Raw genomic sequence first — 119677 nt, 5'->3', positions numbered from 1 at the left:
CGATTGGAAGTGCTCATCTCCAGCAGAGCTATAACTGTGTGTCTTAAAAACTGATTCTAATCCTGCTTTAATAGCAAACACCCCCTGGAAGACCATGCGGGACTATCGATTTTCCATTTAGACAAAGAAACTACACAACAGATGAAACGTAAGTGTGATATAAAAACAAAAAAAACCCTGAACAGACTCAATGTGTGACTTTGCAGAGAAACTAATATGACCTCTTAACTTTTTACACACTTTATTGTGCTGGTGATAAAATTTTAAGTATATAAAATTGCAATTTTTTCCCATCAGCCTGAATCAATACTAACAACTCTCTGAAGTAACTAAAATACAACCCAAAATATGATCCAGGCACAAACTTTTATCTTATGAAGTATACCCAACTATAGCCACTTACATCTTTTCACATGATTTACAGAAGCAGAATCAGAGTTGGACTGTTCCAGTAAAATGCAAATATGAACTCTTTTTACTTTGGAAAAAAAAAAGCAATTAATTACTACATCACTCAACTTCAGGGAAAGTTAAAATATTCGAAAGCTTATTTAATATACTATCATTGTACATTTTGCTGTTGTAATAAATAAAACAGAATAATCGGTCACAAACCTATGCCAAATGGATTTTTCACCATCTGTCAATTCTGAACCTGATCTAATGGTTTCAAGCTGATCCATATTATTTATTAACCATTTGTGTATTTTTCCTATTGAGACAACTGCTGCATTTCACCCTCAGGCACACATGACCAGACGACCCCCCACCCCCGCCTCTCCCACCCACCCTTGAGAGCCAGGGAGAGAGTGACAGCCAGCTGTTCAGTGCAGGGACCCGGAGTTCCTCGAACCCCCCCCCCCCCCCCCCCGGAGCGAGAGAGGCTGGTGATCCCTCGTCACCACGGGGCCAGAAATCCTCCCTCTGCGTCCCTCTCTCCGCCCCCATCCATCCATCCATCCATCCATCCACTCGCTCTCCCTCCATCTCTTCCATACGCGTTCGACGTGCAGCAGCCAAACCGAGTCCCGGCTGCGTCTCCTGGAGCTGAACCAACCATCCCCAGTGCAGGAGGAGGAGGAGGCGGTCGGTGTGTACCTCCCTCCCTCCTTACCCCCGGCTTCTGGAGACTCTGTGCCTGCACTCGGCGGAGAGGAGCAGACGTGTGTCCCCGCGCTGCGCCGCCTGCAGAAGCGTGCCAGGTACCATGACGCACCAAGAAAAACTGGCCACTTGCTGAGAGTTGTTGTTTTTTATGGGGGGGGGGGACTCCGCCATGTGTGTTGTTTGAAGCGGACTTTCCCCTAGGACGGAGGAGCCGTGTGAGACCCGTGCGTCATCCCGGTCCTGCGTTCCACGTTGGTGCCAGTGTTTGATGATGTCATTATTTCTTTCAGATGGATCTGCGCTCAGCCACCGTCGCATCTCTCTGAGCGCTCCGCCACCGTGCGCCCCGGCTCCTCGCACTTGGACCACAGTGTGTGTCCAGGCTCCTCCGCAGACCTCAGTCCCCGCTGAGGGAAGGCTTCATGCTCCAGAACTACATCAACTTTTACTCTGAGGTTGAAGGTTTAGGTGGAAACTTTGCCCTGTCTGTGGAAGTCCATGGGAATACTCACCTTTTTTCTATTTAGCTGTGTCTGAGATTCCCCCTGCACTCATTTGACTGTGCCAAATTCCAACTTGGATGCGTAATGGTGCTCGGCTGGTTTACCTCCTGACGTTGCTGAAAGCATATCTTTGGGAGATAGACTTATGGGATTATAAACTACTGTAATGTGGAGTCGTTCCTGAGGACTGAGTGTCTGCTGCTCTCGGAGGGAGTGTATGGAGACGAGCAGCCCGAGGATGACGGCCGGCCCCCGGGAGGCGGCGGTGAACTGCTCCCCGGCGGTGGCGGCCAACGCGGAGGGTGAGGAGATCGAGGTTTTGGAAAGTACCGACGTCCTTCCAGTGGCTCCAGAGGACGTAAGTGTAAACGCACACACATACACACACACACATGCACGCGCTCATACACACACGCACGTACTCCATGACTTCAGAGGACATTACATCGACTAACTTTGATTTCCTTGAGAATTACTATAACCTTTACGATCATTAACCCTAATCCTAACATTAACCTAAAACATCACCTTACAATGTAATGAAACAGTTAAGTTGCTATTTGTCCGCATAAGGACACATCCCCATAATGTGACTGAGTAAACAGATTTAGGTCCCCACAACATGGGAAATACCTGGACCACAAAAATGTTGGACCAAGAGTCTGTGCCATGGAGACTTGTTCTAACCTAGTTACTTTAAAACTAACATTGACTCTAACCCTAACCTTAAAATATGTTTTCACCCTAAAACATAAAACATTTTCATCAGGGTTTCCCAAACTTTCAGCCTCTGCTGTCCAAAAGGAATGTGCGGAACAACTTTTTATTGCCAAATGTACATTATTGAAATAAAACTATTATTTTTGGTCTGTTGTAACAACTAAGGCTAAAATAAGCTGTTTCTAATGTAAAATAGTGTGTGTGTGTGTGTGTGTGTGTGTGTGTCTGTGTGTGTGTTTGATTTGTGGGGAGAGCGTGGCCTAGGGGATAGAGCGGGTGCTCTGCAACAAGAAGGTTGCTGGTTCGAATCCCACTCTATCCCATCTGCATGCCTAAGTGTCCTTGGCAAGATACTGAACCCCTAGATGGCCCCTCATAAAATGATGAGTGTTCTAAAAAATGTAAGTCGCTTTGGATAAAAGCGTCAGCTAAATGACATGTAATGTAATGATTTAACGAGGCAGGATGTCATATGAACACGAGCCTAAATTAATTTGAGGTTGTTCATCGTAATAGCTTAACTCATAACTGCAGTTTTACATCGATACCTGAGGGATTTCCTTTTTTCAAAGGGAGATGACACACATGCGCAAGCCTGCCAGTCTCCCTCCATTAGCCACCTCAGACTTTCCGGTTGCCTCCTCACACATAATGGTCCACACTTTGAGGCCCTTATTATCTTTTGCTGCGGCTCATTGACCACGATGATCAGATAAAAACAGCAAACCACTGCAGGACTGTAATTAAGGCGAATGCACACAGAGAGAAAAATCTATTTGGCCGAGATTCATCATTTCCAAACAGGTGCTCCTCTCTGCTTTAGCACCTGTTTCTGAGTTTCTTTTTCTATCTTTCCCTCTCACTCACTCCTCTGCTTGCTCTTTTTTCTCTCCTTTCCCCTTGTCTCAGCAATGGAAGTCTCTATTTGACAAGGTATGTATGTGCTGCAACCGAAAGTGGCTTGAATCTCTAATTGCCATTTGCATGTTTCACTCATTGTGGAGCAGTGTTGTGTTGAAAAAGCTTCCCATCTGCACGTGGCCACGGACTGTATCTCTGTTATCAGCTCAGATGTGTTTAACAGATGAAGCACTGCAGCTTAAAGGTCATGAAACATTGGGAGGTTACTTGGAAGAACTCGGATGCAATGTTGCACCATCAGCAGGATAAAGTTCTTCTTTTCTATTGTGGAAAAAGTGCTTTGCAGATAAATTATTTTTTAAATTCTACATTTCGCCCATGTGTCACGACCATGACCTTGTAATCATGGTGGTTACTGGCTTTATTCCCGAAAGAGACTTAAATCTGCACGAGGCAAATCTGCACACATGTTAGAAACATGTTGCCTTCAGTACCCAGAAATGATTTAACATGATGGTTGGCTTCACAAACCTCATTCCTTCTCTTCAGACCTTCTCTTTACTCCTCAGATTATCCCCAAATATCTTACACTGGTGAAAACATTTGTTTTTTAAGAGATCCCTCATTGCTTTTCATAGTTTGTACATCACTTATTGATTGGTTTCTTTCTCTGGGTAAATATATACCAGAATTTCATTTGGCTTAATGAGGTGAATATTCAGGGTCTCAGCTGGTGGAGATGGCCCAGGCTTCTCTCCTTTCAGCCCCAGTTTGTGATTTAGGCTGATTAGACAAATGTATTTTTAGATCAAAATCTTGCCGAGTGCAGCTTTAAATCCTTTGCCTGCTGGGTAACATTCACGCCATAACACGTAACTGGGCCACGCCTTTGTCCAACCAAACCCCTGTAGAGGCGAGAGCGGAGGAGTGGGATCACACTGTGGATGCTGTGGGTGTGTCACCCGCTGACACTGACCCCCGTAATGCTATTAGGGTGATACAAAATCCTGGATGCATTGATCTGTCAGACTGATCTTATGAGACACACACACACACACGCACGCAATGTAAAGATAGAGCCAGAAACCCCAGGAGAGGAAAAAACACAGACCGGCTATTCATGCAAACAGACGGTTGGACTGACAGACGGTAAACGGACTCCCTATCAAATACGCACACGCGCATGCACTTACACACGCACAGCCACTACTCGGTGGGGCTATTACAGCACCTGCCTACCCTGGGGCCCCCAAATTTCTCCTGGGAGGGATGTGTGTGTGTGTGTGTGTGTGTGTGTGTGTGTGTGTGTGTGGGTGTGTGTGTGAGTGTGTGTGTGTGTGCTTGTGTGAATACAGGGGTTAGCTGCGATGTGAAGGGTTGAGTCAGAGGCTCGTGTCAGGCGCACTCTTTCAGAGGGAGACTGAGGTCCCATGGGATTATGGGAAATGATAGCTGGGGTGTGGTGTGAGTGTTTGTATTATTAATGGTGTATATTCTATGGACAGGCATTAAGTGGGCCTCTCAATCCGTTGTCTTTATGCGCAAGGCGCTGCTTTGAGTTTTACTCAAGTGGACGCCGGTCGACAAAAACATACGTGGGTTGTCCAAATGGTGAGGTCGCTGCTCAGTCTGGCAGTAACAAATGTTCTTTCACTCTTTTATTCTCCTTCTCTCTTTCGTCCTCACAATGAGTTGGTCCATTTGTCAGTGGTCTGACCCCGGAGACCCCCAGCTTCTGTGAAGCAACTAAAGAAGAGAAATGATGGGGCACAGAAAACCAGGAGAAGATGGGTTTTGAACCAGACCGGCTGCAGGAGGCAGAGAAGATAAATGTTGCATGAAAACAAAGAGCAAGGTCCAGACTTTTATTTGCCTGCAACACAAAGACAAACACTATAAAGTGAATCTACGTATGTAAGTCCAGCATGCCAACATCACAAGGGGGTGGAGATGGGGTCGGAGAGAGTTGAGTTCTGTCATTGGCCAGTGAGACCAGTCTCTGCACTTGCATGCAGCCCACTCTCATGGGGAGGTCGGCCTGCCTGCTGGCTAAACATTAAAGTGACATGCCCAAACCAATGTGGGGGGGGGACTTATGTTGTTATGCAGTGGTTGGGTCAAACTTTGTACTAACCATAGACTGTACATAAAGTTGGATGACATGACAGGTCCCCAAAGCCGAAAGCATCCTGGTCACCACATGGTGGCTGGCTGCATTAAAGGTCACAAGCCCCACCTTCTCCATATTAGTGGATGAAACATGGACCAAACTGAAAGGTCGTAGTAAACGTGAAATACATTTTTTCTCAAATAAGATTTCTGTTATTTTAGTTCTTATCGTGCTGCTCATTTATTTGAAAAGTTTGGATTTAATTCGTTGTGCCAGGTTTTTTTCCCCCAGAAATACATGACCTTATTCTTTAGCCTTCAAATTTTCCTACAGATCACACTTGACCTTCTAGCCAGTGGCTGTACGTTCTTCTTTTGATGAGAATATTGTAGTGAGAGTAACACTGGCTACACAAGATGTTCATATATGAAGAGAATGACTCTCCTCTTGTAGTAATCACTTCTGGCATCTCTGCCATGTCAAATTCAGAGCACCTAGTATTCTGTCCATACCATCAGAGATGTTTACACAGCAGAGAGAGAGAAGACAGGATCCTCTTCTGTCATTCATCTTTCTCTTTTGGGAGTATGGCTTTCCCTCTGTTTCATCAAACCAACTTGGGCTCTGAACAAAACCTTCCTCGTCACATCACTTTTACAGGCTCCCATGTGAGCTCGGAACGTACAGCTATCAGTGTCCGGGTTCCACACTGTTGGAATCAAAGTGCTGCGTCGCTCTGTTCGCCTCCTCCTCCACCTCCTCCTCTCCGCTGTCCCCGGGAGAGGATTTTGTTGCTTTATAAGTGCTTTCGTTCCCAGCGCGCAGGAAGTAAGAGAGCGATCCTCAGAACGCTTTGATACGTGCCTCCGATCGGCTGAAACAAACATGAAGCCTGAACTCAGACGGTAAAGATGTCTGATGAAGCAGAGGAGATGCTGTGAGGAAGATAACAGCTCCCTCTCATAATCAAAGTGTCCCAGCTCCATTTGTTCTTTAGAAACAGACACACACACACACACACACACACAATGCATTACACAGTTTCATCCAATAGAAGAGATAGTGTCTTTTGAGTCTCTATGTTGAACTGACTGATTATCACACAGTAAAATGCCTCTTCATGTTTTTTGGAGGACTTCTGGGGATTAGAATATGGGCCATACTTTACGCTCAGGATTTAAATGATTAAAACCGTATTAAACTTGTTTACGTCACAGCCTGAAATGAACTGCATCAGTGTTGTTCTCCACAGGCAAAGGCACTTCGGTTGGATTTCTTCACATAACAATGACGAGAAGTTAAATTAAGCTGCTTTTATACGTGCACCGAAAGTCTGGACACCTTCCTGCAAACTAGAGAAGCTGTATGTGAGAGTGTGAATGTCCCAGTCAGTTGCTCCAGTTTACTTTTCTTGCCAGCCCCCCAGATGAAATGTCCTAAAAGTGAGAATATAGCAGGAATATGTGGAAATTCCCAGCGGGTGAGTGAACGCGTTGATGACATTTCTACCACGCAATGGACGCAAAACTGGAAAAAGTACAAATAACACAAATACCTCAGGATTAGCAAGAGGTAACTTACTTGTAGACGACACCGTGGTACACGACGACTTGGAAACATGCACTCCTCATATGTGAAAAGTTAAACTCCAGGAAATTTTTGGACCCATTTTTCCAGAAAATGGCTTTAGAAATGTTTTACAAGATTTCCTCATATTATAACTCCATCACTTTGCTTGTGTTCATGGGTAACAAGTAACATCTACAAGTTGTCTGTCTTTAAGTTGCCTTCTGGAGAGGGATTTTGAAGGGGTTGCATTATGAAGGGCTCCACCAACAGCGCAGATACACTGAGTCATTATCCTTGATGACTGTGAACACCCCACTGCTTGTAAAGCCTGTCAGTGGAAGTTCCCAGGTGTGCGGTTTACAAACCATAGACTGTATATCTGCAGTGCAAAGACTTTTCTGTCTTAAAGGGAATATGTATTATTTGTACACAGGTGGCTCCTCAATGCAGCCCTGCTTCCAGATATCGTCTATTCCACAACTATCAGTGAACAATAGCATTTGAATACGTGTGTGTGTGAGTGTGTGTGTGTCTGTGTGTGTTTGTAAGCCATTTAAGTTTGTCCACAGTCCCCTTTGTGTTGACAGCGTGCTCCCAGTGGTATGTTGAAATGTCCCACACACGCGCCCACAGGAGCTTAGTTATTAAACACTTTCACATGGCTGCATACTTTCCACGAGTCTGTGCCCCTTCCTGTCTTGCTTGGTAGCTTAGAAAAACCTCTGAATGTGCAACTGGACTGAAAAAATAAAAGTCTTGTTAAAATGACTTCTTATCAGCACCCCATCAATTGTGAACTAAAGTAATGACAGTGGGGCCTGGTGTTAAAATAGCCCAGCTAACGATACATTTATTTAAAACAAGCAGAAGTTCCCTGGCGGGGGAAGCCACCTGTTCCCAGTGGGCCTCGTGTTTCCCAGGATTCCCGTCGTGCATTTCAATGAGCTTGTTAGTTAGACATTCAGTGGCAGTGGCCGAGAGAAAAGGACGGTCATCACTTAAGGCCCCTCTGCCTGGCAGCGCCGTCTCGCCTCACCGTCCCGTGCACGGCACAGCTGGCATCGCCTCAGTGTTGCTGGGTTTTTGTGTATTAAAAGTGCCCTTCAGTGAATGATCCACCACCCAGGTAAATGGAAATGGATAAGCCCAATGGGAGCCCTCAGCTGTGCGTAGCGGTGCATGTAGGGAGAGCATGCATCGCCACACCCTGTCAGCTTTACCTACTTTGAAAGCCAAATGAAGCTTAGACATCGAGATCATGGCAGTCACTGCAATTACTGACAGAAGGAGAGATGATATGCAGCTTTCAAATTTGGCATTTTTGGGAAGGTGAGGACGCCTCGTTTGCAACAGCTCAAACGCCAAGGTCCTCATAGATATGGATGTGTTGCAGTTTTTTTGAAACTGTAAAAGTGACCTGCAGTATTTGAGCCCCGGCGAGTTGAGACTGGCTGCAGGACAAAGTCCAGCGAACCTTGAAGCTGCACCGACGCTGCTGCACAAACAGCTGTTCACCTGTTTATTCAAAGTTCAGTGAAGCTCGACCCACTGAGCAGAACCCTGAGCTGGAGAATCAGCTGGCGGGTCGCCTGTTAATTTGAGGTTTATTCATTGTATTGCTGCACTTTCTTGGGCCTTTTCCAATTCACTAGCCAAGTGTGAAGCTGTCATTCCATCAGCTGCCATCTTCTTAATTTCCCCCTAATTTATAATATTCACATGTTTGGTTCTTCTCCTCTTTTTACCGTATTCGGTAAATGCTGTTGTGCTTATCAGCCTAAATCCCATTGACACGTACGCAGATGGTGGAGGTCACAGTCTGCTGACCTGCTCGTTTAACACCACACCAGTGATTGACACCAGCTGAGTCATGGAGATAACCCACTGACAGACACTCTCTGCGCCGATATCGAACCGTGTTGTCTCGATTCGTAAAAGTTGTTGCAAGTAGCAAACTGCCCCCCCCCCCCCCCCCCCAGGGGGCCCCCACCCCCCCTCAAGTCCAAAGTAGCGGGTCGGCGTGCGGTGATGAAATGACAGACAGAGCCCCAAATATTTTCATTGAAAGATATAATCAGAGCTCATCTTTCCCTGCTCCTCTGCCTCCCCCCTGCTCGGCTCTAAATAGATTTTCTTAATGAAAGGCCCGGTTCCAGTTGGCGGAGTGTGAAAGCAGTCATCCGCTTTTATGCTGAGGTAAAAATAGATGCTGTGCCTGTCTGTCTGTAAACACGAGAAAGAGGATCTGCTGGTTAATCCAGAATTGCTCAAACGTGCAATCTCATTCCAACGATCCCAAAGTATCTCTTAAAGACACTTCATATGCATTGTGTGTTTATGTGCATACTTGTGTTTGTACTCACTAGCTTAGATTGTGTATTATTGCGATGGATTACATGACTGTTGCCAAAAGCATGTTGATCTCCCCCTGGTGGCTGGCTGCGGTATAGATCATGATCCCCGCCGCATCCATGTTAGTGGATAGGACATGGACCAAACTTAGAAGTCATAAGTAAACATTGATTATTTGTCACAAAGATTGTTTCTGTCATTTATGTAGGAAGTGCTATTTATTTATGGTAATTTTGTTATTTTGACTAGTTATTAGATGATAACAAGAAACCTCATGATTGACAGCTGAGACTGGCTCGTGATTGGTTAACGTATGTGTGAGCGTGATCTCGCTGCCAGGTCTCCTCCCCCAGTGTTACTCCTCCTATCCTCTCCACACTGACTGTTTATCAGTAGCCTGCTCAAATGTGATTGGTCAATCTCGTAACTGGAAACCAGAAGACTTCTGGACCTGAAATCTTGTCACTCACTGACAAATTCTGCATATTTGCATTGGGGCGCTGTGGCTAGCCTACTGCTGCTGCTTCTGCTGCACAGACTCCAGCTCCAAGTGACGTTAACGTCAGAGTTTGTATCCAGGACATTTTGACTTCATTTCTGGATTTCTGAAGAACGGTCGACACGTGGCCCATCTTTATATACATTGACTAGACCGAAACATGTAAATCCATTAGTAGAGGTCAACAGAGGGCCACCTGCTGAGTTAGCATGTGTGTTGGACGTTGGGTTTGCCAGCTGCCTTTTTATAGGTCCAGTAGCAGTGCCACATTTAATGGGGCTCCCACACAAATAAGTCCTTATTCATCTGTACTTTATCTTCTCTTTCATCTCCCTCTCTCGTACGTCCTCTGTCTCTCTTCCTCTCTGCCTCTCATCTTTTGGTCCTGAAGTCTGATTCCCCATCGGAGTGAAGTGGATGACACTGCAGATATGGAGAGGCTTCAATCTCAGTCTGCTCATCGATACTTTCATCGCATCCGTTTTCATTAGCTCTGTTTACCACATACAGCAAATGAAACGCACCATAGTTCATCAGCTCTGTAACAACGGCACTAAAAAAGGAGGAGGGGACCAGAGGGAAAACAGCAAATTAGGGTTTGACCTTTTTTTTCTTATGTTATGTCCCATGTGTCAGAGCCTGTACGTATCCTACTTTTCTTTCCGTTTCTGTCATGCAGTGATTGAGGCCTTATTGTTCTGGTTCTTTTTAAGTAGTTTTCTGTATGTTTTTTCAACTGTCAGACAGCAGAACAAATTCAAGGTAGTGATTTAAGTGCAGTTTATAAATGCAACGCATAAAGCAGGCAATCAGGTTTTCATGATAATAGACATTTGGACAAAATAGGAACAGCTTAATGAAAGCTATCGACTATTTAGACATGTAAAAAGAGTCTTAACAGAGGTCATGCAGTTCCAGGTCACAGACAAGGTGTCTAGTTCCAGCTCTTCTGGGACACAGCCTGCGGCAGCACACACTAGTCGTTCAAACAAGGGGATTACAACTGACACTTCCTCTTCACCTTTACAAACACCATGCTGTCTTTCATGCCTCCACATGCCTGGCTCATCGCTGCATGAAGTGGTTGTATGTGACTGCTGGATGGTTGGTTTAATTTAGCTATGTAGGCCAGAATGTATCATTACCATGTTTGTTTTGGGTCTGCATGTGGCAGCAGGACGGCTATTGTTCAGTGTAAGTTGTTGAACATCTTTCTTACCTTCAACTTATCTTTCAAGCAGCTTCCAGCCTCCTCCTATTGCAGTCAGTCACTCTGATCCTCTGGGGATCAAACGCGCTGCGCAGGTCCACTCAATCCTCCTGGCTGAGACTGCAATACCTTCCCACAGGTTATGGTTACAGAGCTGTTGACAGAGTGACACATCAAACCAGCGCCAGGGAGCTGTGTGTGTGTTTGTCTGTGTGTGTGTGTGTGTGTGTGTGTGTGTGTGTGTGTGTTAAGGAAGTATTGGGGACCTGTGGAACTCGAAATGGAAAATGTCTGTGTTTTATCACAGAGCTCATACATACCCACAGGAATGTTCACGGTAAGATCCCAGAACCCCCCCCCCCCCCCCCCCCCCCCCCATGATACACAGAGAAGAGAGAGACATATTTTGGAACAGGTTCATGTGCAATGGGACGCACAGGTCAACATTGAAGCCTGGCAGGTGCACAGGTACAATAACCCTGTGTTTGCTGTGTGTGTGTGTGTGTGTGTGTGTGTGTGTGTCTTTGTGTGTTTGTGTGTGTGTGTATGTGTGTGTGTTTTCGTTCTCCTCAGTCAAGCACGGCCCATTAGAGAATGTTCCACACTGAGTGTATGACTCAGACGACTCTTTCATTTCCTTCTGTTCTCCCGTAAGAAGAACACTTTAGTCTTTATTGGGACAGATGGCACGTAGACAAGCGCCATTAAAGAAACGCCGACAACTACCAGCTCAGATGTTTACATGCTTGTTCCAGATTTATAACGCCAGCTCCACTCCCTGGGTTTAAACTCTAAATTGTGTGTGCTGGCTTTCAGACCGGTTTGTCTTTCTATGTGCTCAGCTGTCCGTGAAGCGCCTCACCAGCGTCTCCTTGTTTACTCCGTCTTTTCTCCTTGGAGAATTTGCAGTGAAGTGGTAACAGGCTGCGTTTTAGACGAGATAATGCAAGAAACGCACATTTCAAAGGTGATGGCTTTTTTTGTTGCTGTTCTTCACACGCCCACGCTAAACCTTTGGGTAGAGCGTTTAGTTTGCAGTTTCTGCTTTTCCTCTCGCTTCCCTTCTCAGACTTTCATTTAGAAGCATATTCATAAAAGTCTGCAAAATTTAGTCTCTCATTTGTGTTTTTCCTCAGTGTTGCTTTTCCTGGTTTGTGTCCACATGACAACTCCCCAGAAACGTTGATTTCTTTGCGACGCACAAAGCAGTTTTCCCTATCTGACTCTCAAATAGCAATAGACTTGATTTTGTCTCTGGAAAATGTTTCACCTTTCATCCAAAATTAGTCTTCTCTTCTCACTGACTAATGAGAGATTTCAGGTTTTTAACCTCTGTGGGTCGTTATGTTAAACAGTCAGTTGATATAAAAGTATGAACAAGTTCTTGGATGGTTGGTTTGTTGTCCTCATGACAACTGGTCCTGAGCCAGCCGTTTGGGCTCAGCAGATTCCTCAGGTGAGTGACAGTGCTTAGCTTTCACTCAGAACTCAGTTCCCCTCCTGTCTGCTCCGTGTCGTCTTACAGGGCATTGACGCCCAAGCTTTCCAGCAGGGCCAAAGTGCTGAAGTGGCGAACTCCAACAAGGAGAAACCACATCACTCAACGCACAAAAAACCACAGACTAAAAGAAAATTGAGACATTTTTTTTTATGTTTAGTGAATTCAAGCATCCCTGTGTTGTTGCTGGTGTAGAGCACATACATACATCTCGTTTGCAATACGCAATTATTCAGTGTGTAAAAACTTGGCCAGCTGTCGTGGATATAATTCAGTGATGGAGGCATGCAGAAGTAGGGAAATGAAATTAGGTCACAGATGGAGTTCAGTCCCACTGATTACAAAATTCATACATGACTGTGAAGTATTAAGTATCTGTGGGGGGGGGGGGGGGGGGGGACTGCAATAACCAAATAGATCTCTCTGTAAATAAGATTGAAAAGCGTTTTCACAATACGGGTCCTAAACTGTGCAGTGCATCTTCACAGGTCTTGGCTCCTATTTGCTGAATAGGTGGAAATTCATGTATGTTATATGGTTGGTGTCTCGATGGTTAATAATGAGAGCAGTGAATCTCACCTTTTAAGTATGTATGAAATAATCCAGCCTTTTCCCCCCGTACTGATTCCGACACCTTAACTCAGAGTATTCGCACATTCCTAGTACTTATGCAACGCCCCCGTAGTGTTTTGCATCTGCAGTTTGTCCGTGCTCTATTTTATTTAAAAAAAATTTGCAAGGAAATAAATACATTTAGTTGTGTTCTTCTTAAAAGAAAAAAACAGATACTGAGATTGTCTCTCCAGCATTAATGTCACTGCATGAGCACATAACTCTCCTAACCCAGCCTCCTTGGAGAACTGTTGTTATCAGTTTGGACTGTGGAGCAGTAAAAGCTTTATGTATTGCACCAATTTGGAGGTTTCTCAAGAACATGAGCTGTTCAATTCCCACTTGCTGCACCTCTGCAGCTGCTGAACACCAACCATTTAGATGGCAGGTAAGATGGGACAAGAACAAAAGACGATGAGGATGTTTAGCTTTATGTCTTTCAATCTCAATCCCAATACTTTACCAAACGATTTGGGAATGAATCCCAGTTTTTTAGTTACAGTAACTGTGTATATGGAATCAGATCCCCCATACATATTGTAAGGCCAAAGAATTTAGGCTGTTCTGTCCTACATTATGATCCTGACATTATGATGCATCTAATAGAAAATCCTCTCCTCTAAGTTACAGAGGTGGTCTGAGGTATATTCTTATCCTAATTCCAGGTTTTACCTCAGCTACAGGACACAGCAGCTCATCAGGATGCCTGTGAGGGCCTGACACTGAGGGCGTTACAGTGATAAGAATGATCTCCCTCAGGAGGAGAGCTGCCAAGGTTGTGATCATTTCAAATTCTCATGCAGGTGGAATAAGGATTTACTTTGGAGTTAATTGGATATAGGAAAGAGTCTCTGGAGATAGAATTACATTCATGTACATTTAGGCATCGAAATGATGATCTTTAGTGAAGATCAGTGGCTTTAGGTTAGTGTGAGCATCATGTGTCTGGGGGGGGGGTGTAACAGTTGTGGGGAATCTGTTCCGACTATTCTGGTGTAGAATGAAGCCTGAGTCCACACAGTTCATTCCATTAGATCCAACGTCACCTCACATCTCGTGACTCCACAGAGTCTTTCTTCCACACTTCTGCAAGACTAGCTGTGTAAAGATATCGGCCGATATCTGCTCAGATGAATCACTCGGAGAGAAAAAGGAGAAGTGGAAATCACCCTTCACGTTTATTAAACTTTAAACTATTGTTTTATTCTGGTTAAATTAAGTAACGTCAAGTTTTGTGCTGTTCTATTTCTTGTCAGGGTGCAGAGTCTTGCTACTGTGAGCTTGTCAGGCTGTGTTTTAACTCCTGTCTTCTCTCGCCTTATAAGGTAACTGAAGTTGTTTGTATAGAGAGAGAGCGGGGACCGTTTCTTCCTCTCTGACCTCTGGGGATTATGGGAATAGGATTTAGGTAGCGGGTGCCCTAGTGGGGCTTTTCACCACAAGTAAGGATCAGGAGACGTCGGACCGACTGCCCTCCTTAAAGTGTCAGATTTATAAAAGATCCTGTTCAAATAATTGCGACAAAACAGCCCAGGAAGGGAAACGTCAGTCGTGACAGAAGGTGTTAACATAACCGTTTACACTCAACAACAGGGATCTGTTTGGTGTGTGTATGTTTGTGTGTGTGTGTGTGGGGTGTTCTTGTTGAAGACTGACAGACAGTGTGAAGGATCCCACTCGACACAGATGGCAACCTTGAAAATGTGTCTGACAACCCCACTAGCTCCCCCATCCTCACCCCCCCAGCCTTTCCAACCTCCCCCTTTTTCTTTCTTTTCTTCTCGAGATTTGGAGAAAATAAGTCCGGGGCCCTCCCTCGGCGCAGCCCCCGGCCTGGGGTTCATTTGCCAGCTATTAGAGATCATAAATCTCTGTGGTGAATGGAGCTGCTGCCGTCGCCGCTGCAGGTTTTTTGATGGCGTTGTCGGGGAGGGGAGCTGACCTCAGGCCAGGCCTGCAGCGGAGGAAGGGGACTGAATGGGAGAGAAAAGACGGGCCGGGGCCACGGCTCGTTAAACAAATGTTTCTCCCTTCTTTTTGTTCGCCTTCTGATTCCGTGAATAGCTGCTGAATGTGTGCAGCGGTGAGGGCATGTTTGATAGCGGGCCAGGCCTGCCGGTATTGAGGGGCTCTCACCTTGTTGTAAATGGGAGGTTTGGGGGGAAAAGGTCACCGATCTCCATCTTTGTCCCTGTCTGACCTGCCTGTGCCCTGTGCATGAGTGTCACCAACACTCCAACACATCTTTGTGTGTGTGCCTGTGTGAGGATTTTGACTTCTGTGTGTCTCTCCTGGCAAATGGGATAAACGTTCTGTGTCTCACTGAGATTGACATTTATAAGCTTTTCCATCCTTATGTGTGCGTGTCTTAGATTTGAATCTTGTTGTGTGTACTTGTGCGTCTTTGTGTCACTGTGTCTTCATACATGCTCGTCTCCAGTGTGAAAGCTTTCACTAGCAGCGACAGGGGGTAAAGTGTTTATTTGAACACATTGGAGAGGGCCTGCTGAGGGCCGCTCGGCTGTCTGCTGCAATCCCCTCTGCTTCTGGAAGACACCCCGGGGGCGGTGCAGCTCGCGCTCTCATTTAGTCTCTCCCGCTCTTTTGAAAGTACAACCAGTCTGTCTCGCTCCATCTTGTCTTCTGTCACACAACATCAAACCATGTCTTAGCGAATAATCTCGAGAAAGAAAAGCATCTGTGTCTCCATTCTGCCCTCCCAGCCACTCGAAGATGTCTAACTTTAAAATGCCGGCTGTGTCTAAGGAAAAAACTTTGTATATTTGTACTGACACAAAAACGCAGTAGCAGACATAAAGAATTTCAAAAATAAAGATGAGCAGTGAAAGCTAAAGTAAATGACAACAGAGAGAGACAGAGGCAACAGAACACAGCTTATCCCGAACACAGCTGCTGTCAGACATTCTGAACTTCAGATATTCTCCTGAATTCATTAGCGGGGGCTGTGTATGAGAATGCAAATGTCCGAGCAAGCCAATGTAGGAATAAGACAACATTTCACAACAAGCGAGTGGGCGGATCGCTGGCGTTTCCAGCGTGCAAAAGACGCCGAAACAAAAACAAGAAGATTACAAATATGTCTGGGTGAAAAAGTGGGGCCAGACAGATGTCAACATAGAAAGACAAAAAGATTTGAGAGCTTTTGGCAAAAAGGGCCCAACGCTGGTGTTGATGTGCGGAAACATTTCTGCAGTAGAATTGATATCTAATGTCCTGGGTCCTGGGTCCTGCCTCCTGCCTCCTGCCTCCTGCCTTCTGCCTCCTGCCTCCTGCCTCCTGCACGCCCTACCCTGACCCCACACCTCACTTTTGACCCGTTGAATCTCCTGCTGCATTGTTCATATGTGAGAAAATCTGGAGTTGTTGTTTGAAAACAGATTCGGTTTTTGGATGTAATAAACAAATGTTGAGGCATCAAAATATGTCATAAAATGTTTGAAAAAAGTTGGGCTAAATTTGGACTTGTTCCATTTAAAAGCTTCTGATCTTACTCAGGTATCAACCATGTTTTGTTTGTAGCATCTGATCTCTGTGGCTTCTCAGACATGAACATGTTATTCGTGCCTCACATCACGCACCCTCCTCACTGCGACGTCGAATCCATCCCAACCTTTTGATCGTGGCTGTGTTCAGTCTTTGCTGCCTTACCGGTTGCAGCACTGCGCACCTGAAGACTAATATGCTGCTCTTCATATCGAATTTCATAAACCCTCAGTCTGCACTCCACTGTGGAAATTATTATTCTCCACTCTCCCACTCACTGCTTGAACAGATGTTTGGTTTTCCCGTGGGCAGCATTTGCATTACAATCCCTGACATGAGAGTTGGATGAAATAGATATATGTTGACAGTTAGGGAAATTGGTTCTGTGTCATATGAATAAACATTAAGATTTAATTTTGGAATGTTACTTTACTTTTCCACTTAATAATGTCACATATAGTATAGACTGCAGATGGAGGCGGTGCCCTCAATAGAAGCTTTCAGAGTCACATTGCAACCCTAAGCTTTTCATTCAGGTCTTAACCCAGATACAATGTATGTACTGTGAAATATAAATGTTCTAATCAGTTGAACCTGACCCAAGTACAGAGTCTGTGTAAAGTCCGATTTACTGTAGCTATTGTGCAAATAGATAAACGGCCTTAACTGGCTGACACTAGACAGAATACAAATATGTGTGATATTGCTGTAAATAGTTTCATCTTCCTGTGAAGATATTGATATTGCAATTTGGTTTTAAACTGTAGCCCATTTTGTAGAGGGGAAATAGTCTTTGTACAACAGTGCAGTGGAGTGTGTGTTAATGAATGTTTGTGTTGGGGACAGTGAGGGGGCGTGCGGTCCTCTCCTCAGGTGCCGGCTAATAGCTACGACTGTGGAGAGACCTGCTGTGAGATGGTGGGAATCAGTAGAGATATTGATTGGACAGAGACAGAACATGCTGCTGCTTGATTAAGCTTATTGATACTGCATCGCCTACAAACATTCAATTTGTGTTACGCCCCCGAGGTTTCTGTCAATTCCTCAGGGCTTTGTGGTTGCATGGAAGACAGTTGTGTACCGAGTCCCCTCAGGGTCACGGCGAGAATACTTGTACCTACTAGTACTAGTGCCTCGCAATAGTTTTGCATTGTTTTGCAATACTTTTCTTCTTCCATTCCTTCTGGCTCAGACCACCATTTTCTGGCTGAACCCTTCTGAGCCTGAGAGAAAACGAACCAAGCCTGACCCGATCCTGACAGGTTCCTCTATTGCCTGGTATTGCAACATGTATTGTGAGGTAACGCAACGTGTATCGTGCTGCAGTTTCCTGAAATTTGTTTAGACTTTGCTAAAGGCAGAGTATAGTTGTTTTTTTTATCCAACATTAATTAGTCAAGCAAGATGAAGAGGATGGCGATATTACTCACGGCGATGAGTGGGCTGTTTGCAGGGAAACGAGAGGTTGCACATTTCACACCTTCAGCAGAAACTAGTGTTTGCCAAGATCGGCTGGACACAAGTTACAGATCTGCTCTGCAGACACCAACCAACTTGAAGTTGCCTTGACAAAGAGAAAGGAGCAGTGCACTTACACAGTCAAATAGCTGCTCGATTTCATTTAATATCATCTTAACCTATTGAGAGGATGAGGCACTGATCACTATCTCAGTGAAATTGCCTGCCATGCACAGATGGAATACAATAATGTCTCGGAGATCTTCTTTTCTGATATGCAGCTGATCCAATGTTTCCTTTGTATGATCTGAGGTGGATTTTGATACTGATGTCATTGTACTTTGAAGGATTAACTTAGCTAAAAGCACCATGTTAATTTAAGGGTTTCAACCTGCAGTCGCAAGAACATGAGGAATACTTAACGGTCACATAGGTAAATAGACAGAAAGCAGTGGTCACTAACACAGCTTCTGTGTTTTAATGTGATTTGCAGCATAAACACAGACATTGTCAGGACCAGTAAAGCTCATTTGCTCCTAAGCCTGTTCATAATGAGACTAAACATTATTTCTGAGCTCAGGTTAAAGTTCAGATGTGGTTAGGTTCAGGTGAGGGTTAGGTCTTGGTTATTGGCTGTCAACAATAAGTTAAAGTCTATGAAAAAGTAAGGATGGCTGTGTGCGTGTGTGTACTCGCATATGAGCATGAGCGTGCACAAGTGCTTGTTCCCACTGAAGACATCTTCACACCGACTTACGTTGCCTGGTTACAGGCCAGTTGGCAAGGAAACGGTGGCTAATTTGCGATGGCCTCAGACAACTGTGTGTGTGTGCATGTATGTGTGTGTGTGCGTGCGTACGTGTGTGTGCGTGTGTGTGTGTGTGTGAGTGTGCGATGAGCAAGGCCCTCTAATCTATCAAGCAAGACAGGTGACCCAGTGCTGTGTTGATTAGCCCAGACAGACACAACATCAGTCATCCCTGCAGCCGCCATGAAATACACCTCTGTGTGATCGCAAACCAATTCGGGCCCATCTGAAGTCTCTGTCACGTATATCGACTGAATGAGACGTTTAGGTGAGATACCTGGAGCTGCACCTAATTCTGACAGCAATTCTTATAACAGCGCAACATATGCAGGATCTGAAGATACGAACATGTGTTGCATGTTGTCAGTTATCCGTTTCTCTGTTGAGGAAGATGTAGAGAAGGAGTGACAGAGGTCAGAGAGACTAACTGCTTGTGAGTGGAAGCAATTTTCTGAGGCAGACTACATGCATTTGCCATCACAGAAGACGGGAGAGCAGTGGAGAGAGCCGAGGATGGGAAATGAAAGAGGACAGAGGAGGGGAGAAGAAAGGAAGACGGGAATGGAAATAGTGTGGCCAGTCAATCCTGTCTGTGGCCGCTGATAAGAATAATCTGAGCGAGTGTCGTGCTAACAGTAATGGACTGGAATTTAAATTCGGTCTGATACTGGGAATCCAGTGATGGGTCCAGGTAAGAACAGATCATCCACAGGGAGAAGTCTAGCCTGTCTGCAAAAATGGGATGTTTTGTCCTTATTCTCCCCAGTGAGAGTTCATTTTCATATAATCATGTGGTTTCCCTCTGACCGTTTTGACTCTTAATTACTTGTGAGGGTCACCTAATGCATCCGCAATTGAATTTTTCGACACTAGACCTGCTATTCTATCGGTTTGGGAATTTGAACAGACTTGTTGCACAGAAACAATCATGCGCAGAAGCTGCAAACAAAAAGTACAGGGAAATCCAAGAGTAGATGATTCCCACTGATACACACAGGGTGCAATAACTCTACATACACATGTGCAATAACTTATTCACACACACTCAATACAGTTCAAGATGAGAGATGCTACACGAGTAGCAAGTGGGTGAGAAATTGCAGAGGAGCTGCTGTTAAATGAGAGTGGGTTATAATGGAGTGCTGCGCTGGGACCAGCGGCGTCCGCTCTCATGCATGTTGGTTTTGATGTATGCTATGTCAAATTGTTTCTTAATTGACTGAGTTTGTGCTCAAGTGAAGGTTAACCCATCAAAGGCTGTTATCCTACCTGCCGGATGCCTGCACTCTTTTCAACATGATATATCTGTGACACCTCGAGGGACGTTCCTGGAGTTTGGTTCAAACGATCACTTGGATTCAGTGATTACTTGATTCGAAGGTCAAGGTCACAGTGACATTGCAAAACACATCTTTTGGGCCATGTGAACTTCAGTCCTCAAGCCAAGAACAAATGCACTAATTATGACAAACATTAAACCAGCATTAATTAATTCACAACAGACATGTAACTTGATTCACAGATCAAACAGCACAGTTGAGTGTACTGTTTCTGCAATAACGATTTTATATATCTTTCAATTGCTTGTTTCATTACTCTCTCCTCTCAGACACTTCTTCTCTTGGAGTGAAGCCTCTAAGTTCCGGTGTAATTAATTGGCTCATGCACAGGCACTGCTGTGGCATTTTGGGGGCTATTAGAAGTCTTGTAGAGGCATTAGTCATGTCTCTGAAGTGTGACATGGGTAGAGCGCTGTCTGGGGGGGGGGGAGGGGGCGTGACATGCATGGCAAGCTGGTCTATATCCGAGCCAGACGGCTGACCTTTTCCTGCAGATTCCTCCACGATGGGAGAGGTGATGTCTGGGTAATTAATGGTGTGAAATGTGTCGGAGCCTCACATCCCGCCCTTCTGCATCCCACCGCGCTGCTCTGTCACTTTGTCACTCAACTGTCACGTGACTCCTTCAGAGGGATCTGACGGGGACGAGCAGGGAGATACGGGATCCGCTCGTCTCTGTTCCCCGCCGGGTGAAAATTTGTTCCCAGCTTGATGCAGACAAAGTTCAATTTGAATGCTTCGATGATAATGATATTGAAAAAGAAATGACAGTCTGAGTGACAGCCGGACTGGAGACGGTCATCTATTTTCGGTGTCACACAAGTCACGTGTTGTTTTTCATCAGTGCACAGAGAAGGTGTGGACAGTTATACACTGGGAATAATTCAAATTTCCCTCTTTAGTTGTTAAGGTCAAATGCTGCTCAATTCCTGCATCTTTTTCTTCTCCACTGAACAGTGCTGCGTTTGTCTGGGTAACTCTGAACTCTCTCTCTGTCAGCGACTAATGAAACAACCCACTGACTGCTGACTGGAACCCCGTCAGCCTCAGTGCCTGGCCGAGCCGGGAGCTGTCAGGTCAGTGGCAGACTGTGGTAGAGATTAGCCCTGCTCATGTCAGATCGACCTCTGTGAGCGTGCCACTTTATTCTTTCAACTGTACTGGCCGCTGGGCTGGCTGATGTGTTCATTTGTGCGTGTGTGTGTGTTAAAGTGGCTTCAGATCGCTTTCACTGAGGTTTCTGATGAGAATTATCTGTATCATCCATGTTCATCTGAGAATATGGACAGAGGAAAGGCAAGTAAATATGTAAATGATTTCCACAACCAAAAAGGCATTTCGAGTTTCTTTGTCAAAGATCTTCCTCCAAACGCTAAATAATCAACACAGCACTCTTTTGTATTTTGTCTCTGCAGATTTGCTGATATTAGCGTGTTGTTTGTCTTTTCTGTTGGTTCGCAGTATTACACAAAAAACGCTCAACAGATTGCAATGAAACTTGCTGAAAGGATGTGTTATGGGTCGGAGAAGAACCCATTCAAATCTGGTGCGGATCCAGACCAGTGATTCATCTAATTTATTTTACTTTCATTAACATTGCAAGATTTTGCAGATTTTCCATTGACCCAGAGAATAATTTATGGATTAAGATGTTCACAAAAATCAGGCACGTTTAGGAAACTTACATCTATGAGTGTGTGAAATTTGGTGCAGCCCGACTGCATTGAAAGAGACTGTGCACCTTGGCAGAGGTGCTAGCTTATCTTTCCTGTTTCCCTCTCAATTAGTATAAAATTGTGAAACAGCAAACAGTAAATCCTGCACCACGGCTTTTTTCAGATTTATCCACTGGAGAGATTCTGGATTATATATTTTCGAGAGTAAACAAGACCAATAGTCTAAAGCCATTCAAGCGGCTTTGTGGTGCCCTCTGGTTACCATGGATATCTGTACCAAATATTATGGTAATCGGTTTAATAGTTGTTGAGATTTTTCAGTCTGGACAAAACTAGTGGACTCACTGAAAAAGAGCCAATTTTGTGGGGGACATCAGGCTCAAAGGACAAATCTCTCTCCCTGACATCAGGATTACCATGAGGTCTGATCGCCCTGCGGTCTTTGGGTAATGCCGGCTGTCGGTCTGAGTGTTTGACTTTTCACCTCTCCGTCACCACCGCCATTCTGCCCCCTTTTCATTCCAAGGCGCAGCCCCGACGACAAGCTGTCAGCTCCATTCAACCGGAACTAGTCTCGTAAATGAGACCAAGCCTGGAGTGATGATAAGCCCACTAAACCACAGAGCGTGGTCCAGTTTAATACGGTTTCCAGTGACAAAAGAGAGTGAGAGAGAGAGAGAGAGAGTGTGTTGTGTGTGCGAGACACCGTTAGATAAAAGAAAGATACCACACATGTAAAAACACCTCTTAATGTCAAGGGCACGCTATGAGAAGCCTGATTAACGTGAGAAGGTGAGTGTGTGTTACCTGCTCTTGAGTGTGTGGGAGTGATGTCCAGTGAAGGAGATGGCCCTGGTCTTGTGTGTCCTCCCTGGTGCTTCACTGTAATTAGCTGAGAGACTAATGAGCTTCTCCCACTCTAACAAGGCAGCCTCTTTATTAGGACTGCTAATTGCTCCATATGAGGGGGGTGCTCAGGCTTTGTGCTCAGTAAGTACCAGGAAGTCATGAATGTCTAATGTCTGATGTGGCTTCTCTGTCTCAACATCCAAAAACTCATCCTCCACGAGACCCACAAGTCCTCTTCAAGTTACACAAACTTTCACACACTTATAGATATCCCTGTATGCTCTTATTTTTTAATCAAGATCCATGAATAATTGCCTTTGAAAATAGTGACAATGTTGAAAAACACCATGTTAAATGTTGAAGAAAGTTTTACAATATTAAGATAAGATAAGATCAGATCTGTCTTATTGAAAAAAAAAAAAATCAAAAATGAATCAACAAAACAATACAACCGTATTTTTGGGGCATTTTTGAAAGGAGGATTTCCGCCCCCTGACCTGGATCTGCACCAAAATGTTATGGATTCTTCCCTGACCCATACTACATCCTTCCCCCAAGTGTTGTGACTTTGCATGTGTTTGTTTTTGTCATTTCCTATGAACCATAATGGTGTCAGACCCAAAAATCTATTCCCATTGATTTCAATGTGGAAATAAATAACACATTGGCTTCTGGACATAAAATGATCCCCCTCCCTGGCTTCCAACTTGTGACGCTCTTGTGTTGAGTCAGATTGAGTCACAGGGGTGGAACTTAGCATTCATTCAGAAAAAATATTGTTTGTTTATCATCAGGATAGAATAATACAGGCGGCAAAGAAGGAGGGATGCTGCTTGGTTGCAGTGAAAGGGAGGGAAGTGACAGAGATTAATGAAAGTGCAGATGCCTACTGGCTCACAGTCTTTTTTTTATTTTCTTAGATAGAGTAAAATGTACAAGTTGCATTAAGAAGGTATGATAAATTATTAAAGAGGTCAATTTTCGTTGAGATGCAAACACGTGCAGGTCTGTGCTCATAACTCCTTAATAATGAAAGTTGCTTCTAATCACATGCCAGTGTTTTACTGTACCTTCCTTCCTGTAGAGCCCCACTCCGATACATTCTGTTTCTCTGGATGAGGTTGGGTTTTTATATGCTAATCTGTGATTTCAATCCTATCTGGAGCATATTTATAACATGCATTAATTACTAGTCACAAATACTTTATTTATCTTTATTTTTCACATCAAAATGTAGCGTTATTATGGGCACACATTTTTAAAAGGGCATCTTTGGGATTTGAAAGCCAGCAGCCTACAGTCCAGTCTGGGAACCTTTGAGACTGAGGAGAGTCAGACTCTGTCAGCACATTGAATGTGCTGTCAGCTACAGGTAACTAGTCTGCCTGGGCCTTTCTGCCTGTAAACCATATAACAGAATGTTATGTGTCGTGGAAAAGACAATCACCCTGGACACTATTATCGCTTTAAATCAGATGCAACTGTATAGGAGTGAATTGAAAAGCAAAATAAATTGTCCTCACCGGTTCAACCTTCACCATGTTCAGGGTGAAAGGATTTTTTTTCTCTCTCTAAGGCTTTTGTCAAACACTTAAGTGCAGCGTAGCTGTATCGGTGGAAGATTTAATAACACGGTTGATTCACTGGAGAATACATACCATTGTGTAATAACTTGTTTTGTCTGCGGGTCAGTGGATAGAGCAGGTAGAGCCTGTGGTCCCTATAATAGCAACAACTCAGTGATGCACAGCAGCGTCTGACTCTGTGGGGGGATTGTAAGTAATTACACTGCAAGACGGACTCAGTGCTGACTGGATGTTTCCATACCAGTTATTTACTCAGAAGAGAGCAATAATAATATACAGGGATTTCATAATGTAGGAATGCAGAACCCACAATAACAGTATATAGCAGCAATTAATATTTGAGATGAGCCTAGCTTAATGCAGAATAATACTTTAATACCAACTGTATTTTGCAGACATGTTATTTGATATGAATAAGAATATATATACATACAGCATGTTTACGTATATAGATAAGAAAATGTAAGCAAAGGTGGTCAGATCCTAGGCTGTATATAAAAGATGGCCAAGGCTCCACTTCCTCCCACTATTCAGAAATGTGAAATAACGAACACTTGGATGTACTTGTATCTGAAATAACATAAGCCATCGTAGAGAAATGTGTAATTTGTCTTTTTAGTTTGGTCCGTGTCCCCTCTGCTCACATGGAGGAGGCAGGGTTTATAACCTACAATGCAGCCAGCCACCAGGGGGCGATGGAGACACTCAGATAGCCATCATGTTCCATCTCTTTGTGCGGTCTGTGACTTTGTCCTCTTCTGTGATCCAGTCTCCTGCATCATAAAGACCCTTCTCCGTCCTCACCATCTCACTCACTCCTTTCTCCTTTCACACACTAAATCCTTCTGCAGCTCCTGTTGCTTAGGTTACACATGTTACTGCACCGCACCCCCCCCCCCCATCCTGTCAGGCGTGTTGCCATTCTGATTGGCTGTGATCATGCCTCCTCTCTGCTTCCTCAGCTTGGAGGGTGTTATCATTAAAGCGTGCAACTTTTTCCTGACACCTGAGGCAGCAGACATTTGTTCCATGTCTTGAGGGTGTCAGATCCTGGTCCAGCAACATATCTTTGCTGCTATTTGAGGTAACTTGAAAAACTTTTTTCTCAGTATTTCTACTTGATGAAGAAGCACAACAGATAGAAAGTGATGTAGCCCCTGTAGCCCCAAACTGCTGATATCAGACGGGTCACTGCATCCCCATGAGACAGGTCACACATATTATGGCGCTGAATGACTGCTTCATGCCTCTCACCATGTGAACCCGTATAACTGTATTATCTTCCAGCATGAAATTAGATGATAAGACTCTATTCTCTAAGACTCAATTTCCTGCCCTGTCAGTTTGTGTCACAGCAGTTCTGTTTTACTGCACAGCAGAGAGCATAGAGTGACAGAGTGACAGCTCGACTCGCAGCACAGATCTTCACAGACATTTGAGGATTACATGGTGCAGTATGAGCCGTCTCCTGCAGAGTGCCCAGGATGCATCCCCTCTGAAAGGTTCAAGATGTCGTTATGGACGGTTTTTGAACTTTATTTTCTGCTGATGTGGCATTCATTTCTTTATTGCTCTTTATTTATATATTTTAGTGACCAAAAGTTTGTTTGGGAAGTACATACAGTTTTTTAATTTGTCACATTTAACACAAATTGAGAAGAAATATATATAAAACATGTTTTCAGCCCTGTTATACAAGGGATTTGAAGTTACCCATTTAAGAGTGAAATGATGTCCCATTGTTAAGAGACTCTCCTGAAGCACAGGGACTTTCTGTTGAAGATACACTACGTACTTGCATAATGGACACGTTTATTTTGCTAGTGTCTGTTGTGAATTGCATGTCTCTCTGTGTAAATACACTGAGGGTAACAAAGGAGTCAAATTCCTAGTATGTGTACTCACTCATGAAAAATAAAGCTGATTCTGATGATCACTCTAAGCATCAGTTCTGCAGTACATGGTATATTATTGGGTGATGTATCAGAAGGTTTGTGTATGGTCACCAGTTTGCTGTTAGTCAGCCTGGGGGCTGGATGTCAGAGTTGTTGTGAATGTATTTTTCACTGTAGCCTTTTCTTTTATGTGTTATGTTTACCAGGGCTGCTTCATCTCCTCGGGCTCGTATTCAAACCAGGAGTCTCCCTGACCCTTAGAAACTGCCTGCATCCTCCGGTTCCTTATATATTCAGCTTTATGAAAATGAGGCTGAAGACAAAAAGCTGAGCATTGTGTCCAATCTTCAACCCCCCCATCATCACGCCAACGCCCCCTCGCTCTCTTACTCCCTGCCCCCCTCCCTCTGCACCAGTGTGCTCAGATGCCCTCAATATGAGAGCTGTTCGTTGTGCATGCTTTGTGGTATTATGTCTGTGGCAGGATTTGTGTGTGTCTGTACTTGTACTTATATAATTGTGAGGACCATTTTGAGCATAGACCTTACGGAGTGCTGACATTTTTGGAAAAAGTGAGGACATTTTGTCTGGTCCTCACTTTTCCAAAGGCTTCTTTGAGATATTAAGACATGCTTTAAAGGTTATGGTTAGAGTTAGCTTTAGGTCAGACATTTAGTTGTGATGGTTAAGGTCAATGTAAGGGGCTGGCAAATGAATTATGCCAATGAGTGTCCTCACTAAGATAGAAGTACAAGAGTGTGTGAGTGCGCACGTGGCATGCTTATTTTAATCTGGGGATTTGCATTACATTCCCTGTGCTGATTGCAAAACAAGCCTTATGGAGCACAGGCAATAACACGGTTACCAAAATTTTAAATGTTCAGCCCAATCCGTTAAATATTCTTACACAAGCTGCTCATATGCAAATGCCTCAGTACCCAAAATATTTGCCTGATTTGTGTGTAAAAACAACTAGTCCTATGTTATATACTTTATTGAATTGTTTTCTTGCAATATCAAAAATGTTTCAAACAATGTCCAAACCCAGAGAAATAATTTATTATAAGGTACCGGGCATTTAGTTTTGGTCGCCTCTAATAGCATAAAATCTGCTTTACCTGTGGCTTGAACCGCCTGTGCTGTAACTTCCAGAGCAAATGGTGTATGACAAAGAAAAAACAGTCAGCCAGTCGCCTGTTTTGTTTCCTTCCACTGTTCGTATTGGTCACTCGTAAGGGATCAGGAATATTCATTGTCGATTGCTGCTGGTTGTACCGCAAGAGCTGTCCCACTAAAACACAAACGCACTGGGGAAACTCAAAGAATCTCAAGAGACAAGAAATTGTGGTTCTGCCATCAACTCCCATGATCCCACGCTGCGTCGCAACATCATCAAACTAGGTCTTTAGTTATTATGTTGATGGAGAGACCCATAGCAGCCATTTTTCATATGATCAGTCATTTAAGGCCTTAATTAAAAATGTCAACTATCAAGTAATTATTTGGCATAGTATTTTATCAGCCTCTTAATACAAATATTTGTTGTTTTTCTTAGTTGTCTTCTTCTCTATTTTGTTCCAATTTCTAGACTATTTGAGAAAATACCGTAATTTTAGTGTATTGCTTGTGCTGCCTCTTGAGGCGTCTTGGATGGAGAGTCTTGTGTCATGTAACGTCCGGGTCTGGACCTCTGGATGCATTAGAAGGAAATGATCACTAATTGCACTGAAGGCGATGGGGAAACCTTGCAGGAAATTGCCATCGGAGTCCCATTGTTGAGTTGGTGTTTTTGTCTGCAAGCTCCAGCCCAGCAGCCAGCCTGTTGGATTCAGAGAGTGCTCACTCAACTATGAAGCCTGTGGTGTCGCAGAGTGGATCAAGGGAGTGTGTGTGTGTGTGTGTGTGTGTCTGTGTGTATGAGGAAGATAATGTATGGCTGCCTGCATCAAGGAGTTACAGCAGGAGAGATAACGAGCAAATTTATTGAAGTGTTTATTTTTCTTCTGAGGATGCTCAAATTTTTAGCTCTAGACCTAGAGAGAGAAAGTGAAGGAGGGCGAGTGAAGGGGAGGTGGATGAATGTAGGGTAAAAAAGGGGGTGATGTATGTGGGGTGGAGCTAGAGGGTGAGAGGAGGCTGGCTTGGGTTTTAGGGGTGTGTTTGTGTGTGTGTGTGAGAGAGTGGGGGGGGGTAGATGGGGGAGGTGTATATTGAGGGTCTTGGACTGGATTGTAATCCTTTAGTTCTGGTTGGAAATGACCCTGGACATTCTGGGACAAACAATGTGACAAGGACACACACACACACACACACACAACACATATTGTTTTTGCTCACACACTATGTGGTGACACTGGCTTTGGCTGACGTTACTTCATCATGAGAAAATGTCCTCGGCAGAAACTGGCTGATTTACTGCAAGAGAAGGTTGGTGCTTTCTGTGGAGTAGTTTACATTGTAAACATTGTGTGTGTGTATGTTGCTTTTTCTTTCTCTTTATTCAAGAACGTGGTCTTTTCGTTTGAGAGCAGGACTAATTTCATTTCATTTTCTGATTTTGTAACACTTTCACACAAAACCCTGTGCTTTCCCTCAAGAAGCCGCTGCTCGTGCTTAGAGTTGCTTTGACTCTGCTCAACTTGGTCTCTTGCACTCAGATTTCGTTGCTTGGACAGATTGCATCTCTTCTCCTCGTGCTCACGCTTCTTCTGTGCACGTGTGAAACATCTGCTCTCGGATTTCTCCTATGATCTTGGATTTCTTTCTTCTGAGCTTGGATTATTAATTTGTAACAAGTCTGTAAAAATCCCCCAACCAATAGAATGCCAGGTATAGCGTTGACAAATGTCTGTCTGCAGTTGAAGACGTACAATTCAGATCGTATTAGAATTTGGTTTCACTATAGTCAGAGTAAGGGTTGGGGCTAGGCAGTTGTAATGGTTTTATGATAGGGTGTGCATTGTGTGAAAAGTCCTCACTAAGATAGATAGTTTTGTGTGTATAGAGTAAAACACATTTTTATATATGCTGACAAATTTAGGACACTATGCAGAGCGTACATTTCATGCTCAGAGACAAGCACTTAAATGGCAAACAATTTCATTCATTTTATAGAAAACTGGGAGTAAGTCAACTTAAACTTTACTTTTTTTTACTTTGGAGTAAACTGTTTTTCTCTATTTTGCTCCTCTTCCTGCCTCGTGCTTCCTGTTGGGTCAGGAGCGATGGAGGTATTTAATGAGGCAGAGTGACTTTCACTTCCTGAAAGTCTCCCCACGTTCTCTAGTCTTATCCATGTCTTTGTTTCTTTGTTTCTAAATACCCACTATAGCATTGGCGATGTGATCTATAAAAGACACAATGGGTTTTGGAGATAATTCTCTCGTTGCATATGTGGGAAACAAGTGATTTTCACAGCCATGTTTCAAAGATGGCTCTGAGTCGTACTGATTACTGCAGTCGTGACAGAATAGAAAGCTGCTTTGTCACTGTTAGATAACACAGAGACAAAAACAACCCGACTTGGTGCCAAAAAAGTCTTCTATCTGTGGTTATTTGATGGAGCACAGAGCACCTGCTGCCAGCCTGGCTTTACTCAGCATCTGCCAACAGCGACATATGGCAACAACACACTCACACACTTACACACACACACATGCACGCACACACACGGTTACAGTTTCTGGTTCAGGAGTGTTTGAAACAGGCAGGCGGCTCCTATTGTCTGAATGTCACATCTTTATGCATGAATGCACTGTATTTACACAGACATGGCCACAGTTACACACACACACATACACACACACATACATTTGCAAATACATAAACAAACACTGTTACATACATACTCACACTCAGGCACAGACAGAAAGAGAGAGAGAGAGAGAGAGAGAGAGAGAGAGAGAGAGAGAGAGAGAGAGAGAGAGAGAGAGAGAGAGAGAGAGAGAGAGAGAGAGAGAGAGAGAGAGAGAGAGAGAGAGAGAGAGAGAGAGAGAGAGAGAGAGCATCTGTCTTCTGCCCACATCCAAATCAAAACAAACAAGTCCTGGATTGTTGTTAATTCGAGGTCGTTGTGTTCTCAGTCGAACGGACAAATACGGAGACGCAGCTGCAAACATTTTCTGTTTTATCCTTATTTTAGGAGATGAAGGGCAGCTTGATTTTAAGCAAGGCCGGCAGAATCAGCAGAAGTCTGTTCCATTAGAAACAGAGAGGGCTCACCCTCAGCAGGCCTCTCTACGGCTTCCGACACAACATCAAACACAGGCAAATTGTGTGTATGTTTTTGTGCCTCTGCGCCAGAGACATAATGTTTTTGGGTTGAACGTCTGTGAACACGATATCCCAAGAACACCTTGAGGGATTTCTTCAAATCTGGTACAAATTTTCAACTGGAGTCAAGGAGGAACTGATTAGAATGTGGTGGTAAAAGATCAAAGGTCAAGGTCATATGACCCTCTGTTCTTATGAACATGAATTCCTAAGAAAGACTTGAGGGAATTTCTCAAAATTTGGCACAAATGTTCACTTCACATATATGCTAATGTTTCAGAGTCGAACCCTCGCTAATCGTTGTGCGGACTCACAAGTTAAATTCTGGTGAACTTTGACATGCCCTTAGATTCAGGTGGTCAGATGTCAAGGTCACTGTGGCATCAGGAAACTTGTTGTTGGACTTTTAGGCTTATCTCAAGTCTATCTTCAGGGAATTTCTTATAATTTTGACTCAAGGATAAACTGATAAGAATTCATTGCTCAAAGGTCATGGTGACTTTATATAGGTCCGGATGTCAAAAATGACATAGAGTGAACACACTCTGGTTGGTGGAGGCATACAACTGCAGGGTATCTAGTTTAAATTTGTGTATTTTCACGTGGTTTTTACCCTAATTCACCTCTTAAGATTTGAAGTTGCTAGTCATCAAGTGCAAAGAAAAGAGAGTGTGGGTCCATGATGACAGGGGTAACAAAGCCAGAGATAAGTGCTGAGCGTTAAAGTGCCTCAGTAATCACTGCTCCGGTGGTGTTTCAAATTTCTGTCTTTTAAAAAAATAGCTTTGTTCTGTGGGAATATCTGGTGTTATGCGGAACATCTGAATGCCTCCTCTGTTCTCGCTATGAATATAAACTGAAACAAGCCTGTGGTTACATGCACTCAGTGTCACTTCACACTTGAATTCAGAGCCTTTAAAAGGCAACGCTATATGTCTCCGCGTTCAGTCCTTTTGGAAGCAATTATGTCTCTTTTTATTATTTAACAAGATGCTCAAACTATGACTAATCCACTTCACTGCTGATAGTGTTTTGAGCTTTTTGACATTTGGCTCCACAGAAAACGACGCACTGGAGGTGAACTTCTCACATGTTTGTTTGTGTCTGGTGCCACTGCATGTGTGTTGTGCCTGCAAAATAAATCAGAACATTATAATTAGCTTTGAGTTATTGTTCCAGTTGAGTTTTTTAGTTGTTTTTTTTTCCATTCTCTCTGGAAAGATTTGAAGATAAAGGTCTTGTCATATTGGACTCGTCTCAGTCTATCCTTTTTTCTCTGTGTGTGCCTATTTGCAGTATGACCCAGAGAACTCGGGCTTCATCAGTACAGAGAGATTCAGGGACCTTCTGGCGGCGCACGGCTCCGAGCTTGACCCCCACAAACTGGAAGTCCTGTTGGCCCTCACCAATGGAAATGCTGATGGCAAAATCTGCTACCAGGACTTTGTGAACCTGGTGAGACGTTTTAACTTTTCACCGACATCAGTGTTGAAAGGAAATCAGTCGTTTTCTGGGTCATTTGCTGCAGCAATATTTTTTGCTTATTCGATTATTTATTTCATTTATTAACATCAATATATCCAATATGTTTTTCAATGCTTTGTTAAAATGTTGTGTCCAATGAGTCTTTCATAAGTCTGATTCTGTAATAACTAGAAACTGTAAATTAACTACATTAGGTGTTATTCTGTTTAAAACTAAACAATTGGGTCACTCAGTAGAGAGCATATCTCTGCCAAGGTTCAACAGTCCCCTTATGAAACCACATTGAAATTCACTAGATCTTTATTCAGATCCATCAAGATCCATCAATTATTTTAGAATAACGATCCCTAAATTCGGGCCTCTGATCCGGATCAGTACAATAATTGAATAGGTTCTTCAAGCAAGTAGAATCTTTTTCATAATCCTATAATCTAACAAACAAACTGAAGTGAAAACATCCTCTCCTCCTTGTCAGAGCTAATAGTCATGTGGAAAGAACTGACATAACAGTTGGTAATGGGTGTAGAGAGACTTGTTTGAGACTTGAGACACAAAGTGTTGTACTGGGACTTGACTTTGTGACTCTGGGTTCCAGCATCACTCTAAACGTCACGCATTTTGCTTTCTTTCAGTCTTTTCTCTAATTTTACCTTCATCCCCGAGAGCCATATCAAAAGATCACCTCAGCTGCAAGGTGGCGAGACTTTCTGATATGAAATGAATCTCAGTCTGGTGATAAATTCCCCTCTTAACGCTCACCTTGCCCCACTTTCACTTTCACCTTCAGACTGCTGCCTGCCGCTGATTGTCCGCGGCCTCACTCAAGCATCTCCAGCTGTGCTCGCCGCCTCATAACCTTCTCATTTTCTTTTTTCCGCCGTCTCGCTGCTGTTCTCCTCATGTGGAGGCTGCACTGCTGACCCGGGACTGGGGTGTGTAGGTCTTGGAGTGGGAGTAGTTGTGTGGTAAACAACAAGTCGTGGGTGGCGGAGGGGGTGGGGTGCAGTGGGTTGGTGTGCGTCAGCAGCAAACTCATTGTTGTCCGTGAGTGTGTGTTCGTCCATCTCTCCCTGTCTCTCTGGTTCTTCAGAGCTGCTCATTGTCTGGTACAGTGGGTGAGGAATGAGGCCTGTAGGAATCTTGGGGAATGTCAGAGGTTTTTTTCTGGTTTGCTCTTGGTGCATTTGTGTCATATGACAGAGTAGACTGGGACACTTGTAGGCACTTAACAATATAGCAAAAATGCCTAGAAATGTCCCGACCAATCAGAATGAGCCGGACACTTCTAGGCACTTATCACTGAGACAAAATGCCTAGAAATGTTCCACACTAGTGGTTACGGAAGTGCAATACTTGGGACACTACTAGGCACTTATCATAGGAGCAAAATGCCTTGAAATGTCCTGACCAATCAGAATGAGCCGGACACTTCTAGGCACTTATCATTGAGGCAAAATGCCTAGAATTGTCCCACCCTTGCGGTTAGGGATCTGCAATACTTGGGACACTTTACATAGTGTCCCAACTAGGGTATTTAGAAACTCCGCACTTTACATTATAGCAAAAATGCCATTTTCTGGAGTCACTATTGCCTCCACTCACTGAATGTTTTTTTACATTCACGGAGAGGCATCCAAAAAACAAGCTGTACAGGGAGGGTGTGCTGGAGCTAAGAGAGAAGAAGTGACATTTGTGGTTATGGCAATATGCTGTGCAGTGAATTATAACTCCTAAAACTATTGTAACAGCAATACAATCATTTTAAAGTAGTTTTAAGTCTTACTTAGGGTTAGGGTTAGGGTGATTTACACTGTAGATGAAACTCTGACAGAATAATGAATAAATACAGATATTAAACAGACTATTTATGAATGAAAACATGTTCGTTGTAGCCCTAATACCAATTTAAATGCCACTATTGATTTTTTCTTTAAATAACTTATAGAAACATTGTATTGTAGGTTGAATTCATGCAATATTAGCCACCCCAACCTTTCCCCCATCTCAGTGCTTCTACTAATGATGCGTCAGACTTAATCAGAGAAAAGTTCAAAACTGGAATATCACTTAAAAAGAATGAGTGTATTAATGTGAGTATATGAAGGGTCCATCTCTACATGTTGGCTCTAAATACACTGGCGACCTGTCCAGGATGGGCCCCACCTCTCGCTCAATTTCAGTCCCCGACCCCTTTAACCCCTTAAAGAAGCAATATAGATAATGTGTGGTAATGTAGATAATGGGCATGTAAACACAACACGTTAGATTCTCCAAGGGCAGATAATATATGCCCTGTGAAATAAAAGATCCTAGGGTCAGGGCCGATGTGGGAACTTGACAGAGTGATATAATTATTCTTCTGAGTGAATTGCCAGTGCCGGGTGTGTGTTGGAATACCTTCTATCTCTCCAGCTGTTCTGCTTCCAGACAGCGATGACAGGGGAGAAAAAACGAGAGGAAGAGGAGACAGAGACAAACTCTGGGGGGTTTTATGCGTCGCAGCATCTCTCCTTCGCCACACAGCCCTGTAATTACCTGCTCACTACGCCGTCACAGTCAGCGTTCGAATCACCGCTCACTCCTCTTCTCTCTGTTCTTTCACCTCTGTCTCCCTCTCCTTTGCATAAGAACTTGTGCTTTTCTCTCTGCCTCCTCCTTATCCGTGCCTCTTCACCTTCTTCTTTCTGTCCATCCGTGTGATTCCGTCTCACTCTCTTTCGTGCAGCGCATCTCACTCATAAACACGCCTGTCCTGGGCAGAAACTTGCTCTCTAACCGGTTTACTCCTCCCAAAATATCTATAGAGGGGTTCAACTGCTCTATTTTCTGCCCCAGTAGGATGATATTGAGGAGTGATCATGATGGATTGGTGCCAATGCTCACACCTGCACTTACACTCTCTTATTTTTGGGGGGTGTGTGCCTGATACATTTATTTCTATTTGTGTATCATTTTCTCGTCTGTGGTGTGACTCCTTGGTTCTAATTAGTTTTATTTGGGGGAAATCGTAATGTTTGGATTCAGTATTTTACACACTGTGCTGCAACCTTTTTGTGAGTGTATAATAGGAGACAGGATAGTGTCCTCATGCACAGAGGTCCATAAAGAACACCCCAAAAAAATTGCACCATTTCCAAAAGCAAAATATGGCTTCGGAAGTGGTGCTGGAGCTAAATGGTCGACAATATTTTCTGCATTCCGTGTCTGCTGAGCATTGCGTAACTGTCCCAGTCACACACACATGCCCAAAGTCACATTCATACATGTTGGTCTGGCTTTCCACACATTCACACCTGGTCCCACAATCCATTCCTTCCAGGAGGTGGATATATTGGACATTGGCAGTCAACGCATACCCACCAGCAGTGCAAAGTTGGCAGGAAACTTGAACCCAGAAGAGTGGAAGTTGTCAGAGCAGCAGATTAATTAAACTCATTCAATCGTTTTTTTATGTGGTTTTGAACAATCACATTTTACGTTTCCACATCTTTGTGATGTCCAAGGTTTTGTGATAACACGCTGCTCCCACGCTTTCTTCGGTCCCTCCTTTCCTCTCTTGGTCCTCTTCCTCTTCCTCTTTCTTCAGTTTGTCTCCTTATCTTTCCACCTAAGTCTTTCTCTCACTAACGTCCCTCTCATCTGACTGTATTTTCCGGTGCAATAATCTACCTGTTGGCCGAACATCGATTTATCACCTTCCCTCCTCTCCCTTCTCCTCTGGCCACTGGGTAAACAGGCCGAACGTCATTCCTTCTTTGTGTCGTACAAAGAAGAGAGGAATTGCAGTCACTCCACACAAAGAATTCACTGTCGTTATGGAGCATGGGAGCCTGGGGGAGGTCTTTAAGTGTGTATGTGAGTGTGTATTTGCTTTTACTATGGAAGTGGCCATGGTAACCCGTAATAATTTTCCCACAGTTCTCTGTGGCTGACATAAAGGCTGAAATAATTGCCTTTTTTCTGAAGTTTATCTCCGAACAGCGATCCCTGCAGAGACACTAAAAGTCTCATTACGCTGTGCCAGCAGACACATCAGCCAACTGCACGTACAGAGAATTTATTGATGTTCAGATTTTACATCTGTCCTCACGCCACTATTGTTTTTGTCTTTTGTGCTGAATTAAACATGAATCTGAATTGCAGCTATGACTTCTCGAGTTGTTTGTCAACTTTAAAGCAGAAGCTTCCTTTTGGCTCTGAGAAGTCTGTGAGAATACTGGAACAAACATCAATCCAAGCTTCATTACACATTTAACATTTGAGGCAATTTAAAGTTGTATAGCTTTCAAAAGTTGCAATAGTTGCATCCAACTACTTCATAATTGTAATTTTATTGCCAATAACTCCAAGACGCTACATTCCTCCTCATTTGGACAGATCTCTGCCCTTGCTGAAAAAAATATTACATCCCTATATCCTTCAATATAACATCTGCCATATGACACAATCCTAGAGGCACAAGCACATCAGTAGAATTGAGTTATGGAGCACTACATAAACACCGCTGAAAAAGAGATTCAGGGTGTAGGAGAGAAGAGGGGGAACAGGAGTCTTTGCATCGTCATGGACAGTCTTATAAAATAAAAACAGCAAGTGCAATAAAAGCCAAGAAGCTTGGAGGCAGCAGTGATTTAAGCAGAGACTCTTCCAGCTGCGATAAAACTCAACCTGTCCAACAGCTTCGAAAAGAACATGTTCTGTTTGTCTCTGCATTTATTTCTTTTTTATTTTTTGACCTGACATTTGAATCGATCTAAACCTACCATATGTCTATAGGTTATCACTTATTCTTCCATGTTATTCCTGTATCAGGTTAGATCCCTTCATTTATTCTTGACTGTATTTATACAGTGTGTGTGAGAGTGGGGGGAATGGGAGATCCTATGAAAAATTGGACACATTGTGTGTGCGTGTGGTCTTTTATGCTAAACAGATCATTTGTGTGCATGTGTTTTGTCGCTATAGGTTGCTGTGTAGTTGTGTAGTAGCTGCGACTTATGGATTAGTTGCTTGGGCTATAGAATATCCGAGAATAAAGTTAAAAGTGAAAGCTTGTTGACATCTATGAGATTCAAAAGTGTTTCTAGTGATCATTTGTGGGTGTGAGTGTGTGAGTGTGTGAGGAGTTTCAAAATGTGATGCTATCGTTTGAAAACCTGTTGCTGGAAAGCAATTGCAGTGAATCAAAATAGACAGTGACTTTGCACAGAAGAATCATGTGGTCAGATTTATAAAGATAAGATCTGTGATGGAAAGATTCTGATTTATGAAGCACTTGTGATCAAAAAAGAACGAACATGTGTTGGGAAATGAACTCTTCAATCACAGACTGGGATAAAGAGAAGAGTGTGTGGGTTGCTAGGTGATGATGCAGGCATTCTGCTGCCATGGCGAGGAGGGGGGGAGGGGGGGGGGGGCTTTGAGGGAGGAGGATCGATGTGTGTGGCCTGTGCTCAGAGTGCTGAGGCTCCACTTGTACTCTGAACAGTTCATGAATATGCATTCAATCATTATCTTGAGTTGTTCATGTGTTAAATAAAATACAGATAAACAGAAAGATTAATGTAAAAAAAACTAAAAACAGATGGAAATGTGATAATAGAAACTAATACGAAAGAGATGGTAAAAATCTCTGACCCGTCTCCCAGCCACTTCTCCTCTTGAATAAGTCCTCTCTTTGCCTCCCTCTTTCTTCCTCACCCGCTCCCCTCTCCATACCTCCTTTTCACCCCATTCATCACTTCCCTCTCTCCCTTCCTCCTCTCTCCAGATGAGTAACAAGCGCTCCAACAGTTTCCGGAGGGCCATCCTGCAGGGGAGCCGGCAGCTGAAGGGCTGCAGTCTCAGGGATGAGGTCGGCCTGGGGCTCTCGCAGCGGCTGGTCCGACACGTCGCCTACGAGACGCTGCCCCGCGAGGTCGACCGCAAGTGGTACTTTGACAGCTACACCTACTGCCCCCCGCCACTGCTCATTCTGGCGATCACCATCGCTGAGGTGAATTGTGACGGATTGAACCAGTCCTAAATGATCTGTATATTGCACTTTTACTTCAGAGATAGGTATTTTTTCTATTATTCTAAACGGTTAGTGCATTTACAGCAAGGAACAAAGTGATGTAACAGCAGAAGTTAGGACAGAGGAGGAAGCTAATAATGTTTCAAAATATATATTTTTTTAAATTGATTTTTTTAATTTGCAATATTACCAATAACAGAAACTTTCCCATGATATAGATAGATAGATAGATAGATTACTTTATTCATCCCCGAAGGGAAATTAAGTCGTCATAGCAGCCGGTACATTTGAATACAATAAAATACAATACAATAGAATAAAATATAAATTATTGCAGTAGAAAGAGTAAGAACAGAAACACAAGATAAATAGGTAGATAAGGTGCAGTGGCAGATGATGGTAATAGTACTGATGATAAGATGGTAAATATTATTGTTAGACATTATATAAAAAATAGTACAGTATATATAGTATGTAATGTATATTTATATATGATAGTAATTATACCAATATAATAGCAGTATATAGTAATAATAGCAGCAACAGTATATATAATAATAATAATATTCATCTTCAGAAAATAGAAATATCAATTCCTCAAACTCATCCTGTGTCTATATTTTATGAATCCTGAATTCACTCACTTCCTGTTCATCCCTCTGTGCTCCCCCAGGTCGCTGTGTTCATGTACTACGGGTTCCAGCTGGAGCGCTTGGTCCTGCAGGTGTCCAGCCCGTCATTCCTAAAGAGCCCCTTACCCTACCACCCCCAGCTCCGAGCCCAGGCCTGGAGGTACCTCAGCTACAGCTTCATGCACACTGGGTGAGTTATTGTGTTTCTCATTGTGAGCTTTCCTCCCTGCTTCATTTCTTACAGGGTTGGAGAATGCCAACCCTGTAAGAAACACTGTCACCTTCTAATATTCAAATGTTGGAGACTCCTTGCTTTACGTTACACAAACTGATCCATAAGGATGATGTTACTATTGATGATATACAGATGCAGGTTCTGTATCTGTGATGGTTCAGGTTCAGATTTGGTTATTGAAAATGAGTATTTGATTATTTGTCCCTTTTTAATCTAGGTATTTATAGAGCTAAGTTCTATAGAACTACCAGACCTTTGAACGGGGTTTGGCGACGTTCATGTAAACCTGCTAAATTCAGCAGCAGAAATATATTGTGCAACCTCCCTGAGCTAAAATGATTGAAAGTGGGAGAATGAAGGTAAGAAATAGGAGATGGGGTTGTTGCGTGCATTATTCTAAGGAGTTTATTTGAGTCTTAGGTTGCATTTGGCAATATAATATTTGATAAATACAGTTTCTCTCAAAAAACAAGGGGCATATCATCCTGAGGGACTCTTAAAGTATCACATTATCAAGCAAGCCGCTATTATTGGATTATTAGTGTAATGTGTATTCACTGTAATGCTGCTGTCACATATGAGGCTGGGGATCGTTTATTTTCCCAACTCGACTCTCTAGAGAAACCTCTCCTCTCCTCTCCTCTCCTCTCCTCTCCTCTCCTCTCCTCTCCTCTCCTCTCCTCTCCTCTCCTCTCCTCTCCTCTCCTCTCCTCTCCTCTCCTCTCCTCTCCTCTCCTCTCCTCCTCCCCATTGTCTTATTTCATTATCAGTTCAGTCCAGGTCATCCAGGTTTAATTACCCTTCTGGGTAAATGTAGTCTCAGGCAATAGTGAGTACTAATAAAAAGGTAATTTAATTATGACTTTCTTGGCAGAGATGGCAGCCGGGGGGATGACAGTGTGAGGTGGAAAGATAAACTACAGAATGGGTGAATGGAGGAATAAAAGGAGGGCGATTGGATGATTAACATGCATCGATGGCACAGGAACATGGTGAAATGATTTTGGCTCTGAGGGGAAGTGGCTGTGAAAAAGAAAAATGTACAGTGTGTTATGTGTAGACTCACATTCTGACAACTGTTGACAGTGTGTTCTTTTGATTATTTAAAGTCAGGATACTGAATTTTAAGAGGTCACAGTGCTGTTGAATTAAGAGTGGACAAAGTAAAAGGAAAGCATTACTTTCTTTATCTACCATCAGATGTTAAAAGTATTTTTTAATTAATGGACAATACAAAAAAAACAGCATGTTAACACCACTAAAATGCTTAGGTTGGTCTCATACATGATTTTTGAACCTGCCTCATCAACTCTGTCTGGTGGCTGTGTTTGTTTAACTGGAACACAACTTGAGTGTGAAAGTGACACTTTGATATGAACTGAACCTTCACCTTACCTTGATGCATGTCCTTCATTCATTCTGAATACTGAGCTACTCACGACCTATGACGGCCTAGAAATGTCTTTCGAATGCTTTTTCTATCGTGTTACGGCTATTTCTATCAGTCCGGTTTCAGTAGAAACTGAAAATCAAACAACCTTTGATCACATTACAGCTGAAGTAACTTGCGGTGCACATAGACATATACGGACACATGTTCAACTTTTCTGCAGGCTGGTGCAGATCTTAACAAATCCCTGCAGATTCAAAGTGATGAACAAGTGCCAAAAATGAGTTGAGAAATTACACCTCCCCATTCTTGTGATGTCTTAGGAATAACAATCCTTTACCTATTTTTCAAATGAATTCATATTGCAGTACAGCACAGTGTTAATTGTAAGATGCAGGTTAGTGTAAAAACAATTATATAATATTTTTTTCTCACTCTTTATTTGCCTGTAATTCACAAAAGAGTGGGAAAACATTGGTGCCACAGTGAAATGACCCTGAACGAAAGAAGAGGTATAACGCTGTGTGCTCCTCTTCTTCATGACTGAATCACTGCTCACAGCATTAAAAGAGACACTTTCTGGACTTTCTGACACCTTTCCATCTCTCGCTTTCTCTCTCTCTCGCTCTCTCTCACACCCATGCACGGGCATGCATTCCCGCACGTCCACAAACCATGTAATCCTGTCAACAGCTCAGTAGCACTGATCCTACCCAAATTCTCAACACTAAGAAAGAGTGTACACACTGGTCCCAAACATCCCTCAGCAGAGCAGCATTATGTAAGCAGAATCTCGCTCTCTGTTCTCACTTGTCTCGACTCTCACACACATGCACACACACGCACACACACACACACACACACACACACACACACACACACACACACACACACACACACAAACAGTGTGTGTGTTGGAATTGTGAAAACATAAGGAAGATTAACTTTGTGCAGAATTAAACCAGGACTGAAAAGATTTCTTAGCAGTTTGTCTACATTCTAATAATAATAATAGCTTGAATTTATATAGCACCTTTCAAGAGACCCAAGGGACTTATGAAGGGTTTGTCCAAAGATAATAAACAATAAATTACGTTAACTTAGGTTGAGGAGCAGGGCCACGCCTCAGCCACACCTGTCAATCCTATCGTGGACATTCCAGGTCAACACATCACGCTCTGTGTGTCTCATCCATTCACCCTTCTACCTCGTCCCTCCGTCTGCTCATCCCTACCCACAGTCCCTCATCCTCCTTTCCCTTCTTCCCTCATCCCTTCATCCTCTTCTCATTCAATCTAATTATCACAGATTCGCAGACACATCTGCACCTCAGCCCTCCCCTCATCAACCATTCATCTTTCCTCCATATGTAATGCATCCATACTTCCAGCACAGGCTTTATTACATACTGTGACCTGGACTCTTTCAGTACAATCTGCGAGCATTGACATTGACCATCTAAAAAAGGCTTCATAAGTTTTTCTTTGTCAAAGGTTTTTATGAGACGTTTCAATGAGTTAATCACATGAATTGGGCAGCAAACTGAATCAAAGTCCAGCTCTGTCTTAAAAAAAGGATGAAACAATACTCTTGCCATGGTCATGGAGACACAATAGGACCTCTCATGGGTATCCACAGATCTGCCTGACAATGGACACCATCCCTCATAGCCTCATTAGCCGTACGGTAATAGATAGCCGCTGTTATCTGGAGCGGAGGCGTCCTTGTGCGTGTGGACGGGCCTTTCACAGCCGATCAATACGCCCCATTGTCCGTCTGATCAGTGGAACAATCCACCATATCGACTTTGTAGTTTAGGTGGGTGAATCGTTTCTACCGAAATAGATCATTGGCCTTGTCATGTTTTCCCCTGTCCGTGCCGGGAGAATTTGATGTGGGGATTGCCGAAGCTGTTTGTTGTTGTTTTGTTCAAAGCATCATCAGGACGCAACGGTTCGCTCAGTCAAAACTGTTGGAAGGATGAAAACGTCTCATCGCTCCATCGCGCTCTCTTTCTTTCTGTCGTCTCTTCTTCAGCACGACAGACATGTCAGTTATAATTCAGACAGAGGGAATTGGTTGTAGTGAGTGAGAGACCGAGAGAGGAAGAGACGGTAAGAGAGAGAGACAGGGAGGCCGGATTATGCTAGCTGCTGTTCTTTTGGTTTGTGCTGTGACACATGAAAGTGTCTTAGCTGCTGACTGAGGTTTGGCTGGAAGGACTTTTTCGAGCCATGAAGGGCAAAGGATGTGTGTGCGTGAACCAGCTATCCCTCGCTCATAGTCATCACACTGAAACATAAGCCGTTGGCGGATTTTGATAAATGTGCAGCTGATATGCATGGATTTTATCTTTTTATTGTGCTGTGTGTGTGTGTGTGTGTGTGTGTGTGTGTGTGTGTGTGTGTGTGTGTGTGTGTGTGTGTGTGTTTGTGTTCAGCGTCTGCCTCCGTCTGTGTTCTTATATAATGTTTGAGTACACTAGAGTGATGATGACTAGCCATGATGGTCTAGACAGCGCGGTTTGATGATGAAGGAGCAGATGTTCTTTGTGTGCATGTGTGTAGGTGTGTTTGTGTGTTTGTATGAGCACACACACTTGTGTGAACAAGCATAAATATAGAGGGAACAGTGGGATGATGTTTTGCTAAATAAACTACCTCATGACCGATTTATCACATGGCCGATATAAAAAAAAGCTTTTATTTTAGTTTTTAAGTTATTAGGTTGCTTTGTAAATTTTTATTTGCAGTTATTTATAGTAATATTTGCTTTGTGTGTATGTTACAGCATTGAACACCTAAGCCTCAACATGGCCATGCAGCTGCTGGTGGGAGTCCCACTAGAAATGGTCCATGGGGCCCTGAGGATCGGACTGGTCTACGTGTGTGGTGTGCTGGCAGGTGAGTGTGTGGTCTCTCTCTCTCACCAACAAACACACAGACACACAAACACGCACACTGTTGTGTCCCCCTGACTTCACAGCACATGACATCAACTTAGATTAATATCCTTCAAAAAGGTAGTGTTTGTGTGTCCGTGTGTGTATGTGTGTGTCATGTTTAGGACAGATGGCCCTGTGTTTCACTCATAGAACCCGATGTGGTGGGATGTAGGGGGTTGTCAGTCCCCCATCAAAGCACTCACATCCCCCTATGGCCATGAACAATAGCAGAGAGAAACAAGTGGGATCTCAAATGGAGCAAAACCCGAGCAACACATACACACATACACACAGTAATAATGACATTTAAAGTGAGGGGGGTGATGCAGGGATGAAGAATGAGAAGAGACACGGAGCGGAGATGAACTCATAAGTGTTAATAAGTCTGAGAGGGATTGGAGAGGGGAACCAGGATATGAGAAAGTTGGGAGAGAAGGAGAGAGGAGACGAGAGGAGATGGGGGAAACCAACCGAGCAACTGCAAATGAAAGACACACAGCTTATAACAAAATGTCCCCCACTCTCTTCCGACTTCTCTATCAACCTGAGGCACTGGTGCAGTCTCAGCCATGTTCAGCTGAGAGAGTGAACCTGCGTTTCTCTTTGTGTGTGTGTCATGAGCTGTGTTCCTCAGGAAACACTAACAAACACAAGCAAAGCCATTCACCTGCGGGGTTGGTTGGATTTTTCTTTCTTTTCTTTTCTTTGTTTTCATTTTTTTTCCCGAGGCTGACACTTCTGGATTCACTTAAAGATAACTGGAGGGGAAATACTGGGAAAGCTTTTCAGATGACAGTGCCACTGAAAGAGTGTGATACCTTGTGGCAGAATAAGTTTTTGTGTGTGTGTGTCTGTGTGTTTCTGTGTGTGTGTGCGTGTGTTCTACTGGCAGAATGAAAAGGCCAATGGGATTGCAAAATATGATTTGCAGCTTGTAGGATTGATTAATAATGATGAAATTATTGTCCATTTCCCTCTCTTCACATTCTCTTCTTCATCACTTTGCGTGTGTGTGTGTGTGTGTGTGTGTGTGTGTAGCATGGGTCAGTGACAAACACCCTAGGGATACCAGATGTGGTGGCCTTTAGCATTAACCTCAGAGTGAATTGAGGAGGAAACGTGCCATAAATCACACACTAATTTACCCACCACACACACACACATACACACACACACACACACACACACACACACACACACACTCACACACTCACACACTCACACACTCACACACTCTGCTGTTTTAATTCGATATCGACCCCCATTGGAAGAAAGGATGAACCCTGTGGTTGTTTTGCCTGTGATGTTTAGGTTCTTTGTGTTTGACTATGATTTTTTTTTATTTTTGCTTTTGGTCACCGGAATCAGTCTCAACCATATTAAGCATTCACTGGCAAATTATTTCAACGTACAACCGAGAAAGCAGGAAAACAAATATTCAGGATATTCAGTTGACACTGTCAACAATAATTTCTTACAGTTTTTACAGTTACAACAACTTTGCATCTACTTTATAATGACACAGAGGGGGTGTGCGAAGAAACACAACAAGCAATAAGTGAACAGAGGAGGGCTCAGCTGGCACATACAGGGGTCGAGGCAGAGTTCAGGGTCGAGTAATGACTCAGAGAGAGATCGATGACCCTCCAGGGCCAACAGACACTTTAATGGACACAATGGACAAGCATGTAAACAGAGCGGTATTCTCTCCTCCGGACAACAGAAACAATAAAACTGGGCACAGGACGGACTCTGCTGCAGACAAGAACAAGTGCACAACCACAGACTCAAGCAGAGAAACAGACATAGACACTGACGGAAACAACACAGACAGATAATCCCATAAATCACAAGTGAAACCCTCAACTAGTGACACATGATGGCTGATGGGGGTAGGGAGCGGCTCTGAAAGAGCGGCACACATAAAACACCACTTTAATGACTTTGTAGATTTAGTCGACTCAACGTGTTCATTCTCCGAAGCTTGGAAAAGCAGCAAAATACCACCCTATCATCCTGGGGCCTGATGAGGAACTATAAGCGACTGTGTCCTTGTCAGGTGTTTTAGCAAACAGACACACACACAGATGCACACACAGACACTAAATAATGTTATTAAACCAAGTTAATTACAGGGATGGAGGTCACCGTGCCGAGACACACTTCCTAAGCACAGGAACGACGAAGGTGGAGATGCCTTAAATCAAGTGTTTATGCGTGTGTGTGTATAGAGGAAGGAAGCATTATGCTGTACCGTCCATTAAAAGGGTGTAACCATGATGGGGGAAGTCTTTGTGCAAGGTTTACAATTACATTTAAAATGGATGGTTTATTAAAAAAAGGTTTTCTAAATTAATGGCTGCCATTTCGAATTGTTATTGTGCCGTGTGCACGTCGTATCGTAATGGTGACTGACAGATGGTTCATAAAAGAAAAGAAACTTGATTCTTATATGAATCCATTTTCAAACACCACTTTGAGAGATGAACACAGAATTCAGAATGTGTTTGTCTGTTTGTGTGTTTGTTATCACCGAGCTGCTTAGACGACTGCACCGTGTTTAATGACCCGGAGAGTCAGATGCGGTTATCAAAGCACCTTGGTGTGTTTCCATTATGGTTCACACTCCTTCAAAGACAGACAAAACATTAGGAAGAAGAAGAAGAGGACACTCCGACTTGGTGCTAAATGTCAGTTGCAGCTTTTAAAATGACCTTTTATTTCACTTTCAATCACACACTCTTCTGAAAATGCACTGACCTGAAACAAAGTAGGGTTTATCCGTGATCAGTTTTGAATGATTTCCGTGCAGCCTGAAGGCTCATCAAACATGGCAAACACTGGATGGATTTGAAAACTCTGTAAATAAATCGCTGGAGCTTTCTCTCCTCCGTCTCGATGCTACAAGGTGGTGCAGCTGCTGTGGATGATGCGGCCTATTTGATGAATGCAGATGTAAATATGCGGAAAAGCTTTCTCTCCCCATCACTGAAGTCCCTTGGGACCACCCAGCCTCTCTCTCCCCCCCCCATTCCTCTTTCAAACACAGTGGCTGAACAAAAGGAACTTGCGATATTGCTCTCCACGTTTTTCCCAATCTTGGGTAAATCTGCTTCCTCATTAACTGGTCAATTAATAGTGGTGCAGTGTTTGGCATTGTCAACTCACGACTAGAATGTTCTTGGTTCAACCGACTGGGACCTGCATATATGTGGCTGTTCCCCATACTCAGGCTTCCTCCCACAGTCCAAAAAAATGCTGTTCAGCTCAATTGGAGACTCTGACGTGATAATGGCTTGATTTATGGTCAGTTAAGGCAAATCTCTATACGATGTTATCACATATTTAATAATCAGTGTTTTCAGTGTAATGGTATTATTGTGCACATGCATACAGTATCTCATATCTTTACCCTTACTTTTAATTAATCCCTTCCACTTTTGCCACCATGTTTTATTTTTCTCAAATTAAGAATGAGGCCATTGTTAGGACATGGGCATCAAGGGAGTTCAGAGAGAGAGAAAGAGAGTGTGTGTGTGTGTGTGTGTGTGTGTGTGCCGATGTGCATCACATTATGATCGAGCTAACATGACTTATCCTATTATCCCACCTTATGGGGATTTGATATCTATACACCTCAGAGCTCTTTCTGTCTGCTGTAATTATATACAGTATGCCTACAATGTGATATACCCGTGTGTCTGTAATTAGAGGAAGAGACAGACAGAGAGAGACTACGCGCAGCCGGGTGGAATGAAGCTTAATGTGAGCTGAGCATCTTTGAAGCTTAGTTTTTGGAGCAATGAGGGCTGAGCTTGGCAAGTTTACCAGAAAGCACACAGGATTAAATATCTGCATGGGGTCCATCACTCAGTGGGCCCATTTATTTTTGTAATGTTTATTTTTGTTTATCTGTCATGCAGTCCTTGCCCTTGAATTACCGTTGCAAGGATCTGGGATTAGGAATAAAAATGTTAAAGATGAGAGTAGAGTTGTTTCAGCAGTGATCATGATTGACGACCCACTATTTAAAAAAAAAACTTTTAAAACCTTATTTTATAATGACAAAAATAGATTGATATCAATACTAAATTGTTTATATAAATATTGACAGTAGCTTGACAAAGCAACTACAAATCTACATTCACTTAAAGCTATTTACACTCTACTTAGCTTTCCACTGGATCACAAGGTTGAATCGAGTTGATCATACAATGCTTTCAAAGACTCTGGCTAGTAAGTGGACCTTGAGTTTTGTCAAGCAGTTATTTCTAAGGTACAGTTCATTCATGCGTGTCTGTGTGTGTCTGTGTATTTGTATATGTACTCATATTTTTTAAAGGACCATATTGCGTAACATCCTTTATGCACAGTCCTTAGGGGCTGTTTTTAGAGTTAAGACTTACTTTAGGGTATTTAGTTGTGATGGTTATGGTTAGAGTCTTTGAAGGGCATATATAATATTTTAAAATATAGGACAAGATAGAGAATAGCAGAGTGGAATGAGTGTTCGGAGAGAGTGAGAAAGAAACAGAAAGAAAAGGAGCAACAGAGAGAGCGAGATCAGGAGCGAGTTTGTGTTGGTGTTAATTGAACAGTCAAACTAAGGATTTCTCTGTCTGCCTTTTTCTTTTATTCTGTTTCTTGTACAAAGACTGCAGGGAGAACACATTTCTGCTGGGGACGCTGCCTCTGAATGTCCTTGTATTTAAACTTTTCAGTGCATGATTGGATCTTTTATGTGTGTGATGAATTGGTACCAAGGTTCCAGAGACAGCAATTCCCTGCTTGTGGCAGCCCGAAGGGGGGGTAAATGCATTTGTTTTACATACAATCACAGCAAGTGCTGGTACAGTAAGAGCAAGCCTCTATTCATGAAAACCTGTTTATAGTATGCCGACATTAAATAGCAAGCAGCAAAACAAAATCTTTATGCCATACAAAATATATGGCTCTGTGCCAGAATGGACAAATCACATCTAGTCGAGGAAACGTTCTCACCACAAGGTCTGGGATTGTGTGCCTAGTTGGCATGGATGACAGATGTCCAGATTTCTTTTTTTCTAAGTTTCTATAGCAGGAGATGAAATGGGTACAGCAAATACAAGAACCCACAAAGAATGATCACCTGACCCTGAGGTTCTCCTGCTCTATAGATCTTTCAGCTCATCCCCACTCTCAAAGCATGGCTTTCACCTGCAGGCAGCTGTTATCACTGATGAAAATCTCAAATAAGTCAGTCACTCAGTGCCAAAGTGCCGGCATAAAGTTTAGCTTTTGAAGATAGAACCTTGTTTTGTTGCGAAGGAGCTTGATATTTCCCTCAGGAGTTGGATGGCACCAAAAACTGGTTTACCAAGAGGCTGAATTGTGGTCCAGAAAACACATTTTTGAATGATGCTCTTGTGCAGAGGTTTATTCATAAGCTTGTCTCGATGGTTGGTCACTGCCATAAGAAGCTAGAATGAAAATGAACACTGCACTTTGTAGGTTATTCGAAAAATTTTCATTAAATATGCTCCACCATTTAAATTTTCAATGGAAAAATTGTTTCTGGCCCATTTTCAAACTGCCACACCGTCACCCAGACAACATGCCATGTGGAACATTACACCTCACCTAGAGAGATGCATGTTTTTCAAAAAGGCCCATGTTTGTTTTGGGATATTTTTATCTCCAAAAATAAGGTAATGTTGCTCTTGTACACAAAGGACTGCTGGCTAACAAGTTTGCCAAATCATTTTAGGTGAAATAACAGCTTTGTGGTAACAACTTGATTCTGCTGCCTCCAAGTGGCCGAAAATACATATATTGTCTGCTGTAGACAAACATTGAGTCTTTCTTTACATTGCGGGGCAAATACCATATTGTTGGAATGTCATAATCTATCCAAGAGAATACAAATAATAACTGTACTGACTTATGACTCTCCTCATCACTACAGGGTCATTGGCAGTGTCCGTCACAGATATGACGGCTCCAGTGGTCGGGTCATCTGGGGGAGTGTACGCACTGGTCTCAGCGCACTTGGCTAATGTTGTAATGGTAAGTTTTATCCTTTGTATCTGTGTACAAATTTTCCTAGGCCTCAGTTTGTCTCAAAGAATAGTTGCAGAGAAGATTAATGATGAGGCAAGACATTGAAAAACACTGAAGGACACCACAGGAAATGTTGTATCGTCTGGCGAAGGACATAGCTTAATCTGCCAAAGTGTGATAAGAGGGAGGAATTACTCTTTATCTGCTTTTGAGTAAAGGTGCAGATTTGTTTGAGCGGGTTCAAAACCAGCTATGAGTAGCATCATCACCATCAATATCATGTGACATCAGTCACCTGGCTATAGACAAGCAATTCCAGCTTCAGCATCAGAAGGGTGAGGGTGATACAGGTGTATCAGCATGATCCCTGAAGAATGTTATAAAAACTGAAATGTTTGTCGCCAAGATGTCTCACACAAGTACATTAATGGAAATCTTGAATATAAAAGTCACAAAATGAATGCAAAAGTGATAACAGAAGGATTAAATAAAAGTTGATTTTGTGGGTCAATACACACACACACAATATTGGCAAATCATCCATAGCATCCTTTGGGTCAGGATGGAGAAGCCTGTCTTCCTCCTTTCATCTGAAATCATCTTCTGAAAACCAAGTAGTAACAGATTGAGGGTTGCAGCGTCTTTGGAATTTACAAATTTCATGTGAATGAGAAAGAGATCTCTTGTCGTGCCGTGTCAGCATGGTGTGTCGAAGGAGGACTTGACCTTCTTGCACAGTTTGCTCTTTATCATGAGAAGTTGAAAATGTCCTCCTGAATACTCCTTAATTTCTCTCTGTCTCTCTCTCGTTGTAGAACTGGTCGGGAATGAAGTGTCAGTTTAAGCTGTTCCGGATGGCAATGGCTCTGGTGTGCAGTAAGTCTCAATAATTTCTCCACGCGTCACTTTCACCTCAACTTAAAGGATTTGTCTGGTGATATGTAGCAGCACTAATTCTCCTGCCTCAAATAAATGACTGTTTAATTAAATTTGTAAATATAAGTATAGCTGTCAGGAGTAACTTATGTATTCACGGCTGACTGTCATTTTTCTCTCTCCCCTCTCCTCACAGTGAGTGTCGAGTTTGGTCGGGCGGTGTGGTTGCGGTTCTACCCGCCAGCCTTCCCTCCCTGCCCCAACCCCAGCTTTGTAGCGCACCTGGGGGGGGTGGTTGTCGGCCTGACACTGGGCGTGGTGGTCCTGCAGAACTACGAGCAGCGGCTCCAGGAACAGTCCCTGTTTTGGATCTTTTTCTGCGTCTACACCTTGTTCGTTCTTTGCGCCGTCTTTTGGAACATTTTCGCCTACAGCTTGCTCGATGTGCGACTGCCACCGCCGCCTTGACTCCACCAGGCAGATGAGACACTGCATCCCCCTTTACTACTCCATCAGTAGAGGTCTGACCGCCCCGCCTGGAGGAGTCACCTCACCCCTCGTACTTGCTTCATCGTGGGGGGATCGGAGTTATTGAACAGCCATCTCACCTCTACATCCACTACTCTGATGCAGGGATTCTGACTTGCTGCAGGCCTCTCTGTCATCGTATATTTTCATCCCAGCTGCCACTTCTGAGGCTAAGCCTTACCACCGCCAAGTTTACCTCCACCTGCTCTTTTGCCTCATCTGTGTTGGATGCTCGGCTCAAGACGATCAGCCGGATGGGGACATTTGCTGACAACACTGTATTGACACAGGAGAAGCCTCGGATCTAACACAACAAGAACAAGCAGGAACAGCCCCGTCCACATGGCTTAACTTCCTCTGCCTCCTCCTCCTCAATCCAACAGTGCCTGCTGGCGACATCGGCGTAATGAAAGTATTTCTGCACAATTGCCTCTCGTGCAGGTTAACAACAGCAACAACTGTCTTCAGACAAAACAAGTTCCAAAACATCCTGTTGTCTGCCTGTGCCCTCTTCATTAGTAAAGAAAGAATGAGGTACTATGAGAATTTTGGCTTTGATTTGTCATCATTACAAGCAGCTAATAACACATGAGGTCACTAATAAGGGGAAGTATTTATTTTTTCCCTATCCTTTATTAAATGGTGTGGTCTTTCAGTTTTAAGGAAGAACTTATTGATTTCACGTTCATATTTTGCAACACTTTCACTCTATACCCTGCGCTTGCACTCAAGTAGCCGCTGCTTGTGCTTTGATCTGCTCAGCTTTTGCACTTACACTCAGATATTTAGTTGCTTGGACAGATTTTCTGCTCTCAGGCTTCAGATCTTCTCGTCGCGCTCTCACACTACTACAGTGCCCGTGAGAAACGTGTTCTCTTTACGAAAAAAGAAAATAATTGAGATTCTTGATTTAGCTGTGCTATGTGGACCAGCTAATTGTTGGACTCCTGGGATCTGATGGACTCCTTCTCCATGAAGGTGTCATGGTTGTTTCCTTCTATTCCTGGTGTAGCAATATACCCTTGGAGGGCGGGAGTCATAAAGTAACCTTTACAGGACTCTCCAAAAGGTAAAGCTAACACAGTCAAAACGAGGGCGGAACTATTTCATTTGTCAACACTACGATCTGGCATTCTATTGGTTAAAGAAATTTTACAGACTTGTTGCCCAAAAAAATTGACAAGCGTAGGGTTTTGAGTGAAAGCATGATTAAATCTAGATGTGAAATCAATAAGCTTCTCCCAAACTGTTGCTCTTGAATGGAGAATCCTTGCCGAAACCTCTTTAAGTTTCACAGTGCAGAGAGATCATGGAATATATAGATTATAGCAGCCGTCATAAGTGATTATGAATTTACCTTTGAAGGAAAGTCTAGGTTCAGTGTTACCTTCAGCTTCTGGCACTTCCCCAGAGGAGGATTATTATGTGCTCAACGTTCTATGAAACTCTAACTTTTGTCTTTGACATTTGTGTGTGTGTTTTGTGTATGCGTGGAGTGTAACATCTGTTAACATCGTGTGTGTACTGATTAAAACAGAAAGAAGCAGAAGTGCCAATTCAGACTTTTTAAAAGAAATGATGCCAAAATCTTGCTACAGCACCAGGGGGAAGACTCTCTTCCCCCCCCCCCCCCCCCCGAGACAAGTATTGCTTTTGTGTTAGGAAATGTAATTTACTCTAAAGAGACGAGCATGGAACAGCACAGGAGTGGAGTCAAACTCTTGTCATTAGCTGTGATTTTAGTGATGGTTGAAAAATGCAAAGAAGTGACAGAAGTTTATTTATTGATCAGTGAAGTGATGGATTGAGGTCAGTGGGATGAAACAAATTAAAACATTCACCCATGGTGTGGTTGGGTCTAGAAAGGCACACATGCCTGACCTCAACATCGTCCGGGCTGGGGTCCTTTCACTCTCAGTTGAGAAGGCGGTGTTTGGGGGGTTGAAGAAGCATATCAATGCTCTCTCATTAGTTCCTGTCACAACTTGAAATTGTTAATTGATCCAACTGGGATAGAAAGCAACCCCAGCCCTGAGCTGTTAGTCTCAAACAGTACTGTAACCTCATGCTACACTGGTACCTGCTTCGCACAGACTTTAATATAATATGATTAAATACAGATTACTATTTTAACATGCATTTGCTGTTTTATTTTTACATGGTGATATTGGTATGTTGTACAAATTGTTTGATCGGTCTATATTGTGATAAGTTAGCTATATCCTGTATGTATCCTATTTAAAAAATAATGGTTCTAAAGATGGTCTGGGATTGTATATAATAAGGGCTATGACATTAAACTGAGTGAGTGCATATTTTGTACATTTGATATGTACATACTGGAGTTCATTAAACTGTTTTATAGACAAACAAAATACGATATATAATTTTTTGACTGACATTGATCAACCTCAGACATTAATACTAATTATACAGGTTACAGATATTGTATTTCACATAATTCTGCTGATGGACAAAGATGCACGTTTCCTCATTGTGACCTTATTTCCGGTCACACAAACAATCTGTTTTATTCAACATCCAGCGGCAGGAGTTACCCTCCATTGTACGAAGAGAGGTTCTCAAACTAAGCAGGTCTGCAGCCTTGAAACCAGATTAGCTCCAAATCCAAACCCAGTGTTTTAGAGAGAGCTCGGGGTCCCAGACCGGAGAGCCAGGTCTGAGAGCCTTCGTAAAAATAAAACACACGTCAAAGTGATCAATGGAATATGTGAGCACACAAGAATCAGCCATAACTCACTGGGAGAGGAGACCCCCTCTTAAGCTGCCACAGAACGTCTCCTCTGTCTAGCCGTTGAATCCATATCGAGAGTCGCACTTTCAAAGGCGTTCAATGAAAAAATTCATCAGGCGTCGAAGGAAAGCCGCCTCCGTTGGGTTTCCAAATCATGACTCTCCAATATCAAAGGTAATCGTTCACCTCGGTGAGAAAGAGAGGATATAAGATGCTGCGCAGAGTGAGAATCAGTCTGGATGAATTCGGAGTGTCTCAGCATTTATGCTGTTCATTGACGGAAGCGCTTATTCAAATGTGGGTCTGTTTACAGAGGAAAAACAAAATCAGGAGGTAAGAGGAAGATGGAAAAGAGAAGGTCAGAGAAGGGAACTGGCATAATAACACATACGCCTCAAAGAAAGCTTAAGCCTGAACTTTTTTAAAGAAAGTATAAAGAAATACAGAAATTCATGTTACACCATGTGGCCTAAAATATGTGGACAACAGGGCATTTAACCCACAGGTGGTCTTTGAACATCTTTCCCAAATTTCTGCAAGATTTCAGACCCCATGGTTGCAAAGAATTGCTCCCATACAGTCACAACAGGATCAGTGAAGTCAGTCCCGTGAGGTGGGGTTGTAGGAGGTCCTCCCAGAGCTGTTAAATGGGGCTGGGGTTTGGTTAAGATCAATTTCTGAAAGGAACTCTTTTTGTTCAAACACTGAAACAATGTTATGTTGAGACAGAAGAGTAGTTTCCCAAACTGACGCTTACAAGTTACATGCACACTGTTATATTTGTGTCACTGTATGTTGAGGTTCAAACCATAAAAAACAGCCCTAGGATAAAAATGATGGGACAGGGCTTCTGCAAGTTTAAAAAACAAAAAAAACTGTATTCCTTATGTTCTCTAATATTGAACAGAATACTCAACAAATTTCACATTATTGGATACTGCTGACGTCGGCCAGGAAGGATTGATTTCTACAACTTTGTCTCCATCAAGTGGACAGTAAGTGCACAACAAGTTGTAGGGGTGTGAGCAGTTGTTGCCTTGCTATTTTTTTAATTTAAACTTTTATAAATTATCAAGTTTTTATTATTAACTTTTGTTCAAAGTTTAATCAAGTTGATATTTAGCTAAGGGCAGGAGGAAAGCTCAGACCCTGAGGCTGTTGGTCAAACAACATGAAATCCTCAACATCTTTTCATTTGCGTCTCCATCTGCAGATAATCACTGTCACCTTTCAACCCGTAAAGGCCTTTAGGATGTCTTTGGTTTTTCTTAGGCAGTAGCCTAGTGCTCGAGCCTAACCCTAACCTCGACGTTAAATAATGTCTTCATCTTCATCTTAAAATGTGAAGAGTTTATGTGACGAACTTGGGTTTTAGTCAACATAAGGAAGACGAGTCCCCATAGAGTGATTATGTAAACAGATTAAGGCCTATGCAAGAAGAATTATACCTGAGACACACACAAGAAAAATTATAATTCCCTCAATATATACTCATTACTATGTCGAAGTGTCTGAATTCACAAAACAGTTTTGGAGTTTCAGGGGAAAACAGTGATGCAGCAAATTCAAATATAATGGAAGTAACTGGTGATCAATTATTCAAATGTTAAAGTTCGTGCGTTGATGTCTTTGGTCCAAGGGTCGATACGTATTGATCACATTTTGATAATTGATCAATCTTCTAAACCACACGAGGCCCGTGGAACTGTTCTGTTGTTGTCGCCTCATCGCGAGACTTCAAGCGTGACGTCAACCGCCTGCCAGCTAACTTCCTCTAGCTTAGCGCCATTTTCGGCGTCATCACGGGACAACAGCATGCTGCTGTCAAACAGATAATAAAAACGAGTATTCAGCGTTGTTAGAAGTCTTTCACAGTATTCCTCAGACATGGGACGGAAGAAGAAGAAGCAGATGAAGCCATGGTGCTGGTATCCTTTCTCCACCGGGTGGATGAACACCGACTTAGCATTGCTAGTAGCTACGCGTTAGCCGGACAAAGGGAAGGCCTGAGCTAGCCCCTCCGCGTTTTAAGCGTCGGTAAGATAGCGCTAGCTTAATTGTATATTCTTTTGGGGTTACAATACCTCTCACATGAGTGATTTAATCCAACCGTCAACCAATGTCTACACATCAGTTAATGTCTGGTGCTTTTCCACAGCAGCGGATACAGGCAAACTGATGTAAATAGTGAGAAGAAAGCGATGCAAATATCGGACTGTTAGCTAATCGGCTAGCTTGTGCGACTCTTTGCGTTTATGGTTCAGTCTTTTCAGTTTGTTTAAACCTGTTAGGTGACATATGAATATTTCCTTGATTTAATGGATTGTCGGTGATGTGAACGGGTAAACGTTTGTTATTTAAAACTTTGGATAATTGATAACATTGGTCACAAGTTGTCACACCCTCATAGATAGAATTTTTGTTTTCGAAACAAAACAAGGAAGATCCGCGACAAACAGAACAAACGTAGATTATTATTAGACAGACTAATGGTTTCTAACTGTTTAATTCTAGTTCCTTGTGTCTACACTTGGAGGCTTGTGTGTGATTGTTCTCTACTGGTGAACCTGCTGTGGTTTCATGGTGTCTTATGCTCCTGCTTCCTGTTTTCGAGCACAATCTTTAACTAATTTCTCAAGGTACTGCAATCGAGACTTCGACGATGAAAAGATCCTCATTCAGCACCAGAAGGCGAAGCATTTTAAATGCCACATCTGTCACAAGAAGCTGTACACGGGCCCCGGTTTGGCCATTCACTGCATGCAGGTCGGTGCCTTTCCCTCGTCATTTATCCTAGTTTAGTTTCTAATGTTCTTGTAGATTTTAAAGGGCTGTTTGCTGTCCCCTTAAAGCCGGGGATGAATGTTAAGCGCATGTTGATCATTGTGTGCTCTGACTCATTTTGCATGTGCTGCAGGTACACAAAGAGACCATTGACAGTGTTCCAAATGCTATTCCTGGAAGAACGGACATCGAGCTGGAAATCTATGGCATGGAGGGGATACCAGATAAAGACATGCAGGAGAGAAGACGGACATTAGAACAAAAATCACAAGGTTTGTTCACCTGCATGGTGATTGTATGTTTGTGGACTGAAGCCTAAGCAACTGAATTAACAAATTGCTTACATTGTATGATTTCATTTAACCAGGATCATAAAGGGTCAAGGATGGTTTCTTGTATCAGGTAGCATTGTGTGCCATGAGCAGACAGGACATATAATAGTTCATAGTAAAGGTACAGGGTTATTCCTGCAAATTCATTTCCCAGTTAATTTCAGGATCTGTAGCAGCTGTGTTACTGAAGAACGTGTGCATCACTTAAAACTGAGCTCACAGGACTTTGTAGAAGTTTGAGTTGATTGATATTTAATACAGATGAAAGTATAATTGGGCATTTTTTCTGTTTGCAGAGAGTCAAAAGAAAAAAAACAATCAGGATGACTCTGATGACGACGATGATGACGATGAAGCAGGACCATCAGCACCACAGGTTGCCGCTGTTCAACCCCAGGCAAGCTACGCTGCCCCAATGGCCCAGCCTGGAATTCCTCCCGTCACTGGCTCTCCTGGGATGCCACCTGGAGGATATCAAGGCAAGGACCTCTTTAGAAACAGTAATAGATTAACTCAAACGCAGCCTGCCCAGCAAAGAAAGAAAACTCATAACTTGACTAAATTAGATTCTGGTGATTGACATGGCTTTTATTTCAAGATAAGTCACAGTGCACTCTACCTAGTGGCCTTATACGCTTTAATGAAATATAAATAACAAAAGTGAGTATTTGTACTTTAACCCATTTTTATGGTAAACATTGAAATATACAATTCTGCCATTCAGTATTCCAAAGTTCATTACACATACACACGGTTTCTCTTTTTTTAGACTCTTTCTACACAAACATTTTCTGGTCCTATTTAGCTAAATGTTGCAACACATACAACTTCTCTAACATAAAGTCAGTCCTCATCTCCAACCGGGGCGGACCCGCAGTCTGATATAAATATGGCGCAATAACGAGCAAGGAACAGATGCAACAGGCAAAATTTGTTGTTATGTAGATTCTCATGTGGAGTGATGCAGTGTTGAATCTTTGGTAACAAAATGTCCACATTCATATCTACAGGAATGCCTCCTATGATGCAAGGGGTTCCACCCATGATGCACGGCATGCCTCCTATGCATGGAATGCCACCAGGGTAAGTGCTCACTCATTAACTCTGGAGATAAGGTTTATCAGGTGCAAAACAATTTTCTGCTTGATTCTTTGTTATGTTATTGGTGTTACTGATGATGGTCATATACACATTCATAGTGAGTTTATTTATTTTATTTTTTCACAGGATGATGCAAATGGGAGGGATGATGCCTCCCATGATGCAGGGAATGCCAGGCATCCCTCCAGGTGAGTTTTGACTATACATTAGAATACTGATGCCCAATTGTTGTGATTAAAAGGGTAGCTCACAGTGCTTACAATTATAGACGTGTAAAATATACAAAGTGTTGAAGTCATAGGAGCAATTGCAGTTTAAAAATCTCTTTAAAGGAAGGATTCCAGGAACCAGAGCCAGTCTTGTCTCCCTGGGCCCATTTCTGTTATATACTCCTGTCTTTAAATGTTCTATATGTACTGAAGGAAACACTTTTGGTTAATTCCTCAGGAATGCCACCCCACATGGCCCCGAGGCCAGGGATGCCCCACATGGCCCCAGCCCCTGCAGCAGGGATCATGCCCAGTCGACTAGCAGCACCAGCAGCCCAGCCTACGGTCACCAAACCTCTCTTCCCCAGTGCAGCACAGGTGGGCACCATGAACCTCTACAAAATATACATACACACATATACTGACCATCTATTCATTTTTCAAAATCCATCGGGAAGGTTGAGAATATTAAGACAGTTTAGATATCTCAGTAAACACTTTCTTTATTTACAAAATGTATGGTTTGATATTGACTAAGTCATTCACACTTCATTGTTTTATATCGGTGTCACTATTATATATAAGATTTTCTTCTCATAATTGAGTTTTGATAGATTCTTTGGACATGCTACTTGCCAATGCTGTGATCTCCTTTCCACCATGCTGCAGATGGGCTCTGGTGTTCACAGCAGCACAGCAGCTGTTTCTTCTGCACCTGCAGACCCTCAGTCTGCCTCCTCCCTGCCGCCCTTTCCTAACACGCCACAAGTACGCTCACAGACAGGACTTTGGCTTGGGCTGTGGCAGATGCATGTTGCTTATTTATTAACCTTTCAAAGCTTTAAATCGGGCTGATTACTAACAGTATTTGCCTTGTATCCCTATTCGAGCATCAAAACAAGCACGTTGGCTCTAATGTTGGTTTGCAGATGATTTTTCTTAAATTAACCGGCATAATTATTGTGTGGGTGCTTTTGTACTGTGCATGTGCCTTATTTGATTAATCCAGAATAAGGCATAACAAGGGTTTTACAGTTTTTCAGTTGGTATCATCCACTCATCTTAACCTCCGGAGCATGAAGTCTGAAAAGATACTCATTCTGCTTTGAAAGACACTGGGCAGATTGGTTAGATGTGAATCCAAGGAGTTGCTTTCTTTCATTTATTTGCTATTGTAGATTTTAAAGGAATTGCCTCATAAAATGATTTGAACTAGAAGCTCATATTGCTGTTATCATACAGGTTCATAAACGAAATATAAATAAATGTGTTAAAGAGGTGAACATGTAAAAACTGAATGTTAGATATTTACTTCTGAGTAACATATTCTATAATGGTCATTACACAGACTGGTTTGTCTTTAACGCTTCTGTATTGTTAATGGGTTTCTCCCTTTGTTGTCTTTGCACAGGCCCAGCAGAGCGCTTCAGGAGCCATAGTTTCAAACGCCCTCAGTACAGCCGCCTCCTCCGACCCTCCCAAAGCAACATTCCCTGCCTACACCCAGCCCTCTGTTTCCTCTTCTTCTTCCTCTAACCCCTCTAGCAGCACTGTGGCCAAACCCCCCGCCACAGTGGCCAGTAAGCCTGCCACCCTCACCACCACGAGTGCAACTAGTAAGTTGATCCACCCTGATGAGGATATCTCACTGGTAAGTTGCTTGAGCTTTCTGTTTTGCCCTTTCCACAGTAAGTAATGACTGATACATATATATATAATGGTACATTTATCACAGATAATCAACCCGACCATCTAGATTGTATATCTTTACTCTTACTTTGTAGTTTCTGTTTTTTTGATTATATTTAAGGATGATTCTGAACTTGAATATCCTCAATCTGAAATCAGGGCACGTCACTATTGGTACCCAGTTCCTCGTCCTATTTGTAAACATTAATCTTTGTTCTGTAAGGGGCATACCGGTGTTTCTTTAGTCTGAACGTTTGCTCTGTGTTTTGTCCCTGGCAACAGGAGGAGATGAAGTCCCAGTTGCCGCGTTACCAGCGTCTCTTACCCAGGCAGGGTCAGGCCCATGCGGCTGCTCCCTCAGTGGCAGCTGTGGGCAGCATAATGCCCCAACAGCAAGGGATGCCACCACAGCAGCCAGGCATGAGGCATCCCATGCATGGTAAGAACATGTGTATAGAGATAAATTAGTCTGTGGAAAAGACCCATCAGATGGTCCTCAAAGTAACTTTGACCACTTGAGAAATAAGTTTATTAACTTGTCAGTTAAAATACTGGGTCGTGAGCCTGTGGCCAGTTTGCTCAGCTTAGCAAAAAGACTAGAAATGGTGAACCTGAGGGTAAATCTGCCTGCGAGCACCTTACAGGCAAACGGATCCAAGGACGATTAATAACATTTGGACTGAGCCAGAGTAGAGGTTCCCCCCTGTTTCTGGTTTTTATGTTAGGCCAAGGTAATTGTTAGTGAGTTTATTGATTGTAACCAATTTGCACCAGAATCAGAAAATATCTAACTATCACTCAGAGCTTCATGATTTTATATTGGTGGGATTTGTATTGATTAAATCCACAAAGTTGTCCATAAGACAATATATAAAACAAAATTAATCTCAAGGAAAAAGTTAGAGACGTGTGTGTGTATGTCAGGGGTGTATATCCAAGCTAAAATGTTTTGTATCCGTTTAAAAACAGCATTTTGATTTTCCGCTCGCCCTGTGTTCCCTCTGCAGGTCAGTATGGTGCTCCTCCTCAGGGCATGCCGAGCTACATGCCAGGAGGGATGCCTCCATATGGGCAGGGTCCTCCTATGGTGCCCCCTTACCAGGGAGGCCCTCCCATGGGCATGAGGCCACCCGTCATGTCTCCTGCTGGACGCTACTGAAGCAGCAACGCAGCCACCACATTAGGTTTGAGGTTAACACCTTTCTCTCATCCTTTTTCAAACCTAGCTGCGGGCAAAGAACAGTAAGACCAGTGGTGGTGAAGACAAACCTTATTTGTTAGAACACATGGACATTTAATGTAACATCTATATTGGAAACAGAAAGACACCACACAGGTTCCTGACAATTTTGTGCTTATTTGATTACATGTGTGGATTATCCATATTTTTCCCCATAGGTTTCACTCAGGTTTATAGAAGTGAAGTGTGGTAAAATTACTCGTATTTCTTTTGAAGCTGCTGGAGTTACATGAACGTACCAACCCCTTACGAAGGCAAGTTTCTCTTGTAAACCGTTGATTCATTTTGTTGTTTATTTCTTTGGTAGAGTGATTGTGACCCTCACAGCACGTGTAGGTGCTGTTGGACTTGCGTCCCCAACCTTGGTTGGTGAGGGTCTCAATAACCGTGATTCCAACTGAGTTAGGGTTACAAATCCACGGCTCATCAGTCTCTAGCTTTATTCTTATTTCAGATTTGTTTTTAATATTTCCTGGTTGAAAGGGTACCTGTATGCATTCTTTGTAATGTTTTATGAATCTGTTGTAATAAAATCCATCTTGAAATCCAATGCTGGTTTTTCCTGACGTACGTGGAGGTGAGTCATAAAGGTTTGTACTCACAATGTTTTTATTTACTGAAGTCTTATGGCTCTATCAGACTGCAGGATCTCAGCAGGTGTTCCGCCGAAACTCTGGTATTTAATCACAAAGTTCGCCACCATCTGTTTTTGTGAAGGTCACGTTATTTTAATAAAAGATGTTAAAGAAGTTAAAGTTTAAAAGATTCCCCTACATTACAGAAGTGGCCAAAATGTTTTGTGCTCAAAACTTCAGATGTTGGCCAACTTCTGATTCCAAATGCATGATATGAAGAAGTTGTTACTTGGAAGATTGTAAAAAAAAGCTCATTCCTATTTTTTTTGTCTGTACGTGCATGTCAGTTCTTGAACATACAGTGATTAGCTTTATGTTCACCATATGTCATAATTGTGCCCCAATACACTTGGGGCAAGAAAAATAAACCCATCAATACAGCAGCTCTGTGTTAAATCCCAGTTTTGTGAAGAATCCATTGTTAATCTTTTTGATTCTGAAGTTAATTCAGACATTTTAATTGAAGTACAAAGTTGGACATTTATTTGCTACTACTTGGTTTATCCGCAAGACAGTGGTCACAAAGTTCATTGTGGCTGAGTAAATTTGTAATGGTAAATGTGTCATGGTTTTCTGATGCGGAGAAAAGCTGTTAAACAGTGAACATTTGAATTGCATCTGAATGTGAGATACAGTAACAGATTCCTCAATTACCTCTTCATCTGTCCCTGGATGCCTGACTTGCAAAGTGAACATTTTGAAATTTAGAGACAAAAGAAGAGAAACTGCAAAGGTCACAGAGCCCCCCCCTCACCAGCACTCAAAAAATACCCCCAAACCCCCAAGACAAATGGTCAACACCTGGGGCAGTTTTCAGAAGTGAGGGTATTGGTATTTGGTGCAGTGCTAGTTTGTATTGCTGGGAGCTTTTCTACTTATTTCACAATCATCAACCAGTGACATCTTCAAAGATCCAATTACTGTGAACCAATCGGTCATAAACCGCTGTTCCTCCAAAGGTGACATCTGCACAACACCGTCTGTATCGCACACATGGATCAAATGGTGCAAAATTACCAATGGGTATTTAGTTTTCCCTCTGCCCATAACACTTACTGCCTTGTTTGTTTTTGTTGTTTGTAGCACATCCATATTCAGCATTAAAACCCACTCAGCTGCCATGACAGGTCAGTTAAACCCAGTAAGTACCTGATGTTTATTACAGTGTGGGTCTGTCCTCTTAAACTGGAAGAGTAAAGCTTTGTGTTACGTATTCATTCCAGTTTAGTCAAAGGGTTCGAAGAATTATTTAAATGCTGAGTTTGTGGTTGTGTGTCTGGTGTGAAATGGACTAACATGGTGAGTAGTCAGCAACAGACTTAAAGCTTGTGTGTTTGGGTGTCGTTTACATTAAAGGGTTATTTCTCTAGAATCTCTCGAAGGTTCAGTGTGTAGAGTTTAGTGATATCTAGGGGTGAAGTTGCATGTATCAGCTAAATGCCACTCAACAACTCCGCTTTGATACATGAAAGTGAACCTGTGGTAACCTACAGTTGTCAAAAACTCAAGGTCTTTAGTTTGTCCATTCTGGGCAACTGTAAAAAAACATGGCGGCCTCCATTGAGAGGACCTGCTCCCGATGTAAATATAAAGTATTTAAATATAAAGGGCTCTTTCTAGGGTAAATAAAAATGTAGATAAGTGAAATATTACTAGGATCGTTTTATATTCAATTTCTGCCAGTAGATCCTTTCACCTAAACTGACACACTGAACCCTTAAAGGAGAATCCTTTCACTGACTACAACTACGTTAAAACTGCAGCTCACAAAAATTAAAAACTACAGTTGCAATCAGAAATATTCAACCCCCTCACCTCAATAGATATTAGTGATGTGGATGACAGATAATGACAATAAATGACAAAAAAACCTCATCAAACAACAAAAGATATTTATTGATGCGTATTTTAGTTATTTTGACAACAGAAGTTGACTTAACTTTGAAGTTCAAATGAAAAATGTAACTTTTTCAACACATGTGCATGTGCAGTATTATTCAACCCCCCAGCTTCAGTACTTTGTGGCGATTCCTCTAGCTTTTATAACTTCTAAAAAATGTTTTCGGTAAGTGCGGACAAGCTTCTTACACCTCTCGGTTGGAATCTTTGCCCATTTTTCAAGTGCAAAAGCCTCTAGATCAGTGATGTTTGATGGCTTCCATGCTGCAACTGCCTTCTTTAAATCCCACCAAAGATTTTCAATCAAATTTGAATCTGGTGACTGTGAATGCAACTCCAGGACGTTCCAGGATCTTTTTCTCAACCAAGCTTTGGTGGACTTGGAGATTTTGCTTTGGATCATTGTCTTGCTGGAAAGTCCAATGATCACCAAGGTTCAATTTGTCAACAGAAGGAATCACATTCCTCTTTAAAATGGCCTGGTATTTCTATGAATCCATGATGCCATGTACACAATAAAGATTGCTAGTTCCTGCCGCAGAAAAACAGCCCAACATCATCTTTGACCAACCTCCATGCTGGACTATGGGGATGGTATTCTTCTGGTCATAAGCCTGTCCTTTCACACGCCAGACATACCGCTGGTCCATACGTCCAAACAGTTCCAGTTTGGTTTCATCAGTCCATAGAACTGTCACCCAAAACTCTGTAGGCTTATCCAAATTCCTCCTGGCATATTCTAGTCGACTTCTGATGTTGCTTGTGGTCAAGAGCTGAGTGCGTCTTGGAGCCGGCCATTACGTCCTTTATTATTCAGTGCACGTCTTATAGTTGCCACTGCAGCACTTGTACCAGCCTTCATCAGGTCATCCTGTAGGTGTCTTGCAGTCACACAGGGGTTTATCTGAGTTGTTCTGACTAAGTTGCTGAGGGTCCTTGATTAAATGCTGGGCTTTGGGTGGGGTTTATATATGCATCACAGCTGAAGCAAATGAAGGATCAGTATAGAGTTCCCAAAGGCTTAATAATGTTTCAACTCAACTTTAGGACAAAAAAAACTGTCAGACAGCTTTAAAAACAACTATTATATAGGGGTTGAATAATTGTGACATGGCTATCTTAACAAAATATACTGCTACACACAAATACTACATCATGCATTTTCCGTGTTGATTTTCTTTATCACTCAACTCATAAAGAAGGCATCCGAAGGAGAATCTTGATCAAAGAACAAGATTCTGTCTACTTTAATTGATAAATCCTTAAAATCTTTGGGGGGTTGAATATTTCTGATTGCAACTGTACATTTGTGAAATTGAAATTCCACATTACAACCCATGAAGTGAGTCGGCAGTATTCTGTCATGTTGCCGTGGAGTTTTTCCAGCGAGCACCACGAATGAATATGCCGTCGCCTCAGTTGTATTTTTACAGAAGGTGTGAAAATTAAACCAAAAGTAAAGTATTTATTATGCAGATTAACTGTAAACTCAATTTGTTTTATTTATAATTTTGGCCACATGCCCCTTTAATTTTGGACCAACTACAAGCCTACAGTTTGAATGTATTTGATTTTAATTGTGTTTTAATAAAGTAAATGTATATATTTTTTGGGCTCTTGTCTTTTCTTCTGTAGTTGAGTATAAACTTGTTTGATACAGAATTTGAGGTGATCAACTTTTGCACATTCAGACACTAGTGCACCTCCCAGTGGCAAATGTTGAATCAAAAAAATAAAATATTACAAAAAAATTAATGTAGAAATGTAATGAATTAAAAAAATTGTAAATACATATTTTCAAACCAACATATGTAGGGTTTTTAATCAAAGTTCCCTTATATCTCACTCTTAAACCAATATTGTTTTAGTTATCAGTCCTGAAACAATGACAACATTACAAGGAAGTACGGTTCATGAAAAGCATTTATAGCTGTATATTTCTGGATGTGTTTAGAACTATTAGTGAGAGCGGATGTGATAGGACTCAGGCCTTACACACGTTCACTTCACAGAATTTATGCCCACAAAGAATTCTGAACATTTCACAAATGCATTCACCAACAGACACTGGTAAATCAAACTGAATCTAATCAAAAAGGAATACCCTTGAGCTGTGGCCTCTTCAATCGAACACACTCCTTAGACCTGAGCTTAGAGTAAACCCTCAATATAAAGCTGGTTTCCTGTTAGACGAAAAAGAAAAGTGGCTCTGAAGAGCTGATTGTCACATGGCTCGGTGGAGACTGATGTGTGACAATGAGGAATAAAGATTTTCTGCATTGGGTCATTTTGCACCATGACATTTAAGGATCTTGTTTTCATTTCTTAATCTCTCCACTTGTATTGGGTTTGGTCACCACCACAGTCAATACCTCCTCAATGACTGTGGGGTCTATGGGCCGGGTGGAGGTTTACAGTTTATTGATTCAGTGAAGACACATGAAACGAGAGGAGAACTGCACAACAACAACAACACACTTCATCTTATGTCTAAATTAAACTTAATTCTTTGAGTAAGGGTCAAAATGCCTATGATGCAGATTGTGATATGTGAATATGGGCTGTACAGATAAAATGTGATTGATTGATTGCAAGCAGAAATAATGAATCATCCTAAAGGGGCTTTAGAAATCCAGACGTTTATTCAGACTTGTATCCAGACTTTAAGATTACTCTCATGTCTCAAGTCTTCAGGTTTCAGGTCTAAATCAAGTCATAAATCTTGAAAACCAAATTCAAATGATCATTAAGTTAATGACCAATAAAATGAGATATTTATGCATTTTCTTTCAAAATACATTAAATTAAAAAAATTGTCAGACCAGTACAAAAAAAAAAAAAAACCTTTGTAGTTTCGCTTTATTTTGAAGAAATTGTACTTTCTTGATTCTTGTTGTCCAGGGTCTGTACCCATGGGATTTTATGCACTTATTGTAAGTCGCTTTGGATAAAAGCGTCAGCTAAATGAAATGTAATGTAATGTAAAGCACGACATTCACATGCACATAGAAACGGTTGTTTGCTCCAATCTATCCTCTGTGAGAAGTGAGCAGTTAAAGATTTTTTGTTCTTGCACTGATCAGACCTTTTTTCAGTGAATAAAGTAAAATCAAATCAAATACAGAAGTTACACAAGTCCCATTGAATGATGTTTCTGTATTTTTTACAGAGTCAGGAATCGAGACTAAAACATATACAGCCCGCCTCTATTTTTTTGGAGGTCACTCATGCACATTATTTCATCAAACAGACACATCCTGTTTCCAAGTCAGACTTGCATCATCGCTTCCTCTGGAAAATGCAAAACATATTTTGTGCGATTTTCTTCAAGCATATAAAACACAATGTATACAAAAGAAAATAGATCTTTGTGAATAAAGCTGAAGCTCAGACTGAGCAGTTTAAGCCAATTTCCCTTAACAACACACACATACTAGTTCGTACTCATTAGATGTTTGTACTGAGTCTAGGCTGAGCCGTGAGGTTAGATCCTTGACCTCAGGGTCTCAGAAGAAGCTGCTGGTGGAGCTGGGGGGTTAGTGCTTCCTCTTGTCGTTCGCATTGAGGTTTGAAGGTGGAGCTTCATGGAGTTCCTCTTGCTTGCATTTACAGTTAACCAAACTTTTGACATCCAGTTCTGAGCGCAGGCGTCTGTTCTGTCATGGTTTACATCACTGACTTCCCTCTGGATTTCAGCTGAAAGGGCTGCAAAGATGCCGGGGGTCCAGCTCCTGGCCTGTGTGTGGACTCTGGTCATCACACAAGCTGTGTTGGGTGAGTGGAGCTCTGTTGTTCAGGCTGATGGTCTCAGAACCTGCTTGTGTACATTAGGAGTCTTTTCTTCTTTGGAATCATTGAGAGCCAATTTTTTAAACAGCTTGATGAGATCCCAGGAACCCTTCTGCATGACTAATTGGATTATTAAATCAACTTAACTGGTCTCTGTTTGGAGTCGAACTGGATTCTACTTAGTTTTTTCCATCTCATCTTTAAATTGTTGGTCGGATGGCTGATGCACAGAGTTTATGTATTTCACACTAAATGTCCATCTCACTTCATTACACAAGTTCATAAATAAAGCTTTAATGAGGTGTTTTCTATCATTTTGAGTGTGTGAAGAAATTAAATTGTGGGTTTAATTATTTAAATTATTACTTTTTTTATGTGTTTATTCACACTAACCCATACTACATACTCAGTTGCCATGTCATAATTGTTAAACATTTTTTTTTTGTATTTTTTCGATTTTCTTCAATCTTACTGCGCAAATGAATGAGATTTGTGAATATGGGCCTGTACAAAATTTGGTTAATTATTTTAGAATATGGTGGTTGCAAATTACCTTGTTTGTGTTTTGTTTTTTTTTGTGAGAATTTGAATTTTCTTCAATGAACTTGAGTCTTTACATGCTGGATTTATACAGTTTTTGTTTCCCCCTCCACATCAAGAATTAAACCCCAAACTCTCAAACAACACCACAGCTGCAATTTCTTCTTCGAAACATTTGTATATCTTTAAAGTAAGAATACAGTTGTAATTTTCTCTCACCAGTCTAGAATTAAGATCTGTCCTCTAGTCCCTAGGCAGTGCTGTGTGTAAAACAACTTTCTGTATTTCATTCACTCCAGTGCTCAGTGACATTCAGTTCCTGGAGCGGTTTGAGGGCGAGTCTGTGGTTCTTCCGTGTGTCATTCCGCAGAAACATCCCGCGCCCTTCGCCATGTACCTGAACCGCAGCTGGCTGCAGCAGAGCAAAGTGCTCTACATCTACACGGGGAGCAACGCCTCCGTGAAGAACAATGACGACCAGGGCCGCATCAGTACCAGTGGCGACCCCAGAAGCCACGCCCTGAACGTGACCATCTCCGAGCTGAGGGTCAGCGACGCAGACCGCTACCACTGTGAATTTGGTGTTTTTAACGATCTATCTGAAGACCAGTGGATACACGGAGACACTGAATTCGTCCTCATTGTTACAGCTGGTGAGTGTTTCTACCTCCTACCGCCCCCCCCCCCCCACCAACACACACATCACCACTTTGTAGGTTCAACTTGCCAAACCCCAGAAGGTCAAGAGGATGTGTGAAGGGTTGTCTCTAACGTCTCAGAGGGTTGACATTACCTCATGAGATTCCACATGATCGTTATGCTCCATACAGGAGGTGTATACAACAGTTTATACTCCTGATGAATTAAGTACTTCCCTCTGCTGGCACATATATGACTCATTGTGGGTCAGTCTAATCATCCCCCCCCCCCCCCCCCCCCCCAAGCATTTTGTAAATCTACAGGTTATAATGCAATCCATGTTGTGATTATTAAAACAAGTCTTAGAAAACAACTTTCTGGAGGCGCACATAATCCCATATAAAAGGAAACACTTCTGGATGTACCCACACAGTATGAACCCACTGATAGAATAACATCATCCTTTACTCTTTCACAATGCAGAACAGGGGAGAGCAAAAAAAAGCACCATTACAAATTGTCATAAATACATAAACATGCAAGATAAGGAGGTATTAGAATTGGAACAATAGGCAATGTATAGTGTAACAGGATATTAAGGTTTTATGACATATGGGTATATTTCAAACTCATGACATTGCACCTGAGTGAATCTAAATTTGTAATCTAGCCTTGCCCGAATCCACTATATCAGTGTTTCCCTTTCCTCTCTGGAGCTGCTCCTGGCTCTCTGGACATAGGGTTGATAGAGACTTGTGCCGGGGGCTCGGCCGTGCTCCCCTGTCTCCCCCCAAACGGGGAAGGCCAGGCGGTGGAGGGCGTGAGTCTGAAGCGCCAGAGGGGCCGGGCTCCAGTGGAGGTGTTGTACCACTCAAAGCGTCATCATGGCAGCAGCTCCTCCTCGTCCTCCTCGTCCTCCTCTCAGTTTTCCACTGGGAGGGTCCAGCTGTCGTCCGCGCCCGGCCCCAGCGGCCTCACCTACAAGCTCACCCTGCAGCAGCTGCAGCCGGAGGAAAGTGCCCTGTACAGCTGCCAGCTGCTTGTGCGAGGCAGGGCCGACACCAGCTCCAGTCTGGGGAGACAAGTGTTCTTTGTTTCTGTGCAAGGTGGGTCACGTCACTGCAGGACCGGACCACAAGGCCACTTCCACTAAACAACACTTTTTCCCAGGCTTTTGAAAATAAAAAAATAATGTTTATTTTCATGATAACTTTAATCATCACCTCCAGGATGAAGCCAGATGCCTCTGCCAACCAGTGCAGTTCCCATCTACTTTGATTCCAGACTCATATGAGGTCACTGTGACCTTTATCTCTGATCACTAAAATCTAAGCAGTTAATCTTTGCGCCCAAGTGGCTCAAATAAGAAGAAATGTCCTAATTGCTGATTTGAGATTGTATTATTTTAAGGCAGAAAACATGCTTGAAATTGACCCAATTCAAATCAGCTTATCCTTGAATCTAAGTGAACATTTGTGCCAAATCAAAAAAGATTCTCTCAACTTTTTCTTGAGATAACGTGTCACGAAGCCAATAAGGGAATTGTAGGGTCCCAGTGGCAATTGAATCCTAAGTTCTAATCAGGTTCTCCCTGAGTCCAAGTGAATGTTTGTGCCAAATTGGAAGTTAAACCAGGGGAATAAAGATCTAAAATATTGAAATATGAAAGAATTAGCCACAGATAAAATGTATAAGATGTAAAATGTTAACCTTTCAGCCCATCTTCTCATTTCACCTCGGTAACCAAACTGCTATCAGTGCATGATTCAGCTCATGTCTTCATGTAACACCATGACCATCACGTTCACAAGAGAGTGTTTTCTCAGTGCAGCCTTGAACGAGGAAGGAAGTCGTGTACTTCTTTATTTCCAGCTGTCGTTTCTCTCCTTCAGGATTTCATGAAGATCACATTGACAGATCCGATGTAAGAATGCCTTGAGGCTGCTGAGGAGATGTCGCGGCCCCTGAGTGTTTGTGCTCTGCTGGATCATCGATGCTCATCTCTCCTCTCCCTCTCTGCTTGTCCTCAGGCGGGCAGTGCGGCTGCTCCAGCTACTCCACCCTGCTGTACGCCCTGTCCTCAGCTGTAGCCGTCCTCCTCCTCCTCCTCCTCCTCATTGGATTTCTTGTGACTCGTAAAGTGAGTGGTCCCAGGGTCTCAGATATCTAATGCTACAAGAGTAGGGGGGGGGGGGGGGGATGTTGTGTATTAGCAGCAACACCATCTGTTTGTTCTGAGCGTGCCAGAAAGTTCCTCTGCAGCTCACCACAAAAACCACACCGGTTTCATAACCTGTTGCTGACACTTGTCAGCATGTTTTTCTTCAGGAGGAGAGACCCTCACTCTACTTCTCTCTAAGTCAAATGTTCAACTCGGGTGTTTTCCGTGTAACTGTACAACTTGTGAGACTGAAACTTCCGACTGAGGATGCTGCTCTGAGAGAAAATGAGAAACTCTGATTTAACACAGGAAATCAAAAGCGTGCGTGCACTTTGTTTTTTTGCCTTCACTGATTTTTACCCCCCGCCTCTCATCAGGGCAAAGCTCGCCGCGGTGTCAAGGCACGCCCTCAGGCCCCCATCTACGAGGAGATGACTGGGGTGAAGCCACACGCCCGAAAACTGGCCTCTCACCATCTGGAGGAAATGGAGTCGTCTGAGTACACAAACTGCGCTGTGAAGAAACTCGTCCCTGAGAACCATTATGAAAGTCCCAGCTCCTGTACCAGTTCAGTCCTGAAGTGTCAGGACTGAAGTGGGATGGTACTGAACAGAATGCTCTTATTTTAACAATGTGAGACAGAGCGTTTTCACTTAGATTAATTAATTGATCAATGCATGAAAAAACAATCAAGCATATTTAGAGGTATGATATTTATTAGTTTTGGCAATTTTATGCAAAAATTTAGATCCGGAGAATTTAAATTTGATTTCAAGGGGAACACTGTAAAAAAGTTAAACCTATTCCTGGATCCGCACCAATATTGAATAGGTTATTTTGGGGTTTGGGGCCCCGCCCCTCCACAGTATGTTATAGAAATTGGTTCAGTAGTTTTGAGTCATCCAAGCGCTGTTAAAAACGAAAGCTTTTTTGGTGGAAGTAAAAATGTAAAACCTGCTAAGCAGCATTATGAACTAAACCAACTCTCCAGCTCAGCTGCCTCTGACACACAGAAGATTGTTTTTATTTTCTTTATATTTGGTCAAAAGAGTGTTTGTACTAGACATAAGTTTAGATATATTAGTTTATATTTCAATGTCAACATTTCTTGTGATGCATTTCGAAGTTTGTATTAAAAGATTTTTCAAAATAAACATTGATGCTTTGGATATGTTCAGCAAACTAAATGTGCCTTGTGTGGTTTTATCTAAAACAAATGACTTATGTTCATCATAAAGATTCCTTGTGTGTGTTCTTGAAGTCCAACAAAGAGGTTGAAGACATTTTGTTCCCATTTATAAGAATTTGAAACCAACCTTGTTTACAGCCCTGTTTCTTCTTTCGACACATTATTGCCACAATCTTTCACCAGGGTTCCTTAAACTGCAATGTTCAACCATGTCAAACAGCAAGTTGTGTGTTGACGTCAAGATGGCCTCACAAAGAATGTTTGTGTTTTTCTTGAACATGATATCTTACGATCAGCTCGAGGGAATCTTTTCAAATTTGGTGCAAATGCTCACTTGGACTCAAAGATGAACTATTTAGAGTTTGATGCCTGGAGGTCAAAGGTCAAGGTCACACAATGAATATCCAAATATTTACATTGAAATTGCTCCAGTTAGCAGAGGCATACAACCACAGTGCAGTTATGCTAGTTTAAAGATGCATCCGCTAATTATGTATGCATTAGAATAATACAATTACTTTGGAATAGTTCTAAGTCACAAAACAAAAAGCATGACACCAGTTAACAGCCAAGAAAATGTTGTACTTTATTAATATAGTCCGAAAAAGAAGCTCCATAATCAATGGAATTTTTTCCCCCGGTGCATGTCCTTAACAATCACATTCTATGAGGAGAAAAAAGAACAACATTAAAAGCCACAACTTTGTATTTCAGTTACAGACATTTTTACCTTAACGTTTTTTTTGTCAAAATAAAGAGAAAGGCAAAGGCAAATTACACCCCCCCACCCCAGTTCCCTAGCCCACCCTCCCTCCCTCTGCCCCTAAAAAAAACAGCCTTTAAAAGTCATGGGCTTTGTTTTCAGTACAACCCACAGTGCTTTAGCAGAAGGATAAGCGCTCATTGGTTAAGGATTACACAGCATGACGACGCAATGTAAAGTTTCGCTAAAAACATTAGATGATGGCGATGATAAAAGGAGGAAGGGGAAGGAACTCTGAGCAAGAGAGAAAAAGAAAGAACAACCTTAACATCAAACCCTGAACCCCAGAGCCTGAGTCGACAAACGCCCGCGTCACAGTTGCAGGGGTCTGGACTCTTCCCTCCCACTTGTGCATAGATCATGATCCTTTAAAAAACTAAACGAAAAGCTTCATTCCTCCACTTTCAACCTCTCCACTGCTGGAGACCTGTCCCAGCGACAGACGTGTCAACACAGAGGAGAGGTGATTCGAGAAAGAAAGAAATACTTCTTGCACGATGCTCCTGAACCACAAGATGGAAAAGTAAAAGTACAGCATCAAAACATACAAATGCATCTTCTGTCTTTTTGACAATCAAAACATTGATCGTTGTTTAAATGTAAAGCAATTTCTACTTAGATTTCACATGTAAAGCACTCCACTTTTTTCAAAGTTGATTCTCAGTCTTATTTGGTAAATATGTAACTTGCTACGAACATCTTTTTGTTGTTGTTATAAAGAAACAATGGTTCTCTATATTCTGTTAACCCTTCAGTGCTTTGCTTGGAGTTGAATTGTTTTCAGTTGCTTGTTTTTCTTTTTTTTTTTCATACAAACATTAAACTTATAAATGATGGGAGTTGGGATCTGGAACCCTGGCCTTCCTGAGACAAAATCCACATCTTTTTTAATGAGTGTGCAAGATCGTAAGCAAACGCCGTCGCTTACAGGAAACATAAAATCACAACTCAACACACAGAGATAGTCTGTCAACATCGAGAAAAAAAATAAAATGAGAAATCAAAATCTGAAGTATGACACAACACTGATCAATCCCAGAGTTCTGAAAAGAAGCATAAATCTTCATTTTGCAAGGTTTTTTCATGTCCATGTTTGATGGTAGAGGAAATTTGTCCTTTTTCTTTTTTCATTTGTTTTTCACACAACATTCCTGTTTATAAATTTCTATTTCCTTGAACTTCAGACACATGAAATGCTTGTAAACGACGAGTGGCTTTTGCAAAAAACGAGAACAGAAAAGATAGGCACCTCTGAAATGAGTCTTGTAACAAACTCACCTCCCACACTCTTATCCCTTTTCCATTTCCACATGAAGTTAACATAGGGATTACTAGTCCTTCTACAGCTATCTATGGCAACAGTTCTTTGTTTTTTCCCCATTTTTTAAGTTTTTGTCTTTTTTTTTGTAGTTTTTTTTTTTCTTATTTTTATTGTATAACTGGAACAAAATGGTGCAATACTCAATGATAACCCTTGTACTGGATTATTCCACAATAAAAGCCACTATAAGGTAGATAAACTTTTTACAGATAGAATCAAAAAAATCCATTAAGTCCTTGAGTAAACATGAACACGTGAATTGTCACCATCTCCCCTCCGTACTTAGACTCGTTTACCTACGATTAGCTGAGTGAGGGGTAGAAGACACTCAGTGCAACGTTAGAAGATAACGTCTATCAGAATAGTTTTTGACAAAGTAACGACACAAATGAAAAGATAAAAACAGACAAAATATAACATACTGAGTGGAACATAACAGCAGGCCCTGTGCCCTGTGCGCACGGTCTTGTGCGCACACATTCATACAAACATCTGACCTTCAAGCACACATCTAAGATGACTTTTGCATTTTTTTTTTCAGAGATTTTGTATTTGTAACTTAATGCAATACATTTTTGATATTCTCTAAAAAGCCCCTAAGTGTACCTGTCAGACGGAGAGAACAAAAAAATATAAAGAATTACTGACTTCACATTAAGATATTGGCGCTCCATGATTCAAGTATTTGTGTTCGATGTTTTGTTTTGATATGTTTGATTTTTTTTTTCTCTCATCAACTGGGTAAAATATGCATCAAACCAGGGGATTCCGGTTGGCCTAACTAACAAACACATATACAGTACGAGCACTTCAAAGTACTGTAATATGTCATCAAAACCAGAACGTGCATATCCAACTCCGTAGAACAACGACGCAGCTTTCAATCAATCAAGTATCTGTTTACACCCGACCCTAATTCTTTCCTTTGTGTCACTTATTTGCGGGGAAAATACATATTGCTCATTTTCAGGTGTATCAAACCAAGACCTTTTCAAACAAAAACGAAAAGTTTCAGAGGTTACGATCCAAGAAGTCAGAAGAGGTGATACTACACACCACACTCACAGTATATACATATACATATATGTAGTGTATACATACATTATATACTGTTATCTAGAACAGAGCTGTAGAGAGGAGACCCTCTCGATGCTGGTGCAGCATGGGAAACCCCCTTCACTGTCAGGGTTCTCCAGTTAGTACAGGATGCTGGGAGGTCCTCGGCTATTGGGTCTGTCTGAGCTTGGATCAAGGCAGTTACAGAAACAGGCAATAGTGATTTTTGCTTGTGTGCTGCAGGACTGCAAGTCCTGAAAGGTAGCCTTTTCCCGTTTTCTTGTTATTTTTATTTTTTTTAAATTTTCAAACATTTTTTCTTTAAATGATTTTTAAGACTTTGTACCTCTTGAAATGTGCCTCCTCCCCTCTTGCTGATGCAGAGTGAGCGGAGTTGAGGCTGATGCAGTGGGCCCAAGCCATCTGGGTCTGTGGAAATGTACAGTTCAGTGGGCCCGCTTTGAGCAGGACACAAACATAAAAACAAGATAAATACAGCATCCACAAAAAAGGCACCCCGGCCACTGGTCTACCCCTTTTAGATGGTGGTAGTAGAAGCTGATGGCCGGAGACGTTTCAGCTATAAGTGCAGAGCTTTAACATATTATAGATCTTTTTTTTTTTTTCATTTAGATTTTTTAGCATTTTTAAGATTTTTATGTCAAACTTCATAAAAATGACGTTAAAATGCGATTTCATTTTTGGTTTTAAAAAAATATGTACCCGGGATTACCCATCAGCAACTGTGCACTGTAGCAAACTGGAACCCCCAACTGAGTAGACTCTCTCCTTAGCATGGGGTGTTCCCCACAAAAGCATAAAAAAAAAAAAAATCTCAGTCATTTCAGGGTGTGATGCTGCCGCCCATTTGTTTGTTCCCTCCTGTCCCCCGCTGCACCCTCCGCAAAGGTTATCAAAGCTCCTCCGAGTAAAGAACAGAAGTGCTGTCTACAAAGACACGGTATGACACAGCAAATTTATATTGGCACGTTACATTGGCATCTTGTACATGCAATAATAGGCCTCCAAACAGCAGCTGTAGGCCACCTTTCGAGAAAAGGATTGAATACAAGCCTTTTCTCCTCCAATCAGGATTAAGTTCGAGGCATGAGGTCTGTACAGATTGTTACACAGATGGCCTTTAAATCTAAGACTTCGCTCTCACAGTAGAAAGGACAGATACGGAGAGCTGCATCTCGTGCTTGGAATCATCAACTCCCCAACCCTGAGATCAAGCTGGACAGAAGTGTCGTCAGCGCAGAGAGAAAGTTCGACCTTTTGATAAAAGTGTTCGGACTTTAAGTATACGACAGTGTTCTGGTGGCTTCGCCTGACTTTACAGAAACGGTGGCCAAGCCGAAGTGCTTACAGGAGCCCACCAGGGACAAGTGTCAGGGTTTGCCAAGCTCATTCCAGAGTCGGGTTTGGCGTGCTGTAAAGGGCCCCAGCCTCTAGTCTTTTGCATAGAAACAGATACGAGGGCCTGTCGGTGCCTGGTCGGGGGGGGGGGGGGGGGCTACTGGGTCTGGTTGAGGTGGTGGAGGTGAGGAGGTTATAGCGTAGCAGCTAGGCAAAGGGTAAGGGGGGACAGCCTGCGGACAGGCGGAGCAGCTTGGAGCGACACACACCCACACCCCTTTTTTTTCTTTTTCTGTTTTTTTTTTTTACACATCTCAAGGTACTACCTGGAAGTACTACAGAATACTGTCCAACACAAAAGCATTATCATTTAAAAAAAAAAAATAGACAATCAATTACGGTCTGTAGTATTGATCCTCGTTTTGCATTCAATACACAGGATGAACATACAGAGGCACCTCTGACCAAAGTGTTTCTGCATATGAACAGTGAAGGGCTAGTCAGCAGCCAGTATATTGTAGACCACTGCATTTAGACAAAAAGTAACAATTGAACACATTGGAAACAAAGTCAAATCATCCTTTTTTTTTCAAAAAAAAAAGAAAAGAAAGTACACTGGCAAAAATTCCAGAAATATGACTATTACATCTTCCAGCTAAAGTGATCTTTGTGTCAAAGAACTGAGAGATGAGGGGGGGAGGGCAGGACGACCGCAGGGTTGAGTGGTGGCGGGCCCCCCGTTTTGAGATGCCGCCCGTGTTTGCGTGGCAGAGGGCCGTGATTGGCCGAGCCTCGGAGGAACCGCTTTCTTGCCAGACTAAGGGATGGTCAAGTGGAGCCCGGGAGGAAGTGGGGCTGCCGCTTGACACCCAGAGGACCACAACATAGAGGCACTCAGTGGACACTCCACCTCCCCACCCCACTTGGACTCATCCACCGACCGACCGGCTTGACGGGCCAGCAGGCGTCGAGAGACAGCTGACGTTGCATGTCTTGTGCCTCCAAACAGAAGAAGGCGAAAACATTTGGAGTGACAGTGATATTCACTTTGATAAAGTTCAAAGGGGGGGGGGGGGGGAATCGTAGACTGCAGTTTCCCCCCGCCAAAAGTCCAATGGTACATTTCAGTTCTGTTTCCCTTCATCCTGCTACCAGAGGAACATCGCCAGACACATTTCCAAGAAGTTGATACAGTACATAAAAGAGCAGTTTTTTTTTTGTTTTTTTTCCTATGTTTTTGCTGCTCCTTTTTTTGATTTATTGGATTGCAGTTGAAGCGATTTGCTCTTCATAAGTGCTATGATAAAACCCTTTGAATTTATAAAAGTCTTAGTCTCTTCTGTTTACACAGTACCAAACGCAAGGAACACTCGTAGGTTTACTGCATTAGGAGAAACCCCTCTTATTTGGTATTGTGCCAGATACCCAGAACCATCCAATCCCACTGTAGATTCAGTCTCTGTTGGGTGTGGCTGTGGCACGCAGAGAGGAAGAATGCATGTGTGTACCCAGTTTCACTCTTCAGTACAGTTGGCTGTATGCACAGTTCAAAAGTTGCTTCTTCCTCTTTGCAGAGTTTACCCAACAGTATCAGGGGGATTGGCAGCCTGGAGGGAATCCAAGTTGTGAAAAGGGGGTATGGTGGTAATTTCTTTTTGAGTTCCAAAGTCTTTTGCTGCAATCAGCAACAATCAAAAAAAGAAAATAAAAATATAAGAGAAACCAGCTCCGGTGGACATCGAGTATGGACGGAAGAAAAGTCTATCATGTATATTGCACAATGAACTGCCCAAAAAAACTTGATGATCATTCAGACCACTGGGCTTCATATCAAACTGGATAATTGAAAATTCAACAAAGAACCAGTGAGTTCCCAGTCGAAGGTGACCAGAAGGATCTGGGCTCGCAGACATCAGTGATTGGGCACCACCGGACATACACAGGTCATGTATGAAAACAGAGACAAGGTTGATGAATAATCTTCTCTCAGCTTATATGTTGGGACAGATATCAAAAATGCGCTCGGGTCTAAACCTAATAAAAAAAAGAACATTAAAGAGCTGAGGAATTCCTTTGAGAAGGCAAATTAAAATCATTAAGCTGATGATTGGCAGGGCCAGTCACATGGCCAGGCCTTCTAACTGCCCAGTGACAGAGTTAGTCACCAATTGTGTCCTGTACCACTTGCTGGCTCAGAGTTGAAACTGTGCAAGATTTCAGCTATTTCTTCAGTTACAAAACAAACATGGGACCTGGGCCAGAGAGCACTTAAGGCTAATATTAGTGCTGAGAAAACAACGTTGACATAACTAGTAAAGGTCTTCGAACCGCATCATTGGCCATGGACATGCTGGGAATGGTCGTTTTAAGTCTTATTTTTGGATGATTCGTTTTCTTTTTTGGGAGGGAAAAGGAAAGTCTCAGATGGCAGCTCTGATTGCTTCTCCTAAAAACACTTCGCACAGAATGTCATGTACACTTATGGAAAAACTAAAAATACTTATAAGGTTTCTTTGTGTTGTGTCTCTCGTTTCAGTTTGTTTTATATGAAGCATTTCAAAAATACCAAAAGGAAAACAACTTGCCGCTTTCCATAAAAAAATTAAAGAAATAAAAACAGAAGGATAAAAGTAAAACAGAAGGAGTGGAGTCTGCAGTCTGTGGTAGGGACCCCCCTTCCTTCTGAGTCACATTTCACAGTTCAAAACAGTTCAAATTGATACTGATTATCGCCACATGATTTGCTTGGGTTTTGCTCCTGTTCACTTAAATCTTTTTGTTTGTTTTGTATTTTTTGCCACCTCATCAACCACCGATTGGCTTACATGACACGGTGGTCGGTCGGTTAGTGTATCGTGGCATCATCCTACATGGACTCCCCACTCAGTAGATCTCCAGGCAGCAGGGTGTTGATGGAGGTAGGGCTCCCGATCACGCGGGCGTCCTCTCCGCTCGGCGGTCCCCAAAGGCTGGAGTAGTGAGGCACTCCGCCCCACAGCAGGTCGTTGCCGCTGTTCTTGCTGCCACCGCTGCTCCACTGGCCAATGGAGTGGGACTGTGGCGCTCCGCCCATTCGGTTTTGATTGGTTCCCGGGTTGGCCTGCCAGCTAGTGGTGTTTGCCGCTAGTGACTGACCTTGTGCAAAGAAGCGGTTCACCTCCTCCTCGCCGGCAAACTCCGCAAGGATAGTGGTGTTTCCAAGCACGCACCTTACATCGGACAAAAAGAGAAAACAATTAGTCTAATGGTGAAAAGCAAAACAGAAATAAGGAACTAATAATATTTTATATTTGGAAATGACATCTTTGTTTAAAAACGGGCCAGGATACACCTGACGCTTTTTTTTTAACAAACTGTAGTGCTCATTTAGGGCTTGATTTTGCCATTATGTTTTTTCTTGCACTGCTGTGACCACATTTGCGTGCAGCTGGTAATGAGTCAAAGTAGGTCACACATCTTGTATTTTGTTTCCATAGCAACCAGTGCAAACCCTCATGAAAACAAAATTAGGCGACAAATCTTAGACAATTATAAAGCACAGAGTCCTTCGGCCTGGGCACTTCTCCTATTTCACTTGTATGACTACAAAACTCGCTGTAATCTCACAATACAGCTGACTACAGTGTGACTCCCCACCTACTTTCCTCGTGACTGCTCAAATACAAAATTGTGTGCTTCTCCAAAAAGTTGTACTCTGCCACCAACAAGAAAGAAGGAACTAAGGGTTTCCTCTGTTAAAGCTCATAACACTTTAATATAAAAAAGAAAGGGGTGAAAAGCAAAGTGAAAAGCAAAGGAAGTGCAATAAACATTTCATTCCAGCCTCACTAAACCCAGTTTGGTTGGTGAGAGGGAATTTTCCTTACATGTGCAGAGACTTCTGGGCCTTGGCGGCCTCATCCTTGGAGCTGTAGCGTACCACGGCGTTTCCCTGGGTCAGGTTGAGGTGGAATGTGACCAGGGGGCCGTGCTGCATGCAAAGGGTCCGCAGAGTTGAACCATCAATCTGGAGCACAGGAGAAAAAATTAAATGAAAAAAATATTTATGTAAAAGACATGCAGTACCAACATTGGAGTTTATTCATCAATTTTACACTAGATTTGCAGTCACTCTTCATTTTCTCTTGATCACTGTCCACCCTCTATTAATCTCACTTCAGTCACTTCATTTTTGTATTTTCTTGACGTCAGAAATCAATAACCCAAGCCACTTAGTCAAAGGAACTATAGAAGCAGAAAATGTTTGTTTCACTTTCAAACAGCAATCAGATGAATCATCGATGAATCATTGCTCTGTTTTTTCTTTCATATACGACATTGATTCATGACTAGATATATCTTTGAATTCATCATTATCACATGCCAATTCTGCTTACCACGCAATCGATAATTTAAACAAGAATTAGAATCACAGACTACATACTTGTGGAGTGAGATTCCTCAGCACCAGCCAGCTGCTTGTCCTGGTGGGGCTGTCAGTACTCCAGGTGGTTCCCTCTGTAAGAGAAATGAAGACTCAGTTCAATAAAGGTAAAGCAAACAAAACAAAGAGTGTGACTGTGAGCTATTATTTTATCATGTTATTTTATTAACATCTTTTCAGAAGCATTGAGACAAGAAGCTGATTTCATGTGATAGTGGCGCTCTCCTTAGCGGGGGCGTGGACCTCTGCACATGAGGTCAGAGAGTTTGACATCAGAGGGAACCACGATACCTTCTACCCACGTATTTAAGTGAACACACAATTACTATCTACATTACTCAAAGTCCTCCATCTCCTGCGAATATAGGTGTCAAAATAAGGTCACACATATGATGTTTAAATTGTGGCTTTACGCAGAGCCGGTAAACCTCAAGATGCCAGTTTAGCAGGGTGTGTTCAGCAAACACTGACAGAGCGAGTGCGGGGTTGCACATTCGCAGCTGTGAACTACACCACACCTACGCATCAACAGTTCTATCAATGTTTGCTGAGAGTAAAGAGCATCAAAAACAAGACTGTAGTGCCTTTACTTTGGTGGAATCTGCCTTATATGAAAGAATTTGTTGAAAATCTTAACTTTTCCACACCATGCAAAGAGCATTCTGCAGAGTGAATAACTAAAAAAAACATTCATCAAAGCTCATCTTGGCAGTTGCACAAGCAGAAAGGGTAAACATGATCAGAGATAGTAGAAAGTATAGTATAATGTTATTATTTTCCATTACAGTAACAATAAAGAACTTGTTTCTTCATACGTTTATGGACTTCTAATTTTACGATAATCAACATTCTAGAAAAGGTTTGTCTATATAAAGAGACACACCTCAAAATGAAACCTGAGACTTTGAAACAATTTATGGATATTATGCTTTAAATTGCAGTTTAAAAATCTGAAGGAATGTAGCAAGAGTTTGTAACTGAAACAGTTTTCAGTAAGTTCAACTAGATGTTTCTAAGATAGAAAAATAACAAAGTGCTCACCGGAGGTGTAAGAGCTGCTCCAGCCTTGGGCCAGGCCCAGCGAGTTGCCGCCCCAGGTAGAAGAGGACTTGCTACTGGTGAGGCCTGGTGGGGGTCTGGAAGGAGCTACAGAGCTGCGTGGCCCCTGGGGGACTTTCCACAACTCATGTGACAGTGAGCCTTGGCTCTGTGAGATGGGCCCTTGGGACCAGGTGGACTTCATGTCAGAGAGTTTACCTTCACACAGAGAGAGAGGATGGAGGACAGAACAGTTCAGAGGACAAAGTTACAGAATAATATGTAGAGCTAGAACTAAGATGTAATTGCATATATGTGTAGCATTGGAAAAATGTGTCACTACTTGATGGATAGGGTTCAAAAGTCTTAATGTCGTGAATAGTCTTCTTGTCATTCATACCTCCATTCCGGTCCCGCAGCAAGTATCGGTTGACATCATGGATGTTGGTGTTGATGGTGGGACCGCTGGGGACGCTGCCGGGAGTCATGTTGGGGTCATTTTCAGGGTCAATGTTCTGAAGGCCCTTCCATGGGACACCTGGGCAGAACTCTAAGGGGAAAAATTAAAGATGTTTAAAAAAAAAAAGAAAAACAATATTTTAGGGTCAAAAGACTACCATCACATGACTTCTTTGTAGTTTCACACAATCCTAAACAAGCCTCTAAGCCACTGCTTGATTCAAAATGATCATTTCTTTGCTTGTAAATTCCACTTCTAGTGTTCAATGTTGATTGCAACTTGACAATCACAAATAATTCGACAACTGTGGGAAGAACTGAAATACAGGAAAAGAACAAAGGCTGTGACTGTAAACCTATTTGACTCCTAAACATGTAGAGTCTTTTTTTATTTTATCTTCTCACCTGGGGGCCAGTTAATGTTGGTTCCGTTTGTGATCTTTTCATTGGGGCTCTTGCCCTGGCCCCAACTGTCATGGGGTACCAGGGGGCTGGTGGGGGAGTCAGAGCCGGACATAAGATTGTAAGGGCTGTAGGAGTCGTCTAGATGGGGGGGCTTCCCAGGGGGGCCCAGATTGGAGGCAGCAGATATGGCACCTAGAACAAAAACAAATAACAGACTTAGTTGCATTCAGTTTAAGTTAATATACTTTTACAGAGACAATAAATAGTTCATGTTTTTCACAGGTTTCACCAATTTTTATGCAAGACTCTTAAATGAAAGACTCATAAACTCAAGAAAACTGAGAGTTAGAAGCCACGTGTGTGATTATATAGTAAGATGATGCTCTGGTGCCTTTTAAGGCCATACATGGAAATATGACAATGAAGACGATTAGTGGCTGAATATTATAGAAGAGATGGTGACTTAAATGTTGAAATGGAAAGTGTAGGAGTCAAAATGTCAGAGTCATTTGCTCCTTTCAAGACATTGAAAATGGGTTTTTATAGACAAGTCAATTATATAATTGCATTTTGTCTGGAAATTGTATTTTATAGATTATATAATCATCTAATCATGAAATCTGTATAATGACTTCACTATCTAATATGGCATGGTAAATGGTTTATTACATTTTGAATTAATGTCAATAGTCATGAAAGATGTTCATATTAAACCATGTTACATTTTTGTGTTCATGCGTGTCTTTGTTTTTCTAACATACCATGCTTATTGAGGTTGTGCTCCATGTTTGAGGAGTTGCCAGAGTCCATGGAGTTGGAGTGTGTCCACTGGGACAGGCGGGATTGGGGCTGAGGGGGCTCCTTCAGGGACAGACCCCCGACCTCCATGCAGTTTACATTCATGTTTGGATTCAGTCCAGCTGCGGGCAAACACACACAAAACTGTCTTTTTACTTCATTCATAAAATATAAGAGGAAGATATTATATTTTCACAAGATGAAAGAAGTTGTGAATCAGCAATTTTCACAAAAACATGGCTATACTTTTTTCCGTTGTTTGTTCGACACAACAATAAATTGTTCACATAATTTATGTATGACTTGTGGCTGGGCACACTGTATGTTATGAGTACAGATGTATGCATGACAGAGTTGCTACCTCAAGTGTTTAAAAAGGAAAACCCTCAACAAGCAATCCACATTTCGTCATATTCACATTTATTGAGTTGAAGGGACCACCAAAAGACTATTTTCAACCTGTTGCTGTCCCTATCCTAGACTTACAAAGGGAGTAGGAGCTGTAGGCATTGGGCGAAGATGGCAGCTCTTTGGTGTGCATTGTGTCAACGAGGCCCGGAGCCTGGTGTGAGCCTGTGAAGGGGTCCAGGCTTGATTTGCCGGAGCCATGGCCTCCAGTGGGGCCACCAGGGTGATGCAGACCAGAGGAGGAGGAAGAGGAGGAGGAATGAGAGGGAAGTTGCTGCTGCTTCATCAGCAGCGCCTGGTAAAGCTGACGCTGGTGCTGCTGGATCTGCTGCTGCATGTTGGTGATTGTACGTGCAACCTGGGGGAGGAAAGAGAGATTGTCACAACTGTGTATTAAGGAAGGAAATGTTTGGCAATGAGGGACAGGAAAGCAGAACATAATTCAAGAGACAAATGCAAGCTGGTGGAATAATAATGAAGAAAAAACAAAGGATAAAATGTTTTAGAGAAATTAAGAAAGGCAAAGAGCAAGGAGAGATGAAGTGAAAAGTAGAATTATTAAAAAGGCAAAGCAGAGAAATATGAAGGGAGAAACAAGCACTTCTATCAGGCCTCATCTTAAAAGTAGGACACTGAAAAAGAGAACAAACAGGTGGTTGGCTAATGTTGAAAAAAGCTCCCACGCAAATGTTGTACCATGTTTTTGTCTGTTCTCACATGTTGAAACACACAAAATGCATGACTTCTACGATCATACACTGCATGGTGCTCTGTTGACTCACTTGCTGCTCTTGTTGTCTAATGGGCCCGGAAACATTGCGCTGCGCCTGCATCATCTGCTGCTGGATTTGTAAACGCTGGTACGCCTGAATGAAGGAAACCGAAAATACAATATATTAATTACAATAGAAACACATGAATAGAGTGACAAATAAAACAGAACAAATCTATCGGATTAATGTTATTTTTTTTTTAATCCATTTAGCTAAACTTTCAAATATTATGTGCTTGGCTATAATTCCTTTTCTGAACCTCCTTTAAAGACCACAACACATCTCTGTGTACATGACATAACATACCCAGTGGGAATGTTGACTCACCATTTGCAGTTGCTGAAGTTGGTACAACAGGGTCATTTGTTGAGGGTTTATTGGTGAGGTTAAAAGTGCAGGGTTCAGACCTATGTTTTTTGCTGCAAACTGCAAGAGCTGTGCTTGGACCTGGAGGGAAGGGAAGAATGGGGAGGAAGGAACAGGAGAGGACATGTTAGTCATTGCAAATCACAGCAACTCCAACCGCAAAAGCAGCTTCTGGCAAGGTAAAGCTAGTCACCACTATATGTCTGCAGAGAGGAAAAGGGAAGAGACAGGATCTGCAGATGGAGTTTTACGCATCCAAGAGATTTTAACAGCAACATTACTTTTTGCAGAAAATAGGATGTTTTTATCTTTACATATATTTACTCTGATTTGTTTTGGTCCTTATGTTAGACTAAAATTGGCTTTTTTTTTAAGGTGACATGTTTTTGAGAATAATTACCAGAAGCAATCAGTGGTTATAGTCATAGCACTGCTATAATGCAGCTAAAATAACAGCCACAGACTTTGGTCAGTTGTGGAAAAAAGATACCAGAATTGGAAATTATTATTTACAATTTGGTTGTCAAATTGTGTTCCCTGGTCAGAGGGAAACTAATACAGTCTATCAGCTAACTCTTGAAGACCCATCCTTTCTGAGAGCACCTTTTCTTCAAACACCTTTAACAGCCTGTCCTTACTAGCACTTCTTTACCTGATCTTATTACACAGATTAGTACACACTACAACCTACAGAAACTATTGTGTGGTCCCAAGTTGTAAGTGTCTTTTGATGGTCAAATGAGTAAATGTATCAAATGAAATGATGTAATGTATGTATCTACCTGAGGGGTGAGAAACGGAGGCACTTGAGCACGTAGACTAGGCTGGGAGGAGCTGAGAGGTTGCACAGGTGGCTGAGGAGGCTGCTGCTGCTGCTGTAGCTGCTGCTGCTGCTGCTGCTGCTGCTGCTGCATGGCCCGGGTTTGTGCTGCTCCACTACTGCCAAACATTCCACTGGGTATCTAAATTAGGGCACAACGAAACCTCATAAAAATTCTGTGTGTATTCACATAACTTAAACAGCTGAACATCAACATTACACCTAAGGATTAAGGTCCAGAGTTGAGCCTCAACCTTCTTAGTACAAATTTGATTTGTTAAGTCAGTAAAAAATGAGTCCACTTAAATTGGATGAAAATAAAAGTTCACTTAAAAGCCGATAAGGTGAAAATGATATTGCCAGTCCACCGAGCGATGTCTAAAAAAACTCTTTCAAAGCATTTTCCCTCAAGGTCTAACTTCTCAAAACACATACTGAACACCAAGTGAGAGCAGACAATTATTTAAAACATGAAACTATAATTATTTGTGACTTTTCAAATGGCCCAAAACGATTAACCTGTAAAAGAGTTGCTTAATCCACATTTCAGATCAAATGATGGCGGTAGGGATTGTTAGATTCAGTGCAAACACAACAGGCGTAGGGTGCCTTTGTTTGTGCTTCAAGGACGTGCTGCAAATGTTCTGGGGCATGGCGGCCTCTGGGGTTGATATTTGATAGAGCACAACTATCCCATTTTGTCTGGCACTTCAGGCAAGGTCATGTACACACATAAGTGAGCAATAGAACAGTTGAGATTTGGCAGCACACGCGAGAAGAGAGGTGTGTTAAACAAATTAAATGTATCATAAGGTTATTAATAACACTGCATGTTATAAACTTAAGTCCTTCAAGGCCAATGAAATGATAGCTTTGATAAATAATGACAATGGTGTTTTGTACTAAACATTAAAACAGAGAGAAAGAAAATTATTGCTTCTATATTATTAAAAACTCATGCAGTCTAAACAGTTAAACACAATATTAACAGAACATTTAAGGATTCACAGACATGTTTTTGTGTCATTTTGTAGTACAACTGTGTGTGTATAACTGTGTTACCTGTTGTCTGTTGTTCAAGTTTTGCATGGCCAGCCCCGGGTTGCCCTGTCCCAGACCCTGCCCGGGAAGGCTACTATTGGCCAGGGGGAGCTTCAGGCTGGGGGAAGGCAGAAACGGTGATGGGGAGGCCTCGTCTGACAGCATTCCATCCTGGACCAGAGCAAAATAAGTGGTTAATGGGAGAATATAGAGATTAGAAACCCAATTACATAAATGATAAGCTATGTGAAGAAATAATTATCTTTGAAACACATGTGAAAATAGTCAAAATGTAAAAAAAACATAACCCCCAAAAAAGTTAGCTGCTCATATTCTTACCTTGTCGTGAAAGGTGTTGCGGTCAGAGGGGTCTTTGGAGAGTGCTGAGGGCCGACACACCATGGGCTTGTTCATGCCGTTGCTGTAGTCAGACATGCCCATACCCCTCTTGTCCAGGTCCGTCTTCTTCTCCAACAGGGCGCCTGGGAGCAGAGAGGAAAATGTCAATTCATCTATTTAAGTATTCATCTAAAAACTGATTCAAAAGCATTTTCCTACAGATACATTAAATGTTATATTTCCTAAGTAGATGTATGACCAGGTATCATTCACAGCTACATCAAAGATTAGATGTAGCAACAATGTTGAATCATGAATTCATGTTGATGAACTTACTCATGGCCTGGTCAAGGTTCATGTTGTTGCTCTTTAAAGCTTCCTCAGCAGGGTCTCTCTGGAACACATGGATAACAAGCTGATTAATTTTTCTGTAATTGTTTCCACAAAATTGAACAGTTTTCTCAAGTTTAGTCGTTAATATTGTTGATGATTTATTACCCTAGAAATATATATATTGTTATGTGATTCTACCATATACTGCAGATAATTCTCTATTTAAATAAAAGTATAATGTAGCACAAGAAGCGCCTGGTACAGCTGACGCTGGTGCTGCTGGATTAAAGAGAGATCTTCCTAAATCAAAAAGCCTATCAGTGCTATGTGTGTGTGTCAGTACATCTTTGAAAATATTTCTTAAACATACCGGAAAGCCCATGTCAGTGAGCTGCTTGATGAGACGATTCATGATCCAAGCCTCATCTGGCTTGTTGCCCATCTTCCCCTGACAAAACATAAGCAACATATTTTTAATTCAACAACAAAGTTCAACCAAATCACTCACAATGCACGACATTAAAATCTGCCACTAAATTTTTTTCTGACCTTGCTTGGGAATTTCTTGGGTCCATTGCCCCAAGAGTTGCAGGAGGAGCTGCTCTCCTGGGAGGTGGGGCTGTTCCACATGTCCCCATCCTCAGTGTCCCATTGGCTGGTAGACATGCCCATCTCCTCTCCTCCATTTCCCCAACCCTCTTGCATAGGTTTTGGGCCTAGGAAACAGAAATCCACGACAGAATAGAAACGTGAGGTTAAAATAATGATACTAATACACATAGTATCAGCATGTGTTGTTCTGAAATTCACTTTGGGAAAACACCGTAGACTATTACATGAGCAGCAGGTAATTTTCAACTTGACCACTTGGTGCCACTATTGCCATTTGACACTGCATTCCCCCCCCCCCCCCCCCCCCCCCCCCCCCCCCACCGAACACATCCATCTACTATGTCCAAAATTTCAAAGAAGAGCGCAAATAACCAAGACCTGCTGAGGTGTGGAATTGCTTTAATCTCAGCAACACACTAGCACTATCAACGATCTTCAGAATTGGCACCTATAGTACAGGTCTAAAGAAATCCCTGTTTTTGTCCCCTTAACTGAAAGGTGTGGGTGTGCACAAACTGGGAGTGATCCTCAGTCGGTCTTTTACAGGAGTTGTTCTACCACTGCACACAATCTCAACCACAGATGCCTACAGTCACTATCATGCAAAGAGGCAGAAGCAGAAAAGGACCATTAATCAATCTTCTGAATGCCATTTATCATAATGAGACTTAATAACAGTTGAGCTTACAATGCGTGTCTGTTATGTAGATTCTGAGAAATTGTCTTTTACAGTAGCACTTATAAAACCAGAATAATCTGCTGTGTATGGCTATACTATGGTAGTAAAGCAGCAAGAGGGGATGTGAGCCCCAAGTTGTGAACACCAATGAATGTGTCTGCATCTTGCTATGCGGGCAATGCTATTATCCTATGGTTTACATTATGCAATGCTGTATCAGCATCAATTTACTCATCTGTGGTCATTACCTGGCTTGCAGGGCGTAGAACCTTGGGGCCCGTTGGCCCTGCCATAGGGTCCAGAGGACTCATGACTGCCATCTCCCCACATTCCTACTCCCCTTTGGGGCTTGCCCCAGGCAGCGGTACCATTGTCTACGGTTGATGTTGGAGCTGCTGGCTCTCCCCAAGCAGGCTCAGACTTGGGCTGAACACTGGGAAGCTCTCCCCAGCCTGTAGGAAAGAGGGTAAAGTAGAAAAAAATATGATGAAATGACTCACGATGCAATACAATCTATATCTGCTTGTAGTAATCATTCCCCCTTTGTCTTCACACACTTTTTTTAAATGGCTCCAATCGCTAAGTTGGGCTTGCTATACAAAAACCTTAGTAATGCATGCGTGACACCAATACTTGTGAGACCATCTGCTTGATAATCAAAGTAAGATAATTATTTTGATGAATAACCAAAATGAAAAAGCAATCATAGTCAACAATGCATTTAGTTAGTAAGTTGTATTATGTGTGCATTATTGAAAACAATCCCTTTGTAAGCTTCATCGATCATTATATTTATTTCGGTTCATTATTAATATCAGTTCTAAATCCTTTAATACAATTACATAAGCATGCTATATAAAATAAAAATCTGCTCGATACAGTGGGGTCCAGCAGAACCAGTTTCTTTGACTTCAGAACCAGACTCTAGATATTGCATTTTTAAATATTCCGTAGTCTTTTTAAATATTCATATCATCAAATTCTATTGTAATTACATACCTGGGTTGGCAAGCGGGGGTCTGCCTTGGGGACCAGGACCTTGATGTGAGACAGCAATGTTGGGTGACCCATTGTTGTTTCCATGGTGTTGCAGGTGAGTTGGGGGTTGGCCATGATGGGGATGGTGGTGCACGTGGTGAGTATGATGGTGATTGTTGTTCCCAGGGCTGACAGAGTGATTGTTGATGTTATTGTTGGGCATAATCATGCCACCATTCTTACTGGGAGTTGAGCCGCTGTTGCCTTGGTCATTATTGGGATTGTTGCGATCCCACATGTTGGCAGACTTGTTGAAGGTAGTGGATTCGCCCCAGGTTGATGTTCCATCATCAATCTCCATATTCCTACGGACGGAGGGAGGGGAGGGCTCCAGCCAGCCACTGGTTTCCTTGACTTGCTCCTGTTTGCTGACATTTCCCCAGGTAGAGGTGTTCTGTTTCACAGAACCAGGACCACCCCAAGAACCAATGCTGCCTCCGCCGCCTCCTCCGCCGCCTCCTCCTCCTCCTCCTCCTCCTCCTCCTCCACCACTTCCATTACTGCTGCTGCTGCTGCTGCTTTCCTGGGGCTTGGATGATCCCCAGCCTCCCTGTACTGGGCCATTAGAACGTGGGTTCTCCCCCCAGCTGCTATTACTCACAGCAGGAGCAGGCTTGCTCCAGCCTCCTTCTCTATTTCCTCCTCTGGGACTATCCTTCCATCCACCATTTCCTCCATTACCACCTTCTCCTTCCCACATGCTGCTGGAGGAACCATTGTTTTTTACCTCTTTTTCTCCCCAGTCTCCTGTGCTGGGGCCATTGGAACCACCATTACTCCTTCCCCGTCCATGGTTATTTTTGGGGCCTTCACCCCAGCTAGTAGGCTGACTTTTCTTAGGGCCATCTTCCCAATTTGGTGACTTGTCCTCAGAACCCCAGGACGGTGTGCCCCCACTTTTATGACCATTTGTGGTCAAAGGGTCTCCCCAGTTATTTGTAGTGCCATTTGAGGCTTTGTTAAGTGACTGTGGAGGTTCTCCCCATCCTGATCCAGTCTGGATTGGCTGAGGTGGAGGGGCTCCCCAACCAGAGGATGATGATTCTCCTTTGTCACTTTTTCCCCCAGACCCAGGGCGCTGTCTAGAGCCGATGTTGGGATTAATGGTACCTCCATTGGTGGATGAAGGTCCCCCATTAGAGCTGGAGCCTCCTACAGAGCTGCTGTTGCTCTTGCTATCATCAGAACTGGCTTCTTCCATCTCCCATACAGTGTGCTGTCGAATGGGGGTCTGTCCCCAACCTGTGTTGCTCAGCACCCTAGGGTCCAGGTCCTGTCGGGGTGGCCCAGGGGTAAACTCCATGCTGGAGGACCTGTCTCTCTGCTGGGATCTACCTTCACTGCTGTCTCCACTACCATCACTTGCTGGTGCTGTTCCAGGCTGCTGGCCCCATGAACTAAGTGGCTGCTCTTGGCCTGAACCTGAACTACCAGCATCTACTGAGTCCCAGCCTTTAGATCCATCTCCACCCCCAGCAGATTTCCCCCAGTCACCCCAGCCACCACTTCCACTACTCCCTCCACCACTGCCTTGGCGGCCCCAGGCAGAATGCCCTCTTGAAGGATTTGAGTCCCAGCCTGAGTCCTTGGGAGAGTCAGCTGCCTTTGTTTCTCCACCACCCCATAAAGAGGTGCTTGTTTTGTCCCCATTGAGCTGGGATGATTCGGTGGGTGATTGGCCTCCCCAGCCAGTTAAGCCGTGGATAGGGCTCATAGGCTCTTGAACTTGCTGTTGTGGCTTAGTGTGGTTTGGTCCATCAGTGTTAAGGTCCATATTGAAGGACAAGCTTGTGTTGCATGAAGGGCGCTGATCATTTTCATTGGGACTTAGCATGCCACCCCAACCTCCCCCACCATTATCAGTACCTCCTGGGCTCCCATTTCCCATGTTTCCATTGCCATTAATACCTGGTGGGAGAGATGCAGAGTTAGAGACTCCATTGGGATCACCACCTTCATGGCCCAGCACAGGCCATGCTGATGGGTTGGCATTGGGATTGAGATTCAAGTTAAAATTGGGAGCGCCCCAGTTATTGGGTGCTCCTACTCGACCACCATTCATACTTTCTTGTTTCACATCAGAGCTCCAGCCTCTATTACCAGCTAGTGTATTGGCTGACCCAGGTCCCGTCATCATATTATTGTTAGCTTTGAGAGAGGTGTAGTGGGCCTGCTGGCCGGCGGCACCTGTGGCCATACTCATTGATATACTGATAGCACTGGTGTCTAGGTTAGAGCTGGCTGAGCCTAAGGGGCATTCTAGTGCTGCAGAGTTGTTGGGGTCACTATTGTGGCTGATGTAGTTCCAAGTTTCTTTGTCACTTTCGTCAATAATCACTTTGTCCCAGCTGTTAGCACTGGTTGGGCTTTCAACTGGCAAAGAGGCTCCCCAACGAGAGGTCTCATACTGGGCACCAGAGCCACACTGGAGGGATATGTCTGAAGAGAAAAAAAAGAGGGGGAGAGGAAAGAGCGGTTAAGACAACTGAGCGTAGAAAAATACAACACAGAGTGTAGATGGGTGGCGGATTAGACACAAAAGATGAAATGGAGATCAGAAAACAGTATGGAAGGGGTGGCAGGTTGGAGGGGGGGTGTTATACAAAATACTTTAGACTAGACTACATCATGTAAAAAAGCCACTTTAAGTCCAATATAGACATATGTTATCTTCTTGGTTGGTAAATGCTAGCAATCAGACTTGGGAGGATGAGATGGTCTCACTAACACATTCCACAATTCAACACATAATCAGAATGCACAGCCAAGCGTGCTACATGTCATATCAGCTAAGACATATCCATATATTCTCACATAACCATCCTTGCTGTGTTGTTTTGCCCCTTACTTCCTGGTCACTCTCCAACTGTCCTTATCTGTTATTATAACTACCTCCTCCCTCCCTCTCTGCCTCCCTCTCTCTCTCTCCCTCCACCCATTTCTTCACCCTTTAATTCCTCCCCCTCTCCCCTAATACCAGCAGAGAGAGGCCCATCCGTCTCCATCGTGGCTTCACTGGATGGGGCTGCGAAGGGAAGCCCAAGTGGAACGCCGCTCATTTATTGGAATGAAACCAAGGTGGCTTCCCATCCATCACTCCCTACGCTCCGCCGGGCATACTCCTCCTTCAACTGCACTGCTCTAAGAAACCACAAGACATTTCCTCCGAGCATGTCTGAATGTGTGCATGTACTGGCTTCTCTCTACGTGCATATAGATAACATACAGTTTGTGAGAAATAGATTGCATGTAAATCTTGTTCTACTACCTGCCGACTTAATGTATGATGTGCAAATTCAGTATGATGCTACCAAAACAATGCCTCTCCAACAATTATTTAATCAACATTGTATCACACAAAAGCAATTTCATTAGGCCCGAAAGCATCCCATCAGAGAGGGAACTAATAATAGAATGAGTCGATGCTGTAAAGGGGTATTCAATCAGTGGGAGGCAGTTAATCAATGATCTTATTAATGGTAGTGGTTGAGAGCCGGGTGGCTATCGATCCAGCATGCAAACATCCTAACCACTAGGCCAGCCTCATGTAATGGGCTAGAAAACCAATGAGAAGTACTGCTATGAATATCAACAACATACTGGCCAACCGAGCATGTGAGGGAAGAAATGAATCCAGTAACTTCAGGAGAAGACAGGAAAATGAATGTGTGTATGAAACCACCAAGTATGCATATGAAACCTTGATATTAATCATAGTTGTTTTCCAACACAGAGTAGAAGTGGAAGAATCAATGGTAAAATACACTTCACTGAGTGCACACTCAAAGTTTTCATCAAGGCAATAAAACAAGAAATAAAAATCCAGTCTGCAAATCCAGACGATATAAATAACAAAAAGCCATTTTCAACAGGCTTTAAAAACCTAATAGACAATAATACATTTCTGGTTATCCTCCTGAGCAGCTGCAGTAAGCAAGGCTCACTAACGTTTAATTACAAAGATGCAGGATGTGCAGTTTAAATATTTGCCTTGTTGGGTTATTAGGCTGCATTAACTACAATTACTTTGCCCTTACCTTCCATCAGATTGTCTCAGAGATTCCAATAATAGCTAGAAGTTGTCCATCATGATATAGAGACCCTGTGGTCAAAATCATTCAGTCAGATGAGGTAAATGCCTATTTGGTTGTGGTGTGTGGACTCACACACAAACTGGCAGATATGTGGCTTTAAGATACTGAGCAACGTGCCACAGATTGGCTGTGGATGCAATTTTCGCCTTAAAACACTTATCTCCGTTCCGCAGGCAGCCTTATCACACAGGGTTGTCAAGCTGATGGCACATTTACAAACACTAGACTGCGGTCAATTTGTAATCAGTTGCACACACAAAAATATTAAAACATCACAGGAAAAACAAGCCTTTACAACGGCTGTTCCAGCGCCAATTCTTTTTAACTTAAGTTAGAAGTTGTTCAAACTTAAAAACAAGCCAGATATGATCCTTCAATTGGAAATACTATAATTAGTCATTGAGGGATACTTTTGGAAGACATTCAAGAGACATCTGTGTGTCATGGCATATACTGAGGGCTGAGATGCATTGATGATTGTTTGATGTGATAATAAACACTTAAATGTATTTCTATGTCCTGCCTCTGCCTTTACATAACAGACTAAAACATTTCAAATGCCCCCTTGTGTATATTCCTCACTCTTTGTCTCAGTCTCATTTGCACATAATGTTTCCCAAGGAGTGTAAAAGTAGGTTACATGGTAAATCAGCCATATAATGACAATGACACTATGATCAATCCTAAATTCAACAATAATAAAAATTTATAAAATGGAAGGGAAAAGATAACAGACAGACTCTTTTTTTCTACTGCAGGCAACACCAAGAGGGAGAGAAAGCGAAAAAATGCCTGCAGAAAGGTGCACCAGCTCACTCAGGAGGATTCCACAGATCTATGCAAGGATGTGAAACATCATATCCTCTTTGTATGTCTGCAATAAGCTACCTTCTTCTGTGAGCAGGAATGGATATAACTGTGTGCAAAGGTAAATAGCAAGCGTGCATATCTGCCTCCACAAGAATGAAACCATATAAGCTCAACAATAGGATCATTTATCAAAGGACTATAGTATTGGATTACAAGGTACTGTATATGCATCAATCCCATTGTGCCTACCCTGGTAAATATGTACATTAGGAAAGTGTGGACTTATGCAGAACATAATGTTTCCTTTCACCTCAACATGCCTCGATTGTTCTCCTTTCAACTCCCTCTACCGACATTCCAAGAGAAAAGGAAAGGTCTTGCTGATTCTTGGCAGAGCCGTAATTTGGCAGGCAAGGGAGACGAAAGGCGGCTGAACATAAAAAACAAAGGAAAGGGGGACAATCATTTCCATCCACTGTTCGCAGTCATGTGTCAGTAATGCGTTGCTGTTTTGATTCTGGTTGCAATTAGGAGGGCGGTCTGACAGTGCTTTGTGAATGAAAAGGGTCAAAAAATATAAAACCAAGGGGCCCACAATGGCGCGTCATGCTTCCGAGTGGAAGTGGGGCTGCGTTTTTGTGTGCATATGTTTGCAAGCCAATGCAAGAAGGTAAAGGCCTGTTTTCTCCACAGAACCTGGATAACAACTAAGTAATACCAAACATTTCCTAATGAGGAGAACACCAACAGCACTTGTCCTGAAAGAGTTTAATTAAACAGCAACAACAACACACTGAATTTGTGCGAAGCCAGCTGAAGCAGAAAAAAGCTGGCGATGAGCTGATAATGAGGCGAGCTGCCATCATAGAAATGGGCAGGTAGCCAAGAATTAAATATATCTCCTATCCTTTGAATGAAATGAAAGGCAGGGAGACAGACTAAGAAGGAGATGGTGTTAGGGAGGGACAGAGGAAGGTCTGGGGGGAAGGGCTAGCACACAACGGAAAAGAAAGGGGGACATTACATTTCATGGACAGTGAGAAAGAAATGTGAACAGTTGTTTTGGTTTAACTGAGAGCCAGAGACTTGGCTTTTTCAGATCTAACTATGGGGGAATAACAGAACCAGAACAGGAGGGGACGTTAAGTAGTCTTTTGTCACCAAATAAACCCTCTCCATCTCTCCGTGAGGGGAGCTTTAAGCCCACTTACATCAAAGAAGGCATGTACTTGTTTTTACCGGAAGCATGGCGAATAAGAAAGAATGAGGGAATGGTCACAGGAGGATTTACTGAGCTCATCACTCATGTCTGTTTACCTCTGCTGAGGGAAAAGAGAAAATAGGAGAGCGAGACCATGGTGACTCCTCTGGTTTCTCTGTCAGAGACTGGATTAATGAAGCCACTGGGGGCTTCGCTCACTTGTGTGTGTACGTGTCATAGCCTGAGCACATGGGGCAATCCATACCTTCCTGGGTTCATTACAGCAAAATAGCATTGTGATTATTCTAGGATTTTAAATCTAGCAAATATACAAGATCTAAGGGGAGGTTAACTATACATGTTAGGGAAACTGTGTTGAAGATGCAAACCGGCTTTTTCAAGAGTTAAAAATTGTTACTTTAGGAACTCACCTCTTTGAAAATAAACAACCACATATTTTAAACACCTTAGTTACTGTCGAACTCATCTTACTGGAAGCCACACGCTGTTCCTTCTCCATAAACCGAATTTAACTTCAATAAGAAATGCTCAAAAGCCCAACTGCTTCACCTGAACATCAAAAAGGGCTCAAATGAAAGGGCCAAGTGTTTCACAGCACCCATCAGAGTGCCTTCTGGCAACATAGTCTGTCTGGGTGACCAGCAAACAGCTGTTGGCATGCAGTTCCCACAGTCTTAAGAGACCCCCACTTCAGCACCTGCTACTGGGGGAGCCTGTCTGGACGGCTGCTGGCTTCTCTCTGCACTATTTAATGGTCCCCCGTCAGCTGGAGAGACGGGGATGGTGGATATAAAAGAGGGAGGGAGGGAGGGAGGGAGAGAAAATGGGGATTTCTGTCTGGTGTTTGGAACAATTAAATGGGGCTGGTAGAGTGAAGGTTATGTGGGAGTGGCGTGAATGCCCTTGAATATAGGGGGACTTGCCTTTCAGACTTTGGGGATGGGGTGCTGTGAGTGTTTGTGTGTGTTGGCCTTGTGGAATGTTATACATAAAACACGCACATTTTATATCAACAAAAAAATGGGTCAAAAAATGCATTTAACCACCTTAGGACATACTGCAGTTCTGCTGGCTTATACAAAAAACTTGTGGATTTTGTGTGTGTGTGCGTGCGTGTGCATACAAACTATGAGCCAGCTTGCCTGCAAGGCAGACGCATCTGAGAGGACACAACTAGGTCAGTGTTTTGCTGCTGCACAGCTACTGCATCTAGGCACATGTGTTTGTGTTTGCATGTGCACAAATGCAAGTGTTTGAGTATCTGACGGAAGGAACTATCTCATCGCATCGCTCTAGGCCACAGTAACCTCACCAGGGAGTTCAGAGACGTGTCCTCAAATCAGAGTTCATCTCTCCCTGACAATTACACTGACGAGGAAACTTTTGTTTCAGTACTAGCAGGCAGTGGCCATAACATTACACGGTATATGTTAATGTGATTTTGTTACAATATTTGGATTTCTTTGTTGGTTTGTTTATGTGTTTAAGTGAGGCCAAATAGAGTTTTAAATGTGTAGTTTTGCAAAAAGGGAGGTTATGCATGAATTAATTTGTTCTGTTGCTACTTCATATACAACTACTGCCACTGGAATGTTTACATGACATTTAAAGTTGTTTCTCAAGGTATTATAACACAAAATTTATAATAAGCATAAACAAAGCAAGAAGACTACAGAGCAGTAGGTTTAACTAGTGTCCACTATTTAAATTATGTATGCCAGAATCACTGCAACAACAGGAACACTAGCTTAAGGCTATAAGCTGAGCAGGCAGGAAAAAACAGACAGTCCATCAGAAGCCCTCAGGACACAAATAAGAGATGAATGAGGTAGAAACCTAGCGAATGGCTATTCTGCCAAAGGCTGTGTTTAACCGAAAGACCCCTGAGAACACTAGGGTGAGGTAAAGGCCAAACATAACAACAACTGCTGGACTAGGACAATAATAAGGACAGTACAGGTAAATTACAACAAACAGGGACCTTAAGTTTTCTAGAGACCAAAGGAGAAACACACTCTTATAAGTTTAAGGCTTAGATAAACTTATACGCCCTCGTGAGTAAAGCCTGAAGCCAAAAACTGTATGAAAAGCTGAAAGATGAGGATTATTCACAACATTTAACAGCCAAAGCCTCATAAAGCTAGTGTGCTAGTATATGGGACAACTTGCAACTTTTCTTTTTTGTGTCTGGCTAGAACATGCAAGGACCAGTTGCCTCTGTAGAGGGCTGTAGTTTGCCAACTATCAAGCCATGCGCTACAGCTGCTGCAGATTTGTTTACAGAGAGCCCGACAACAGCAAATGTTGAGTCAGTAATGAAAGGCAGCACAGCGCAGCAAAGGAGCATTGATGAAAAGAAGGAAGAGGAAAAAAAGAGAGAAGAGAAAGATGCAAGCAGATGCTCATGCTAGCTCCTGCTCAAAGCCTTAGACAGGAAAACTCTGCATGGTGTGCTACAGAGATAATCCTTGCATCTATGTCTTCAAAGTTAGAGTGTGTCATGTTAGAGGATATGAGGTGACACTATCTTTTGTTTCTGTGTACATCATTAAGAAGAGAAATAATGCATTACAGGCAAAAAAAACAACATAAAAACCTTTAGGAGTATAATAAAACCCCTTAAAAAAATGATGACGAAAATATGACAAAAATCCCCAAATCTTTAGTGGGCTCATGAAAGACAGAATTCATCAGTACTAGTGGTTTCAATAACTCATGGCCATACTTTTATCAACACACGACTTGCATACAAGTACACACAAGCCAACACAAATGAGCATCAGAAGGCAGGCTCAGCATTTATAAAGTTAAGAGCAAAAGATTCGTTAATTATAGTGCTACCACTTGCTACAAAGGTCTAAGTGTGTGTATAGATAGTGTGCATTGGACATCCTTCATCTTTCTCACAATTATTTTTTAAATCTCACTGAAATTACTGCTTATGTCGAAGGAGAATGTTGGATTTAAAGGATCATTCACGTCAAACATCAAGTGTAATTGCACTAGAAATGCAGCTAAAGTAGAGCCAACGTGCACTTAAAGGTAAAAGGAAATTGGAAAATTTGCAAAACCAGGAACTTAAAAGCTCTTATCTAAAATAAAGAAGATCAGAACTCCATTTAATTCATTATTTTTACTGTACTGACACAAACCTGGGTGGTGTTTGCCCGCAGTGGACGTGGCAGAGTTTGGGGTAGTGCTGCTTGTACTCGTAGAAAAGGAGTAAGTTGAGGAGGTGGAAGAGGAGGAGAGGGTCAGAGCGCTGAGGGCTCCTGCAGGCAGTGGCTGGCCTCTCTTCAGTAGCTGCTTGTGCTCCTGCTGGCGGAAGCGCGGGGGCACCTCTCTGGGCGGGTAGCGAGCACTGGCAGAGGACAACTGGCACTGCTGTAGAGGGGGAGTCTGAGTCGGGAGCTGGCTACTGGAGGAGGTGTGCTTGCCATTGCCAGAAGAAGAAGAGGAGGAGAGGGGCAGCGCGAGGCTGGCAGGGTGGAGGTGGTGGGATGGGCCGGGGCTGGGCTTAATGGGAGCAGGCTCTGGCACTGGATGGATACAATACACAGGCACACAAGCATACACACACACACACAGACACACACACAAAAAGACACATGCAGGTCTTTGTTAACTCACTATTAGTAATTTATGTAACAGAAAGGATTTTTCAAGCAGTGACAGCATAGAGAGTATCAATCCTATCAAGTTATCTTCTAGCTGGAAAAATAGGTAATGATATTGAAAGTCTTATTTATGGGAGAGATCTTTAAAGAAAGAGTGACAAACATGCTTTAGTTTCAACACGGGTTCATTCAGTCTATCAGTATATTTTAGGAACTATTTTTTGTGTATCGTAAAGCATTTCATTGCATTGTCCTTTGCCTCTGCACTGCAATATGATGCGGACTATTCCTTTAAGTAGACTGCTTCATGCAGCCTGTTGTTGAACATATGTTACTACCCCAGACGCACTCGATGAAAAGGTCATATTTTTTCTGCTGACTGAACACAGACACAAAAACACATAAAGACACCTCCTTTCCTCTTCATTACACTCTTTCCTCTCGCTACTTTTCACACACATGCTCAAACTCATGTGTGCGCACACACAACCACACAGTTATAAATTCACTTTCAGGGAGGAAACATAGATTTGCCATTATCTCCCAAAAAATAATCTTTTGCCCAATTGTGGACATCCAAGTCTCTCAATGAACTGGACTTTAATCTGAAATTTGGCCCCACAGGTATAGCCAGTGACACACACACACACATTCACCCAAACACACAACTCTTTCTATGCTGCCTTGGCCTGACCCTTCCCCTGTGAGTTAGCATTGAAGGTGTTAAAATTAGCAGGATCTATCAACCGCACAGATTGGCCTGATTGGGGTTTCCTCTCCGAGGTGCTGACTGACCCATAGGCATGGAATAAGGAAGCTGAGTCTGTGGCTGTATGGACGTATACGATAAGGGAAAGTGAGGAAGGTGTGGTAGTGCACTTCTCTACTTGAGAAAATATAGAACCCTAGAGAGCTGTTGTGATTTACAGTTCATTGGTCCTAGGGTAAATGCATGATGAATAGTTGATGGTGTTCTTTTCTGCTGTCCGTGGACAGATACGACCATTTCACACAACAGCTGAGACTGCCTTCACTCAGGGGAGCAGAGAGACACAAGGACAGAGGCAGTTTTGTTGCATCGATTGGTACGCGGAGAACGATTTTTGAATGACAGAAATAAATGGGATTGAAATAATTTAATTAAAGCTTCAGTCTGTCCAGCATGAGAGTCTGAACTACACCCACAGCAGCCCTGTACTGCAGTACTGGCTATGAACCACTGAGTCACACACACAGGCAAATGCTGCCACAGTGGAGGTTAAAGTAAATTCTGAGCGCAGAGGTATTCACGTTGCCTGCCAAGAGCCTGTCTAAGAGCACGGCGAAAAACAGAGGCCCTCTCAGTGAGCACAGCACCAATCCAGATGGCTGCCTCACTGCTGACACACAGAAAGAGCACTGACATATAGGAAACTTAAAATTACATGAACACGGACAAATTCAAAACACAACTCTGCACAGAGAAAGCAATGTATGAATACAGTTTTTTTCCCCATTCCTCTATTGGCCTTGTTCTCGGACACGTGCCTCTTGCATCTTTGTCGAAAACATAAGAATGCAACGCACACACATTTTCACAGTGGTTTGCAACCCCCTTCTGCCAATGAGCCTGTAGTGGAACACATGCAGAGAGAGGGAGGGAGAAAGGGAGCAACAGAGAACGAGCCAGCCCCCCTCCAGCATTATCTGACTGGCTGTTGGCTTGGTACTGCAGCTGGTGACGCACATCTCTGATTAAATTCAGCTCGGCCCGCCTGACGCTGCTTCGGCTAATCAGATACCAAGAAGGTACACAAATCCCCCCCCCCCCTCCCCCCCATCCTGTCTGTCCTCCACAGTGTGTTTGTATTCACCCCTCTTTCTCGTACTGCCTATCAGTGGGTTGCTCCTTAACCCTCTGTTTCTCTCTCTCTTTTTTAGGTGTCTACCCGTCTTTCAGCCTGGTGTTCTCTGCCTGCCATGTTATTCTCCCTCTGCGCCTTTATCCATATTGATCCACCATCTCCTGTGTTTCTGTCTCTTTTCTCCCCTCGTCTTGTTTCTGTCTCCTTACCTTTCCATCTCACTGTTTCAAAACCGCCATCTCTACCTTCCACCCGACAAGTTTCTCTACCTCTCTACCTTATTTTCCATTTCTCCCTTCTATTCAAATGTTTTCTTCCCGGGGCCTTATTTTTTTAGCTCCTCGTGGCATCTTTCTCTCCACCCCTGCTGCAAGGTGGTTACATAGACTGTTTTACCTTCAAAAGAGTGCAAAAAGCTTCTCCTTAGTTTTTGTCATTGTTATATCTACGGTTTCTACTTGTTCTGGTATGGTTTTGTACAAAACTCAAAAGGTGTTTAGTTTAGTCCAGCTTGAACTACTGTAAAAAACATGGCTACCTCCGAAGAGAGGACCCGCTCCCGATGTAAATATAAAGTATTTTTATAAAGGCTTATTCTAGGGTAAAGAGAACAACGATGTATACAATTTAAATTATTACACACTAGTGAAAACACTGCCAGAATATTAAATTTCTGCCAATAGATCCTGTTCACCTAAATCTTACACACTGAACCTTTGAAGGAACCTGAGACGTTTTAGTTCCTAGATTAGGTCACTCAGCTCACTGCTCACTATGGTTACCACTCTGGTACAGGAAGCACACAAACCCAGAAGACAGAGAAAGACGCAACCCCTTTAGCTCGAGCACTTCTCATATACAACCTGCTTCATAAAGCCTGTGTTTGAATTGCTGTATAAAAAATATTTGATCTATGCTGCGAACCCCTTATCACACATCCATATCCAATTTCCTCCACACAACCATGTTGGATTTATAACCAAACAGTCAAAATCCTGTTTAGTTATAATACTTTATGTTTGTGAATAAGCTAAATTGATCTCTCATTTGTCAAATAAGGTGCTTCTGTAACAGCTGGATAATGTGTAGCCATCTTTGGTGTAATCTGTATTTAACAAGTCTGAATCTGAATTAATGGTCTTTTGAGAGAGTGTGTGTGTGTGCAAGCACACGACTGGAAAGAGACAGCATAAATCTGAGTGCATACAAGTGAAAAACGGTTCACGAGAGAGAAACAGTCCCATTCTACTGTGAACAGACATAAAGTGAGACACATATTTCTCTTTGAGGAGGAAATATCTCTTCTTAAACCATTTGAGATGGGTAAATGCTTTTTAAAAGATGGTGTTGAGGTTTACAGAAAATTACTATGAAGGAAATATTGAAGAAAACTGGGGAAATTCCTATATATATATATATATATATATATAGGAATTTATATATATATATATATATATATTACCTTGATAAGAACCAGGGACAGAGCTATGGTGAAGTAAACAGAATGATGAAAATAATCTCTTAACAAGGTTAAATTTAGCGATACTTAAGAGAGAATAGTGTTTGTAAAAGCTGAAGTATCTAGTAGTGACCTTGGTGCCTCTTACTGAAGTCGAAACAGAGAGCCTATTAAATAAGCATTTGTATCAAGTGCACTGTAGATTCTATTAAACCCTCCAGCTGAGGCATTCCCTGCAACCTTGCACCAAACTTTTAATTACAGCCTGTCCTCCCACTAAATGGTTAATTACATAAAATGAGAGAGCAGGAGAAAGAGCAATGGCTTAAGAATAGAGAACAAATGAGCATTGAAGAGGAAGAAAACACACAAGGCAGAAAGGAAAACATAAAGGAGCCAAAGAGAAGGTTTTAACTCCATGAACACAGCATCATGGGAAAGAGGGTATGCGGTATCTGTTATTGTAAAGAACAACTGTGCTTAGTGCCAGGCAGCGCAGGTTCCCACATCTCTTCTGTCTATTGTCTGCAGAGCCACTTTATTATGCAGCCATCTTTACAGAGAGGGGAGGGATGGACACAACACAGGGGCCTATATGCCCGCCACAATGGTGCACGTCTTTATCCAATAAGAAGTAGGGAAGGTGAATGCATCACATTTTAAAGTGGGTTTGGACTGTTTACTACAATCTTATAAATGCTACTTATTCAAGTGTTTTTCTAGGTGTACAACTGATTGCAACATTATGTGAAAACACAGAAAATAAGCATGTTCCATACTGAAAGTAAAAACAGACGCACATACACTGTAGATGGGTTCACTAGGAGCATGAACTGAGTCCTTTTTTAAATCACACTTATTAATTGAAGCCATTAGCAAGTGCAATAAGTGGCCGATGTTTGAACTACACATAGAAGTGCGACTTTGTTGTTTTGGTATTATTAACCAAGAGGACCCACATGCAGTGTACTTGCATGTGTTCATGCACACAAGAGGGTCAAGTGGGTGCGTCTCGATAAGGTCCCATCTGTCACCCCACTCGCACAGAAAATAAAAAGGCACAAATTTCTCACCCCTCACCCTTCCTATACAGGGACGTTGCTATAGAGACTGACAGTTGCTTAACGCACCTCCATTCGCCTCTTGCGACCTCCTGTGCCTCCCGTGACCTCTCGCCATAGCACGCCTCTTTACCCCTCTCTCTCTAATTAGTGCCCCACCCCCCCTCTCCATGCCAGGCTCCCCGTTTCTCTGTCTAAAGTCACAGTTGCTCATTTCAGCTATCTCTGTGTTCAGTATGACAGAGTTGCACCAAGAAACCAGTTTTGTTTTAGTCTATGGATAAAGTGACTTAAAAGGACTGTGCAATACATCCATCTCAGGTCAGAGGCTGAGGACAACAACAGCCTGAAGATGCATACCTTTTGAGATTGATACATTTTGTAGCATTAAGCAAAGCGTCTCAAACTTTTGAAGGCTGGCATCCAAATAGTGTCATTAGCATATGGAAATTAGATCAAACAAATACTCCAAGATATCATCAACTTACACTACAATAATACTACAATACAATTCCATTAAGTTTAATTTATTGGAAGAATAAAAAATTATATTTTGTATCTTCTCTATGGGCTAACTGCCTTTTGACAATGGCCTGAGGGATGAAGGAGAACAGCCCCTTATACATTGATATAGGCATGGTCATTAAACCTTTTTATTCATATATAACCAGACACGTTGCCCTGAAATCATAGGCTGAAGAGTCATTCATATCCTTCGAGCTACATCCTATTAATCTGCCAGATATTTGACACGAAGCAGCTCACTGCTGGGGGAGGAGATGATGGGGGAGGGGCAGGGACCACTGAATACGCTCTTTTGTCAGCAGCTCATGAGTGATCACACAACACAGGGGAAAGCATTGTTTAAGTTTGTTTCCTTTCTCCCTCTACCCCCCTTCACATCCTCAGTCTCTTCCATCCATCCATCCGCCCCTCTCTCTCCTCCAGCACTTGACATGCACATGGGGCAAGCACACAGGGGGTAGAGGAAAAACAATTATGCTCTGCGGTCATAAATCCACAGGACGTAACTCACAAGCTATTCACTATTAATTCATTGAGTGTTTGTAAATGTGGTTAACATAAGAGAAGCAGCCCACACACTCAAGTAAATTAGCCTCTAATTATATTTTGATTCATGAAATTCCCTTTCAAAACTGTTGACGCAATTAATAACATGTGAAATTTCAGATTAATCCAAAGCAAAATTAGACAACGCACTCGTGTTTGTCTCTCGCCAGATTGACAAACATAATGCTGTTGTCGCCGTAGTGACACTGTGTCAAAACATTGCTGTCTAGCACTTTGAGGGTGATATGATAAGGGTAGAGGAAATAGCGTGGGTAAGGAGGAAAATAAGGCACAGGGCGAAGAAAGGTATTACTTCCAATTTTTCCAACAGTAAAAAGTGGTTTCAAGCAAGGCATTTATGTGACATCCTCATAGCTTCAATGGTAATTGTGTTTGGGTGTGTTTATGCATGCAGATGCTGAGAGACATCATGGCTGGTATATTATTGTCTTGGTTGTTTAGCATATATACTAAATATTACTAATATTACTAAATTATATTGGAACACACACTCTGCAGCTTGATTGTTGAATGCGGTGGCAGTAGAGATTGGGATGAAGCAGCATGTGAGCTGGAGGTGAATAATCAACATCCCTCTGAGGTGATGGGGACCAGGAGGGAGGCTTCTGGATCAGAGGTCCAGTCTGAGTGTGGGTGTGGGTGTGTTGGGGGGGGTTAGGGCACTGGGACACTGCCTTCTGGAACCCTATGATTGCTGAAGCTCCATGCCTAATGGGGGGCAGAGGAGTTAATTCCACTGCGCCAAAGCTTTATCTCATTTTCATACATATGAACGCGCCGGGCTGAGATCGATTACCGCAAACAAATTGAAATGCCTGGGACCAAGGAGGCCCACAGAGAGAGAAAAGCAGAAAGGTACAGCAAAGGATGGGGGGAGGTGGTATGAATGTTTATGTGTCTATGAATTTCTGAGAGTGTATGAGGAAGAGATCATTGATATGGATGGAAAGGCACAAATCACTACCGCATACTGATTTCCTCCGATCCTGCATACACACATACCTCTATTATTTAGTATCACGCATGAAAACTCAACTCATTCCAGTTCATGCTACCTTCCTTTTAAAAAGATATTGCAAATGGGACATTTTGAGGAAACAGATGTCCTGATGGCTTGCTGAACGATTAGTGTTCAAACAAGTCCTCTTCCCCTGTACTTTCTTCACCTTTCTGTCTGCATGAGTACCTACTACACACACACACACCATCAGATTCTCATTCTGTGTCCACTTTTCTCTCTGTCATTAAACATATTATAAAATGAATGTCAATGTCATTAGTCCTCTTCTATATTAGCACTGTCATTGACTCCCAATGGTCAATTTTGGCACACAACTTAAGTGTTTGCTGCTTCATTACTTTTTTCCTCCCTGTCCTTACTTCATTCTTGCTTTTATCTAGCACCAGACCAATGCCTTCACCTCTCTTCCATGCAGACTTGATAATATTTCATCACTGACTCTTAGCATTTCCTCTTCTGCTACTGCCAGTAACGCTTGGTGCAGCCCACACACAGACGTCATTCTGTGTAGTCAGAAACTAAAAAGGGCTGTGATTCTGTTGTCACTGTTTTGGCTCAAATCAACACTGGTCATTGGATTAGAATAGAAACAACGAATATGGGAATTTAAGCATTTTGTAAAAAGGGCAGAAATATTTAATTTTAAATAACATGCCCCTGAAACAAGCATTTCAGGGGCATGTCAGGTCAGTCATAGCATTACCTTCTACCAAGTTAAAGCTCATAGTCAGCACGTAACCTGATCTGTTTCAAATCTTTCGTGATGCCGTACAAAGCCAATCCAACAAAAATGTGCCACAAGAGACACAACCGCACAGAGAAGCCCCAGCTCAGTGTGTGACCTTCATTGTTGCCCACATAATCCTTTGGCCCATGTGGACTGCCAAGACCTGACATAAACGTCTCCCAACTCCTGCTTCAGTCAATCATGCTAATCTTCTTTGTGCTGCAAAAAATCCCACCACTTATTTTGTCAGCCAATCTAGCTCAACAGAGTAATCATGTTCAGAGAAAGTGCTCTATGTAAAAAAAAAATTAACCATCGGGCACATTATAAAATCTGTTTGTTCTCACATAGATTTTCTGTTGCTTAAGCATTCTTTGTTTATAGATACTGTTATTCTACACATAGAGATGTGATCAAATTTGGATTGAATTCCAATTAAGAATGGATGAGTCAGAAATGTGATGAAAGGCCTTCACCCACTCTTCTGCAAGAAAAGTGCCATTAAATGTTATTCAAATTAGTAGCAGTGAGTTTTGGAACTGTAACAGTACAAGCTCAGGGACAGGGTAATGAAACCCAGAGAGGGTAATTAAATAAGCTGGTCAGAGTTCAAGGCAAGCTGTGGTAACCTTTGTTAAAGCCCTACACTTACACCCAGATGGCCAAGCTGCTGCTCAACGTGGGGGAGGGTGGGCACGTAAAGCCAGACACTGCAGCTCAGATTCTGTTCTCTGTTCACACAACAAGACCAATTTCTGAATTAATTTCATCACCTCCTACTGTAAATGCAAGAGTCACATCAGAGAGGGTGCTAGGTGAAAGAAAACAAGCTAGGACGTGATTTGTGACATATAGCACTAGCAAAGAGAGTAGACATTACACAGGACAAAGACGAAAGTGCCAAAGGTGGAGGAGATAGAGATGCTTAGCACATGGCTCACTTGCTAATGTTGTCATTCATCTATATGTGTATATATCTCAATACATAACCTAACTGAAGGGGCTAAGGCTATTCATAAAGAAAAAGTTGACAAATCAAAAGGACCAAACAGATGTTTATACCGCTCATGTTTCAGCAAATAACAGATTTAATTGAATTCATGCCGGGAAAACAGCTGAAACATCACTATGTAATTCATTAACGTCTTTCTATGACAACTAATTTTCTTGCAGACGCATTCAAAATAAATTTTTGCTTCTTAAGAAGGCACCAAGGGCACATGAGGACACTTTTCCCCGTGCTATTCTCTGCAATTCAGCTGAACTCCATGCCCTCCTTTTATTCCACTTCTTCTCTCCCTCCCCTTCCCCCCTGTCCTCCCATCCCCCTACCAACACCACACTCAGGGTGCTGTCTGGGTGCCCTTACGCTTCACTGCCTAGTGCTGCGGGCGTACTGGGCATCACTCCACATCATTGTCACACTCTGTATTTGCTATGCTGTGTGTGTGTGTCTTGGGGGAGTAAGTGCGCATGAGAAACTGAGGTAAAAGGCACAATTGTGCATGCATGTGCAAACTGTGTGTGTCCATCTGAGTACAAGAATGCTAAATTATACGAGTGTATAATGCATGAATAATATGTAAATATGCCTGAAAAGGTCATAATTTGTCAATCAGACCTGATTAATGCATATCAGTTGGTTGGAGGTTGATGAAAGGGTAAAGGGAACTTGATCATGACACTCACCTTTGGGTTTCTGATCAGCAGCCTGTAGACGGAGAAAGAGAGACACACAATTTGATACTGAATACTCCCAGGATGACATTTAACATTTAAACAACATTTAACTCATCAAAACCATAGACAAATCTGAAGTGTTATGAAGAACCCTAGAGTTTAGTTACTTCTGCTGAATGAACATAAGTAGTTAGTGTCAGTGGGTGATTGTTTACTAGAGACTTGCAGACTAACTTCCAACAATTAAGTCATGGATATTTATTTCATTAAAAAAGATTAAACAAAACTGAAGGTTAAAAATAAGCACCAAATGTATAAAAAAACATACAGTTCCACCTTAAGTACCTGCTAGTTTCCTCAAAAACTATATGCAAGCTATTGACAAGTTGGTATGTTTGTGAACATGATCTTGACATTGACCTTTTTCTGAGCGGTGTCTTTCTTGGTCTTTTCTTCTTGTCTTTTCTTTTTCTTTTCTTCCATCAAATGGTTCTCCTTCTTCTGTCGCTAGCTTCTCTCAGCTGCCAAACAAAAAAGGGAAAGCGTAATGAGTGAAACATAAAGGATTCAGCTCTGATGCGTGGTGTCGTCCATCTTTTCATTATTAAAACTATGTAACCCCCTGTGCATCACACTGTGCACATGCAAGGCATTCATGCACAGTCACATTGCGATAGACAGATTCCGCCCGAGAAATTACGTTGGTAAACACACAAACACACACAAAGTAAATGTGGATCCCCTTCCCTTTAATGCATGAGTGAGACAGAGCCAAACTGTCTTGAAAAACTTCACAATCATCACTTCTTGCAAAAATCATGGCAGGCACTTCTGAGGAGCACTTTCCCTCATGGTCAAAAACTGTAACGGAAAGGATGTAAAAAGGGGGAGGAGAGGGGTACAAAAAAGGAAAAGGAAAATGAAAAGAAGTTGGAGAGAGGGATAAAGACCAAGTGAGCTTGAGCAGTATGAATGAAGGCCAGTGTAAAAAGGGGGCTGGTTTAAAGATCACGCTTGTTTCAGGAAAAAAAAGGCATGGAATTAAAAGGACTGAAAGTGGGACAACGTAAAGGCCAGCAGACTGACATAATAAGATCAGGTTATTTTACAAAGACCTGTTTAGAGAGTGTGAGTCAATCCAACTACATATCTAGCTGGAGGAAAGGGAAAGAGGCGAGGAAACTAAGTGCTTCTTTTAAGCCTGTTTCCTTTGGCCTGGCCTCAGTTGACAGCCCCTGGAAACTAATAGAGGCCACAGAGACTGAATGTGTGTGTTTGGTCCAACGGTTTTTCTTGCACAGAGAATTTCTAGGCGGAAACCTCCAATCAACAAAATTCTGGTACAGTGGAAATCGCCTATAGTGATCACTTTTGTCCCGGGCTAAATTCATCACTATAAGCGTTAAAAAAAATTGCACCGCTTCTGTATGGTAGTCCCAGAACTTGAGAGAAAGGTAACAACACTGAGATTCTAGTTTCTCAAAGCCAAAAATATGCTGATTCTTTCTGTTTGATATTGCTGTCAATCAAAACTGTGGATAGTGCTGATCCAACAAAGACAGCTATGAAAACCGTTTTGGTCTGAGAAATTTAAGGGAAGTATTTCACTTATTTCTGGCATTTTAAGTGGGACATTTTTTATTTGATTACCTGTAAGAAAGAGATTTGATAATGTAATCATCTTAATTTGAAGCCCTGCCACTGATCATGTAGAGTGTCCCTGACAAATAAACAAAACACAACATACAAAAAGTGTCCACATACGGCCTGGATACTAATCAGAATGTGTGAAAGAATCGTAATTCTCATGACAGAGAATGAAAGGTCGGCCTCCAACTGTGTTACCCACTAGCAGGGGGAGGGAGCCGTCAATCAAACAGAAGGCAGAGGCCTCACAGAGACTGACTGATGGGGGAGTAATGTCTCTATAGTAGTAAGGGAGAGGAAGAAAGAGAGTGAAGTTACACAGATATACAGATGGAGAGACAGAAATAGAAAGATCAATAGACGTTGAACAGTGAGTTTGGAGACAAACCCATAGGAAGAATTTGTGGCCATGACAGTAGGTTAAAATGTAAACTGATATCCCTAGATTACCTTTTACCACTGCAGCTGGATTTTCTCTTCCTTATTCCCTGTTTCTCCTTTCACCGCTGCCACAAGCTATCTTTTTCTCTAACATTCACGCAGCCCTATTTTTCATACTAAGTAGTCTGTGTGTTTCATTGTGCCTCCTCAGCAGCAAGGGGAGGAAAGCCCTCAGGTAATAAACAGGAGCTTAATTCATGTGTGGATGTGGGTGCATGTGTATAGCTCATAGTGAGCTGTATGTGTAGTATGTTTTGCTGTTCATTTCTCTGTCACGATGCTATTTAACTAAACTTCTGCCTCCAATTATACAACCCCTTTATCAAATTCCAAGCGTGCCATAGGAAACACAAACAACTTGATAACAGATGACGAAAAGCATCAGCAATGGGGAAAGGTGACACGTGAAAGGGAGAGTGTAAAGGGAAACAAATGCTTTCACTCCCTATGCTAGTTTTCAATCCCTAAACAAGTTAGAGAGCGTCTCCGCATTACTTCACAGGGTCATTCTGCTATTCCCACCTTTTAGCCCCTGCATGAATGCAGATCTGCCCTATCCGGTTACTTCTGCTGCCGTCACAGAAGAAAAACGGGAAACAAGGGCTGGGGAAATTGGGTCAAAGGGTCAAATTTCCTATGTGTTAATACGCTCTGGATGGCTTAATATGAAATTACTTTTAATCATTATTTACTATAATATCGGCCTTTTGGAAAAACAGTTGCTATGTGAAATGGGAGCAAGCGGACTGAGCTGACAGTCAGTCCTAAAGTTAGCTCCCCCCTGTCCTCTGCTGCCCCCACATATCTCTTTACCACCTTCTCTCTGCCCGTCTCTAAATACTGCTGACACCAGCACTTCCTCAGCACTGACCCTGGGGTGTCTCTGCACTGCCTTATAATATCAGATTTACTTGCTGCCAGTATGACACTGCAATTAGGAAAGATATGTCACGTTTTGAGGTTAGCAACCTACAAGACAGCCGCGTGTCATTCGATCTCCTCTAACATTAAGGGGCCTTAGATCATAACACAGCCAGTAACTATCAGCAGGCAGTAACTCTAACCACTAACTACCGTTAGTTAGGACTGCAGTCTCACCTATGGCTACCATCAACAACCAGTCTTAACTGCTAAAACCTTAAGCTAAAAATTAACGGCTCAAATTAAAAACTAAACTAATACATGATTAACATATCAAAAATGTAATATTGAGAATTTGCTGACTAATCAAAGCTTAGATGAGAAGGCAAATAACATTGCAAAGAAAGTCCCTTGGTATATTAAGCAAAAATGGTTGTATTTGACATGATAGCTGGCAAGATGTTCACAAACACATCGAAGAGTCTGCTGAGACTTTTTGGGGGTTATGACTGTTTGTGAAGCTGGCATATGTTTGCAGGTTAGTGTCAAGAATGGCCTCAGATTTGCCTGTCTACCTACAATGTCTCGTTTATATGTCTGCATTATGTAAATGCTTGTAGCTTTGGATTGGCTGGAAATGACTGTTGCCAAGACTTGGCTAGCCATTTCTCTCCGTTTTCATTTCAGCTACAAAGCTAAGCTCGGGATAGAGCTACCTTTGTATTGAATGAATACAAAGTCGAAGCAATCTGGGGCCACTGGGAAATTGTGAATAAATTGCATGGTGAGGCAGGGTCCTCTCTTCCTTTGCTGCAAACGACAGACCCATGTCCTGGGAATGTAATGCTGCTATAGAGAAGGAGACATGACAACAGGAACATTCTGTACAGGAATGAGGAGGCAAGGAGCTCCAAGCACACAAAAACCAAATCACATAAAAACACACAGACACATATGGGGAAGCTTGATGTACAGAGGCGGGAGGCAGTCTGTCTGAAGCCTGTCTTTTTCTGCCAGGGATGCAGAGGAGAGGGAGGTGGGAAGAGAATACAGAGAGATGAGGATTGGGGGGGGGGGGTGGAAGCAGACACAGAGTAACACCAATTAAGAACGACAGCCGCCGGAGAACCAGACAGGGAGCAGAGAGAAAGGGAGAGGCTGCGCTGGAGAGAGAAAGAATCCTCGATGAAGAGACAGTTGGGGGAGAAAAACCTGAACGAAGCAGTATCGAGGCTGGCAGACACTGAACAACGGAGGGGTGGGGGGATGTTGGCACTGAAATATCCATGCATCTTGATTGCTAGTATCTAGAGACCCAGGGAGAAAAATGAGGGGAGAGGGAAGGAAATTGTGATAGGCTAAGAGAGGAGAATAAAAAGGGGGGATAAAAATAGATGCTGCTTCACTTGTGTGAAGACTGAGTGTAGCAGAGGTAAAGAAACAGAGATAACTTATGAAGGAAAAAGAGCTGCAAGCAAAACTTGAATCTTCACGTGTTGTGTACGGCTGTTAGCTCGACCGCGGACAACACCAATCACAGAGAAGGAGGAAGAAAAAGCAGAGATTTTCTTCTCTAAGCAATAGATGTAATAGGCTCATGGCCACAGAGTGTGGCAAATCCACTCCCCCACCACTGTTACAATTCAACCAGCAACCCCTCCGGTGGCATTAGAGAAGCCACAGGACTCTCCTGAGCCTTATTACATGGAAAATTATCATGGACAGCCCTGTGGAACAATTCTTCAGTACCTGCTACAGACCTCAACTACTCCAGAAAAACATGTGTGGGTGTGTATTTGTGTTTACTCGACCTGAATGGCTCGGGGAAAACAAGCCTGTAAATTCCACCGTTGAAATGCAGTCATAACAATGTAGTTGTCGGTGAGCATTTCCATCCCCTCTGTCACACACCACAGTCTCACTGACTGCTCGGTTTGTAAGCACTCTGTGCATACCAGTGTTGCTTTCACCAGGTGGAGAGAGTGGCTTGCGAAAATATACAAGACACTTTATAGGTGCTACACTGGACTTGTTCAATGAACTGTTGCAGAAATATTCTTGGTTGGCGGACTGGCTGAGGGCAAAGAGGTGGGTGGAGAGTGGTAATGAAAGAGGGGAATGCAAGATGGACAGAAAAAGTCAAAGAATCCGATAGTGAGAAAGCCTGAGCTATTAATAAAAGCTTTGAGGTTTACCTCCAGAACATTAGCTCTCAATGTCTTGGCTGCTTCTTCTGCCAAGTCGATATGAAACTTTAACACAGTGGCAGCTCATTAAAAAAGGAAAACAGCACAATGCAGGAGACCAAGGAAGCCTTTTTCCCTTGAATTCAAGAAGCTGTCATGAACACTGTGCTGGTGTGTTTTCTGCTTATGACGGCTTGTGTTGATGGGAATGTGTGGCTGTGCATGTTCAGCATACATCTGCATTTTTTGCACAATTGCTTAATCTGTATGCTCGACTGTCAGTTTAGAGGGTTTGTGGGTGAGTATTTGTCTTAAGGTAGTTATAAAGTTCTATTAGCATTAATACAATGACTGACCTCTCAGATTAACCATATGAACAAGTTCCTCAAACGTTTCTTAGCAGGCGTACAAAACTCGGCATAACATCTGCCCTCTTTTTCTACCTGTCCTTTGGATGGAGCATTGGAGTTTCTTCACTGGGCAATGACAATAATCAAACCTCATCTCAAATGCTAGTCAATTATTCCCTGTTCAATTATTGTCTGTGTTATTGCTTACAGTGTAAGCAATAACACAGACATAAAGATTTGTTGTGTGAACAAAGCCCGCTCTGATATACGGAGGACAGAGAGAAAGACCAAAGACAGTTCTATTGATAAAGCCAAAAGGACCATGGCGAAGTAGTAGAAACACAACTGCACAAGTTGTGAGGGAGAAGCAGAAATGCAGATTCTGTATAAAAATGTGACATTTTATTTGTCATCCTCAGTTCTACACTTCCAATAAGTCAAAATAAATCCTGCAAACCTGCATTACAGATGGTATCGTAAAATACTGACAGTACTACAAATAATCAAATTACTCAGCTGTTTCAGCATCAAAACATTAGCAAAGATACAACATGATTTGTTGGGCTACTAGCTTACTTCCCACCCCATTTAGAATGTCAGATAATTCTTTAATCAGGTAACAGATTTTGAAAGGTAATTTGTCCATAATTCTGTTTTTAGTCACAAGAACAATTTTGTTGATTATTTCTAACATGTGTTTGTTCAATCTAGGTTCCTAAAAATATACAGCTAAAATCAATATACAGAGTAAAAGTAAATACTTGAAGCTCATTGACTGTATTTAAGTTGACAATAACGTGATAAACAGTGCAGACACGCAAACAAACGGCCTGAGCTCCCAAGCCTACGCCATGGCCCAATCACAGGGCATGTTAGTGCTATTTACACAGCCTAGAGTGAGAGCTTAGCAAGTGTTGCAGGCCCTAAGTCCTGTTACAAAAGACATTTTCAGACATGACCTACGTATAAAATATGGAGAATTGGCTATGGAGTTTACCCGCAGTCTGCCTTTCACACATGCACACCACAGGGGGAGGTTTTCTGCACAGACGCGTTCCCAACAGTAACAAATCCTCTGCATTATTCAGGCAAGAGATGGAGCACACAGACACCGGCTCTTAGCACCACAAACTGTATGTGTGTGAGAAGCTTCATCAACCTCCCCACTTACTGGCTGTGAATATAGCATGGGATCGACTGCTGTGTTCATACAACTTTTCCTGAATTTCTACGGACTTTATACAAGGAGGCCACGCAAATAAAAATCCACATAAACGGCGGAGCATCTCACTCTGACATCTGCGTTCACAAGTGCACTTCCTCCAGATGAAATAGGGAGCAACTGCGGAGATCAGTGCATGTCTGAAAGCAGCTATAATGCGTAAGGCTTTCTAATGTTGGTTTGGAGCATGAGAAAAGGGAACATTGTAGGTTGGATGTCCTGCAGATTCAATGTCAGCTTCCATGTGATGCTCCTCTCCTTCTCTCCACGTCTCTCCAATTAGCCGACATGCAGCAGAGGGAGAGGAGGAGGAGGCCTCCACCGAACCTCGGCACATTGAACATTCCCCTGGACAACTGCCAAGACTCACAGGCAGCAGCTCGCCAGTCTCGGCTTCGCCTCCCCCATCCCCCTGCTTACATCATGGCCTGGGTTACCCTTGGTGGGGCCCCTAAGTCCCTGCCCCCTTCATTGGCACAAAATTGGACAAGATGGGGGGGGGGGGGTTACACAGACCTCCAATACCTCTTTCACACAAAAGCCCTCTGTATGACATATTATACAAAATGTACACAGGTTTAACACATGTACAGAAACTACTGCTCAGTAGCAAATATCCACTCCCTTTCAAACAGTACAAAAACGATAGTTTAGTTCCTCTAATACACATTAAATCACAATCTAAAAAGCAAGGGCAACTTCCACTCTTACTAACCTGCAATCAGGAAGTGTTGAATTTGGGGCTGAGAGCACTAGAAGATAAGATAATGAGTATCATGACATGAGATAACGGTCTCATGGCAAAGCAGATCAGTGTCAGACCAGAGCTGAATCAGCATGGATGAAAAAAAAAGCTTAAATAACAGAGCCACTGGCAGCACAGGTTTTCGCCGGAGGCATTATTTCACAAGAAAACAACAGACGCAATCCATCTAGTACACAAACATTGAAATACACAAAAACAACAACATAACAAATTTAAGCTGTTAATATTTAAGTTATGCTGGACACTAGGAAATGTGGAATAATTGATACTGCAATCGTGGCACCAATCATTACTATTGATAGGTCACAGTCAACAGTCACCCTTTACCCTTTACATACTGTACATACACACTGCTCATTTTGTACAATAGCCACACCAAACACAATTGGCAACCCTACATCCAGCACACAATCACACCCGAACTTCAAAATAGCCAACCAAAGAATAGAGCAAGAGGGTAATGGCTTTTAGCAGCATCCACTCGAATAAAGCTGATTCTACTGTCATCACCAGAGCTCCCTCCCCTTACCGGAGCAGCACCCTGTGGTGGTGTTAAGTGCGTTATCTATCAGGGCTGTGCCAGTTGTTTGAAAAGCCTCATAATCACAGGCTCAGTAACTACCACGGTCAGGCCTGGGCTAAGGTCAATGACAGGGGAGAAGGGATAGACAGCAGAAGCCACTTTTCCCAAGTGCGACTAAGTGGGATTTACCCGGGTCAACAAAAAATGTCTGAAAACTTGTTTATTTGAAATTGCAAACTACTGTACAGAAACAACAATTAGGAAACAGAAGAACCCAACGTATATATAGGGGTAACAGTTGGCATAGGACAAGCAGGCTCATTCCAATTACATTTGGAAACCAGGCTAATGATAGCAACCTGACGACTGGGCCAGTGTTCCAAGTTCTGTCTTTAAAGGGTCAGACAAGGGGAAGCAAGCCTTCGGTTTCCTTTTAAACGAATGATCCTGCCCCTTCAGTGATAAGGGGCTTCAGATAGAGTTACTGCCAGGGTTTGTCCTCGTGGCTTTGTTACATTACACTCCAATCAAAACAGTGTCTGGATGCCAACAGCCTAGAGCCTGTTTGGATCCCCAGCCAACATGGGTTAAGGGTTTCCTGCAAGCACAGTGCCAAAATGACAAAAGTAGTATTATAATTCACTGAGGCCAGGCCCCAGTGAGAGAATGGATTTTCTCATATTTGGTCCTTTTGCAAAGGGACCAAATATGGTCCAATTACGTGCCTCAAAATGGAGTTCCAGATTTTATGTGTCCACATGCGGGCATAGGTTGATAGACTATACATATTTTTAAGACTATCAGGGCCATCAAAAATAACTATGTTGAGCTTTGTAGCCTACATTTTTCCCAAAATGGTTCAAAAGGAAAGCATGGATTAAATCTTTAGTGCAATTTAACACATCTTGTATCAGGGGTAACCTTTGCTGTTGACCTAGTAACCATATACATCCCAAATATACACACGTGCCCCACAGATGACAGCCACCTGCTGTAGCAGTGGTACTGAAGCAGTTGTGTCTGCAAGGGTTAACCTTAACTATTTCAGAAAACTAGCAGACTCCCTCCTTCTCTTAACAAGCTTTAAGATGTTTTCTTCTAGAGTTTTAAATACGCACCAGAGGACCAACACTGCAACATCTTTTAACAGCCAATCGTTTATTGCGTGGTTGCCAGCCTTTGGAAAGATGAGCGTGTGTATAGAAGGGAGCCCCCTCGATCCTGGATAGGAACAGGGCAGTGTGTGTCTGTGAGTCAGCTGGGTGTCTAGGGCATGCAGCTCACAACCTGATTGACAACTGCAGGACATTAACCGACTGCAAGAGCTGTGAGCTTGATATATATGGTTACACACTCGCACAGCCTTACACGCGTCATCAACGGCCCGATTCAGATCCAAATATTTGCAGCACTTACCACCAAGCCACACATACAAATAAATGAATCTGTGCGTATCACTGCTGCCCGTGCACATTTTTCATTTCATCACCTCACTGGTGTGTGACGACGGAGATAAGACCGCGATGACAGAGATGTCAGAGGGGGGGGGGGGGGGAGGAAAAAGGGGTTTGAAATTGAACAGGAAATTATGTACTTCAATTAAGACATGCGTAGGAGATATTAAAAGCTATACTCCAGTGCCTGGGGACAGGATGCAGGAAGGGGGATGCAATGGAAAGCGACAGTTAAATCAGAATCCCTGAGCCAGGGGGGAGGAAGAGGGACAGGACAGCTATGTTTAATAATGTAATTGGACTTAGTGTAGTGAAATGTAAGATGGTGTGCGGGATAAAAGATGTGATACCGCTACGGAACGAACCAAAGAGGAAAGACACGAGTGACAATCGGGACAAAATCGTAAGACGGTGCCTGTGTTGAACTGAAGAAGGCAGCAGCTACATTATGCAGACACAAAACTAAAATATTTAACAAAAGTCCTGCCATCAACATACAGCTCCACTCAGTCAGCCACCATGCAATCAAAAAAAAAATCTCGACAAATAAATTCGCACATCTTCACCTTCTAAAAACCTGCACAGACTTTGCAAATAGAAAGCCAGTGTTTGCAGCCAGTTCAAGAAATCATCACATTACACGCTCACATGTACAGAGTGTGTTCCAGTCCACTCAGCCAATCGTGAAAGAGCGATGATATAACACTAGTTAAGTTCACAACATGTTCACATCAAGCCCCCACACATAAACACGGGGGAAAAGGGAAAATACCTCTAATCAGTCGCTTCATGTGAGGGTTTACTCATTAATCCAACATCACATAAAACACTGAACGGGTGTTTGGATGCACAGTAAGAAGGCGGTTACAGCCAGAAGCATGATTTATTTCTGGGGACGTGAGTAATGTGAAGAAATCACAACATCGTGGCAACACAAATAAGTGTTTTAATTATATGGTACTTGAACTTGAACGCTGAAGAGCTAAATCAAGATGCATCACAGGGGCAGAAAATAGTAAAGCTATAGAATCTATCAGTTGAATGTGGATTATGGAAGGTGTCTCGATTTGTATCTCCAATAAGACAGATCAGCAATCGTACACTTGTATTATTTACCACAGGATGAGAAAACTTACCTCGCGTTAACCACAGCTCTGGCAGCTTTCGGTGAGGAGTCGGTGCATGGCAGAAAAACAGACGCAGAAAAGCATCATCCGATGTCCTCTCTGAAGTTACCCGTAAAAAAGATGGAGCATCGGAGAGTCAGTCGCGATTCGTATTTCTGAAGTCAGGACTTTGCAGGTATAAGCCGACTGGTGACAAGAGACCGAGGTAAACAGCGGCTGCGGAGCCAGGTGTAACGTTACACACAGCGAGCACGGTGATGAATATGCGTTGAGCAGGAAAAATAAAAAAGATACGCAGAGAAATGACACTCGCAAGGAATCTGTAAAACGTCACGATATAAAGGGGGCGGGAGACACGGCGCACCACTAATAACACAAACAAAAATAATAACCCAACACGGTTAAAATGAGTTTTAAAAGCAGCGAATTGAAGCTAACGTTAGCTGGTTGACGCTGAGAATCGTCGACCTTCGCGAGTTTTTTTTTTTGCAAACCGGAGAATTCAGTCGGTTCTCGGTATTAATAATAATAATTTAAAAAATCGCCGCTGAGCTCTCTCGTATTGGAGCGAGCCTCCGTCAGCTAACTTGTTTTAAAGTGCAAAAAAGAAATGTTTTCTTTTTGTTTTGTTTATGTCGCCAGCCGGACGAGTAGCGACGCGCTGGCTACCGCGGGTGCGAAGTGAGAAGCGACTCCGGGGAAATACATTCTGTGTGGATCCGGACAGCGGAGCGGACAGTCCTGGTAGGCGTATTCAATGAGCTCTCGTTGACAGTAGTGTCGCAGCCATTTTGTTCAAACTAACAACACCGCAGTCTCCCTCTCCTCCTCCCAGACAGCGGGCGGACCAGGAAGTGGCTCCGGATACGTCACTCCCGACCAACCACGGCCGCCCGGACGCTGGCT

The 119677-nt window shown here is 42.6% G+C and overlaps 4 protein-coding genes across 8 annotated transcripts; 3 read left to right on the top strand and 1 right to left on the bottom strand.

The window, feature by feature from the left end:
* Window positions 1-958: 958 nt before the first annotated feature.
* Window positions 959-52949, top strand: rhbdl3 (rhomboid, veinlet-like 3 (Drosophila)). 2 transcript variants are annotated; one of them, XM_062387178.1, is made up of 9 exons: window positions 959-1202; window positions 1398-1968; window positions 31726-31884; window positions 37685-37909; window positions 38604-38752; window positions 42978-43090; window positions 49076-49176; window positions 49986-50046; window positions 50243-52949. In XM_062387178.1, the coding sequence occupies exons 2-9, from the start codon at window positions 1828-1830 to the stop codon at window positions 50512-50514; spliced, it is 1221 nt and encodes a 406-aa protein (XP_062243162.1). In that variant the 5' UTR covers window positions 959-1202; window positions 1398-1827; the 3' UTR covers window positions 50515-52949. The 2 variants fall into 2 exon arrangements, with proteins under 2 accessions (XP_062243162.1, XP_062243163.1); XM_062387179.1 differs by lacking the exon at window positions 31726-31884.
* Window positions 52950-55094: 2145 nt separating this feature from the next.
* On the top strand, window positions 55095-61702 carry znf207b (zinc finger protein 207, b). Of its 2 annotated transcripts, XM_062387156.1 has the most exons (11): window positions 55095-55257; window positions 55969-56095; window positions 56247-56385; window positions 56742-56924; window positions 57456-57528; window positions 57673-57734; window positions 57994-58133; window positions 58425-58523; window positions 59167-59406; window positions 59727-59883; window positions 60452-61702. In XM_062387156.1, exons 1-11 carry the CDS (start codon window positions 55217-55219, stop codon window positions 60601-60603), a joined length of 1413 nt encoding a protein of 470 aa, XP_062243140.1. In that variant the 5' UTR covers window positions 55095-55216; the 3' UTR covers window positions 60604-61702. The 2 variants fall into 2 exon arrangements, with proteins under 2 accessions (XP_062243140.1, XP_062243142.1); XM_062387158.1 differs by lacking the exon at window positions 58425-58523 and having other exon boundaries at window positions 55096-55257.
* Window positions 61703-66659: 4957 nt separating this feature from the next.
* On the top strand, window positions 66660-71534 carry cd7al (cd7 antigen-like). The gene is made up of 6 exons (XM_062387200.1): window positions 66660-66753; window positions 66915-66992; window positions 67847-68200; window positions 68903-69292; window positions 70217-70326; window positions 70725-71534. The coding sequence occupies exons 2-6, from the start codon at window positions 66932-66934 to the stop codon at window positions 70938-70940; spliced, it is 1131 nt and encodes a 376-aa protein (XP_062243184.1). The 5' UTR covers window positions 66660-66753; window positions 66915-66931; the 3' UTR covers window positions 70941-71534.
* A 1618-nt stretch (window positions 71535-73152) lies between these two features.
* On the bottom strand, window positions 73153-119185 carry LOC133953273 (trinucleotide repeat-containing gene 6C protein-like). Of its 3 annotated transcripts, XM_062387099.1 has the most exons (23): window positions 118781-119185; window positions 108615-108715; window positions 108204-108225; window positions 98846-99232; window positions 89529-92006; window positions 88778-88981; window positions 87788-87954; window positions 87609-87686; window positions 87242-87299; window positions 86906-87048; window positions 86588-86737; window positions 85488-85667; window positions 84667-84786; window positions 84349-84432; window positions 83645-83924; window positions 83122-83280; window positions 82361-82552; window positions 81897-82046; window positions 81500-81715; window positions 80459-80532; window positions 79902-80041; window positions 78861-79244; window positions 73153-75105 (listed from the first exon to the last, which is right to left on the bottom strand). In XM_062387099.1, the coding sequence occupies exons 2-22, from the start codon at window positions 108675-108677 to the stop codon at window positions 78902-78904; spliced, it is 5688 nt and encodes a 1895-aa protein (XP_062243083.1). In that variant the 5' UTR covers window positions 108678-108715; window positions 118781-119185; the 3' UTR covers window positions 73153-75105; window positions 78861-78901. The 3 variants fall into 3 exon arrangements, with proteins under 3 accessions (XP_062243083.1, XP_062243081.1, XP_062243084.1); XM_062387097.1 differs by having other exon boundaries at window positions 73153-79244; XM_062387100.1 differs by lacking the exon at window positions 98846-99232 and having other exon boundaries at window positions 73153-79244.
* Window positions 119186-119677: the final 492 nt, after the last annotated feature.

Source organism: Platichthys flesus, chromosome 5 (genome assembly GCF_949316205.1).
Source record: "Platichthys flesus chromosome 5, fPlaFle2.1, whole genome shotgun sequence".
Lineage (NCBI taxonomy): Eukaryota > Metazoa > Chordata > Actinopteri > Pleuronectiformes > Pleuronectidae > Platichthys > Platichthys flesus.
This window is presented reverse-complemented; position numbering and strand designations above follow the sequence as displayed.

Bases quoted from the DNA above. Each gene is read 5' to 3' on its own strand.
- rhbdl3 (XM_062387178.1), top strand. From the start codon at position 1,828: ATGGAGACGAGCAGCCCGAGGATGACGGCCGGCCCCCGGGAGGCGGCG. The intron at 43,091-49,075 runs GTGAGTGTGTGG...TCATCACTACAG, and splicing joins CGTGTGTGGTGTGCTGGCAG to GGTCATTGGCAGTGTCCGTC. The intron at 49,177-49,985 runs GTAAGTTTTATC...CTCTCGTTGTAG, and splicing joins ACTTGGCTAATGTTGTAATG to AACTGGTCGGGAATGAAGTG.
- LOC133953273 (XM_062387097.1), bottom strand. From the start codon at position 108,677: ATGGAAGAAAAGAAAAAGAAAAGACAAGAAGAAAAGACCAAGAAAGAC. The intron at 92,007-98,845 runs GTTTGTGTCAGT...TTTTCTCTTCAG, and splicing joins TGCGGGCAAACACCACCCAG to ACATATCCCTCCAGTGTGGC. The intron at 80,042-80,458 runs GTATGTAGTCTG...CCTGTGCTCCAG, and splicing joins TGAGGAATCTCACTCCACAA to ATTGATGGTTCAACTCTGCG.
- cd7al (XM_062387200.1), top strand. From the start codon at position 66,932: ATGCCGGGGGTCCAGCTCCTGGCCTGTGTGTGGACTCTGGTCATCACA. The intron at 66,993-67,846 runs GTGAGTGGAGCT...CATTCACTCCAG, and splicing joins CATCACACAAGCTGTGTTGG to TGCTCAGTGACATTCAGTTC. The intron at 68,201-68,902 runs GTGAGTGTTTCT...TCCTCTCTGGAG, and splicing joins CGTCCTCATTGTTACAGCTG to CTGCTCCTGGCTCTCTGGAC.
- znf207b (XM_062387156.1), top strand. From the start codon at position 55,217: ATGGGACGGAAGAAGAAGAAGCAGATGAAGCCATGGTGCTG. The intron at 56,386-56,741 runs GTTTGTTCACCT...TTCTGTTTGCAG, and splicing joins ATTAGAACAAAAATCACAAG to AGAGTCAAAAGAAAAAAAAC. The intron at 58,524-59,166 runs GTACGCTCACAG...GTCTTTGCACAG, and splicing joins CCTTTCCTAACACGCCACAA to GCCCAGCAGAGCGCTTCAGG.